The sequence below is a fragment of the Dromiciops gliroides genome, chromosome 1 (assembly GCF_019393635.1).
Source record: "Dromiciops gliroides isolate mDroGli1 chromosome 1, mDroGli1.pri, whole genome shotgun sequence".
Taxonomy (NCBI): domain Eukaryota; kingdom Metazoa; phylum Chordata; class Mammalia; order Microbiotheria; family Microbiotheriidae; genus Dromiciops; species Dromiciops gliroides.
Window position 1 is genome coordinate 666100051 of NC_057861.1, and position 124360 is coordinate 666224410.

The 124360-nt window shown below is 44.1% G+C and overlaps 1 protein-coding gene across 3 annotated transcripts; it reads right to left on the minus strand.

Annotated features, from left to right (window-relative positions):
* Positions 1 to 47574: 47574 nt before the first annotated feature.
* PLXNB1 (plexin B1) lies at positions 47575 to 121674 on the minus strand. Of its 3 annotated transcripts, none has more exons than XM_043972619.1 (38): positions 121521 to 121674; positions 102764 to 102824; positions 96192 to 97334; positions 94139 to 94321; positions 93580 to 93708; positions 92820 to 92920; positions 92250 to 92382; positions 90368 to 90524; positions 89961 to 90069; positions 88890 to 88998; positions 86776 to 87600; positions 86381 to 86506; positions 85553 to 85675; positions 85005 to 85098; positions 84488 to 84654; positions 84151 to 84302; positions 83021 to 83126; positions 81888 to 82024; positions 76946 to 77122; positions 76602 to 76785; positions 74748 to 74990; positions 73837 to 74004; positions 73605 to 73753; positions 72991 to 73091; positions 72681 to 72898; positions 71481 to 71659; positions 69407 to 69473; positions 68028 to 68174; positions 67118 to 67286; positions 66805 to 66908; positions 66609 to 66693; positions 66254 to 66426; positions 64925 to 65085; positions 64515 to 64662; positions 51367 to 51431; positions 51081 to 51156; positions 49651 to 49725; positions 47575 to 48497 (listed from the first exon to the last, which is right to left on the minus strand). In XM_043972619.1, the coding sequence occupies exons 3-38, from the start codon at positions 97326 to 97328 to the stop codon at positions 48393 to 48395; spliced, it is 6582 nt and encodes a 2193-aa protein (XP_043828554.1). In that variant the 5' UTR covers positions 97329 to 97334; positions 102764 to 102824; positions 121521 to 121674; the 3' UTR covers positions 47575 to 48392. The 3 variants fall into 3 exon arrangements, with proteins under 3 accessions (XP_043828554.1, XP_043828536.1, XP_043828545.1); XM_043972601.1 differs by having other exon boundaries at positions 121475 to 121674; XM_043972610.1 differs by having other exon boundaries at positions 121383 to 121674.
* Positions 121675 to 124360: the final 2686 nt, after the last annotated feature.

Below are 124360 nucleotides of genomic sequence, written 5' to 3' on the forward strand. Positions count from 1 at the left end.
ATCATATTTCAAGTATGTGGTAGAGCAGTAGTGTCAAACTCGACTTAACCATACAGACTTAGAAAACTATATATTAAAATTATCTGTTCCATATTATTTTATTTATTTTGTTAAATATGTCCCAATTACATTTTGATCTAGTTCTAGCTACACATAGAAATGGCCAGTGTTTGACACCTCTGTTGTAGAAATAAGGAGAGGTATGCTAGTAAATGTTTAACAACCAGCTTTCCCAAAAAGTTCATAAAATATACTTTTAAGTTTAATCTGCATTAATACTTTCTCCATTACTTTCCTAAGTCTAACCCATTAAAAGGACAATAAATCAAACCCCAATTTGTAGTGTTTGCTAATTTCTGAGTCATAAATGTTCACAGTGAAAATTTAATTTTCTTTTTTCTTGTTTTTAAATAATAAACATTTTTATTTATAGTTTTGGGTTCCAAAACTATATCCTTCTTTCCCTCCCTCCCCTCCTCTCTGCCTCCCTAAGTCAGCAAACAATCAGATATGGATAATATATGTATGGTTATGCAAAACATTACCATATTTGTCATTTTGTACAAGGAAACTTGATTAAAAGAAAAAATGAAAGAAAGTGAAAAAATAGCATGCTTCAGTCTGTTCCATCAATATCACGTCTTTCTTTGGAGGTTGTTAGTATGTTTCATCAATAGTCCTTTGGGATTGTCTTGGATCGTTGTCAAGTCATTCACAGTTCTTCATCAAACAATATTGCTGTCTCTGTGTACAATTTTCTCTTGGTTCTGCTAACTTCACAATACATCATTTCATACATGTCTTTTCAGACCTTTCTGAAGTCATCCTGCTCGTCATTTCTTATAGCACAATAATATTCCATCACCATCATATACCACAGTTTTTTAGTCATTCCCTAATTGATGGGCATTCCTTTGAGTTCCAATTCTTAGCCACCACAAAAAGAGCTGCTATAAATATTTTTGTACAAGTAGGTCTTTTTCTCTTTTTGTAGATGTCTTTGGGATATAAACCTAGCAGTGGTGCTGCTGGATCAAAGAGTTAACTCCAACATACCCCTAAAAGCAGCTCTCAAGTAGTCATAGGCCCTTCGCCCCATCCAGTTAATATCTTTGTAGCACCCTTTCTGGACTACCTCCCCAACTAAGTACTCACTGTTTCTCAGTTTGAATACCTGGGGGATGACTACTTCCAGGTTTGAGTTCAAAGGGTGCCCCATGGGTCCACCTTTCAAAAACCATAGCTCTTAAACCTCTTCCAATGAACTTACCTTTTGTGATCAGTCAATAGATACAACTAGCTCAAAGCAAAAGCATTTACTAAGATGTTGTGGTAAGAACAGTAGTTACAAAACATCCCCTCTACCACCATCAAACACGAGTCCTTTAGATATATACAACTCCCATGGAAAGAGAGGATATTAACCTGGACCAGCATGATCATGTAAGGCCAAAACTACAATGTATCCAAGACAATTCATACCTCAATGCTGTGCCCTTGACAGAAAAAGGGAAGTTAGGGGGGAAAGGTTTTGGAGGAAAGACAGTGATTTCAGTTATGGACATAATGAGTTTGAGATGCCTAAAGATTATGTCTGGCAAGCCATTGGTGATGTAGTCATGGAGCCAATGTGAATAAAGAGGATAGTTGAAGCCATAAGATCATTGACTTAAGTAAAAATAGATATGGCAGGCTTATCAAGTATGTGGATGGCACGAAGGTGGAAAGAATAAATAACAAACATATGACAAAATCAGTATCCAAGAATACCTTGACAGCCAGAAGCAATTAGTTTTATATAACATGAAATTTATTCGATATGAAGTCATTCAATTGGATATATAAAAACAACTATATGAGCAGCACAAGATGGAGAAGAAATGACTTAACGCTGATGCTTCTGACAAAAATCCAGGAATGAGTTAATCCAACATGTGCCAAGTGTAATGTGTTGGTCAAGACAGCTAAGGCAATCTTGGACTGGATTAATAGAAGTATAGTGTCCAGATCCAAGACGATAACTGTCCTACTGTCCTCTGTCCTGGTCAGATCACATATGGAATACCAGATTCATTCCTAGGCATCATATTTTAAGAGGGAAACAAGGATGTTGACCAACTGATTTGTGCAGAAGAAGATGACAAGAAAAGCGAAGGGTATAGAAACCACAAGTTACAGCTGAGTGACTGCAAATATGAAGATTTAAGAGGCTTGTAAAAAGACACTTGAAAGAGGACTTAGACAATCTTTGGAGTTGCAGAGGACAGAACTAGGACCAGAGGCAGGGATTGAAAGGAGGAAGTAATTGGAAATCACTAGCATTCATGGATGTGGCTGGTTCTTCTAGAACTGATTCCCTTCTGTTGTACCCAGGCATAGGTCAAGTTAAGAATTTATTAAAATGAGGCACGTGGTGCCTTTTAAGGAGTTAAATTAAAATGCATCCCATGTAGTATTAACAAAGGGAATCTATCAGATGGTATCACTTCCTCTTAGCTTACACACTAAGAAACCTAGAGGCCTGGATGTCCCATTCTATAGACCTCCAGCAAAACAAGAGGTGATTTAATTATTTGATTATCTCTAATTATCTCTACCATCTACATGATGCTCTGAGAATCTGAATTAAAACTAAACATATTACATGCAATTTAAGAGCTATATTCCCTAAGTGTATTGGGGCATCAGAATCTTCTGGCAACTAGAGTTTAATTGAAAAGATCATTTCATTGAATGAGGAATCAGGAGACCTGTGCCCTAATCCTGGTTTAGCCACTTACTATATGTGATCTTGGGTGAGTCCCTTCCCCTCTCTAGATTTCAGTTTCCCTTCTCTATGACAATGAGGTAGCTGGACAGCATGACCTCTTACAGTTCTAATGATCTATGTATTTCTATGACCGCATCTAGTATAATAGTCTTGATGAATATTTTCCAAATTGCTTTTCTGCCTCAAACCTAAACAGGAAAAAAATTCAATTTAATTCAAATCAACAGACTTTTATTCAGGATCTACTATATGCATGACTCTATATTAGGTACTAGAAATACAAAAACAAAGAGGAAACAGTCTCTGCCCTCAACAAGCTTACAATCTACTGGGCAAATGTAATGTGTACACACAAAAAAAATGTAGTCCTCAGAAAACTAAGGATGGAGAGATCTCTAGCATCTGGGATACTCAAGGAAAGTATAACAAGGTTCTGAGCCCATTCTTGAATGAAGATATAGATTCTGAAGGAGAGAGGTGAGTAGGATTGGCTTTCACAAATGCACAGAGGCAGAAGGTCAAGTTTGGTCAACAACTAGCAGATCAGTTTGGCTGCAGCATAGATTTCAAGGAGAGTAGTATGAAAAGGTAAGTGGAAGTTGGGCTGTGGAGGGACCAAAATGTCAGGCTAAGGAATTTGTATTTTATCTTATTGGGGAGAAAGGGAACTAAAATGTATTAACTGCTTAGTATGTACCAGGGCAGCTAGGTGGTAAAGTAGATAGAGTACCAGGGCTGGAGTCAGGCAGACTCATCTTCATGAGTTCAAATCCATCCTCAGACACTTACTGGCTGTGTGGCCCTGGGCAAGTCACTCAGTCCTATTTGCTTCAGTTTCCTCATCTATAAAATAAGCTGGAAAAGAAAATGAAAAACCACTGTAGAACCATTGCCAAGAAAACCCCAAATGGGGTCATAAGAGTCAGATGACTGAACAAAAACAATGACAACAATATACCAGGCACTGTGCTAAGTACTTCTACAAATATTATCTCATTTGATCCTCACAAAAACCTTGCAAGGTAGGGTGTTATTATTATCCCCATTTAACAGTTGGGGAAACTAAGGCAGACAGAGGTTAAATGACCACCTTAGCTTCACCCAGCTAGTAAGTATCTGAGGTCTGATTTGAACTCTGATCTTCCTTACTCCAAATCTGACAATCTATTGATGGAGCCAACCTACCTCTCTAGACAATGGAGAGTCACTGAGCTTTTGATCAAGGGAGAGATGGGATCAGTACTATCTTAGAAAGTTTATTTGGCAGCTTGTGGAGGATGGAGTGGAAAGGGAAGAGACAAGAAGCAGGGAGACCAGCTAAAAGGCTATTATAGTAATTCAGACAGGAAAGAAGGAGGAATGCCTGGCCTGCAGTCTTGGCTATGTTAGCAGAGAAAAGAGGATTGATACAAAAGATGTTGGGAAAATAGAATCCTCAAGACTTGGAAACTGATTGGATGGGGGTGGAGTTAAGAAGAGGAAAGAGACAAAGAAGATTCTGAGGCTACAAACCCTGGGGGACTGAATATGGCAGTGTTCTGTATAGACAGTTGAAAAAGAAACAAGTTTAGGAAGGACATTCAAGAGTTTCATTGTGCAGGCATCATTTCTTTTCATCTCTACTCCTCTTTCTGGTCCCTAATGCTTTCATATCCCCTATCAAAACTTTCCCATCAAAACCTGCTCTTAAGAAATGAGGCTTTTTACTAACCCCCCCCCATAGAAAAAAACTGAAAAAAGAGCACTTGTGGATTGTACGTATATAACCTATATCAGATTGGTTGATGTCTTGTGGAAGGGGGAGGAAAGGGAAGAAGGAAGAAAAATTTGGAACTCTAAATCCTATGAAAATGAATGTTGAAAACTACCCTTACATGTAACTGGAAAAAATAAAATGTTTGTTGCACTGAAAAAAAAAAAGAAATTATGCTTTTAATCAATCATTTACCTTGTTGATGAAGAGGGACAACAAGATTCATTCCATCTTAGAGCCAACTTGACTAAAATAGAACCAAGTCAGGTCCATTCTTATGAACTCACACTAACACTTGTGAAGCAAAATGTTTTAGAATAGAAAACACATACATCGAAGAATTAGAGTGAAAACATAGAAATCACAAAATGTTTTAACAGATTTGACATTTTTTTACTACTGCTTAATTCATCTTCCTTTAAATTTATTTTTCAGAAATGTAAAGTTGCGCCTTATAAGATTGGCACGGTGCTCAGAGCAATCTGATTCTATCCCCTTCTTTGTCCAAATCCCTTGGCTTTTGTGACTGTCTCTGCCAAGTTCTTAAAGAGTGTGAAAACTGTTAAGTCCCTGGGTTATTACTCCCACAGGCATTTGCTTTTTGAAATGTATTTCCAATTGTGGATTGAAACACTTTCATTTTACTCGGTGTAAAGAAATTCCAGGCATCAGGAAACTGAAAAGGAAAGTGTATTTTAAGGCAGAGACTTTCCTGGCCCTACCTCAACCCAGAGGAAAGTGAATCCAGCCTGCATCGAGGTATTCAATACATCCTTATGGATTTAAACCGAATCTATATAATTTACACATTCAATTTCTAGGCCCTATCAGGAAAAGGCTGTGTGTTGAATTAACTCTTAAGTGGTATATAAGTGTGCTGGAAGCTACTCCTGAGATCAAGCTGGTTTTTAAATGCTCACTGTGAGGGTTGTTAAATACTCACTGTGAGCACTGCCACTTCAGAAATCAGCAAATGCTACAAATCAAGTCTTGATTTATTGTTTTGTTTGTTTTCCCAGATTTAAGAAAGTGAAGAAAATGTTAATAATGAAGATTAAACTTCAAAGTGTGTCAGAAGCACCTTTTTCCCCATCAAAGCGCTGATTGTTAAACATTTGCCAGCATACCCCAGCCTGACCTCTAACAAAACCCAAATGCAATTCCTCATTCAAGTGAAGAGGTTAATCCTAAAGTCCTGGCAGATCCTGCCAATGTGGAAAAGTTTTCAGTATGGACCCAGTGATAAACTGCATGGCTTTAGTCTAAGGGCCAGCCTCAGTATGGTAAAGTCTCATCAAGAGGTTGGCTGCAGGGTGAAGAATGTTTCAGCCATAACCACCCCCAAAGCACATCCACTAAATTGTTTGTGGAGGTTTTTTGGTGAGGCAATTGGGGTTAAGTGACTTGCCCAGGGTCACACAGCTAGTAAGTGTCAAGTGTCTGAGGTCAGATTAGAACTTGGGTCCTCCTGACTCCAGGGCTAGTGCTCTATCCACTGCACCACCTAGCTGCCCCATCATCCACTAAATTGTAGAAGAATGAAATCAGCATTGCTTGAGAGAACAGGCATCCACGGGATAATCAAAGTCCTTGAAGAATTGGCACGGGGGTAAGGTCTAGACTTAGGTTTTCCAAATGCAGAGCTCCTTCTGCCAATGCAGATTTGCCACTTCTCAACCATGTATCATCTTAGAATATTGAAATTTGACACCTAATAGTATGATAACAATGCGACACTAAAGAAATATCACTTAATTTGTTTTGATTAATTCAGATGATACAAATGCTTTCTGAAAAGTTAAGACTACAATTAGCACTTTTTTCATAAATTTCTTCCTGTTGCATTTGGCTGCATTTTCCCCAAAATGTGAGAGCCCCATGGTGTATTCTTCTGTAAATGTCACAATGTTTAGGATCTAGGGATCATCAATTTAGATCTGGGCAGGACCTTAGAGGTCCTCTAGTTCAACCCCATAATTTTAAAGATTAGGAAACTTGGGCCCACTAGGGTACAGTGTCATAAGTAGTATAAGTAGCAGCATAAGAAGTAATATATAAGAAGTAATAAATTCATAGAAAAAATAGATGCCAGAGCCAAATTTGAACCCAGGTCTTGTGACACCAAATCCAAAGTTGTTGGGGTTTTTTCTCAACAGAAGAATACCAGCAATTTTCCAGCTTCTTATTCTACTTAATCAAAGGATAAAATATAATTAAAGCTCTCCCTTGGAATGGAAGCTACAGGCTTTCTATTTTTAAACTTATGTCAATCATACTGCCACCTAATGTAATGACTCCCAAAATTCAATTTGCAACTGATACCCAGTAGCATTTGGAGAATTAATTTAATGTAAATTAAATTACTCGAATGTACAATGTTATAAAGTAAGAGGATCTGTTAAGGTAATTCTTTGGGGTCCTCTTCGAAATTCGCTAAGAAAGAGGTTACAACACTATGAAATGTTCTTCTTCAATAGATGCTCATTCCCACTTGTTCAACCAACAGGATTTTCAACACTTCTGAGTCAATAAACATTTGTTGGAGGCCAAAATTTTCAGGGACTTTTTCTCTTTGTTTTTAGATGAGATACTAGCTTTAATTTAAGGGAAGCAGCAAGCCTCCTGATATATTGGCAGAGTAAGGAGGGGTGGGATTTTGGTTCTGTGTGTATAATAACCCTTATCAAAAATGTATTGAGGCAGAGAAAAAGAATCCGTTTTCCCTTTTTTAGAAAAAAGACATGTTCTCTCCCTTGCTATTCACTGGAGAGAAAAGCCTAGGAAGAAATCTATGAATAATCTGAAACCCCAATGCTAGAGCCAGGGAATTAAAAGAACGTTGTCTTCCTGAGATAACGAGTTGTTCAGCATGATTCTAGCTGAAGTTCGTGAAGCTAATGAGTTATATTAAAGCCAGTGACCATAATCGTGTTTTGAAAAGAAAATATCCAACACACCGTACAAGTCTGATCTTGGGTTAAAAGAAACCTCCGTAAAAAGAAAGATATAATTCACAGTTTTGTCTAGCAGGAATGGGAGACACTCTTCACAAGCATGAGCCAATTAGAGATATTTGGGGTAAAATGGAAAATTTCAGCTCACAATTATGATCTTTCCTTAATGAGGTACAAATTTCTGAAGGAAAGGAAAATGTAGTTTTAGAGGACGGCCCAAAAGATAATGTTATTGGTCAAATTTATAAAGACATGGTAAGTAAAACTGTTTGGGTTTTTTTTTTAATAGCTTCAGATAATCTAATGGTCAAATTCTGCCTGTCCCCCGCCCCAAAGAAAAGTCACACAGTAAAATGCTTAAAATTGTATGTCTACTCCTCTACATTAGCATTATAGTCTGCTATCCTTTAATTTAATAATTTTAAAACTCTATTGAGCTCCTACTCTATTCAAGCCACCATTAAGCAGCAAGCAGGCAAAAAAATAAAAACAATACTCTCCTCCTCCAGAAGCTTACATTGCACTGGAGAATATGACCTAAACGCAACAAATTAATACAAAATGTATACATAGCAATTTTAATAAGGAGAGAATGCCATCAACTGGGGAAATCAGAAATTGTACCACCTGAACAGTGCCTTAGATTGGAACTATGGATACTGTGAGCACTCCATCCATAAGGAGACTTGTAAGAAGACAAAAAGGTAAGAATGAAATGTTGTATATGGGCAGATTTCTCCAAGAAAACAAACTGAAGGGGCAGCTAGATGGCACAATGGATAGAACACTAGCCCTGGATTCAGGAGGACCTGAGTTCAAATCTGGTCTCAGATACTTAACACTTACTAGCTGGGCAAGTCACTTAACCCCAATTGCCTCACCAAAAAAAAAAAAAAACCTGAATCCATGTAAGTAAAAAGCGACCAAAAACAAACTTTCCTTCCAGTCCTCTTTAAAAAGAAAAAAGAGGAGAGAGCAAAGATGACAAAAAGGGAAAATGACAGATGCTGGAGAGACTGTGGAAAAACAGGCACATTAACACACTCTTGGTGGAGCTATGAATTGGTCCAGCCCATTGTGGAAAACAATTTGCAACTATGCCCCAAAAGTGAGTAAACTGAGCATACCCTATGATCCAATGATACTTCTACTAACACAAAGACCTATTTCTTAGATCAAAGAAAGAAACAAAGGAACCATAGGCACAAAAATATTTACATTTATACTTTTACAGTGGCAAAGAACTAGGAAATAAGGAGCTACCTATCAGTTGGAGAACAGCTACACAAATACCTTCGACAAGCCAATGTCTCCCTGTTTGATGCCTCTTCTGCTATTAATAATCAGGTGGTCATTAAACAAAGTCCTCTCTGTTGTCATATTTTTCAAGGAATCTTGTATAATTTTGACATATGAAAGAGAAGCCCTAACATGGCATTCTGCTCTATCAGATCAAATGCTCTTTTTGGAGTCAGTCAACAATAGGGATTTCTGTCTAGAGTCCTCCAGCATCCAACATAGATATTCCACTAATGTGGATAGGTGATAGCAGATGCCTCAGAAGCTATTCTCAAGGTCACGGCTTCTCCTGGCTTGAGACACAAATCCATCACAGCCAAATCTCCTGAGGAACTTTTAACTAAACACTAGGGCATCAGCTGCCAATCAGGAGGTACTGAATTGGCAGGGGAAGGGATGTTGAAGAGAAGATTAAGCCTTCCCTCATCCCTAGGGTATTAGTGTTCTCTCCTTGTCAATTTGTCTTGTCATATACTTGTGTACCCTCTGAGTATCCCTGAGATAAAATAAAAGCTCCTTTAGAGCAGAGCCTGGGCAGCCAGGTGGCATAGCAGATAGAGTGCTGGTCATGGTGTCAGGAAAACCTGAGTTCAAATCTGGTCTCAGACACTTACTAGCTGTGTGACGCTGGGCAAGCCCTTTAACTCTGCTCCAGTTTCCTCATCTGTAAAATGAGCTGGAGAAGGAAATGGAAAACCACTTTAGTATCTTTGCCAAGAGGGGTAGCTAGGTAGTGCAGTGGATAGAGCACCAGCCCTGGAGTCAGGAAGACCTGAGTTCAAATCTGGCCTCAGGCACTTGACACTTACTAGCTGTGTGACCCTGGGCAAGTCACTTAACCCTCATTGCCCCGCCAAAAAAAAAAAAAAAGAAAGAAAGAAAAGAAATAGGAGATAAAACGGCAATGTGCTGCCTTATTTCCTACCCCAGGAGGGAATATTGATCTTAGGATTGGTGATTCAGAACTGGGAGGGACCTCAGAAACCATCTAGTCCAACTTTCCAATTGTACAGATGAGGAAACTGAGGCACAGAGATATTAAGTGACTCGCCTAACATCACATAAAAGAATAAATGATAAAGCCAGAAGTAAGATGAGAGCCCCAGAAAAGACTCAGAGAGAAGCATTCTACGGATTATGCTTTATTATCATATCATCCTTATCAGTGTTATGCTTCTTTCTTTAATTTAGAAAATATGGACTTTGAGGATTGTTTTAAATTATTATTATCCTTTGTTTTCACATATTCTTGACTTCCAAACATATTCCTTCCCCTTTCCTGAGTAGGAAGCCACCCTTTGTAACAAATAATTTTTAAAAGCAGCTCAGCAAAAACTCCCAAAACACAAACTGTCTGACAGACAGTGCAATAGTTCAGTTCCATAATCCCCCACCTCTGTAAAGAACAGAGGGAGGTACATTTTTTTTCAGCTCTATTCTTGGACCAAGTTTAATCATTATACTCACACAGCATTCCATTCCATTTTACTGTTCTTTTCATTTACATTATGATCATAATAATTTTGCAGAATTGTCCTGATTCTGCTAAAAACATGTTCTTTTAAAGTAATATTTCATATAATATGCTGTTTCTAAATGCACTGGGTAAATTAGTATAGAGTACAATGTGGGATGAGAGGGAGCAGAAGACATGGAGTCATTTTTTTTATTTACTAAAACATATTCTTTCAGGTCAGCGCTCCTGTCCTTCATCCTTTTTGCACACTTAATATTTAGAAATGAAAGGATAATATCAGTATCATTTTATTTGTCGTTGCAAACATAATGGTACTTTCACAGTGTCAAAATCCCCACTGGTAATGTCTCCATGTGCTGCTTGATGTGTAGAAGTCTGAAATTACATATCCCCTTATTTGATGCCTTACATCAAATTATAGGTTAAAAAAAATTGTTCTCTAGACAAGAGCCGTGAGGACTTTTGTTGAACAAGTAGTGCTACTTCCTAATGCCTATTTTGTTCAAGGAGGTTGAGGGCCTGAAATTTATAGACCTGGTATACCAGAAGGCTGCAATGACGCAATCCATTGGAGTGTCTTCCTATTGAGATGTTGTTGTGAGCTGATTCTAAAAAGCACGACTTCAGGAGTTAAAATGTCAGGCTCCATCTGACTGGTAAGACTCTGCCCTCTGAGAACATGGGCAGTCACTGATCTTTGAAAAATGTCAGGAACCTGCCTGCTTATGCTTAGTGGTAATATTTTCATTGTCCATTAACTATTAGCATCTTCTGTTTGTTTGTGGCTAGAGGTGGAGTTAAGGGAGGAGGCTCATGATGCTATCTACTCCCCATCTTCCCATTTTCCATTCTCTATGGAATCACAAATAAAAGGGCACAACAGGACACTGGCCAAGCCCAGTCCTCATGAGCATGCCCAACATAGGCAGCTAACGAACTTTGAAGCATGGGTAGGCATTCTGTAACTGCTTCCAGTCCATCAACAATATGGTGAAGAGAAAGACTTTTGATTGGCTACCAAACCTGGTCAAGTCACTTAACCCTGTTTGCCTCAGTTTCCTCATCTGGAAAATAAGCTGGAGAAGGAAATGGCAAAACCACTGCAGTATCTTTGCCAAGAAAACCATTCAAATAGAGTCACACAGAGTCAGACATGACTAAAACAATTGAATAAGAACAAAAAAGCCTGAAGTGAGTTGCATTCAAAAGACACTAACCTACACAAGCAAATCTCTTCCTTTATCCTGCTTGGTCAGTGTTTGAGCAAGGACAAGGGCTGTGAACCACCAGATCAGGGAGAGGCCTCTGGCCCTCTCTCACCCAGAGCCATCATGAATCCAAAAGTGAAAGGCTCTGCTGTTGCCTCTGGTTCTGTCGCATTCCTTCTTTCCTGATTTTGAAGAAATATTGGAAATGGCTTCTACTTTTTGATCTTTGAAAGGTCAGAAGTGCTAAAAATCCAGGAGCTGGAGTCCATGGAACAAGTAACGTAGTGCCAGAGGCCCCGAAGAGCAATATGATTTACCCAGAACGGTGGCAGCTAAAATGTGTATTCATTCAGAGGCTATATTGCATTGGGAAGTGGAACTTGGTGAGAGAAATGTTTGACAGAATCTACCAGAGACTGAAGTGATAGATGGGAAAAGGGTGACTCCTCTAGTTGAGGGAGAAGGGGATAAAAGGGGGGATGTTTTGTTTCTTCTGTTCTTGCTTTATCTTCCAAGTAAATATCCCTTTGTAAAAGCTAGTTGAAGTTAATTGGTGAAATGAAACTGTGGTGTTAATCACTGACAGTTAACATGGGGGAGAACAGACTGGAATGGGAGCTTGAGCCAGTGACATCAGGGAAAGATACCCCCAACCCCTCCGAGGTACCACTGGAAGTCTGAGGGGTCATATGGCCATGTCCCAGGAACTCAGCTCATATATGAGAATAGGAGTTAGGGTAAGAGAGCCCAGAAATTTTATATGGTCTGAAGAGGCAATAACAGAAAGGGTGGGGGGGGAAGGAGAACAATGAGACTATATCTGGAGAAATATTAGTTGTGGGTACCTTGGAATGATGTTGAAAACTTTTCAGAAGAAAGTGACCAGGATGATGAGATCACTAAAAATTATACTGTTAGGGGTTTCCCTTCACTGGAGGTCTTTCAGTGAAGGATGAATGACCATTAGTCTTTTCAGAAGGGGCAGCTAGGTGGTACAGTGGATACAGCACTGGCCCTGGAGTTAGGAGGATGTGAGTTGAAATCCAGCCTCAGACACTTGACACTTACTAGCTGTGTGACTCTGGGCAAGTCACTTAACCCCAATTGCCTTAAACATCCAGGGCCGTCTCCACTCTTCCTAATGTATATCTTGCTACTGGACCCAAATGGCTCTGGAGGAGAGAGTAAGGTTGGTGACCTAGCATAGCCCTACCTCACTTAAATTCACTTCAGTGCAAGTCATGACATCACCCTGATGTCATGGTCCTCTTTGAGAAAGAAGAACAAACAACAACAACCACCTAGGCTATCTGCTTCTACTGGGGAGCACTGGAAAACTGGATTATTCTCCCTTCAAAGTTGCCCTTATAGTATTGTAGACATGAGTTCAGAGCTACCCACAGAATCATAGAATCTCTAACCTCAGAGGGCATCTTGTCAACTGACACTTGGACAGGAATCCCATCTATAGGTTTCTCAGCTCTGCTGAAAGACTGACAGTAATGGTGAACCCATTATTTGACAAGGTAATCCCTTCCACCTTTGAACAACTCCAATTGTTTTTTTGTTTGTTTGTTTGTTTGGTGAGGCAATTGGGGCTAAGTGACTTGCCCAGGGTCACACAGCTAGTAAGTGTTAAGTGTCTAAGGCCAGATTTAAACTCAGGTCCTCCTGACTCTAGGGCGGGTGCTCTATCCACTGCGCCCCCTAGCTGCCCCAAGATAACTGTAGTTTTGAGTGAGTTAAGAAGTTTTTCTTTATATTAAGCCTAAATTTTCTCGTTGACACCTTCTACCCACAATTCCTTGTTTGGACCAAACAACTGGGGACAAGCTAATTGAGTCTAATTCCTCCATAGGACAGCCCTTCAAATACTTCAAGGAAGCTATCATATGCCCTATAAGTTTTTCTTCTCCTGGCTAAACATCATTATTCCTTCTACTACTTCCTAGAACAACTATCGTGCACATCAAACTACAATCTACTTTTCTACATCTTTGTTTTTGGGGGTTTTTTTGTTTTGGTTTTTTTGCAGGGCAATGGGGGTTAAGCAACTTGCCCAGGGTCACAAGCTAGTAAGTGTCAAGTGTCTGAGGCTGGATTTGAACTCAGGTACTCCTGAATCCAGGGCCAGCGCTTTAACCACTGTGCCATCTAGCTGCCCCCTACATCTTAATAATAATATAACATTGATATAGCACTTTATGGTTTGCAAAGCGTTTTACCCATATTATCTCATTTGAGTCTTACAACAGCCATAGGAGTTAGGTACTATTATTATCATCCCCATTTCACAGGTGAGAAAACTGAGACAGAGAGAGGTTACATGATTTGCCCAGGGTTACACAGAGAGTAAATGTTGGAGGCAGGATTTAAACTCAAGTTTTCCTGACTTGGAGCCCAGTAATCTCTCCACTGTGCTAACTAATTACCTCCTTCCACCTACCATGCTTTGCCACACTGTTACCAAGGGGAACAAATAAAATGTCTCCTCCTTGTGACGCTGGGAGCTATCTAGCCATTCCAACAGGAATTTCCTTTACAACATTTCAGACGTAGTGATTTGGTCTATACTAAAAGAGCACTAGTGATAGGGAACTCACTACCACTTGAGGTAGACATTCTGGTTTCAGACAGGAAAAAACTGCTGAGAAAATTGTCTTTATGTTGAGAACTATCTTTACATGTAACTTGAAAAAATACTTTTATCAGAAAAAAACCCTAATTGTTACTCAAAAAAAAAAAAAGAAAATTGTCTTTATATCAAATTTTCCTTATATAAGGAAATTTTTCCCAATAGATTTTTTCCTTTTTGCCTCTTTGGAACCTCTAACCCATTACTCCTAGTCCTCAGGGGCCAAACAGAACAAGCCTTCCATATGACAATTCTTGAAATACTTGAAGACAGTTATCATGCTATGTTTATTTGAATTTGATAGAATTCCCCTGATCTAATGGTCTGGTTCCTGTGTCTGAAAAGGACATGGAGGTGGTCTGATATGACCTATTTTTTTGAGAGGCAATGGAGGGTTTGACTTACCCAGGATCACACAGCTAGTAAGTATTAAGTGTCTGAGGCCAGCTTTGAACTCGGGTCTTCCTGAATCCAGGGCTGGTGCTTTATCCACTGCGCCACCTAACTGTCCCCTGATATAACCTATTCTTAACGATACCCTGCTGGCTTTTTGTGGTCACCACTCCCCTTTCAAAATGCCCATTGCCCTTTGCTGTAATGATGAATTCTAGAATTTGGTAGGAATTCAAGTCAAGCTCATTGACTGATATCTTAGCGATTCCACCCTCTTTTCTGATGTGACACATTTCCTCTTCTCCACAATCTCTCAAAGACCACTGGCAGTGGCTAAATTATCTCATCCACTAGATCTCTCATTACCATTCACAGTAGCATAGGGTAAAGAACAGAACTCTGTACTCAGAGTCAGGAAAGACCTAACCTCAAGTTCTACCCTTCACTTACTGGCTGTGTGACCGTGGACATGTCATTTAATGTCTGTCTGTGCACTGCAATCCTCCTGAGCTTGTGACAATCATCTCATTACCATACCACCTCTGGGGTAACAACCTTCTGCAGACAGGTAGGTCAGTCAATAAGCATTTATTAAGCAGGTGTTATGCACCAGAGACTGCACCTCAGCCCCTAGGTGAGTTAACCCACTCGACTTTGGGTTGTAAGCCTGAGCTTCATTGGCAAGTAAATGAGAATAAACTCATTAAATTATATTAAATCATGACATAAAAGAAGAGGCACTGACATCAGCTTTGCTCCTTCACCCTAAGGACAATGGAATTTTGTCATCTTACTTGCAGTTGAAATATGTGCTGGTTCTCCTGTAAGATTATCTTACTTTTTTATTTGTATCCCTGGCACTTAGCCAAATGTTTAGCACATAGTGAGCACTTAATAAACACTTTTTAATATTATTCATCCACATAACTAACAATATCTAGCTGGTCCATGACCATTAAATAAATCTTCCCCGACTCCTTGGGTTATCTTACCATTTACCCCACCGCCACGAATTTATCTCCCTCACCCCTGTTCTACCTCTTGCAACCTCAGAGGTTTTCTTTTTTTGGGGGGGGGGCGGGGAATCAGGGTTAAGTGACTTGCTCAGGGTCAAGTGACTTGCTCAGGGTCACACAGCTAGTAAGCGTCAAGTGTCTGAAACCAGATTTGAACTCAGGTTCTTCTGACTCCAAGGCCAGTGCTTTATCCACTGTATCAAACAGTGATCAAATCAATACCACTAGTGCTTCTGGAAAGGAAATGACAACTCACTTGCCCCTGGCCCCACACACAATTCCTGTGACTCCCCAGACAAACTGCTTTCCCTGGCTACCGCTCCCCTATATGTGTTGTGTCCTTCCACCCAACCCCATTAGAACTTAAGCTCTGAGAATTCCAAATTCAGCCCTCCTACTCGACCACAATGCAGTGACTAGCCCAAAGGCTTGCTGGTCCTCTTACCAGATTTTCTTGAAGAATGCCCTCGAGAAGGGGAAAAAGTGATGAGTTCTATCCCTGAAGTCACAACTGACCTACTTTCTTGGGCTCATTCATCTTTTCATGAATCAGCTCTCCCATGGATCGACTTCTGAGAGATTTGGGGAAGATTCTTGAGATGATATCTACAAAGTTCTTTAAAACTCTTCCAAGATACAGGCTATAGAACTACAATTCATTATTATTCACAAAGATAAGAAGTGAATTCATGCTCATTAAAAATTCTTTCATGGCTCAGAAGATAAAAGCAGAGGGGAAAGTGTTTGATTTCACAGTTAAATTACTGAGTCCCTATAAGCTACAGAGCCTTTGATAGTGGAATTAACAAGTGAAGATTAAAAAAATAAACTCAATTTTTAGAAACATTGACTTTTCCTGGAGGTTTTCCCTAAAGAACCATAAGAGTTGAATCTTAAGGTCAAGAGCAGAAAAGCATATGGAGTTCACTGGAGCCACCTGCTGGCTACAAATGAACCTTATCTTTTAATTTACCTGCTTTGAAATGAAGGAAGGAGGGAAGGAAAGAGAGAGGGAAGAGGAAGAGGGAGAGAGAAGGAAGGGGAAGGAGGGAGGGAAGAAGGCATTGAAGGAGGGGGAGAGAGGGAAGGGGGAGAGAGAGAGAAAGGGGGAGGGACAGGAGAGAGGGGAGGAATAGGAAGGAGGGGAGGGAGGGAGGGGAAAGAGAGAAAGGAGGGGAGGGAAAGAGAGAAAGGAGGGGAGGGAAAGAGGGGAAAGAGAGGAAGGAAGGGAAAGAGGAAGGGGAGGGAGGGGAGGGGAAAGGAGAGGAACTAGATTTTTTTAAAACTATTTTGTCAGGGGCAGCTAGGTGGCGCAATGGATAGAGCACTGGCCCTGGAGTTAGGAGGACCCCAGTTCAAATCCGACCTCAGACATTTAACACTTACTAGCTGTGTGACCCTGGGCAAGTCACTTAACCCCAATTGCTTTATTTTTTTTAAATAATAAAAAGTAAAAATAAAACTACCTTGTCTGATGAAAACAAGGTAAACTGAGGTTGTTCCCAGCCTGGCCTGTAAAAGGACACTCAGATCAAGATAATGAAATCAATTGATAAGCATTTATTCAGTGCCTACCATGCGTCAGGTGCTTTGTCAGATGATGGGGACACAAATGCAAAAAGTGGCAAAGCCCCTGAGCTCCAGGAGCAAGGGGTATAACATAATCACAGATAAATAAGTACAGGAATAAAATACAAAATAAATAAGAAATGTTTTATTTTGTTTTGTAGGGGTGGGGCTGGAGGAGGGAACTGCACTAACCACCGGGAATCAGGAAAGGCCTCTTGAAGGAAGTAGCAATGGAGGTGAATCTTTAAGGGCAGCTGTTCCAAGAAGCAAAGGTGAGAAGAGACAACATTCTTGGGCGGGGGAGGGGGGGGGGGGAGGGCCGGGGAGCAGCCTCTGCAAGGACAAAGAGAACAAGGTAACTGAACCATGCTGTCTTAAGTCACAAAACTTGAGTCCCCCAGTCCCTCCCCAAGCTCAGCTGTGAGCCCCACTTAGCTGTGCTCCTGTGGGCAAGGGTAGGGAAGGGGAAGGAGAGAAAAGCAGTTCTTAAGCACCTACAATGGGCCAAGCATCATGCTGAGTGCTCTGTTATCTATCCTATTTGGGGGTGTTGGGGAAAAGCTGAGATGACTCGGTGAGTCCTGGAGCTCGTCCCGGAAGGCTTTGGAGGGACAAGGAGCTCTGGCAAAGGGCTTTGGCTAGAGGGGTCTCTGGCAGCAGCCGCCTGGGAACAAGGGTTACCATAGCAGCAGGAGAGGAAGAGCTCTGCACCAGTTGTAGGGGGAAGCCGGGAAAGAAGCCATCTGACATACTTAGCGTTCGAAAATCAAGTATTCCCAAGTTAAATACCAGTAACAACTAGAATAAAAAATGGAGCGATTACACCAATTGGCTTTTTTATAATGCAGAAGGTCTCAGACTCTAGTCCAATTCCATTTTATAAAGAAGGAAACTGAGGCCCAGAAAGGTTAAAGAACCTATTCAAGGTCACACAGAGGCAAGATTTGAAGCCAGGAACTGTGACTCTAAATCCAGTGTTCTCTACACTGATTATGAAAATGTTTTCATATTTAGTCCTTTTCAACCTAGCTCTAACCTATCTCTCTAGTCTTAATATGCATGGAGTCAGGAAGACTCATATTCCTGAGTTCAAATCCAGCCTCAGACACTTACTAGCTGTGTGAACCTGGGCAAGCCATTTAACCCTGTTTGCCTCAGTTTCCTCATCTGTAAAATGAGCTGGAGAAGGAAATGGCCAACCGCTCCATTATCTTTGCCAAGAAAACCCCAAATGGGGGTCACAAAGAGTCGGATACAACTGAAATAAATGAACAACAGCAACCCTTTCATTTACTTCAGTCAAATTGGACTCCTTGCTGTTCCTCACTCAATACTTCACCTCCTATCTCCATGCCTTTGCACTAACCATCCCCCAAGCCTGGAATGCCCTCGCTCCACATCAGCCCCTTAGACTCCCTTAGTTTCCTTCAAAGTTCAAATTCAGGTGCCACTTCCTATAAGGTCTTCCTTAATCCACCCAACTGTTAGTGTATTTACCCCCAAAAAATTACCTTATATTTTCTTTTGCATATATTTTATGTATACTTATTTATTTTATGTTCTATCCCCTGATTAAAATGCATGCTATTGGGGGCAGCTAGGTGTTGCCGTGGATAGAGCACTGGCCCTGGATTCAGGAGGACCTGAGTTCCAATCTGGCCTCGGACACTTGACACTTACTAGCTGTATGACCTTGGGCAAGTCACTTAACCCTCATTGCCCTACAAAAACAAAAAAACAAAAAAACCTTGCCTTGAAGGCAAGGACTATTTTTATTTTTTGTATCTCCAGGACCTAGCAAAGTACCTGAAACATGGTAGGAACTTAATAAGTTTGGATTGATATACTTTCTCTTTTTTCTTTCACTTTTGTTTGCCTCAGTTTCCTCATCTGTAAATTGAGGATAATAATAGCATCTACTTACCAGGGTTGTTGTGAGGATCAAATGAGATGTTTGTAGAAGTGCTTAGCACTGTGCCTGGTACATAGGGGATACTACATAAATTCTTGCTCCCTCCCATTTCCCTTCTTACTTAAGCCTCAAAATAGTCCTATGGTCAGGACAGAGACTTTTTTTGACAGGCGAGGTAAGAGCTAGTTTCCACATTAAAACTAGTACGCTAGGAATTATTTCTCTGTATCAGTGTACTGGGCAAAGAAAGTGAGGACGGGAGGGGCATCAAGCTCTGCATTTACCATGGGGATGGAAAAGGCATTTACCAGGTTCAAATGCAGTTGTAGAAAACACATAATTACACAGTCAATGGTGGGGAACCCTTCATTAAGCTAACATAATGGAGAAGGTGGGAGCCACCAGCCCCCAAGTTTGCTCAAAGTATGAAAAGAATCTTGTTTGACAGGGAATTCATTCAAAGTGAGCATCACAAATGGCTCATCAGCAAGGATGTGGGGTGAAGGAGATGGAGGCCTCCGATATGATGCAATGGAAGAAGTGGGAAAACTTCACAAACTTGGCAATGATTCAGTCATTTCTCTAAGACAGCTGCTCTCATTTCCTCCCCAATGCCAGGAAATAGAAGCAGGACGATATAAGACAGATATTCCAAAATAAAAGTAGCCGACCATTTACATAGTTCCTTGTGGTTTGCAAGTGACTTTACAAGTATTATCTCATTTGATCTTCACAACAACCCAATAAGGTAGATGCTGCAGTTATTATTGTCCCCATTTTACAGATGGAAAAAAAAAAAAGCTGAGGCTCAAAGAGATTAACTGACTTGCCCAGGTTTTGAATGTGTCAGAAGTGGGATTTGAACACAGGTTTCTACTCTCTTCAAGTTAAGTAACTGGTACTCTCTTCACTACACTGATGATGATGCTTGCTGACCTTTTTTTACATTTTGTAATTTTTATTCCTTTGTCATTTGCAGAGAACCAGGGAGTGAGGACATTATAATCTTGTCCAGATATGAAGAGTTGACAGACGATGGCCTTTTGGATCCAATATAGACTGTAGAAATGTTGAGTAGTTTTGTTTAGATTGTACAGTATCCCTGCAATTTTTTTTGGAGGTTCATTAATTCAGTGTTTCATGAATGACTGTATCACATGTATTCAAGCCTCTGGGACAAACATGATTATGGAGATAACTTTATTCAATGATCCACTGAGTATTAATATCAAGTGAGATATAAAATAGGGAGACACAAGTTCATGTAAGGCAGTCAACAGTGCCTTAGACAAGGATGTCCTGAGGAGTCTAAACAGATGAAGGATTGATTCATTTTTAATTTCAAGGTTCTCCAAATGCTCTGATTCACAAATTGTATTGTACTGATGGCAACGAGCCCCACAATAGCCAGAAGGAATCACATTAACCATCCACACCAATAAAACAAAGTGGATGAAAAAATGCACGTTGCCCAGATTTTTACCTGTAGCCTAGTGAGCCAATGCATCAACATTTACTTGGAAAGGCACTACACATAGATAATGAACTTGGCCCAGATTTGAACAGAAGAGACTTGAATCACATTTGAAAAAATTATCAGTGGCATAGTGGTACCACAAAAACCCATCTCTTTAACACAAAAAATTCTCTCAGCAGTGCTGTGTGACAGTGAATCATGGAATGCCAAATTTTAGAGACATCATGATTCCTTGTGACCAAAAGGGAAATGGGGGAAGGGGATGATCAAAAAGTTGTGTATAAGACATCACTGAAGATATATAATATCCAAAAAGGAGGTGGGCTAACAATGTAGTCAGTCTAGGAGGCAACATAGTACAGTAAAAAAAATATTGGTTCTTGAGTCATAAGAGCTGGATCCCAATTTTGCCTCTGACATTTACTACCTTTGTGACCCCAGGCAAGTCATTTAGCCTCTATGGGTCCCCAGTTTCCTCATCTGTAAAATGAGGGAGTTTGACTAGATGGCCTCTGAGGTCCCCTTCAGCTCTAGAGCTTGGTCCTGTGAAAGATAAGAGACAGACAGTCCCAATACTGCCTGGGATCATAAGAGAATAGCTTTAGGTAGAATGATATTGAATGAACTAGAGGAAGACTTTCATCATGTTTGATGTACCGATCCTTTATGGAGACTACATTGAATAACATGGAAGAGAATCAAGCAGGACAGGGAGAAAGGGGAGAAAGGGTTGTGATTTTCACCAGTGAAGCAAGTATACATACCTAGAGTCAGTCATTTGAATAAACTTTTCTATTAAGAGCCTACTGTGTGGAGTCAGCTAGGTGGCACAGTAGATAAAGCACTGGCTTTGGATTCAGGAGGACCTGAGTTCAAATCCAGTCTCAGACACTTGACACTTACTAGCTGTGTGACCCTGGGCAAGTCACTTAACCCTCATTGCCCCGCAAAATAAATAGATAGATAGATAGATAATTTTTTTTAATTAAAAAAAAAAAGAAAGAAAGAAGGGGTGGCTAGGTGGCGTAGTAGATAAAGCACCGGCCCTGGATTCAGGAGGACCTGAGTTCAAATCCAGCCTCAGACACTTGACACTTACTAGCTGTGTGACCCTGGGCAAGTCACTTAACCCTCATTGCCCCGCAAAATAAATAGATAGATAGATAGATCATTTTTTTTAATTAAAAAAAAGAAAGAAAGAAGGGGTGGCTAGGTGGCATAGTAGATAAAGCACCGGCCCTGGATTCAGGAGTACCTGAGTTCAAATCCAGCCTCAGACACTTGACACTTACTAGCTGTGCGACCCTGGGCAAGTCACTTAACCCCCATTGCCCCACAAAAAAAACAAAAACAAAAACAAAAACAAAAACAAAAACAAAAACAAAAACAAAAACAAAAACAAAAAAAACAAGAAATGCTTTACTCTCTTTCATAGAAAGGTGGGAAGCCACGAGGCAAAAATAAGGAGGAGTAGCTTTCCAGGCATGGGTGGTAGGCAGTGAAAATGCCCATATTTGAGATAGAAATGTAACTTTCTCTTTTATAAGAATAATCATAACATCTTTCATTTGTCCAGTGCTTTACAGTTTTCAAGAGATTTGCCATACTTCATCTCATTTGAGCTTTCAATTCAGTTTTACTTCCAAAAATAGGCAAATTAACCACTAGATGGCATTCTTGCTCCATAAATGACTCAGAAAGCCTCAAAAACTTGTTTATGAAGTATAGGGTAATGTCCCTGAATTTGTTTGGCGGGTGGGCGATGGGGCGGGGAGCAGGGAAGGGAACCAGCATTTATTAGGCACCTACTCTGTGCCAGGCACTCTGCTAACTCATTTGTTGGGGGGGGGGGGGGGGGTTGGGTTTGGGTTTTTTGGGTTTTTTGGGTTTTTTTGTTTTTTGTTTAGTGAGGCAATTGGGATTAAGTGACTTGCCCAGGGTCACACAGCTAGTAAATGTTAAGTGTCTGAGGCCGTATTTGAACTCAGGTACTCCTGACTCCAGGGCCGGTGCTCTATCCACTGCGCCACCTAGCTGCCCCTCTGCTAACTCATTTGATCCTCACAACAACACTGAGATAATCGCTATTATCATCTCCATTTTCCAATAGAGGAAATTGAGACAGCAAAGTTAAGTGACTTGCCCAGGGTCACACAAAGTATCTGAGGCCAGATTTTAATTCAGGGCTTCCTAATTCCAGCCCCAGCTTCCCTATCCACTTCACCACCTAGCTTTTTCTATATGAATTCAATCAGTATCATAGCACTTCAGTCCTCTAGTCCAACCCCTACCTGAACAAGACTCCTTCCTACAAGATACCTGATAAGTGTCCCCCTGCTGCTGTCTGAGGCGCTCTCCAGCCTCGCTGGGTAGCCCAGTCTACTTTTGGAGACCTCGGATTCATTCATTAGGAAGCTTTTCCTTATATTCAACCCAAACCTGCTTCTTTGCAGATTCTACTCCCACTTCTGCCTTCTGGGATCAAGCAGAATAAGTCTTCCCGTCTTGGGCATGAAAACTTTTCAAATACTTGGATGTTCTATTATGTTCTCCCTCGGCCTCCTCTTCTCCTGGCTAAACACCCCCATTTTCTCCTAATGGTCTGCATGTGCTATGATCTCAAAGCACTGGTTCCTTCTTTGGGAAACTCTCTGACAACCTCACAAAATTTGGTGCCTAGAATGAGGACAAAATACGAGGAAACAGGGCATCCCGGTGGCACAGTGGATAGAGCAACAGCTCTGGAGTCAGGAGGACCTGAGTTCAAATCTGGCCTCAGACACCTGACATTTACTAGCTGTGTGACCCTGGGCAAGTCACTTAACCTTTCCAGCTTCTGTTTCCTTAGCTACAAAATTGGGATAATGATAGCACCTCTCTCTCAGGGTTGTTGCAAAGACCGAAGAGTCAATATTGGTAAAGCAATTAACATAGCACCAGGTACATTGTTGTTACTCAGATATGTCCAATTCTTTGGGGCCCCGTTTGGAGTTTTCTTGGGAAAGATACTGGAGTGTTTTGCCATTTCCTTCTGCAGCTCATTTTATAGATGAAGAAACTGAGGCAAACAGGGTGAAGTGATTTTCCCAGGGTCACATAGCTAGTAAGTATCTGAGGCCAGATTTGAACTCAGGAAGGTGAGTCGTCCTGACTTTGAGCCCAGCACTCTATAGAGTGAGCCACCTAGCTGCCCTGCCAAGTACATAGCAGGTGTTTAATAAATGCAGGCTGATTTATGCATATTTTTCTTACTTTCAAGTATATTTTTCACTTTATTTTTCTTGTCACCCCCTTCAAAATGACTAATATGGAAATATGTTTTGCATAACTTCATAGGTATAAGTTTCATGTTTCTTGCCTTCTCAATAGGTGGGGTAGAGGTGAAGGGAGGGAAACAATTGAAACTGAAAATAAAAATTAAAAGTTAGCGTAAATCTGACTCATTATGCCACAAGTCCATAATCTGAACCTCAAAGGAACAGTAGAGTAATTGCATACAAGTCTTCTTGCATCCTCTTTCCAAAAAAACCAATTACTTGTTAGTTACTCTTTGCTGTACTTTTAAAAGTCTCCAGGCTTGGAACAATCACTTCTAATCTTCCCATTTTACTGAACTATCTGTAAAGAAATCCTTCATTTGAACATTATTGCACTGTATGTCTTTCAGGCAAAGGAAAACAATGACAATGGAAAAAACCTGAGCTAGTCTCTTAAGTTGGCTATAGAATCTTATGCACTTCTAAGTTCATTATGTTCAGTAGTTAAAAAGAGTGAGGGAGGGACAGCTAAGTGGCGCAGTGGATAAAGCACTGGCCCTGGATTCAAGAGGATCTGAGTTCAAATCTAATCTCAGACACTTGACACTTGCTGTGGGACCCTGGGTAAGTCACTTAACCCTCATCACCCCGTAAAAACAGAAACAAAATCAAAAAGGTTTTAAGTGAGGGATATTTATATTAACAGCCCATGAGTTGCTACACACTCCAGTATCACCTCCAAGATCTAATTTTTTAAAAATCCTCAGTCTTCTGTTGAAAGCCCTTTATAACCTGTCCCCACCCACATGCCTTTTCACTCTTTTTTTTTTTTAGGAAATGGGGGTTAAAGTGACTTGCCCAAGATCACACAGCTAGTAAGTATCTGTGACCGAATTTGAACTGAGGTCTTCCTGACTTCAGTTCCAGTGCACTATGACACCTAGCTGCCCCTTCCCCCCAACTCTTTTTACTCCCAAATACTCTGCAATCCAACAACACTGGCCTCCTTGTTGTATCTCCACACTCCAGCCATTTTCACTGACCTCGCAAGGCCTGGATTCCTCTCCCTCTTCATCACCTCCTGATTTCCCTGGCTGCCTTCGAGTCCCTTCTAAAATCTCACTTTCTCCAGAAAGCCTTTCCTGATCCCTCATAATTCTAGTTCCTTCCCCTGTTCCAATATATGATGCATATAACTTGTTTGTATTTAGTTATTTCTGTGTTGTCTCCCCGACTAGACTGTGATCTCCTTGAAAGCAGAGACCATTTTTTTTTTGTCTTGACTTTTATCGCCCCAGCTTAGAACAGTACTTGGCATATAGCAGGTGCTTAATAAATGTTTATTGAATGACTGAGGTTCAAGGTTTCAAAGAGAGGAGATGCAGTCAGTTATACCCACCTTAAAGTTAACTACAGAATTTATCCAACAACACAGAAACTACATCGATGTCACCACACATACAGAAAGGATACAAGGAGACAGACACATCTGCTTCATGGCTGACCACTGAGTCATGGTCTTTGTCTGGTCTAATGAAAGAAAGCTGCCCGAATAACTGCTCCCAGGAAGTTAGCCCTATGCAGACAATAGCCCAACCACCAGCTGGCCCACAGATCTAAGGGATGTGAGATTTAATACTTCAGTAGACAAAGGGGAACTGGTGCCTCTTACAAATTCACCAATCTAGGGTAAGCAGATAAGATTAAACACAGGGGTTAGCAGAAGTCCTTTGGAGTCAGGAGCAGCACTCATGGATATTCATCAGTCACTCTAGCTGTCTCTGTCTGCACTTTCCCCCAAGCCCTCTGGGTGAAAGGGCTCATCTAGCCAGCCAGCATCAACTGACATCCATAAAATATTAAACAACCCAGAGGAAGCCCTCCGGGGCATCACGCAGATCCTTTATGAAGGATTTGTGGAAGAATATAGACAAGAATCACACCGGATCCAGGGAGGCATAAATGGATTGGGATCTGCATTGAGGGAGAGAGTGCCCCTCCCATTCCCACTCCCACCCTCACCCCCACCCCCATGAATTAGAACCGGAGTTCTTAAGCTTTTTTGAGTCAAGAACCCTTTAGGCAGTCTGGTGAAGCTTATGGACCCCTTCTCAGGATAATGTTTATAAATAATTGAAGGAAATTGCAAATTTCAATGAGGAGTTAGTAAAAATAAATAATAAATAAATAAATAAATATTTTTTTTTCCCATCAAATGCATAGACCCCTTGAAATCAAACCACTCACCACAGGTTAAGAACTCCTGAATTAGACTGTGTATCCATAGGAGAATCCTAGTAAAAAAGACAAAGAAACTACTAATCCCATTTAAAACCTCATTATTCAGGACATAGGGTGGGTTTAAATCTACCTCTTCCCTATCTATGAAAAACAGGTTTGCTGAGAGGATAGAGACCAAACCCATGATTTCTCGGAACCCAGATTAGGAAACTTCCCCTGCTAATGCAGGGCGGCATCTTCTCTGCAGAGATTACGCCACCTGCCTGGGGTCACTTGGCCAGAATTGGTCCGAGGTGGGTCTTGAATTGAGGTCTTGCTGGCTCGGAAAACTGCTCTGTATCCACTATTCTACACTGCCTTTAGAAACTGATTCAGAGAATAGTTTTTAAACACTTTAGATCCATTCAGTTACATGCAATTCTATACCAGTCTGCTTATAAAAACATTCTCATTAAAATAGATGCCCAAAGGGGGCAGCTAGGTGGTGCAGTGGATAGAGTACCGGCTCTGGATTCAGGAGGACCTGAGTTCAAATTTGACCTCAGATACTTGACACTCACTAGCTGTGTGACCCTGGGCAAGTCACTTAACCCCAATTGCCTCACCAAAAAAAAAAAAAAAAAAGATGCCCAAAAGACAAGAGCTTGGCAAGACTTTGTTAGCCTTATTTGTGTTAGTATGGATCCTTGAAAAATCATAAAACTGTATGAAATGGTCAGGTGAGATTTGGCCCCTTTCCACAGAAAGAGTGGGGTTACTCAACAGAACAGAAACAAAGAGAAGGATGGATCCATAGAGGTTATCACTAACCACCAAAGGAATAATAACCCAGAGTACATCCTTATCGAGCTAACTCTTGATTGACTCATCTGGAGGTGCCTGGAGCCTATTTACCTTCAATTGTTACAGTAGTGAAGCTCCAGCCCCTTTTTTCTTCTGGGTATAAAAATAGCTCAAACCCCAAAGTTCTGAAGTCACTCAATCTAGAGTCCTGGCGTATATGACAAGTGGCTAGGTCACAGATGGACCATCTGGTTTAATATCGATAAATTATAACCAGGCAAGTTACCTCATAAGTGTGACATGTGTTTCTTGTCCCTCTTCATATATTATCTTGTTCTGATCCAGAAAAGTACTATACTGTACTTGTTTTCAGATTTTCACTAATCAAGAGTTTTCATTTCATCTCTATTAATTTAAGTTAATATTTATAAAAACTAAAAACATTGTTTAACAACCAGGACACATATGACTTTTTTTTTTTAGTCCAAACCTTGACTGATTGAGGAAACTACCATAGAAACACCTCCCTTTGCCAAAGCAAATGCACAAGTCTGATGCTACTTACAGCCATAGTCAGTTGCCTGGTACAACAAGAGGTTAGGTGACTGCCCAGAGTCACACAGCTAGTAAGTTTCAGAGGCCAGACTAGAGCCCAGGCCTTCCCGACTAAGCAGCTGACTTTCTTTCTGCTGCCTTTCAAACATAACTCCACTGATGGAAATTAAAACCACATTAAAGACACGTGAATTCAGGCTAAAGGCAATGATCAATCTTGGTTCCTGGGAACAGGTGATAAAAATTCACTTCTCTCATTAAAGAGGTGGAGGACTTCAGATATGCCATCAGACATCATCACACAGTGTTTTATCTATTTTGCTTTATTACAAAGGAGAGGTCTGTTGCAGGGAGTATGTCAGGCTATGACTGTGGTGTTTCTCAAAAAGTATCAATAGGGGCATACCTACCTCATGGGGTTGTTGTTAGGATAATATGAGTTGGGGCAGCTAGGTAGCGCAGTGGATAGAGCACTGACCCTGGAGTCAAGAGGACCTGAGTTCAAATCCAGCCTCAGACACTTGACACTTATTACCTGTCACTAGCAAGTCACTTAACCCCTATTGCCTCACCCCCCCCAAAAAAAAGCATCAATGAACCTACAATTCATACATTCATTAAAGAAAATTGTTGTTCGTTCTCAAAGAAGACCATGACAGATGTCATGGCTTGCAATGAATTGGGTTTAAGTGAGTGAGTAAGGGCTATGCAGAGTCACCAGTCACACTTTCTCCTCTGGAGCCATCTGGGTCTAGTGGCAAGATATTTAACAGAATGACTGGAAATGGCTCCGGATGTTTAAGGAATTTGGAATTATGTGACTTGCCCAGGGTCATACAACTAGTAAGTATCCGAGGTGAGACTTGAACTCAGATCCTCCCAATTTCAGGGCCAGTATCCACTATGCCAACTGCACCATCTAGCTGCCCTTAAAGAAAATTAGAGCTTGAAGAACTGAGTCACAACTGTCTCAAATTAATAACTACACACCAGCCCTGGATTCCGGAGTACCTGAGTTCAAATCCAGCTTCAGACACTTGATACTTACTAGCTGTGTGACCTTGGGCAAGTCACTTAACCCCCATTGCCCTGCAAAAAAAAAAAAAAGGAAAAAGAAAAAAATTAATAACTACAGATGACAGGTTGATTGTGGTCCCTTCTTTATATGTCTATTTCTGTTTATTCCCTTTCCCCACTTCACTGGCTACTATAAAGATGTAAAAATAAATTCATTAAACCAGATGTTTGCATTATACCACCTATCAGGACAGCTAAGGCCCATCTCCTAAAAGTGAACCCTCCAAACAGAAGCAATCTATCCGCATCCCTGTGCTAACAGCTCTTTGCAGGCCCGGCTAAGACAGTACTTTGATATTCTATCTCATTAAGGATAGAGCCTGGCCCTGTGACTTCAGGTAGTTGTATGGAGAACGTCCAGGGAAGAAAACTCCCTCTCTAAATGCAGGTCAGGGCCTTTGCTGCTATTTCCAGTAAGTTCCCAATTAGTACAGATAATGAATCCTCTGAAGTCATCGCATGTATCTGGATTTGCACTATTCGAGGTTATAATTATGGAAGACACGGTAACTGGTTCCAGCCCAATGGAAACATGCAGCCTGAATGTGAATGGTGCAACCACTTCAGAGGGTTCTATATTCGAGCTAATGGAGACCAAGATGTGTGGTCAGTGAGAACTGGATGGAACTCTGAAGCTAAATGCTTCAATTCTACTTCAGATTCCAGTTTTGACATTCATCTTGTTGCTCCCTCATCTTGTAAAGAAAAACACTTTATAAACTCCCAAGTGCACAGTTGTTCTCCTCTGTGGCAGGTGGGAGAAAGAGGGCTTCCTTTGGAGACACAGGTTCAAATGCAGAGGATCTTTGCCACCTACAGCCTATATCACTCTGTGTCAGGGTGACTGTGGGGTTGGGCTCAACTCCTGTATCAGCACAGCAGCTCCCTCCTTCTGACCTTCCAAACCGTTCTTGGTTAGAAGATGATTTCAGCGCATTCTTCTGTGGGTTTTGCTGCTCTAATCACACACACACACACACACACACACACACACACACACGTAAGCTTCTTCTATCCCCTCTCTAATTTATCCTCTATGCATCTCCTAAAGTGATTTTCCTAAAGTCTGACCATGTCATTCTCCTAATCAACAAACTCCACTGGTTCCCTGTTGTCTCGAGGATCAAATAGAAACTCCTCTTTTTGACCCTTATACTCCCTCACCACCTGACTCCAACCTACATTTCCAGCCTTGCTCCCTTTCACTCACTCTGTGATCTGGCCAAACTGGCTTCCCACTGTTCCTCACTCACAACACTCCATGTCCAGTCTCTGCACTTCCTCCCACATCTTGGAGATACTCCCTCCTCACCCCTGCTCCTTAGAATGCCTCATTCCTTCTGAGCTCAGCTCAAGTGCTTCCTCCTATACAAAGCCTTTCATGACCCCACACCCCATTCCCAGAGGCTAGTCTTATCCCCCCAAAAAAATAACCTTGCATTGACATAAGTATATTATGTTTGCCCTGATAAAGTGTAAGTCCCTTGAGGGCAAAGATAATTTCAATTTTGTCTTGGTACACAGACCTTAGCACAGTGTCAGTCACAAAGTGTTTGATAAACATTTTTTGTTGATTCATTACAAACACAGTTAAATGTGTGCATGTATATATATATATATACATATACAGATAGATACATAAATACATGCGGCAGCTGGGTGAAGCAGTAGATAGAGCACCAGGCTTGGAATCACCTTCCTGAGTTCAAATCTGGCCTCAGACACTTACTAGCTGTGTGACCCTGGGCAATTCACTTGACCCTGAATGCCTCAGTTTCCTCATCTGTAAAATGAGCTGGAGAAGAAAATGGCAAACCCTTCCAGTATCTCTTCCAAGAAAACCCCCAAAAAGGGGTCACAAAGAGTCAGACAAGACTGAAACAATTCAATGACAATTAGATGTGTGTGCATAATATATATGGTTACAAATATATGTATGTAGGGGGCAGCTAGGTGGCACAGTGGATAGAGCACCAGCCCTGGAGTCAGGAGGACCTGAGTTCAAATTTGACCTCAGACACTTGACACTTACTAGCTGTGTGACCCTGGGCAAGCCACTTAACCCTCACTACCCCGCAAAAAAAAAAGAATCAACATAACAAATATATATATATATATATATATATATATATATATATATATACGCGTGTGTGTATGTATGTATTATGTATCTTTTAGACCTATGGTTTCTTTGGTATAAGGAAACCCCAATGTAGAAATAGCCCCAACCACTCCAGACTGACAACTTGTCTGCAACTTACAGTCTTAGAATATTATCTAGATTGTTGATTAGCTAAATGACCTACCCATGGCCAGCCAGAATGTTTCAGAAGCAGGACTAGAATCCAGACCTTTGTTAACTCCTAGGATAGCCTTTCTTTTCCCTAAGCGAAGTCTCTCTATGAATTATTCTATATCATAATTATTCATGATCATATTATCATTCAGACGATCCTCTTCAGCTCAAAATTCTATGATTCTTCATGAAGTCCTCTATTCTGACGGCATTCTACTCCTCCTTTGGAATTTGTACCCTCACTTCTGCCCACAGAGCCCTGGACAGTGTTTGCTTTATCCTGGCCCTGGGTGTATTTTCAAGATCCAAGTTGTAACTAGATGCATGTAAGTATATTACATCCATGTTTATGTTATTGGCATAGAAAAACCCACCTGGGGCCATCTGTAGCAGGCAATTCCGACCTAAATGAGTCCTTTTAGGTTGCCAGGGATACCTTTCCCAAGGTTGCTACAGATAAGCTTCTGTAAGGCTTTCATATCTGAGTTTGGCAGCCTATGAGAGGTCGCAAACAATAACTCCAATCATTTTAACAAAAATTGTAGCACTCCAAATGACTCTGCCCTCACACGCATGAACATACATGCATGTGAAGATTTTTTTAAATGCTCACTATTCCCCTTATCCTTTATGGGAAACACTAGTGTTCATGAGGTCTTTATGAACCTCTAGCTCATTGGGAGATCCCTGCCACTGTACAATAGAGATAGAAATTAATCAGTTGTCAGGAGACAGAGACACTACAAGGCTAAAAGGAACAGAGAGAGACGCAGGTGCTGAAGCTTGCTCGGGAGGATTCCCTCCCACCTCTCCCTGTTCCAGGGGCAGCTGGAAAGGGGTGTGATTGATTACAGTTCTAGCAGGAGTCTTTAGAAGCATCTGGAGGTAGGCAGAGTGCTGATGTATGTGACAAAGGGTGGCTGAAAGCTGGCCCGTGTATAGTGAACAGTGTGTGGAGAATGGAAGGAGAAACAATAATAGTGATTGGGGGGGGGGATGGATTTTTTGTGCAAGAGCAATGAGAAAGTGCCTTTGAATGAAGACTGGGGAGGTCACAATGACATGTGACAATTGTGACTTTTGGCATGAGGATGGAGAGCAAGTGAAAGCCAACTCAGACACTGCAATACATTTTGGGGATTAATGTGTTGTCCTTGCAGTGTGTGAAGGAATATGTATTGGGTACAGATCTGTGGCTTGGTGGCTAATTTGGCACACACAAGCACACGTGAGCACACACACATATACACACACAAACCACAGCTTATGCCAGTGTCTAGTGTAGCTTATCTGAGTCACAGACACCTGAGCTTAATTCTGAGTTTCTATTTCTGAAGCAGATTGCAATCTAACAGTGAGGAGATATAGTTGAAAGGGCACACAGTCCTGGCTGTATGTTTGTAGACAAGTCTGAGCATGCTTGCTGATCTGTAAAATGATGCTAATAAAACTGCAGTGCCAATCTCAAAGTATTATTGTGAAGAAAGTGTTTTGTCAACCTTAAAACTCTATAGAAATGTGAAGAAGCATTGCAAAAGTCATAGCCCCTTAGCACACTTCAGTGACTATATTATAGCAGCTGTTGATGTGGGAAGGGATTTCAAGAATCATTTAAAGCTACAGGGAAAAGGAATTCATCACACCAAAGCTCAATATAAAGTGTGGTCAAAAAACAAAACAAAAAGGTGGCGCAATGGATAAAGCACCGGCCCTGGATTTAGAAGGACCTGAGTTCAAATCCGGCCTCAGACACTTGACACTTACTAGCTGTGTGACCCTGGGCAAGTCACTTAACCCCCATTGCCCCGCCCAAAAAAAAATGCCAAGAAATGATATACTATTGCTACAAAACAGACTAATCTATCCTCAGAAAACAAGTAAATACCATTATAGAGAACTGAAAGCCACATGGGTTGGTAATGATTCCTTTACAGAATAATATAGGATTATTGAAGCTGGAAAAATATAGAGAAGGCCAATAATAAAACAGAAGCTAACCACCAAGATGAAGAAAAAACACATAGGTAAAACAATACAAAGACTAAAGCACTGAAGATTGGAAAAAGGTAATTTTACTGGTGAAACCCACTTGAAATTCAAGGCCATAACAAAACCATTGTCTGAAGAAGTACAGATGAGTCTGTAATATCTGAGCAAAACTCTATAAAACATCCACCCCCAAAAAAAGTTTCAAGGAATTTTACTCAAGAATCTCTGTCTTAGAGCAGTACTAAGACCCTAAAACATTGAGAAGTTAAATAATTTACCCAGAGTCATACAGCTAGTAAGTGTCAGAGGTCAGACTTGAACACAGGTCTTCTTGACTTTCTATCTCTTATGACATACTCTCTCTCATTTATTAATAAAGTAATGTATAAATTTTTGTATGCATGTAGCTATATTCTATTATAAGCAATACTGACAGCACTTAACAGTTATAAAATTATAAGAAGCAAAACCAATGCTTACTCAAATAATGAGATGTGCATAGAATTACAAATACCAAAACATCATGGAAAGAATTGTAAAACTTAAAGTTTGTTGATTCTTCCACAAGAAAGAATAAACTAGGGGCAGCTAGATAGCACAGTGGTTAAGCACCGGCCCTGGATTCAGGAGGACCTGAGTTCAAATCTAGCCTCAGACACTTGACACTTACTAGCTGTGTGACCCTGGGCAAGTCACTTAACCCTCATTGCCCTGCAAAAAAAACAAAAACAAAAAAAAAAAAAAAAAAAAAAGAAAGAATAAACTAGGGGCAGCTAGGTGGCGCAGTGGATAAAGCAGTGGCCCTGGATTCAGGAGGACCTGAGTTCAAATCCGGCCTCAGACACTTGACACTTACTAGCTGTGTGACCCTGGGCAAGTCACTTAACCCTCATTGCCCTGTCCAAAAAAAAAATATATTGGAGAGTCTATGTAAATGTACATATAGATATGACCATTGAGTCTATAGGAGTTGATGAGAGAGACAGAGAGTCAGAGAGACAGAGAGAGAGGGAGAGAGAGAAGATGAAAGGGGAGGAGAGCAGAGGAACCAAGATTTGGTACATCCACATCCACAGAGCAGACACTGATTATGACCCTGCAAAAGAGACTGAGAAGGAATGGTCAGACAGATAGAAGGAGAACCAAGAGAGAGCAGTGTCATGAAACCCAGAAAAGAGAACATGCCCCAAGGCTGTTCATTCCCAACCTCCCAGGTCAATATGGAGTCACTTGGGGAAGTTGAATGCCCCACTTTTTCACTCCTGCAGACTAGCTGTGACAATCAGGCTGGATGCTGATTCCTCCTCTCATCTCCCCATCTTCCAGCTGCTCCTTCAGATCCTCCTTTGGCATATGATCACTAATTTCCTCATGAGCCCCATGATACCCAGGAGACATTTCTTCTCATAGAAAACCCATCAAGATGGGGGTTTCTCTCATCCAGTTTTCCCCACTGACTGTGTTCAGGAAGACTTCTGACCCAGTCCCATTCCCTCCCCAATTCTTCATATCTTTCCAGATTGTTAAGAGGGTCAGTGGAAGTACAGTGGAAAAGAGCCTTAGATTTGGAGCTGAAGGACCATAGTTCAAATCCAGTCCCTGTTACATAATGTATGTATGTATGTATGATCTTGCACAAGTCACTTAAATCTAATTTCTCTGAACCTCAGTTTCTTCATCTGTGAAATAAGTATAATACTTACAGTACCCATTCTATGTGGCTGCTGTGAAGTATGTTTTTTTGTTGTTGTTGTTGTTATTTGGGGTTTTTTTTGTTTTTGTTTTTGCGGGGCAATGGGGGTTAAGTGACTTGCCCAGGGTCACACAGCTAGTAAGTGTCAAGTGTCTGAGGCCGGATTTGAACTCAGGAACTCCTGAATCCAGGGCCAGTGCTCTATCCACTGCACCACCTAGCTGCCCCCAAATTTTAAAAAGATACGTTTTTAAAGCATTTTGCAAACTTTAAAATACCCTACAAATGCTACTGTTATTTTTGCTATACCCTCTGAAGTGTGAATCTCCTCTTAAAAACACAAATGGCAATTCAAGGAGGTCTTTGTTTATTTATTAAGTTCAAGGCTAAATATGGAAATATGTTTTGTATGACTTCACATGTACAATCACTATTATACTGTTTCCCTTCTCAAGGGAAGGGATGAGAGGGAAGGAATATAGAAATCAAAAAATGTTTAAATGAATGTTTAAAATTTTTAATGTATTTGGGAAATACTTTATGAAATAAATATCCATATTCATATATATGTAATTTTTTTAAAGTTCAGAGCTTGGGTTTTATGCATTTAGAAATGATGGAATTTTGGGGGCAGCTAGGTGGCGCAGTGGATAGAACACCAGCCCTGGATTCAGGAGGACCTGAGTTCAAATCTAGCCTCAGACACTTGACACTTACTAGCTGTGTGACCCTGGGCAAGTCACTTAAGCCTCATTGCCCCGCCCCCCCCAAAAAAAGGCAAAACAAGAAATGATGGAATTTTTATCAGTGTGCCATCTGCCCTAAGACTGGGAAATGAAAGCTGCCAGAGGCCTGCTTACACAGAACATGAAAATCTTGGGCATTATTCTTCTGCCACAGAAAAGGTCAATCCCTCTACCTGGGAGGAAGTGCCAGCCTCAACTTAACCTTTTGCTGCCAAAAGTCTTTTTTATTTCTCCATGGACACCAGAAGCCCAACGTACAGCAGCATTCAAGAGAAAACTCAAACCAGTCTTTTACAAAGTAGAACAATTACCTGCCTGAGGTAACCTACTCCCCTATTTGCTGACATTTAGGTGGCACTTTAAGGTTGAATAAAGATAATAATAATAGATAACATTTATATAGCATCTTATGGTTTTCAGGGTGCTTTACAAATATTGTCTCATTTTATGCTCACAACAACCCTGAGAGGAAGGGGCTCTTATTGTCATACCCATTCTACAGATGAGGAAACTGAGGTGGAAAGAGAATAAATTACTTTTCCAGGGTCACACAGCCAATAAGTGTCTGAGACTAGATTTGAACACACGTCTTCTTGATTTTAAATTTAGCACTCTATCCACTGTGCAACCTAGATTTATGAACTATTATATACTTTACCTCACTTTGCATATCTTACTTGATTCTCACAACAGCCCTGTGAAGTATGTACCCATTCTCCCATTTGACAGATTATAAAAACTGAGGCTCTGAGAGGTTAAATGTCACACAGCTGAGAAATGTCACAGAGGAAGGATTCAAAACCATGTTTCTGCTGACTCCAAGTCTAACAAGTGCAATGTGTTTCACTGTATTACAGTGCTTCTCCAAGGGAGAGCTAGGTGACTACTGAGTTTAAACCCCAAGGTGATAACAGCTAGCTAATTCATTGTGGCATCCCTTTGTAAAGAAACGCGATCAGGGTTTTCCCCTTCATTTTCCTAACAAATCTTGGTCACAGAGAGAAATGGAAATGCAAAATATCAGTTGAATTTTCTGGGACATATTAGGTAAGGAGATGCTTACAGTCATGTAATGTTGTGCTAGAACAGAACATTTAAAAGAAGTGTCTGCTTCACAAGAAACCTGCTAGAAGGACATGGCCAATGCAGGAATGTATTTTGCTCAAATATACATATCTATTACAAGGGTTTTGTTTTTCTCTTTTTCTAGGAGGTGAGGAAAAGTTGATTTTTACTCATTGAAAACATTTTGATCTAATCTTTATTTTTTTAATGCCAGAAGGAGTCAGAAAGGGACAGAGGAAAATAACACCAGACATGCTTGAGATACACAAAGATCAAAGAGCTGGAATTCACCAGGTGATCACTCAATGCTATTGACAGGGGACCCCGGGCCTGAAAGCAGCACAGGGTAATGATGTAAGAGATAGCAGAGAGGACACCTGGTGACCTTCCTACTACATCACTGGTAGCAGAGAACTTTCCCCTAAAGATCGATCAAAGAAACAAATGCTATCCTTCCAGGGGTCCGAGTGGAGGATGATACATGGGAAAATGTTTCTCTTTTCCCTCTTGATGACTTCGATGTGGGAAAGGGGAGAGCCTGGGAGATGCCTCCTCTACAAATGGCCTTCGGACAACAAATGAAGTTGCTGATCGACTTTAAGCCAAGACAGCTGCCTGAACAGAAGCAGGCTGCCCAACTCCTACATACCTACTCTAGCAAAAACCTGAAATCCACTTCAATCAAATAACAATCAAGAAATCTACTTAGAAACTGTAGTAAGAGATTTCTTCCTCCCCAGAACTGCACAAAAAGGTCATCCTGAAGCCCGTGGGCAATAGGAAAGGGAGTTACCAAAATAGCCAGCACCAGAACATGCCAAAACATGCATTGTTCTATGTCCAGAAGAAGTGGATCAAGAGGATCCCTCCCCAAGAAAACTACAGGAGGTTGGTAACCAGACCTTGGAAACTCTAGAGAGCAATCGTGACAGATGGGGCATAAAGACTGGGGCAGCCAAGGACCCCAAAGGCTCCCAAGTCTCTAGTACTCTGTCCTGAGATACTGTGGAGAGCCTTGAAGATCCAGTGCTCTGAACCTCAAAGACCCAGGGGGAAAGCTGATCCCAGGATCTAGAGATTGGGAGCCCCAGTGACCCAGAACGAGACCAAGCAGGGCCGACCACTTCACCCAAAAGCCCAGCACGGATTGGAACCTGAGCCCTGCTCCAAAGCCCCATTTCAAGAAACCAGAGAAGACACCAACAAGTATGAAAATTATAGATCTGCAGATGTCCTAAAAGCCAGTCTAGAAGAAGAAAGTAAATGCATAACAAGTGAGAGCTGAGGCTCAAAGGAATATGTGGATTTTCTACTAAGACTACAAATCATTAAGCAGAGATAAAAAGGGATTCAGGCTGATGGTTCAGGGCTTATGTGCCACCTGCTGGTTTACTCAGAGATTGCATGATGTTTGGTTATTCCAGAACCGTCTCTAGTGCCCACATTAAGCCGGTCTTGCCAAGAGAGAATAATCTGTGTCCTTTAAGACAAAAAAGAAATACCCTATTTGTGCTAAAATATTCACAATGGTATAATTCATAATAACATGAAACTGGGAACAGATTCCATGATTGGGAAATGACTGAACAAATTGGAATAGACTAGGTGTGTGAGGAATTACAAATGTGAAGGATTCAGAGAAATGTGGGAATAGTTGGATAGACTGATACAGAGGAGAAAAGGCAGACCCAAAAAACCCATAATATTCAAAATGACGACAATAATGTAAATGGAAACACCACTAAAAGACAAGCAAATGTGGGTCAAATACAGTGAACAATGGTGGTTTCAAATGATTGAGGTTAAAATACATTTGATTCCTATTCAGAAATGAGAAGCCATGAGAATAGAACATTACATGGACTATTAATCATAATTGTCATATTGGATATTTTTGTATGATTTTTTAAAGGAAGATCACTTTGTTGGGAGTTCACTGAAAAGCAACTAATATGTCCAATCAAAATATTACAAGAGAGATAAACAAGATAGTTCTAGGGTAGCTAGGTGGTTCAGTAGATAGAGTGCCAGGCCTGGAGTCAGGAAGACTCATCTTCCTGAGTTCAAATCCGGTCTCAGACACTAGCTATGTGACCCTGAGCAAGTCATTTAACCCTCTTTGCCTCAGTTTCCTCATTTGTAAAATGAGCTAGAGAAAGAAATGGCAAACCGCTCCAGTTCCTTTAACAAGAAAACCACAAATGGAGTCATGATGAGTCAGATACAACCGAACACGACTGAACAAAGTTAAAGCACCAAGACAATAATCCACAGTCAGTGGTCTTTCAAAAGCAGCATGGTGGCAGAACACTAGACTTGGAATCAACTCCTAATACTTATGAACTGTGTGATTATGGGCAAAATACTTAACTTTTCTCAGCCTGAGTTTCCTCCTTTGTAAAATGGAGATAACACCTGTAGCACTTACCTCACTGAGTTGTCATAATAGGTAATATATGGGAAACACTTTGCAGAGATGGAAGCACTGTATTAGTAATTGTCATTATTTGGTGTATATATTTCTATAGTGTTTCTAGCATGGTTCTATAGGTTGCCTTGACCAAAAACATCCATTATATTTCAGAGTGAGGGATAAAAAATGGATAGTCCAAGTGTCATACTGATAGCCCTGAAATATTAAAAGACCCATAGGAAGTCCTCTAGAATGTTGGATAAATTTTCTTTGGAGGATTTATAGGGCCAAAGACAGAATGAGGAGGCATAGATGGACTGCAATTTGAATCAGTGGAAGGAGTGCCCAAGGAGAGAGCAGAGCCAGCCATCAAAGAATCTGGCATGGTGGTGTTTCTTAAAACTGAGCATTTAATTTTCTAAGAGTTGTTTTTAAAAGGTACCTTCTATCACAGACTCTGAGCACTATATAGCTCCAAAATTTTCAAGGTGCTAATATTGTAGTGAAACTAAAATATTAGAATCAATCAATCAACAAGCATTCATTAAGGACTTAGCATATTCCAGGCACTGTTCTAACTGCTGGGGAGACAAAGAAAAAGTAAAAAGCAGTTCTTGCCCTCAGTGAGCTTACAGTCTAATGTAGGCACCAACATGTAGAAATATAGTTCTATACAAGATACATACAAAGTAGATACAAGAAAATCCTAGAAAGGAAGTCACTAGCTGGTACTTAGCCAGTTCTTTAGAGATTTTTCCTGCCCTGTCTTCCCCCTCAACTCTCATATCCATTTTTCTCTCTCCATCTTTTTTTTTTTTCCTTAGCTCTCTTATTTTTCTTTTTTTCCTTATTTTTCTTTACACTCTTCCCAACTATGCTAGAGTGTTGGATACTGTCAAATTTGTGACCTGGGTCCTTATATGGTTGGTAATGAAGAGACTGTCTTAGCAGGGAAGGACCACTGACCATTAACCCTGACTGTAGGGAAAGAGGAGGAGAAGAGGAAGGAGAGGGAAGGGAAAGGAGGATGCATTTATTTAGTCTACTGTATACCAAGCACTTAAACAAAAATTACCTATTTGATCCTCACGACAACCCTGTGAGGTAGGTCCTATTATCCATATTTTACAGATGAGGAAACTGAGGCAGAAAGGTTAAGTCACTTGCCTAGGGTTACATAGCTAGTAAGTGACTATGGTCAGATTTGAACTCCAGGTCCAGCCCTCTATCCACATCACCACCTAGCTGCTTTATAAGTGCAAGGGCAGATACAGAAGCTGGGGAGGAGGGAGGCATCAAAGGAATTAGGAGATCCCAAAGGAATCCCTTGACATCATTCAACAGAGGGCTCTTTTCTGCACATTGGGGAGCCCCACAACCAGCTTGTCCCACAAAATGGGATTTGTAAAGTCCATCTTAGCTCAGGCCAAAGAGAATCCCATGTTGTGGGGGTCCATGAAATATTTGCAGTGGACCTGGAATCCTAGGCAATCCTCTAATGTCCTTAGGGGAAGTCACTGAGATATTCCAGGGGCCAGGGTCACCGATTCCAACCGCTTCCTCAGCCAGAAGTTTGCGTCCCTCCGAATAGCAAATGTGCTTTACCAGGCAGAAAAATTCCTCAGAGGTCTGGGCCAACCGTCTGGGCAGCTCTGGGGTCTTTTGGAGGCTCCTGCTGGGGGACTTCCAGTCCAGCAGTCAGCCTCTGCCATTGTCAGCAGCAGGACCTACGTTTATGGAGTCAAACAATAACTGTCACATCTCTAATTGTTATAAAGGGGATGATGGGAGTTTGGGGGGTTGGGAAGGGACAGTGTTGTTGTGTGCCAGTAATTAGGGCAAGCACCAGGCTCTGGAAGGAACAATTGCCTCCCTCAGAAGAGGGCCAGGATCCAAGAAAGCATCAACCAAAGAAAACAAACAAAAAAAAATTTTTTTAAGCAAAAGCAGGCTAAGGAAATATACAGATGATAATTATTTTCAAATATTTCAAGACTTTTGTAGTGGAAGTAAATATGTTCTGTGCTGCTCCAGAAATTAGCTCTTAGGCACAGTTGATGGAAATCACAGGATGGATTCTTTTTGTTTCAACAATAAAAAGAATATTCTGACAATTAGACCTAACCGACAATAAAATGAACTACTTCGTAAAGGTATGAGCTCCTTGTTACTAGAGGAATTCAAACAAGAGGCTAGCTGACCATCCATTAGGGAGACTGCAAAGGATGGGGCATTGAACTAGTACATAGTGTTTAACCCTGAGGTTTAAGCTAGCATTATTTTATGCAGAAATGAGTTTGCCTTACAACTGGCTAGTTTCTCATCCAGATGTATATTTTCTACTCCCATTAACGTATTATAACAAGAGACCCTCATGCATCCAAATACCCACACTGTCTCAAACTTCTCTCTCCTCATTTAGTTCCCTCCCCTGCTTCTTTTCCCTCTCCTCTACAAGAGACTGATGGGGGTGGGGCGGGGGTTGAGGGAGAGGAGGAGTAAAGTGAGCTGCTCCAGAGTCCTCATAGAAAGCATTTGGAATGCATTTCAGTCCTGGATTTCAAGCACAGAGTCCCTTTGATCAGAGGCAAGGATTTTTAAAGCTCAGCTTCAATTGATCTGGCTCAGAGGCGAGATTCCTTTGGCCAGTATTGCTAAAGCCCTGATCATGAGACAAACTGAGATACAAGGGTAATGCCTGGGACTATTTTCAATTTTTCTTTTTGACATCGGTTTATCTGGGGCTTTGCCAGTACAAATAGAATCAATAGACAAAGTTTCCTACATAGTATCTGCTCAGAAAAATGTTTGGAGCTTTTTTTTTTGAAACTGACCAAAAAGTAACCAGGGGTTATTACTAGAACTTAATTTGCATATTTACCTAAGGAACTATGTATGAGATACCCAGGGCCGTTCAAGGATCACCATTTGCTCATGAGCCCCTGTGTCTATGAAGAGGAATTTGAGGATGTTGCCAAGTCCCCTAGACAACTAAGTTTGGACAACGCTAGAGCTCTACACTGAAATACCCTGGGAGAGAAACCCTTGGGAAACTAGAGAATTCACCCTGAATTAAAGAATTTGCTTACAGGTCTGTCTGTGCCTGCTTCAATCTGCAATGAGTGATCACACACACACACACACACACACACACACACACACACACACACACACACACACACACACACAGTGATCTCTAAGCTCCCTTGCAACTCCATAATTCTGATTTTTAAAATTTATATATGTGAGAGTATAGATAGATAAACGAAGGATAAACAGATAGATGAATAGCTAGACAGATGAATAGAGAGATAGATGGATAGATGGATGGATGATATAGATAGATGACAAAGGAAGTCATGAGCATGATACTCTGCAGTGTAATTTGATCTTGTTTTTTCATGTTGAGCTACTCAACTCATGCAAAGTACAATCCCTCATTAATAACTGATCTTTGATGATCTTGATATAAAGGGAAGGGTTTACTTTTAGTGTATCTGTTTGAATTCTTAGCTTTTTTGAGGTTATGGAAACTCTGTATCTTGGTTTTCTTTGAGGGGGTAAAACAAAGGAATGGCAAGAAGAGTCAGCTATGGGTTAGGAAGTAATATAGGTAGGTGAAACACCACAATCCCACCACCATGAAAAGACCTTCCCTCGGCTGAAAGTGAATGTGAGGTGGAAGAAATGAACAAAGATCCCAGGTGAGGAAATTCTAAAGTCAGCATGGGCCTATATTCTGAAGGGAAGATTCCATTCTCACCTCCTGTTAGAAGAGAAGCACACAGATACAGGGGATGCAAAATCTGACTTAGAGAAGATCACCAGGCTTAGCCAGGGTAAAGTCAATTGAGAACTCTGTCAGAAAGCTTAGGTGGGAAACTTCTGATTGTCTGAATTACCCCTGATCTAGAGCATACCTGATATCACACATATTTGTGTAAATGTGGATCCCACTTCATTAGATTTTAAACTCCTTGAGGGCAGGGACAATGCAATTTTTCACATTTGTATCCTTGGCACTCAGCACAGTGCCTTGGATATAGTAGATGCTAAATTTCCCTAGGGCATCATTTCTGTTGTTGTTGTTTTGGTTTTTTGGTGAGGCAATTGGGGTTAAGTGACTTGCCCAAGGTCACACAGCTAGTAAGTGTTAAGTGTCTGAGGCCGGATTTGAACTCAGGTCCTCCTGAATTGCACCACCTAGCTGCCCCAGGGCATCATTTCTAAATTTGAATTTTCCCATTTCCCTCATACATTGGTCTAGACCTGTGATTTCATCAGTGTGAGAAATGGGTAATTGTCTCCTCTCAATGTGGATATAACAGTCAGTCATACTCCCCTGACCTGTTTGTAGGACAAAGGTCTCAGATCCCCTCCTCCCACTCAGGTTAGCAAGGTCACATGGTTCAATGAGCCCTGGTCTCAATTAGGTCCTCTCCAGAGTTCTGTCCATATAAGGAAGTATAAAGTCCACTCCTGAGTTATGCCCATACAAGGAAGAGGGGTGGGAATACTGCGTTCTGATTAGCTAGTCTTTGCTCGTAGATTGTAACCCCGACCAGTGATGAAAAAGGGGAAGGTCCATTTGCGTTAGGGACTAGGGTATAAAACAGGGCCTGCGAGCCCCCTTTCTGGGCACCCACTAGCTGCACACTTGGGTGCCTCCTTCTCATGAGAAGAAAATAAAGCCTTTGTCACCTCGCTGCTGAGTTCCTGAGAATTATTGAGAAGAGGATGAATTTTTCCCTTACAATCAGTAAATTCCCAGTGTGGAAACTCCCTCCACCTAGGCAGATCTGCCCCTTATCTGTAATTTATAGCATTAGAGTTGCCTGGGGCAATGAGAGATTAAGAAATTTGTCCATTATCACAGAACCAATGGGTCAGAGGCAGATATGACCTGGATGTAATTCTTCCTAACTCCAAAGCTGACTCTCCATCCGTGACACCACACTGCCTCTCTTTCCTTCTGCATCAGTCCTATAAAATATGATTTCTGGAATTCCGTTATATCATGATCTTGGGTCGAAGTCCAAATTTTGGATTTGCCCTACTTAATCCTGCTCAGGGAAGGTAACACCTGAAAATATTTCCAAAAATTGCCCAGAGGCGATTAATTTGGGGTCCTAGAGAGCAATAGGTAATGTTTCTCATACTTCACAATGATCTCCCCCAAGGGTGAGGTGAATCTGCTGATCAGAGAATGGGGCAGTTGCTAAAAAAGAGTGAGATCTAGTCCATGTGTCTCATGGCTCCAATCAGTCAACCACCTTGCAAGAATTCTGATCACTTTCTTAATAACAGAACTTCCAAATTAACCACAAACCAAGGGAAGCTGCCCAAGGAGGCCACGGCCACTGGAACTCCAGGCTGTCAACAATGTTGTTGCTAGTCAGAAAGTTAGAAAGAGAACTTTGCCAGTTAAACCTTGATCTAGTCATGAAATTTTCAAGGATAGAGCCAGTCCCAGAAATCCAAGCATCCTCAGCCAACATCTAGTGAAGCCCATATAAGATAAAGAATCCCTTCAATAACATGACTTAAAAATCATCTGTCCTCTTAAGAGCTCCAGTGAGGGGGGACCTATTACCCCCTTGGGCAGCTCATTCTACTTGCAGATACCTCTAATTCTAAGGGAAATTTTCCCTTAAAAGTTTGCTCTACGGGGCAGCTAGGTGGCACAGTGGATAGAGCACCAGCCCTGGATTCAGGAGTACCTGAGTTCAAATCTGGCCTCAGACACTTAACACTTACTAGCTGTGTGACCCTGGGAAAGTCACTTAACCCCAATTGCCTCACTTAAAAAAAAAAAAAGTTTGCTCTACAATCACAACTTCTGTCTATTGCTCCTCATTCTGTCTCCTGGGCAGAGAATAGACTAATTCAGAAGTGATGCCAGAAACAATCAGAAACTAATCCAGACAGAACTAATCTAATCTCCCGTCACCTCTCATCTCTTCTCCAAGCTACACATCTGTGGTTCCTTAGATGGCACAGACTCAAGGCTCTCCACCACTCTAGCTGCCTTCCTTTAGGGCATTCTCTAGATTATCAAATATGGCACTCAACACAATTCTCGGGTGGTGTGATCTGACCAGGGCAGAATACAGTAGGACTATGACATTCTTCTTATTCCTGAATACTAACACCTCTCTTAATCAAGTAGAGATCACATCAGCTTCTTTTGGCCATCATATCACAGTTGGTTCGTATAGAGTTTGTAGACCACCAGAACCCTCAGATCTTTTTCAAATAAACCTTAGAATGTTTGTTGCAGCTCCTGTGGTAAGTTCATGGGACATCAACACAAGTCACATACAATGAATGGTTTGGGATCTGAATTGTTAGAGGGAGTTCTCACCTCACTTAGTCAAAGAACCTTTTGAATTCTTTATATTTGAAGATCATAGATTTAGAACTTCACGGGTCCTTAAAGATCATGTAATCCAATCCCTTTTTCAGAAGAGGAATCTATGGCTCAGAGATGGTTGAGTGATTTGCCCAAGGTCACAAGGGGCAAAGTCAAGATTCAAACACAGATCCTCAGACTTTAAATCTAGCAAACTTCTTCTACCTGACCATGCCACTTCATAGCACTTGGTTCAAAAATCTAATTGTAAAAGTACAGAATGAGGCAGAAATGATGGGCTACAGTTTTTTCATGTAAAGATAATCTGAGGATTTTGTTGTTGTTCAGTCATTTCAGTCAGGTCTGACCCTTCATGACCCCATTCAGGGTTTTCTTGGCAGATACTGGAGTGCTTTGCCATTTCCTTCCCCAGCTCATTTTACAGATGAAGAAACTGAGGCAAACAATGTTAAGTGACTTGCCCAGGGTCACACAGCTGTTAAGTGTCTGAGACCAAATTTGAACTCATGAAGATGAGTCTTCCTGACTCCAGGCCTGGCGCTTTATCCACTATGCCACCTAGGTGCTCCCAAATTAACCAAGGGGATTTTAGAACACTGCAAATTCAAGAGGAATCAACAGTGTGACAAGGCAGCCCAAAAAAAGCAAACGTGATCTTAGATTGCAATAATGAACACCTAGGGTCCAGCACTGGGAAGGTCATAGGAATGTAGATATAATGCTCCGGAGGCATATTAAGGCTAGCTAATCTCATTCCTTCATTTTACAAATAAGGAAATTGAAGTCCAGGGAGATGAAGCCACTTGCCCAAAGTCACGTGAATAGTAAACAACAGAATCAGGATTTGAACCCAGGCCTTCCGCTTCCAGAGTCAGTACTCTTTCCTGCTGTACCTACCATGCCACCTCCAAGGGGATAAGCCCACTACACAATGCCCTCCTTAGACCACAGCCACAATACTGTGTTCAATTCTAAATGCCACATTTTAGGGAAGACACTGATAAGCCAGGAGAGCATCTAGAAGGGTCGCCAGGATGAGTGAAGGCCCATGGAGTCACTCTATAATGATTGGATATTTTTTTAAACTGGGGATATTTCACCAGATTTGGACAGGGGAAGAGGGAGGGTGGGTGATAATAGGGAGAGAGGCTGCACAGTAGCCTTAAAGTCTCTTCTACCTCTAAATCTATAACTCTATGGCATGATTGTTGCTATATAGAAGGGATTAGACTGAGGAGTTTTGATCCAGAACTAGAAGTTACTCTATTGGTCATCATCTTGTCTAACCTATTTCTTTTACAAATGAGGAAACGGAGGCCCATGAGGTTGAGAGACTTGCACAAGGCCATTGAACAGGGGTGAGCAGCACCAAATCTGGTGAGACTCAAATCCAGTTCCTCTGACACTAGAGCCAGCATTCTTTCCATTATACCCCTTCCCCTCTTTCCTTGACCCCCCAGGGCAAAACTAGGAGCAATGGGTAAAAGTTACAGAGGCAGAAGAGGCCTGATATAAGGAAAAACTTACTAACACATCTATCCCCCAGGGGAATGGACTGCCTCAGAAAGTAATAATAGCTAAGTTATTAAGCACTTGCTATGTGCAAGGCATTGTGCTAAGCATTTTGTAATTGTTATCTCATTTGATTCTCACAACCCTGGGAAGTAGGTGCTATTATTTTTCCCCATTTTGAAGACAAAGAAACTGAGGCAAGCAGAGATTGAGGCTTGCCCAGGATCACACAGCTATTAAGTGTGTGAGGCTGGATTGAACCCAGGTCTCTCTGACTGCAGACACAAAGCTCTATCACCGCACCACTTAGCTGCTTCTACCTCTTCCCCAAAAGTTGCCCCATGTGTTGTATTCTTCTAACTCTGGGATTACAGGCCCACCTCCACCAATCTGGTGACTTCCAGATTAGACCCTCTCCCTTCCTGCCTCCTCCACAAATCCACTCATCTGCAGACTACTGAACTCCCTCCACCAATCCACTAAATGTTCCAGTAGGAGGTTAGGTGAGCTTCAAGAGCCAAGGCCCCGGTTGTGGTCACAGCCAGGTTTGAACTATAAAAGGACTAGGCTGGGGCCCACAAGGGTTGTCTGAAATCCTTTTGATCTCAGCTGCCTCCCTGGTCTCTTCCTTTGCTTCCAGACTCGATGGCTATAGGTGAGTTACATTTTATATCCTTTTTTATTTATTTATGTGTTTTACACATTTTGGAATTTCAACCACTAGAGTAAATTTCATTGGATTTTATGGTTCACAAGTGCCTATTGCATATTTTTTAAAGGGGAAAAAACCCTTTGAACCTGCTGGGCCAAGCCAAATTTAGACTTAGCTCACAACACTTGCCCTTTGCTTATCCCTCTGTTACATATCCCTTCCCTCTGTCTGCAACAATCTGCTAACCTTTAGATCTTGAACCCCTTCCTCCTTCACACCAACATGCTAACCCCTCCTGATCTCCCTTCTCCTAGAGGAGACAAGAGACAAAGGGCCCCTCCTAGGGGCGGCTGCGAACATACATCTCCCTGTACCGCCCATTGAGGATAGCCAAAGGGTGCCAGGCCCTTCTGTGTCCAGAGGGACAATGCCTGCAAAGCAGAGCCCAAGCCCATGAGGTCAGTGTTATCCTTTAATGATCAGCAGGTGTCAGTCAGGGCCACCACTACAGTTACATCACTAGGTCACAAGGTCAGAGCCTCATCGAGTCTTTATATCAATTTTTCTTCCCAACAGAGGCGGGTTTTTAGCGCTGGAGAAGAGGTTATGAGGGTGGGCAGGATGGGCACCTCTCCCTCATTCTCCACTCCGAGGATCGCTGTCAGAAGCAGCCAGACCTGACTAGGGATCGGTCTGTGGGGATCCTGGGAGGGAATTCAGAGTCACAAAGGATGGGACCCACAATGCAGCAGGGCTGATGGGGGAAGCTGGAGACAAGGAATGGGACCACATCCCTGCTCCCTTGACTTGGAAGACAGGATGCAACAGGGGCATCCTCTGTGAGCTGCATCCTTCGTCCTCCCTGTGTATGCCCAAAGGGCACACTGAACCCTGACTCTGTGTCCACCGTCCAAGCAGGAACAGCTAAGAGGGCCAGCTCAGGCCTGCATAGAGAAGGCAAATCCTATGGGGCTAGTGAGCTCATGGAGAGGGGATCTCCAGGGGTGGCTTGAGGCCACTGTGGTCGTGCTTGAGGGGCCTGTGGCCAGAGCTCCGGGAAGCCCAGACCCTGCTACTCCCACTAAACTCTGCTTGGAAAATCAGTCACAAAAGAGCGTTTCGTCCAGGACCAGGACCCTCAGCCTGCATGAGGCCACCCTGGTGGGGGGAGCTGGGAGGGTCCGCTTCCCAGGCTTCTGAGGCCATAGCAGGGTATGTATCCAGGACGCGGTGGGTCGAGGGAGAGGGCCCGTCAGGACTAGCTCCGTGAGGGGAGGTCACAAGTCAGTGACTTTGTTCTCAACAGCAGCAGCAATCTGTTGGAGCCGGTACCCCAGTTGCATCTTCTGGGCAGTGCCATCTTCCTCCAGGGCAGTAATGATCTGAAAGGCAGAGACTAAATCACCCAGAGCCTGGCCAGGCAACTGAGGCAGGGAACAGGAGAGGCCTATCACTAAAAACCTTCAGGCCTCAAAAAAGGCATCACTGAAGGGGGGGGCGGGGATGGAGAGGAGAGCTACACCAGATGTCCCGGGCATCGGGACCCGTAGGCCTCAAAGGAGATATCACCCAGAGCCCTCTGGCAGGAATACAGACCCCAAACCTCTGAGGAATAAAAACAGAAGAGTTTCCAGCAATTGAGATCTAGCTCTACCACTCATATTTTCCCCTATCAGGGGAAAACCCTCTCTAATATCCTAACCTCCTCTACCACCTCCTACCTGGGAACACTCTCCCCAACCCTGTCCATAGACTAGTGACAAGGAGGAAGGAGAGCCAAAAGGAAATGCCCCCCAAATAGGTGGGGGTGAAGCACATTTTACTGTCTGTCAGGCAGCCCTTGGGACCCAGATAGAGAAACAATGAGTTTGAAGTGACATCTAGGCAAGCCGGGAGATACTCCCACATCTCTAGTGGGAGAGGGCATCTGGATGGCCTACATCTGGCCTAAGGTTTAGGAAACATTTCCAAAAGATTCAGGTTTCCCTGAAGTTAAGGCCAGGGCAGGGACAGAGGGGTGAGGGCCTGTGGGAGAAGAATTCCCAATGAAGGACTTCCCAGACCACAAGATAGGAGGCCTACCTACGGGGTCTGATTCCCCCCCCACACCCCGGGAAATTCTATCCCAGTCCCATCTGGGTGGGGAGGGGGTAGGATTACAGAGTAGGATCTGGGAATAAGGGAGTAAGCCTTCCAAGATGAAGTCTCCAGATAGTGACAAAAGGTGGGGGGGTAGGGGGATTGCAGATCAGCCCAACCCCCACCATTCCTGTCAGGTCTCTGGGAAACAGCGGTCCCACTTACCCCTTTGCTGGGAGAGGCACTAGGATAATGGGAATAGAGAAGGCTAATCAGTGGGGTCCTCTGTGCCCAAGAGATAGGAAAGCCTGCCCTTTCCCCACCGCATACCGTGCCAGAGATGCCACCTAAGTCACGTGAGATGCAGGGCACCAAGAACCTCAGCTCCCTGTCCCATCCCAGCCCTGCCCTCTGTGCTTTCACAGAATCCCTGCCTCCTGCAAAGGATACACTCACCTGATCATAGTATTTGTTGATATACTTGTAGAGTTCATGTAATGCCACCAGAGCACTGAGGTCCCCAGAATAATTCTAAGAGGGAAGATAAGAATCACAGGTCAAAGAGGGACAAGGCCAGAATAGGGAGCAATTCTAGGGAGGAAGAGCTTGCCTCATGTGACCATATCAGGTTGGCTAGGACTGCGGTAGGCCTCAAGCGGCCAGAAGCTTTGTGAAGAAAGCTAGCTGAGGTAGCCAAATTCGTTTTTTTTCTGGAATACAAATGGCTCTAATTTCACCCCTTGATGTTCCCCAAGATCCACCATAAGTACAGTACAGATGTGTTTAACCACAAGGGGAAGGGAATAAGCATTTATTCAGTGATGACTGTGTGTCAAGCACTGTTCTAGGCATTCTTTACAAAAATTATATCATTGGATCCCCACAACTTTGGGAGTTAGATGCTATTATCCCTATTTAACAGTCGAGGAAACTGAGGGAGAGTTTAAATGAAGCCTTCCCCAGGGTCACACAGCTAGTAAGGGTCTGAGGCCAAGTTTGAAATCAGGTACCGGCTTGCCCCACAAGAAGGTGGGGAGCACTTGGAGGGGAACCTAAAAAGGAATACCAGCCCATAGAATGAAAGAGATACAGAAGGACTGGACTGAATGGGAAAAAGTGTTGGACCGGGAGTCAGAAGATATGGGTTCTGGCCCCTGTTCTGTCACTGTCTGGGTAACTTTGGGCATGTCACAGGCTTCCTAGGCCTTATTTTACTATCTGTGAATGAGGTGGGTTGGAACACCTGATGAGAAGCATGGGGGGGGGGGGACCTGAAAAAAAGCAATGAATTCAGGAGTCCAAAATGTGCCACTTACTAACTGGTGAACTTGGGCAAGTCACAATCTCATTGAGCCTCAGTTTCCTCATTTGTAAAAAGGGGATGGATGTAAAAGCTGTCCATAAACCATCAAAGGCTATGTACATACATACAAGATAAGGAAAAGGAAAGAGAGTTTAGCTCTATGGTGCTTTTTGCCTCTAAAATTCAGTGGATAATTCAGCGAGTAGAAGGGAGAACTTTAGAGATTTCTTGTTTGGTAGCTTTCTTCACATGTGTAATTTTTAGACCCATAATGACAAGCAGCAACACTGCAAATTCAGTAAAGGGTTGCATGCTTTCTTCAGGAACAAGAAGAAACAGGAGACACTGGAAGACTATATTCCATTTCTCAGTGGACCCTGAAGGAAGGAAACCTCAAACAGAAACAACTAATAGTAGAAGGGAGCAGGTGGGCCAATTCCCAGAGTCCAGAAAAAAGAAGGAAGTGTTCCCTGGAGTTGTGTCTGGAGGTCCATACTAGCAATGTGCTCCCTACCACCAGGGCAGGGATGAACAAAGCCCACCCCACCCCCACACCCCAAGAGTCAAACAACATTTTTCTTACCCTGGACAGCTCAGCTAGGGCCGAATTCATCTCCTGATCGCTGGCTGAGATAGTTTGCCTAATATCTGCATAATACCTGCCCAGAGACCACAGCCACAGAGGAGCTTTGGTGAGTTGACCACCCGTACCTCGGGTCCCTCTCTGTTCCATTCCCCACCCCTACACTTCCAGCTCCTGTCCTCCAGAATGTTTCTCCACTTCATCCCCAGGCTTCTTCTCCATCTCCACCCTGCCAACTATTAGGTTCACTCCCAGCTCCTGTAACTCCCAGTCCCCACAGTGGTACCTCTCCACCATCTGCTTGTAGCGTGGGATGTCTCGGGCATAGAGCAGCTTGTTGATGGGTGAATCCTGGACATTAGGAGGAAGGAAAATAAAAATGAGTCATTCTCATTCTCTTCAGTGCTGAATTCCAACAGAAAGAGTCATATCCAGCATCCATTCTCTCCTTGCCGTCCTGCAATCTGACTTTGGTCTTTCTCTCAAATTGCTCCACCTGAAGCTACTAATGAGCTTCTCCTATGTGCATCCAACAGTCTCTTCTGAGCCTCCAATCCATCCCTACTGTACTGGGACACTTCACAAAGATGGCCACTTCACAGCCCCCACCTGTGACCTTGGAATAAGAGTTTGACAGGTAAGATCCCCCCTTCTGATGTTTTCTTCCCTTTAATAATTTCACCTGGGGGAAAGCAGTGAGCACAGCCAAAGAGGCAAGCATAATTAAAGCAATCCCAGTCCAATATGGTACCAACTTTGCCCTGTGTTTGATGATATCCTCTATAATTTGGGGGGGGGGCAGGGCAATGAGGGTTAAGTGACTTACCCAGGGTCACACAGCTTAGTAAGTGTCAAGTGTATGAGGCCAAATTTGAACTCTGGTCCCCCTGAATCCAGGGCCAGTGCTTTATTCACTGCACCACCTAGCTGCCACCCCTGCCCCAATTTCCTCATCATTGAATAAAAATATACCAGTGCAACAGAAGCCAACTAAACCCAACCACTAATGCACATACATGGTCAACTTCTAGCTCTCTCCCTGTTCAAACTGGGACACTCACATAGTCTACCCAACCTCTTCAGACTCTAGTAATCAGCCCTTGTTTTATAATTCACCCTTTTCTCTCTCTCTCTTTTTTTTTAATGAGGCAATTGGGGTTAAGTGACTAGCCCAAGGTCACACAGCTAGTAAGTGTTAAGTGTCTGAGGCTGTCTAGGAGGAACTAACACACACACCCAACTGGGTGGAGTAATCTATTTAACCTGGGCAGTAAAGGAGCCTAACACTCATCAGAATTGGCTCAAGGAGGGAATAACATACACACTCAATTGGGTGGAGTAATCTCTTTAACCCTGCAGGAAAATAGGAGGGGAAGGGGATAAAGAGAGATGGGCAAAAGAAGGAAGGGCAGATTGGGGGAGGGGACAGACAGAAGCAAATCCCTTTTGAAGAGGGATAGGGTGAAAGAAGATGGATAATAGAATAAATATCATGGGGAAGGGAATTGGATGGAAGGGAAACAGTTAACAATAGGAATCATGAAAAAGAGAAAAGGGGGGAAAATTGTACAAAAAATATTTATAGCAATTCTTTGTGGTGGCTAAGAATTGAGAATCAAGAGAAATGAGGAATGACAATTGAGGAATGACAGAAGAAGCTGTGGTATATGATTGTGGTGGAATGGTCTTGTGCTACAGGAAATGACAAATAGGATGATCTCAGAAAAACCTGGAAAGACTCATGAACTGATGTATAGTGAAGTGAGCAGAGCTGGGAGGACACTCTGCATAGTGAAGGCAGTATTGTTCAATAAGCAATTGTGAATGACTTAACTACTCTCCACAATGCAATGATCCAAGACAATCCCAAGGGACTAATGACGAGCTTACTTTCCACCCCCATGGAAAGAACTGATAAAAAGAGCACTTGTGGATTGTACATATATAACCTGGTTGTGGTCTTGCGGAGGGGGGAGGAAAGGGAGGGAAAGAGAGAAAATTTTAGTACTCTAAATCTTACAAAAATGATTGTTGAAAACTACCCTGAGCAAGTCACTTAACCCCAATTGCCTCACCAACAAACAAACAAACAAACAAATAAATAAATAAAGTGTCTGAGGCTGGATTTGAACTCAGGTCCTCCTGACTCCAGGGCCAGTGCTCTATCTACTGCAACACTTAGCTGCCCCCACCCTTTTCTCTTTCAAAGTTTCAAAGGAACTTTCCTTCAGTCCCTCTAGTGTTTGTCTCTTCATTCATGAATTCATTCAACCAACATTCCTGAGTACCTATGATCATAAAAGGTATCTTAGTAAGAGGAGAAAAGCTCTGGACTTGGAGTTAGCAGAGACCTGGGCTGGAATTCTAGTAAAAGCTGTGACCACAGAGAAGCCACTTCATCTGAGTCTTAGCTTCTCTACTTGCAAAATGGGCACAGCAATTAACACCTGTAACATCTTCACAGGGCTAGTGTGAGGAGAAAATGAAACAATGGGCATCAAGTGATCTGCAAACTCAAAGCACTGTAGGAACATCAGTCACTATTTTATCTGGTCTCTCCCCAGATGGCTCCACCATCACACTCCTGCCCCAAGTCCCCAGCCTGCTTCTGAGGCTGTCATTCCATGAGTGAGGCAAGCCTCCAGCCATAGTCTTCTCTGTTACTTTCTAATCTTCTTCTGGGATAAGGACTCATTTTACTCCTCCCCCTCATACTCTTAAGGTTTTAATTTACTTAATTCAATTCGACAAACATTGATGGAGTACCTACTATATGCAGAACACTAGAAATATAATGATGAAGGCTTACGTAATGCCTACCCTTAAGTAAAACAAGGGGAGGAGTGTTTCCAAGAGAAATGTCCATAAATAATCATATTCTCATTTTTATTATAATGCATAGGTCCAAGAAATGTATAATGGATCACTTCTGGTGGAGACACAGGGTGGCAGATTAGAGGAGGCTTCATGAATAAAAGGGAGAAGCATTTATTAATGTTTATCATTATATACCATGCACTGTGCTATCCACTGGGGATGGGGATAGAAAGGGAAAAGCAAAAAACAAACAAAGAAAAAAGAAATGGAAAAGCAATAGAGTTCCTGCGCTCAGGGAGTTCACATTCTAACTGGAGAAGACAACATGCAGAGGATAATTCCGCTGTCAGTCAGATTTCCACCCAGAGGTCCTAAGGGCTCAGCTGTAGGTAAGATGGCAAAGACTCAGAGGTCACTAGGTTGCACTAGAAAGTCAGAATGCAATGCGTGGGGGTCTAGAGAACATCAATGGCAGGGTGGATGGCAATGCCCAATGAAAACCTCCATTGCTTCAGATAAATTGTAGTTGCTAACTCCCTACTCATCCCAGTGGCCGTATCCACCAGGTAAGGGGGTAGGGTTAGAGACAGTAGTAAAGCCCTGCCTACCACCATTGGGAAGTGGAGAGAGAGGTGTGAGGGTCAGAATAAAGTGGGAACTTTGGGTTTCCTCTAGGAGGGAAAAGGTCATCAAATAAAAGGTTAGCAGAAAACCCAGAGAGGCAAGAGAAAGGAAGGCATTGACAGGGAGGTAAGGGGAAGGTATCTGGCACTGCTAGATGGGGTCTAAGTAAGATAGACAATCAGACTGAGGGTAAGAAAGCAAGGCTATTCCTTATGAAGATGACATCTGATCTGAGCCTTGAAGCCAAAGAAGGATTTTAAGGGCAGGAGATAGGAGGAAAGTCCATTCAAAGCATGGTATATGGAGTGGAAATGGAAGAAGGCAGAACAAGATCAAATAACAGCCAAGGAGGCCATTGATTAAAAAAAAAAAAAAGGCCCCCCTATACACCAAAATATTTATAGCAGCGCTTTTTGTGATAACAAAGATTAGAAAACAAACTAGATGCCTACAGACTGGGGAATGGCTAAACAAACTATGGTACAAGAATATAATGGAACATCAATGTGCTGTAAAGAATAACAAATGTGGGGCAGCTAGATGGCGAAGTGGATAGAGCACTGGCCCTGGATTCAGGAGTACCTGAGTTCAAATCCAGCCTCAGACACTTAACACTTACTAGCTGTGTGACCCTGGGCAAGTCACTTAACCCCAATTGCCTTACTAAAAAAAAAAAAAAAGAAAGAATAACAAATGTAATGAATACAGAGAAACATAGAGAGATCTACATGAATCAATGAAGAATGAAGGAAGCCGAGCCAAGAAAACAATATGTGCAGTGACTAAGACAATGTAAATGGAAAGACCATAAATAATCAAAAACAAATATTGTAGAACTATAAAGAACAAGCATGTCTTGAAATAAGAGATATGAGAAAATTGCCTTCTCCTCTTTGCAGAGGTAGGAGATCCACAAGCAGTGCACACCTGTATATATTTTCACACTTTTTTTGATCAGCTATGTTTATTTTTACTTTCTTTTTTTTTTTCCTTTAAAAAGTACTATTTTGGGGGGCAGCTAGGTGGCGCAGTGGATAAAGCACTGGCTCTGGATTCAGGAGTACCTGAGTTCAAATCCAGCCTCAGACACTTGACACTAGCTGTGTGACCCTGGGCAAGTCACTTAACCCCCATTGCCCCTGGGGGGGGAATACTATCTTGGGTTTTTGGTTTTTTTTTTTAATTAATAAAGTATTTTATTTTTTTTTCCTGTTACATGTAAAGATAGTTCTCAACTTTTGTTTATACAAGCTTTCCAATTTCAGATTTTTCTCCCTCCCTCCCCTCCCTCCCCCCTCCTCTAGACAGTAGGTAATCTGACATAGGTTTTATATATATATATATGTATATATATATATATACACATAATAACATTAAACCTATTTCTGCATTAGTCATGTTATAAGAGAAAAATCAGAGCAATGAGGAAAAACCTCAAAATAGAAAAACATCAGCACCAAAAACAAGAAATAGTATGGTTCATTCAGCATCTATACTCTACAGTTCTTTTTTTTTTCTGCATTTGGAGATCCTCTTCTATCATGAGTTCCCTGGAACTCTTCTGAAAAGTACTATCTTGTAAAGGAAAAAAAGTACTATTTGTTATATGGGATGATTCGAGGAGGAAAAGAAGGAGGAACACTGTGAGGAACTAGGGTAATAGAAAAAAACAAAAAGATAAAAATTAAAACTTATTTCTCTAAAAAAGCTCAAATAACAGTGAATAGCTCAATTTAACTTGAGTATAAAGTACATGAAGAGGAAGGAAGATTACTCAGGTAGTGAAGAGATCAAAGAAAGAAGAGCCTGGTGACAGAGATCAGTTAGGAGACTAATATAATAATCTATTCAATAAGTAAAAAGGCCTAAATGAGAGTGATGACAATGGGAGAGGAAAGAAAAAAAAAACGAATGAGATGCAGAATGGAGAGAGAATCAACAGGACCGCTTGGAAATTGATTCAATGGGATGGATGAGGGATCAGGAAAAATCAAAGATGACTCAAGTTTCGAGTCTGGACAACTGAGAGAATTGTGGTGCCATCATCCAAAACAGAGCTAGGAGAAAGGCCAGGTGTAGAAGGGAGAGGAATACAATGTAAGGCACTTACAGGCCCAGTAGGCCATCGAGAGTCTACCACAGGTGATGCTAACAATAATAGCTAGCATTTATATGGTACCTACTATGTGCCAGGGCAGCTGAGATGGTACAGTGGTTAGAGCACCAGGCCTGGAGTCAGGAAGATTCGTCTTGAATTCAAATATGACCTCGGAAACTAACTAGCGGTATGACCCTGAGCAAGTCATTTAACCCTATTTGCCTCAGTTTCCTCATCAGAGCTAGAGAAGGAAATGGCAAACCACTCCAACATATTTGCCAAGAAAACCTCAAATGGGGTCACAAAGAGTTAGCCACTACTGAAAACGACTGAACAACAACAACTATGTGCTAGGAGCTCTGCAGATATTAACATATTTGATCCTTACAACAACCCTAGAACATAGGTGCTATTACCATTTCCATTTTACAGTTAAGGAAACTGAGGCAAACAGAGGTCAAGTGACCTGCCCAAGCTCACACAGCTAGTAAGTGTCCAAGGCCAGATTTAAATTCAGGTCTTCCTGACTCCAAGGCCCAAAGCTCTATCTACTGCACCACCTACCTGCCTTGAAGGTGACGTTAAATCTATTCTAAAGCTTCAATTTTTAGCATGACAAGAACAGTGAAAGGACAGGGGGTCATGGGATCCAAGCGTAAACAGTACCTAAGTGAAATAACTGACTAGAATAGGAGCAATGGAATAGGAGAAGAGAGATGAACCAAGGTACTTACAGGACAAGATATGTGTGAAGAACAGATTGGGGAAGAATTGTAGCATGGTAGAGGTATAAGGACAAGAAATATTTCAAATAATGATAATTCTCATTTATCTAGAGCCTTAAGCTTCATAGATTGCTCTCCTTGCAACCACCCAGTAAGGTGGGAAGAGAATTCATTATCACCCCCATTTTACAGATGAGGGAACTGAGGCTCAGAGAAGTGAAGTGACTTGCCCATGGTGACACAGCTAGCAATTGTCAGTGTCATGATCATACATGTCCCGACTATGAGCATAATGCTATTTATCGCAACACAATGTCATTCTGCCTCTAAAAATAGTGACAAATGGAGGGTGACTTCCTCAGTGGGCCAAAGTACAGTGATGACATAAGACATGGGAGCCGAGGGGTCAGGAAGTGAGGCCAGGATGTTCAAAAGGTCACCAAGGTGAATGCCGAATTCATAAACGATGATCAGAAATAGAACATGGAAACTCTTTATAGTCTCCAACATGTATTGATGAGACAACAACAACAAAAAAGGATGTCTGACCCTGTTTCATCATACTTCCTCTCCCTGTTTGGCTTCCAGGATATTTTACTCTCCTGGCATTCTTCCTGAATTTCTGGGAGTTCTTTCTCAGTTTCCTTTACTGTCTCCTCATCTTCCTCTGGCTCTTTTAACCCTGGGAATTCCCCAAGGCTTATTCTTGGCCTTTAAGCTCTTCTCCTTCATTGATTCATTCCTCCGGGAGCAGCCACAGTCAGAGTTTGAACCCTGGGAATTCCCCAAGGCTTTTGCCTTGGTCTTTACCTCTTCTCTCTTCTTAATTCCTACCTCAGACAGCTCAGCCACTATCAGAGTCTGAATTACCACACAGACTGATTCCCAAACCTGTGACCTTAAAAGAATACTTTATAAGATGAAAAATCAGAAATATACAGTTGGAAAAGATCTTTGGAAATAACACTACTAGACCTTTGTCCCCAAAGAGATCAAAAAAAGAGCAAAGGGCCTCATATGTACAAAAATATTTATAGCAGCTTTTAGTGGTGGCAAAGAATTGGAAATTGAGGGGGTGGATGTCAACTGGAAATGGCTGAACAGATAATGAGATGGAATATCCTTTTGCTATTAGAAATTGTGAAATGGACAGTTTCAAAGAAAACTAGAAAGGCCTCTATGAACTGATGCAGAATGAAATGAGAAGAACTAGGAGCATAATTATAGAGAAAAGCAACTTTGAAAGACTTCAGAATACTGCTTAGGACAATGAAAACCACAATTCCAGAGGAATAAAGATGAAGCGTGCTACCAATCTCTTTTTTTTCATTCATGCATTCATTCATTCATTTTAGAATTTTCCCCAAGTTACATATATAACCAAATTTTCCCACTGATTTTTAGAACTTTGTGTTCTAAATTCTATTCCTCTTTTTCTACGCCCCTTAAGAACTCAAGCAAGGGGGCGGCTAGGTGGCGCAGTGGATAAGGCACCGGCCCTGGATTCAGGAGTACCTGAGTTCAAGTCCGGCCTCAGACACTTGACACTTAACTAGCTGTGTGACCCTGGGCAAGTCACTTAACCCCCATTGCCCCGCAAAAAAAAAAAAAAAAAAAAAAAAAAAACTCAAGCAAATAAATATAAGCCATACATTTGCAGTCATGCAAAACATTTACACATCAGTCAAGTTGTGAAAGAAAACAGACAAAAAAACTTTAGAAAAAGGAACAAACAAAAAATTCTATTTCAATCTGTATTCAGACACATCAGTTCTTTCTCTGTATATCATTTGCATTTTTCATATGTCCTTCTGATAGCATCCTGCTCATCATTTCTAACAGCATAATAGTGTTCCATCCTAATCTCATCCCATAATTTCTTCAGTCATTCCCCAATTGGAGGGTATCAACCCAATTTTGAATTCAACTTTTTTTTTTAATCTCTAAGATACCAACCTAGTAGTGGTATTGCTATGCTACCAATCACTTTACAGAGAGGTGTTGGTCTCAAAATGCAGAGTGAGACATACATTGTTGGACATGGCCAAAGTGAGAATTAATTTTTTCTGGGTTATGAATATTTATTATGAGGGTTTTCTTTTGATTTCTCTGTTTTTTGTTTGGGGTGGGAAGGAGTTGAAGGGAGAGGGAGAGGAGAGGAATAAGGAGGTGGGAGGGAGGGAGAGAAAGAGAGAGAAAGAGGGGAGGAGGGAGGGAGAAGGGGGAGAGACAGAGAAAGAAAAACAGAAGAGACAGACAGAGAGATGGAAACATGGAGAGAAGGAAGGAAAGAAGATCTTTGATTTCTCTCCATTTCAGTAACTTAACTTTTGGCAATTTGATCTCCTTACTTATCTCTGCACAATCTACTCTTTCCCACTAGAGTACCTTTGCTTACCTAGTCCCATCTCCAAAAAGCAATAACCATCCCTTCCTCTAAGAACTGACTCCAAGTTCACCTCCCCTCAGGAAGTCTTCCTTTCGTCTGCATTTTCACATGGTGTTCTACACCAGGAGATGGAACGTTTTATTTCACTGCCCTAGAATTGTCCTTTTTGGGGTTCCTATGTCCTCTGCAAAAGTCCTACTCCATACCTACCTCATTGTGGTCTTGAGATGAGCTTGGGTCATTGAGAGCATGCCAACAGAAGACAAGCTCCAGCAAGCTTCACCCAAGCTGGGACCATTTCCAGTAGGAGGCTATGGCTGCTGCCCAAAGATCAATCTAGGTTAAGTGCATAAAGACTCACTACAAGCAGACTGGCCACCAACTAATGAATTTTTAGGCCATGGTGATCCACGAAATTTCAGCTTCCCAGAGACAATGGCAGAATGGTGAAAGGGGGGAAGGGAGGGAACCAAGAATCAGGGTTGGGTTGGTTTTTTTTTTAGACTATCAACAAACATTACAAAATATTTGTTCACAGACACCGTCTGTACCCTAAATGTGAGTTCCTTGTCCAAAAATCAATGAGTTGGATACACCATTGTAGGAACGAAACCACATCCGTATTGACATTCTCCCTCATAACAAAACTAAGAGAAAGAACTTGCTGCCAATGCAGGGATGCCTCGTGGTTTCTCCTTAAAGAAACAACTAAAGGAATTAGTGGAGTTCATTTCATCATGTGCCCCAACATCATTTCATGAAATCCTTGCTCATCTCACCTTGAAAAGCTCATGATGAGCATCAGCAAAAAGGCTACCATGGGGCAGCTAGGTGGCGCAGTGGATAGAGCACCAGCCCTGGATTCAGGAGTACCTGAGTTCAAATCTGGCCTCTGACACTTAACACTTAATAGCTGTGTGACCCTGGGCAAGTCACTTAACCCCAATTGCCTCACTAAAAAAAAAAAAAAAAGGCCACCATGAAGATAATTAGAGACTGGGCACCAACACTGTTTGCAAAGGATAAACAAGCAGAAATATTCCAGGAAGAACTTTTTTTTTTCCCCAGGAAGAACTTTACAAGATCCTCTGAATTAAATCAACATATGCCCTGCTATTTGGTAACTTGAGTGTGAAGGCAGACACAGGGAGGACAGAAGAAATATTGGAAAATATTATTTGGGATTAAGAAATGAAAAAGGCCCAAAGCTTATGGATTATTCAGAAGCCTCAAACCTACATATAATGAATACTTTACTTAAGAAGTGTGAGTCAGAAGGGTTTGCTCATGACAAGCCCTTGAACAATATCACAAAACATGAAATTTACTATATGATAACAAGAGCTAATATTTATATAGCACTTCAAAGTTTGCAAAGACATTTACCTATGTTATCTAATTTGTATCTTAACGAACAGGGAAACAACGGATTACCAAAATGAGAGGCAGAGCTGAATCACTATACAAAGTCAGATAATTAATAAATTAGAACAAAAGGTCAAAATCACCACCAGATTAGAAGAAAGGATACAGATAAGAAAATATGTTGGACACTCACAACAGCTGAAACCTGACTTGCTGGTTCTCAAAAATGGGAATTGGGTAAAAGACACTGACTCTTATTAGCACAATTTTTTAGAAAGGCTTAATGAATGTGAAATAGTCACAATAATGAGGTGGCCAAAAAGCCCAGAGATTGCCTTAATCAAGTGAATACTTGATGTCAGTGCCAAGCAGATACATGACAGCAAGAAGAATTCTAGTTTAGAAAGCATGCCCATGAAACACACCATGAAAAAGGATGACAGAAGGTCACAAGCAACACTGGCCCCACAAAACAGTGAAAAGCAATGAAAGGAATAATGGAATTAGTATGAGAATTAATTAAACCAGATAATCCTGTGATCATTTATAGATGCAACCAGAAGGGCAATAAATAGTCACATAATGGAATAGATTTGTTCACATTTCTTTCAAAACTCTTCTCATCACTGATGAATGGATTTACCACATTTAGACTCTACTACTCAATATCTGATGTGTCATAATGAAGAAGTAAAAATATCACTTAAAAATGAATTCAGGTGAGTGAGATGAGCAGAACCAGAAGAACATTGTACACAGTATCATCAACATTGAGTGTTGATCTACTGTGATGGACTATATTCTTCTCACCAATGCAATGGTACAGAAGAGTTCCAGGGAACTCATGATAGAAGAAATCCAAATCCAAGGGAAAAAAAAAAAAAAAGAACTGTGGAGTATAGATGCTGAATGAACCATACTATTTCTTTTGGTTTTGGTGCTGTTGTTTTTTCTATTTTGAGGTTTTTCATCATTGCTCTGATTTTTCTCTTATAACATGACTAATGCAGAAATAGGATTAATGTTATTATGTGTATATATATATATAAAACCTATATCAGATTACCTGCTGTCTAAGGGAGGGGGGAGGGAGGGGAGGGAGGGAGAAAAATCTGAAATTGGAAAGCCTGTATAAACAAAAGTTGAGAAATATCTTTACATGTAACGGGAAAAAATAAAATACTTTATTAATTTTTTAAAAAAAGATCCTAAAAAAAATGAATTCAGGGAGGCAGCTAGATGACACAGTGGATAAAGCACCAGCCCTGGATTCAGGAGGACCTGAGTTCAAATCTAGCCCCAGACACCTGACACTTAATAGCTATGTGACCCTGGGCAAGTCACTCAACCCTCATTCCCCCCCCCCAAATGAATTCAAGGAAGCAGCTAGATGGCACAGTGGATAAAGCACTGGCTCTGGATTCAGGAGGACCTGAGTTCAAATATGGCCTCAGACATCTGACACTTACTAGCTGTATGACCCTGGGCAAGTCACTTAATCTTCAATGTCCCGCAAAAAAAAAAAAAAAAGTGAATTCAGGAAGAGCAACAGGTCCCATAGGAAAGAATGAGTGCTAAATTTGTCCCAATATTTGTCACTTAGACACCAATTTTCAAGATATCTCAAAGTGGGAAAGAATTTAAAAGAATGAGAACAGTAAAAGAATGAACAGTAACATCACACCAAAAGAAAGGGGACCAGGAAGACATCAACAACTAATGATTCTACTAGCTGTGTGACCCTGGGCAAGTCACTTAACCCTCATTGCCCTGCAAAAAAACAAACAAAAAGGGGCAGCTAGATGGCGCAGTGGTTAAAGCACCGGCCCTGGGTTCAGGAGTACCTGAGTTCAAATCCGGCCTCAGACACTTAACACTTACTAGTTGTGTGACCCTGGGCAAGTCACTTAACCCCCATTGCCCCGCAAAAAAACAAACAAACAAACAAACAAAAAAACAACTAATGATTCACATCCATACTTTCACATCTTTATGAAAATGGTATATGCATATATTGTGGGTATCCAAGATATAAATATAAGAAGGAAACAACTTTCCACAAATGATTTTCTACTTCAGAATCTATCTTCAAATGTGGTAATATGCATCTGAAATATATTTGTCTGCCACTGAGGGGGCAGTCCAATGAGTTAGTCCATCCATTCCTATGTCTTGGACAGGCAATGAAGATGGGCAATGAATTAGGCTCAGAAAGAAACAGGAAAGGAGAGTAAACATTATAAAGATAGCTGTCCTCTTCATGATTTTAAAAGTCTCCCTAGCACAAAGGTCCTTTGTCAGCCACAGTATTTCCTCAGTGATACTACAGGGTTTTAAACAGAGAACATGACCTCAGAAGAATCACAATTGTAGGTGACCTAAAGCTCAATGGAAAGATGGACAGTAGGTATAAGCAGGCAATAGCATTTACATATGAGAATTAGCACAAAAGGCATCAGTCACCAAGGCTGGGTATGGCTAGAAAAGGAAGGAAGTGGGCTTGTCATCTAATCCACAAGATGGACAGCCTGAGAGCTGCACTGAGACCCCAAGGAAGGCCTTCCTCATGTCATGTAGATCCTCAATGATTTATAGAAGAATATGGATAAGAAGCAAAAAAGATGAAAAGTGGGGCAGCTAGATGGCGCAGTGGACAGAGCACTGGTCCTGGATTCAGGAGGACCTAAGTTCAAATCTGGCCTCAGACACTTAATACTTACTAGCTGTGTGACCCTGGGCAAGTCACTTAACCCCAATTGCCTCACCAAAAAAAAGATGAAAAGTATGAGGGTTTGAATGACAGTTCTGCTATTTATTCCATGTGTGACCTGGGCCAAGTCACCTAACTTCTCTATAGGCTGCAGTTTCCTCATCAGCAAAATTAGGAGATTGGACTGGATGATCCCTAATGTCTCATCTCTGAACCTCTAAATTCTATGATCTCAATGTCTTATCTAAAAGATATGATTGACATAGTTCTACCCCATGCCAAACCCACATTTCTCCCTCCCACCCAGGCCACATACTTCACTCCTTCCTATAGTCCATTTTTTGAAGGGGAATAGGGGCGCAAGTTAAGGCCTGTGACTTAAGAATGTAGAGGACACTCAATGTAAAAATTCACTATACCTATTCAGATGAGCAACCCTTCCATAACACGGCTTGAGAGAGTTGCCCTGGGTCACACAGCTAATATGTACCAGAGGCAGGATTTGAACCCAGATCTTCCTGACTCTAAGGCCTTTATATGCCATGCTACCTCCCCATTCCTCTGATGCCACTGCTCCCTCTTCTACATACCTACTCTACCCTACCCACTCCAAGATTCTCTCCCTCCACCTCTACCCTTGTGCTACAACAGCCTGACCTCTATCCCTGCCTCTGGCCCCCTAGGCCACCCTCAGTCCTTGGCTCACCCGGCCCAACTTGTGGTCAGCAAGAGTGCAGGCATCCATGAAGGTTTGGGCGATGACTAGGAGCACGGCATCCATGTTGTCTGACGTCTGGACATCAAAGACAAACTGAGGGTTCTTGATGATATTGATCCAGAACCTCAGGGGCAGACTATGGACAGGGCAGACCATGGCAGGGTGTGAGAATGGCAAGTTCTGGGGCCTCCCCTGGGCCTCTTCACCCTCTCTCTCCCAACCACAACTCAACACCTCTAGCCAGAACCTCTTCTCACAGTAAGGGATGGTGTGGGATGATGCTCATCCACCACATAGCCCACAATAACCTCAGGGACAGACTAGTAGACAAGGCAGGCCAGAGGACAGTCCTGGCACACTTTAGGCCACTACTCCTCTAGTCCAACCAGCACCTTCACCTGTTGGTCTTCCAGATGTGGATGGTGTCCTGGTCCGAGATACCATGCTGCTGTGCCTGATCATCCAGCAAGTCAAAGAAATACTTGATGGCCAGGGGCACGGGCCGGCTGGTACTAAGGATCACCTGGAATAAGTCATCCACGAAGGTCTGCAGAGTACCCTGCCAAGGTGTCACGGGAGAAGAGAAGAACAAAGGCTGGAGTAACAGAGACTTCAGCAAGGATCCACCCTGAGGCCGAAGGCGGCAGCTCTACCCAATCTGTGCCCAGCCCACTCTCCTACAGCTCTGATTAGGGGGAAGTTTTCCCTGATACCAAACAAGAATCCAGTTCTGGCCAAACATAATGAGTCTAATCCTTTTCAGTGACAGCCATTTAAAATCCTCCAAGAAAGTTATCATGTAACCCAAGCCCTCCCTGCTCCAGGCTACAACTCCCTAGTGCTTTCAACTGATTCTCATAAGGCACAATCTCCAGTCCTCTCACTGTTCTGTTTGCCTTCCTCCAGACTCACTTTGATTTGTCAATGTCTTCCCTTAAAATGTGGTACCCAGAACCAAACACAATACTCTGGGTGTGGTCTGATCAGGGCAAAGAACAATGCAGGTGTGTGCCAGTAAATGTTTAACAACCAGATCGGTGGAGGAGAGGGAGGCGGAGTGCGAGGGGGATGAGGAGGAATGTATGCTTGGTACACTTTTAAGTTTAATCTGTTTATTAATATTTTCTCCATTGCTATGTTAAGTCTAGACAACCAACAAAACAAAAAACTGAGTTCTGGTTTGTAGCATTTCCTGATTACTAAGATGTAAATGTTCACACTGAGAATTTAACACTCAGCTCTTATGAGCCAGAACAAGCCAGCTCCAACACACCACTGAAAAATGGAACTATTAGGCCCCTTGTCTGGAACTCTTCAATAATGGGTGATTTCACCAGCGTGGGGTCCCTCCCCTGATTCACATCATGACCCCCCGCCCCCAATATAGTCTTTGAGAGCTGCAGGAGCCAAAAAAGTCATCCCTCATGAGCAGCTTTATAATGAGCCTCTTTGAGGTTCATTAGCAAGGCTGGCTTTACAGATGTCCACTCTGTCACAGAGATCCCATTCAAAGGCTTTCTACCTTGACTGGCACAGCCTTCAAGAACCCAGGGTTCCCTTCAGTCCGTAATGAGGCATCGGAGAAGGAGCTTATTGACCACTCTGTGCTATTAATGCAGTCTGAGGCGGAACCTGTTCTATGTGACCTCTGGGCAGCTCTAGTCCCACCCGAGCCCTAGACTTGCCCATGCCATCTGTCCCTGCGTGACACCCCATGTAATTGCTACCTTCATGGACAACAGGCGGGTCAAGTAGATCTCAGGGATGGCTTTGGCTCTCTCTCGATCTCCACCTCGAAGGCTTCCCCTTCTCTGCCTGGGCGGCTCTGGCTCCTCGCTCGGTTTCACTAGGTGCCAGGGACGGATGCCTCCCTCATCCATGTCTTCTAGCATTGGGGTTTCTACATCAGGGACCCCATAGGTGCATCAGCCTATGTCCCCACAAGGGATCTTCCCAACCCCCATGGTGAAGTGACCTCCATGGGCAGAGGGGTTGAAAGGAGGGGCCACTGATTGGAGATCTCCTTGGGATAAGGAAGGATTTGGGGAGATACCTGCGCTGTCTACTTTAAGGGATACTCACTCTCTCCAGGGACATAATCCTGGTTTTCCCGGGGAATGTGCTTGCTGAAGCGGGGGACCAGGGCCACAGTTGCTCCATCAGGCACCTGTTGACAGGGCTTGTGATTGCTCTAAGCTCCCCAAAAAGCCCAGCACCCCACACCCCCCAGCCCTCACTCCCAAGGAGCCCTTGTCCTCTATCCCCCGTCCCCTCCCACCTTATAATGCTGCAAGGTGTTCAGCCGCCTCCATGCGCCTTGGACCACAGAGGTGACATCCTCATCAGACAGGATGAGGTGACCGGCCACCCCTGACCGCCATTCTACAAGGAGAGTAGGAAGGGACAGGCTTCAGTCTCCCCCTGTCATCAGACAGAGCTGCCAGGCTGCTGTCCAGGGAGAAGGGCTCAGGTCAGCTCATCGTCTAGGGATGAGGGCAGCTTTGGAGAAGACCCTGGTCCCTGCGGCAGGAGAGCAATGCAATCTGACTCACCCCTCCCTCTCCCCACATCCACCCCTCCGGCCACCTCACCAACATCCAGGGCACCAGGGTCTGGCCGCTGGGCGAGGGGCACCCCCTTGTACAACTGGTCCAGAATCTTCTCCTTGGCCTGGGAGATGGTGTCGCAGTCTAGGACCTTCACAGGGACGCCTGGAGCCTCTGCCAACCCGACCCCTGGCACAGTTACGGCATTCAATGTCTGTGCAGGACACATAAAGGGGTAACCATGAGTAGTCCCAACATAAAAGCTCCAGGGGCACAGGAGTCAGTCTGTGAAGGGATCAACATGACCAGCTGACTGCATCACTAGCAGAGGGTCCGCCAGGACCACAGGCTCTCCTCAGCAAGAGAGGGGCCATCCTACTACCCCACCCCTGACCTAGCCTGTGCACAATTCCCTTGGCTCCTAAGATCCACCAAGAAAAAGTGGGGAGCAGGATCCATAATCAATCTTTGTTAGGAAAGAAACTATGGGAAAAGAAAAGAAACACCTGAGTTTGAATCCTGCCTCAGACACTTACTGGCTTTGTGACCCTGGGCAAGTCACTTAACCTCTGCCTGCCTCAGTTTCCTCAACTGCAAAATGGGGATAATAACAGCACCTACTTCTCAGGGTTATTGTGAGGATCAAATATGATATATGTAAAGCACTTAGTACACAGTAGGTATTAGAGAAATTGCTACCCCATTACCTTTCTCCTCCTTTCCCCTCTAGCTCTGAGCTCACCAGCAAAGCAGGGATAACTAACATTCTGGGACCAGTGACTAATAAGGTCTTTCTTAGTTCAAGGTACCAGTTCTGCCCATTTCCTGTTACCCTCTGATGACTCACTTGGGTGCTCCTATGACTGTGGCTTCACAAAATCCTAATTATCTTACAAAAGCAAAAATAATGACAAGCACAATCTCTCCCCATACACCAGAAAGGTCATTTCCTCACCAGAGGACGGTATTCCAGGTCCTCTCGAAGCAGGCGATTATCGTTCAATGTGTACTTGGCCTTGCCGGTCACGCTGTCCACGGGCCCCTTGTCCACTTGGTGCTTGATCCCCCGGAAGAGCATGTAGAGCGGTTCACCCACCGAGTCCTATGGGAAGAGATCAGAATGTCGCAAAGGCGAATATCAGCAGTACATAGAGATGCAGAGGGGACTTCACTGCAATGGCAGAGTGAACACATGGAGGAACAACCATCTGTCACAGGGACTAAATGAGTACCTTGACTATAGAAAGAAAAATCCAGCTCCAAAACTAAGTTGAAGGTGCACTGTCCCTTTTTTCTGCCTTTTTCATCATTAAACTGCCTGTCCTATGTGAAATGGGCCAACAGTATCATAAAATTATAGGCTTAGAGTTGAAAGGGATCTTAGAAGCCAACTAATCCAACCTGTTGTTTTTTTGGGTTTTTTTAGTGAGGCAATTGGGGTTAAGTGACTTGCCCAGGGTCACAAAGCTAGTAAGTGTTAAGTGTCTGAGGCCGGATTTGAACTCAGGTACTCCTGAGTCCAGGGCCGGTGCTCTATCCACTGCGCCACCTAGCTGCCCTAACCTGTTGGGTTTTTTTTTTGTTTTGTTTTGTTTTGTTTTGTTTTGTTTTGTTGTTTTTGGTTTTTTGGTTTTTTGCGGGGCAATGGGGGTTAAGTGACTTGCTCAGGGTCACACAGCTAGTAAGTGTCGAGTGTCTGAGGCAAGATTTGAACTCAGGTACTTCTGAATCCAGGGCTGGTGCTTCATCCACTGCACCACCTAGCTGCCCCCTGTTGTTTTTTAAAAGAAAGAAAAAGAGACCCAAAGATTTTACGTGATATGCTCAAGGTCAGAGAGGCCATGACAAAGACAGGATTTGAACCCTGATAGTCTATCTCCAAATCCAGTGGTCTTTCCACTGAGGAGTTTCTAATCAATAACAACCTTCTTCTGATCAGGAGAGAAGGAGGAAGAAGACCAGGCAACCTTAGATGCTGGTCACCAACAAGGAGAGATGGAGGAGTATGTGTCTGTAATCACAAAGATGAAGATGACCTTCACATCTCACCCTTTCTCAACCCCTTCTGGGTAAGACACCAAGCTCATTTTAAAAACCACGCAAAACAATGCGCATCATTTTGTCTGACAGTAACCCTCAGGAAAGGGGGCAGGGGAGAAGTCCTTTATATATCACCTCAGTGACAGTCACCTCAGGAATCTCAGGGTTAATCACAGACCCCGCCAGATGAAAAAGGTTAGTTTGAAGACACTATGTCTTACACATAAGCCATACTTTATCAACATTTATTGAATTTGACCGAATGGCCTAAACCAAGAAACAAAGGCTTCTCACCCGGACGAAGGTGTAGAGGCAAATGGACATCCAATTAGTGAGCAACTTTTCCACCACAGTCTCAGTCCTGGGTGAGAGCAAGAAGAAAAGGGGCCTGAGATTACTAGGACGCAGCCTTCAGGGTAGGGAACACCGTATTAGCACGGGTGCTCTTGGAGGATGAGATTGGTCACATAGTCAACACAACCAACACCAAAGACCTCAAGGTCCCCTGTGTAGACCCGGGCAGTACCCACAGTAGTCTGGTCTTCGTGAAAATTGCAGCAAATTCTTATCAAATCAGATTGTTCCAAGGACAAAAACTCTTAAAAATTAAGAGCTGAAAAAAGACCTTAATGTTTGAAAGACAAACATCAATGAGAACAAGAGTCAGAGTTCATCACTTCAATCTCCTGTAAGAGAAGGCCTGAAAGCTGCTAGACATCATACATACATGCCAGCCCCCCACAGCTCACAGTCCCCCCCCCATATCTGCCATACATATACATAGGCCAAACTAACAGACCTTCCCAGACCTTCTCATACATTCAAGGTTATTGTGGTAATAACCACAATAACACAACAGAATAATAAAACACCATGACATAATATCATTGAGAAGCTAGGTTCAATAACTGGGGTTCAATGGGCTGCAAGAACTACTGCCCATTCCTGCCCCACCCTGACCCACTCCTTCCTTCCTCCTGCAGGACTTTGGTCCATCAGCCCCACCCTCTCTCTGCCATCTTGACTCTTTCCCTTCCCCCTGGTTCTTCCCATCTGCTTACAAAAATGCCCAGAGATCCTCTTTTTTTAAAAAAATGTTTTTTGGGTTTTTTTGGTGAGGCAATTGGGGTTAAGTGACTTGCCCAGGGTCACACGGTTGATAAGTGTCAAGGGTCTGAGGCAGGATTTGAACTTAGGTCCTCCTGAATCCAGGGTCAGTGCTCTATCTATTGTGCCAGCTAGCTGCCCCCCAGAGGTCCTCTTTTATCCTTCTACCCTATTCAGTCCCTTTCCCATCTTTCTCCCACAGAGGACGTGGGCAATCTCTAGGGCCTTAGATTCTCCAGATGGAAATGAGAGGCTGGAACAAGATGACCTGTGAGGCCCTTCCTAGCTTTATATCTGGAACCTACAACCTTGCAAAAATTTCCTCCACTTCCTCATGACCTTCTTCCTCCTCACAACAAGGGTTCTTCTGCCCCATCACTTTACTAAAATTGCTCTCTCCAAGGTCACCAGTGACCTCTTAATGGTGCAGCTTGATTTTCCCTCAGTTCTCCCATATACACCCCATTACTCCTCATGGCAGGGAGCTGAGGAGCCTCAGCTGTTACTTATTATCTGAATCAGTTCCCATCAGGAACCCTGCCAACCCTCAGGCCTTTTAAAGCTAGCAAATGCTAGTATTGAGAAGCTTCTTTAAAAGGTCAGTGCATGGCGGGCAGCTAGGTGGCTCAGTGGATAAAGCACTGGCCCTGGATTCAGGATGGACCTGAGTTCAAATCTGGCCTCAGACACTTCACACTTACTAGCTGTGTGACCCTAGGCAAGTCATTTAACCCTCATTACCCCACCAAAAAAAAAAAAAGTTCAGTGCATGGAAGCATAGATGGGATCACTAGACAGCTACTGCCTCTTTTTACCTTGTGTTCCTCCATTTCCTCTTCCAATAGCAACATATTTGCCCCTCCTCTTTCTGCCCTTCAATCCCTTCTCCCACAATCCTGTAAACACAACTCACTGACTCATGTCCAACTTCTGAGGGCCACCTGTCCTTGTCACCTGTCTTCTTTTTCTTTCTTTTTTTTTGGTGGGGCAATGAGGGTTAAGTGACTTGCCCAGGGTCACACAGCTAGGAAGTGTCAACTGTCTGAGGTCACATTTGAACTCAGGTCCTCCTGAATCCAGAGCCGGTGCTTTATCCACTGTACCACCTAGCTGCCTCTGTCACCAGTTTTAACTACTGGACCCCACCCATCAGCCTTCCCCAAGCCCAGCTCTTGCGTCATCTCCTACCCCAGACTCCACCCCTGCTTCCCTTCCCAGCACAGACCCTTTACTGTCCCAGGTCCCCATCAGAAACACTGACCTCCGCAGCATCAACTTGGGGTTCTTGGCCACATATTGGGCCACCAGGTCACTGAGTAATGTCCGGAGAATGTCAGTGAAATACTCCAGCTTCCCATGCAATGCCACAGTGAGCAGGGATGCCACATAAGCACGGTCTCGGGGTGAGAAAGTGCGCTGACTCTCCAGTGTATGGATGAACTGAGGGGTCAAGGAAATGAAGCACAGTCACAGAAGTCCAGAGTTAGAAGGGACCCGAGAGGTCATCTGGTCCAACTCATGCCTGAGTAGGAATTCTACAATATTCTCAAGCAGCTATAACCCCTTCTGGAAAATCATCCCCTTCTGAAGTAGCTCATTCTACTTCTGCACCATGGCCCTAACTGTCAAGAAGAGTCATTATATTAAGTTCAAATCTGCAGATTCCACCCCCTGCTCCTAATTCTCCCCTTTCTCATGCCTCCTCCACATATCAGACTTCCAAATCCCTGGAGACAGCTCTCATGTCTCCCCATCTCCAGATATTCTTTTTTCTTTCTTTCTTTCTTTCTTTTTTTTTTTGGATGAGGCAATCGGGGTTAAGTGACTTGCCCAGGGTCACACAGCTAGTAAGTGTCAAGTGTCTGAGGCCGGATTTGAACTCAGGTCCTCCTGACTCCAGAGCCGGTGCTCTAACCACCGTGCTACCTAGCTGCCCCTCAGATATTCTTTCTCCTGGCTAAACATTCCCGTTTCCTTCAAGTGATCCTGGAATGATATGGGTCTTAAGTATCCTCCCATCCTGCTTTGTCTCTTCTGAACATCCTCCAACTTGCCAGTGGTATTCCTATTACATGGTACCCAGACCCAAATACAGCACTCTGGATGCAATCTGACCCGACCTGAGGACTAAAGCCTCAACTCTTTCCTCCTGTACTTTTACTGACCCAGTCTAGAATCACATTAACTCTTTTGCCAGACTGTTGATTCACACTGTGTTTGCAATCCACTATAACCCCCAGGTCTTATGCATATGAATTATTTGTGGTCTTGCCCTACTCTGTTCTTTACCCTCTGTCTGTCCAGTTCATTTTTAGAGCCCAAATGTAGAATTTACATTTACTAGAAGGGAGGAGAGTACAAAAGGAAAGAGGAAATGGAGCAGAGAGAAGGAGAGGAGAGGGAAGAGAAGAAGGGAACCAAAGGACAACTTGGGAAGGGGAAACCAGAGAATGGTAGGTACCTTGGTCAGAAAGAGTTTACTGTTGAGGAGATTGGACAGTTGCCCCAGTCCCTGCTCTACTGTTGGCCTTCGACTCTCGGGTACCCCCAAGTCTCTGTGGAGGGGTGACTCCCGGTGTCCAGGGAAGAAGACCCGTTCTGCATATGACTTGTAGTCCAGAAATGGGATCCCACTGCCCACCAAGTCACTGGTGAGATCTGTCATCTCTGTCATCAAGTCTGCAGGGAAGAAAGATACGCGACTCTGCACCAAGGCTCTGGTGATAGAGAGACGCTGAGTGGAGAAAGGTGGAACAGGCAAGAAAAGGCACCTGTGAACTCTTTCTTGCAACGATCTCGGACGCTGGTTTCCAGATTCTCCAACTGGATTTGTACTTTCTTATAGTCCCTCAGGGCCTGTTTGCTCTTCCTCCTAGGAATCCCGATAAAAGCAAGGAGAAAGAGAAAGAAGAGAGGAGGAAGAAGCAAAGAGGAAGAAGGGGTGGGGAGGAAGTTGAGAAAAAGAATGGAGGAGTGGGGGTGGGAAGGAAGAGAATGGGAAAGGGGAAGAGGAGAGGGAAAAGGAGAAGAGGGAAGGGAAGTGTGTGTGTGTATGTATGTGTGTGTGTGTGTGTGAGAGAGAGAGAGAGAGAGAGAGAGAAAGAGAGAGAGAGAGAGAGAGAGAGAGGGAGGGAGGGAGGGAGGAGGGGAGAGACAGAGACAGAGAGACAAAGAGAGAGAGAATATAAACATAAAGACCATGTGGGCAAATAAAAAGTGGGTAGAAAAAGGAGGAAATGTGTGGTGGGAAGAAGACCACTCAGAGGGAAAGAGAAAGAACATGAGTAACTTGTCACTGGAGGGTGGAAGAGACTATAGCCCTCCCTGATCCCCTAAGCCCCCTCTCCTTCCCTTTGCCTTATCCCCTTTCTAATATGTATCCCACCTATAGATGAAGACGATGATGAGAACACCAAGTGCCAGGAGGGAGGCACCCACACCTAGTCCAACCTGGGCTCCTACAGGGAAGGCAAGGGGACTCTCGATGTCATACTGAACTCGGCCAAGTGTAAAGTTCAGGTTGCCCATTTGTACCTGTACCAGGAACAGAATCACTGAGTCCAGATGGATGCTGACTCCACCCACCCATGTCTCAAAGCCTTTCATGCCCCACTTACTGTGAACTCAGGGAGGGAGTTCAGCCCTTCCCGGTGCCTAGCAGGGGGCTGCTCTGCTGGGGGCTCACAATACAAGTGGTTCCTCGTCAGGGTCTTCACTACACATGGACCATCGCCAATCATGGCAACCACCTCCTCCTTAGAGATCGCTAGATCCAGATTCTCCCCCTGGGATGGAGACAACGGGTCACTCAAGATTGCCCCGACCCCCCAAATAAGAGCAATATGGGGTCACTCTGCCCCACCTCCCCCTAAAACACAGGAATGCTGGGTCAAAATCAGCACCCTCCCCTCTCCCTGGGATAGAGAACAAGTAAATAATCCCCTCCTCTCACTGGGATGCAAGGACAATGGGCCCATCAGATCCCCTGACCCTGGGATGGAGGGAAAGTGAGTCACTCAGACCACCCTTCTCCTGGGACACTGGAACAATGGGACTCCTTCTCCATGCAACAGAGGGAGAAGAAGTCACTCAGCTCCACCTCCCCCCTCCTGGAATAGGTCAATGGGCACCTCAAACTACCAGACCCCATCATAGGTCCCCTCCCCTCTTTGCATTCTCAGCCTCTACATCTTACCCCTTTATTCTTCCTTCCCCATGATTCTCCCTCACCCTACCACACCACAACCCTTTACAACCTTGTCTCAACCCTCCATGCTCCTGGACGCCTTCAGCTCCTACAACCCCCTCACAATGACTGGCCTCAAGCCTTTGCTTTGTCCATCTGTCTCCCACAACTCAGCAAAGCTGATGAGGCAATAGGCTCACGTGGCTAGGGCCAATGCACTCCCTCCACTGAGACAAGTGGAAAGAAGAATCACAGACCCAGCAGGTGATAAGAAGAGTGAGGAGCAGGGTCTCTGCCATGACCTCCCTAGAGGCCGTGGTGTTGTGAGGGGAGGCTAGATACCTCCACAGAGAGCACACTTCCAGGCTTGTGTCGGAATGGTGAGGAGGGGTCTTCCACGTTGAGGGGCCTCAGGATGGGGTTGGCCTCATAGGAGAAGCGTGTGGGATGCAGGGTGGCAAAGTCAAAGAGCAGATTGTCAAGGACAAACTCTAGCTGCACCCAGGTACCGCCCGGAAGCCTGGGTATGGCTGGTGTACGGCACACAAGCAGGAGGGAGGAGTTGATTTGGCATGGTTCCTCAAACTAAGAGGAAGGAAAAAGAGGCTAATGAGGAGAGGAAGACAGTAGGATTATATCTACCCCTTCAAGCTAGCAAGCCAAGCCCACACACTCACTACCTGCCATGTGTGGGGGCCCTGGCTAGGTGCTGAGGGAATATAGATAAGGATGTGGTCCCTCCCCTTGGGAAGCTCCTCATCTAAGAAGGCAGTCATGGCTCCTCTCTTAGTCTTATCGCTCCCTGCCCCCCTCCCCCCCCCTCCCCATCCCAGGAAGCTCCTGGCACAAAGGAAAATCAAGATAGAACCTAATAGATCAAAATCAAGAGGTTGTCTGGATCAAAAGATAGACACACAGACCAAAATTCTTTCCTCCCTCACACAGTCTTCATTGTGAACATTTAACATGTATGAATACCATTCCTCAATGGATAAGTAATCAAAGGAAATGGACAAACAGAATTGGGGGCAGGGGGGTGGGGTGGGGGAAACAACATGAAAGGATGCTCCAAATCACTAATAACAAGAGAAATGCAAATCAAAACAACCCTGAGGATTCACCCCACACACACACACACACACAAATCGGCAAAGTAGACAAAAAATGGCAATAGTCAGTGTTGGAGGGATTGTGGGAAGATAGATAGCACACAGGTACATTGCTAGTAGAAATGTGAATTGGTACAAGCATTTTTGAAAGCAATTTGGAATTATGCAAGTAAAGTGATTAAAATGTCCATACGCTTTGACCTACAGATTCCATTACTGGGCTTATCCTTCTAGGTCAATGAAAAAGAAGTTCATATAGACACCAAATATGCACATCAGCATTTTTTGTGATACCAAAGAATTGGAAATAAAGTTGATGACCATTGACCGAGGAATGGCTAAACAAAAGTACATGAACGTCATGGAATATTACTGTGCTATAAGAAATGATGTGTGATGCATACAGAGAAGCATAAGAAGACATACGTGAACTGATGCAGAGTGAAGGAAGCAGAACCAAGAAAACAATATACACAATGGCCATGATGATGTAAATGGAAAGGACACACACACACACACACACAAAATCAAGTGATGCAAAATTATAAAGAACAAACATGACTTGAAAGAAGAGATATGAGAAGACACTCCCAACCCACCCTTTTGCAAAGGTGGGAGGTCCACATGTGTTGCACATTGCACACATTTTCAGACTTTTTAAATGCTAATTTTATCCTCTTTTTCTTCTTTTGTCTTTGAAAAAATACTGTTATAAAGGTGGCTCTTTGGGTGGGTGAGGCTGGGGAAAACTATGGTGAGGTAAAAAGCAAAAGACATCAATAAAAACTCATTTTAAAAAATACATGAATCTTGGGAAATGTATTGAGGCAGACTGAGGTACTGGCGACTGGGGAGAGAATAAAGTGTTACAGTGAGGGGCTGGGGGTACACAGTACTGGGGAGCTAGGGACAGAAAGAGGTACTTGGGGATGCTGGAGACAAGACCACATAGGGGAGACCACAAGTCATGCAAGGCACTGTGCTAGGATGAGGTTCTGGGACAGGGAGATATAACAGACACCTTTGGTCACATCAATACAACTGCGGAGGACACAGTGAGAACCCAAGTGGCCAAGAGATGACCTACATGCTGTGTGGTGCATGGAGTATCCTGGGAACACTCGCTCTCGGTCTCTGGGACAATCCGGCGTCTTCGCCCCAGCCCCCGTCGCTGACGCTGATTTTGCTCCTTAGTCGATACTGTGACCCGGATTCTTGGCGTCTGCACCACATCCAAATTCTGCCCATGGACCCAGATCACACGCCCTCCACTGCAACACAGCCATGTGAGCCACGGCCCCACTGCAACATAGCCATGTGAGCCACAGCCCCATGGACACCAAGCCAGACCAACTCCCCACCCCTCTCCCCCCACAGACATCCCCCACACACACACACACCACCACCACCACCCAGCTGAGAGCCCTGCACCTGACGAAGCTCTTGGCAGGGCCGGCAGAGGTTATGTTGGGGTTTGGTGTGTACTGGAAGAGGCCCTGCTGCAACTGCCTCTCCACACTTCCAAACCACACGGCCACCTGCAGCGCTACAGACACAGCACTCGGACTCGTCTGGCACTGGAGCTGGTCCATCTGGGCCTCTGAGGAGCTGGGGGTTGAGGGAAAAGGAAGGGAACCTGGGTCAAGTTGAAGGAAGACATTGGGAGGCTGATCCCATGGCAGAGTCTGAAGGAGAAAGATTCTATAATTCTGCCCAACTAAGGGAAGGGCACAAGGAAACAGGGGCAGAAGTAGGGGGGTGCAGGAGTGATGGAGAAGAAGAGGAGAAAGGAGGAAAAGTGAGGGTGAAAAAGAAGGGTAGGAAGGAGAAAGAAAAAGAGTAAGAACACAAGAGGCCATGCAATGGCCAATAAAGTCTAATGGGAAATCCCAGGGGGGAGTGCCCAGCTGGGTCACAGGTGAGATCTCTGGGGCCATCATCCAGGTTCAGGACACATATATTCAAGATTCCCTCAGTAACCTTGCATGGTTCTGTCATACAGGGGCTTAGCCAAACTTATTAAAGACTTACTTATGTTTCCAAAGTTAGAAAGGTGAATAGGATAACAGTCTTACAGTCAATATCTGCCTCTTATGTATTAGTTTTGTGAGCACAGGCAAGTTATTTAACTACAGCTATTTACTACAATTATTTAACCCCAGCTAACTCTACATCTAGAAGTTAGTAATAAATGTCAAATTTCCATTGGTAGGAGTTTCTATACCAGAAGCTTCTTTTTTTTGTTATTGTTCAGCCATTTCCAGTCGTGTCCCACACTTCGTGACCTCAGTTGGGGTTTTCTTGGCATATATGCTGGAGTGGTTTACCATTTGTTTCTCCAGCTCATTTTACAGATGAGGAAACTGAGGCAAACGAGGTTAAGTGACTAGCCCAGGGTCACACAACTAGTATCTGAGGCTAGATTTGAACTCAGGAAGATGAATTTTCCTCACTCCAGGCTCAGGACTGTATCCACTGTGCCATCTAGCTGACCTCAGAGAAACTCCTTAACACTCACTGAAATTACAGGTCCAAACAAAAATAAAAATATTTCCGATTTGATTGCATCTTGAGATGACAAATTACATAAATGTATTCTTCACTATGGAAAGTCTATTTCTTTGTCCTAAATTTATGTCTTTCAGGCTTCAAAGGAGACTCTAGTCATCCAGGATTTGGTAAACAAGTCTTTTGCTGATCCCTTCATACAATCATAGCATTTCACGGTTAGGGGGAACTCAAGAGTTCTTCTCTTCTTCCCATTAACCCCCAAATCAAGAAATCCTGTCTTCAGCATTCCCTCAAAGCAGTCATACCATCTCACCCTTGAGGGCATTCACTGTCAGAGAACTCAAGACCCCAGGAGGCAGCTCCAAGCGTCAGCAAGTTTTCCTTACATAGAACTGAAATCTTCCTCTCAGTAACTCCCACCCATTGCTCCTAATTCTTCCCTCTGGAGCCAAGAAAAACAAACCTAATCTCCCTTTCACATAAAAGCCCTTCCCTTCAAATATCTGAAGGCAGCTATCAAGTCCTCTTTAGGTCTTTTCTTCTTTAAATTAAACCAGTTATTCAACTAGTTCTGAACTCACAAAAACACCCAAGCAGCTAGTCCAAGCCTCTCCATCTTGACCATAAGGAGAGCAGGAAAGTCAATGTCAAAAGAATGGTCAAAATCCAGAACTTAGAATGAGACATATATTTTTAAACATGACCAAAGCAAGAATTTGTTTTGTTTGATTCATATTTTGTTACAACGTTTCGTTTTTCTATTTTTCCCCCAATGAGGGGGAAGGCCGAGAAAGTAAACTTTTGTTCACTGAAAAACATTCAATTTAAGTTTTTAAAAAGCATGGCCAAAATGAAATGTTTTGCTGAAATTCAGATATATTATGTCTATAGCATTCACCTGAGCCTAGCAATCATATTCTCCTCCGCCCCTCAAAAATCAATCCCTACCAGCTTTATATTATTAAGCATGTCATCTATGCCCTCTTCCAAGTCACTGGTGTATATCTGAAATTAAATTTATCTAGGCCCAGAAGAACGGCCTGTTATTTTGAAATGACTAGTTCATAGGGAGCTATTTTGGCTTCTAATAAATAAAGCCAGAATAACTCAAGCCAAAGGAGTGTGAATAAGCAGGGCTAAACTAAGTAGAAAAGTATTGTTTCAAATGTGCATCGTGATTGGTCCAAGCAGAACTTGACAATTTTATGAACCTTGGAGAGGGTGTGAACAAGGGTGCTTCAGAGCAAAGTGGGCTAGAAATGGAGCCAGAGAACCAACCAGTGAAGGGAATGCAGTGTTCACTCAAAGAATAAATGCTTGGAAGGAAAAAAAGACACAAAGGAAATCTTAAGAGTAGAAGAATATGGGCAGCTAGGTGGCACAGTGGATAAAGCACCGGCCCTGGATTCAGGAGGACCCGAGTTCAAATCCGACCTCAGACACTTGACACTAACTAGCTGTGTGACCCTGGGCAAGTCACTTAACACTCATTGCACCACCAAGAAAGAAAGGAAGGAAGGAAGGAAGGAAGGAAGGAAGAAAAAGAGAATAATATGACAGAGGGGACAAGGATAGCTTTAGAGCTGTTCAATAGACATATGTCTTCCTAAAGGGCTCCAACTAGACCCTTGAAGGAGCAGGAAGCTTCCAGTGTTCCAAGGAATGATGATGTGACCCTACGAGTGCCTGAAATAGAGAAGGTATCCAGTAAGGGTCAGGAAGAGACAAGTCATGGTGTCTGGTGACTCTGCTGAGGACGGAGGTGGCCCCACATTAGCCTGACACAAACAGCAAAGGGGTCTCTTGTCTTGTCAGGGCGTCTGTATTCTGAATATGACAAGAGCACATCCTAAGGCTTATCAAACCTGAGGACCACTTCCCACTCCTTAGTGATTCACATGCAGACAAGTGACCCAATCAGAAGGAAACCAGGAAGCATCACTAGGACTTAGAAAGTCTTCTGCAAGCAGGTAAAGGTCTTAGCAACAAGATTGGGGTTTCCATCGCTGTTGCCAATGAAATGGCTAAAGAAAAGCAGATTTCAGAAGTGAACAGGTGGCTAAGAAATTAGTGGATATGGGGACAGCAACTTAAAATACAGGGATTATGGATCAAGAATATGGTCAATAATGGAGAATACCTGGATTCAGGAAGACCTGAGTTCAAATCCAGCCTCAGACACTTGACACCAGCTGTGTGACCCTGGGCAAGTCACTTAACCCTCATTGCCCCACAAAAAATAAAGAAAAAAGAAAGAAAAAGAAAAATACTATTTGTAATGTGTAAATTTGTTTTGCTTAACTGTATATGTTTGTGGCAGGAGATTTGGGTTTTTGGGGGGGGGTTGCTCTCTCAATAGGGAGATGGATTAGGGAGAGAAAGAAGATCTTCATTTTCAAAAATATATAACCAAAGTTTTAAAAATACATAAGACAGCTCTCTGGGAAGGGTATGATTCTAGCAGAAATTATGGTAATGTTAAAAAACAAAAGCCATCAATAAAGACTTATTTTTCAAAATGTAGAGGAAGGCAAAAAAACTACCCAGGTATATCTGCCAAGTCAGATATGATGGAGAGTAGGAAGACCACCAGAAATGCATTTAAAAAATAATACTCCCAAAAAAGGAAATGATAAAGGCATAGCCTCAGATCTATAAAGGCACAAATTGTGTGCAATAAACTGTAATGAACATGGCAAACTCAAAATCTTAAAGTATAAGGAGGTAAATTCAACTTCTAGATATCCCAGAAACTTAATGAAATGGGTCATGACTAAAATATGGCTATGGAAGAATACACTTTACCAAAAAAGGAACAGAGAAAATAAGCAGGTTAGAGTAGCATTGTACACAAAGAAGAAATATTTATATAAGGAAATAGAGGATGGGGTCAGGGCTAGATGTGAAAAGGATCTAGGAATTTTTAGCCGATTGCAAACTCAATGCAAGCTAATTGTACAATGCAGGATAACTGAGGCTACATAACGTAAGGTGCAGTGCCAAGAACAAGACAGGAGATAGGCCGTCTACTCGACCACATCTGGAGCATTTTGTTCAGTTCTGGGTGCCATCGTTCATGACAGACATTGACAAACAGGAGCAGATCCAGAGAAAGGTGATGAGGATGGTGAGGGATCTGGAGGCCATGCTATCCGGGCATCAACCCTGGGTACCAGAGAAGTTTAGCATGGAGAAGAAAAAACTTACAGAGAATATGATAGTGCTCTTCAAGGATTTGAAGAGCTGTAATGTAGGAGGATCAGGCTTATCTTAATTATCCTCAGAGGACAGAAGTAGGAGTAGTAGGAAAGGCACATTTCAGTTCAACATAAGGAAAAACTTCCCAACCAGAGGACAAAATGAGTTGCCTCCGATGCTGATGAGCTCTCCCATCACGTGAAGTCTTTGGGTTTTTGGGGGGGGGTTGGTTTGGTTTTTTTTGTTTGGTGAGGCAATTGGGGTTAAGTGACTTGCCCAGGGTCACACAGCTAGTGTCAAAGGTCTGAGGCCAGATTTGAACTCAGGTCCTCCTGAATCCAGGGGCAGTGCTCTATCCACTGCGCCACCTAGCTGCCCCCCCACCATCACCTGAAGTCTTTAAGCATAAGTATTACTGACTGTGACAGCCTGTCAGGAAGTCTGTAGAGAGGATTCCCATTCAGGTGCAAGTTACAATATATGACTTCCCAAATTCCTTCTGACTCTGAAATTCTGAGATTAGGAACCCCACCCCTCCACCCTGCCCAGGGGCTTGTATAGAAAGAGAAGGAAAAAGAATCTGGAGAATTAGGGAGATGGAAGTGAGGAAGGAAATGAGTGTGGTTTTTAAATTTTTTTTTAAATGTATCGAAAAAGCCCTTACAGTTGACAGGGATGGTCACCGACCAATACTCGGATGTCTTCCAATCGTCCAGTTAGCAGCTTAGAACCCTGAAGGGTCAGATAGGTACCCCCAGCCTTGGGACCTCGAATAGGAAAGATAGACTTCACCTCGGGATCCTGAGGAAAACAGAGAGTGATGAATATGAGGGAAGAAAGATGTGGAAGAGAAAGAGGCGCACACAAATAGGGAGAGACAGAAACAGAAATAGACAGGCTTAATAGGAGGAGAGAGAAGAAATCACACACACTCACACACACACGCACACACACACACACACACACACACCCCATAACAGGAGAAGAAAGGAAGAGATACAGAAAAATAAAAAGACATTGAACATAACCGAAGAAATGGCAAAAATAAAGAGATGGACAAAACAAGAGAGAAAAATACATTGACCCAGAAAGAGAAGAGAAAAAGGAGAAACACAAAGACAGAGCAATTAATACAGGGACAAGAGGAAAAAGGAAGAAAAACATGGGGAGACAAGGGGAAGGAAGTATAGGTAATGATCATAATAATAGTTTATATGCTTCTTAATAATTAATAACACATTAATATAATAAATAATAACATAATGGTAATTAATAATACAGTGTGACAGTTTATAATAGCATTTAAATAGTGCTCTGAGGTTTGCAAGGCACAGTACATGTTATCTCATTTGGACCTGTGAGATAGGTGCCATTATTATTCCCCTCTTGCAGGTGAGGAAACTGAGGGTAAGAGAGGTTCAATAGTTAGAGGTTAAAGGACTTGCCCAGGGTTACACAGCTGGTAAGCATCTGAGGCAGGATTTGAACTTGGGTCATTCCTAACTCCAGATCCAGTGCTCTTATCCACTGTAACCACCTCAAAGAGAGACAGGAGAGAGACAGAGACAGAGAAACAGAGAACAGAGACAGGCAAGGGGGTAAGGGAAGAGCAAAGAAGTCAGACACACATAATCAAAGGGAGTCAGAGACAGTGATGAAGACAAGATGGGGAGAAGTTAAGCAAAAGCCCCAAGCAGAGTAAGGGGATTATGAGGGAGGCCCGAGGGGCTCACGAGAAGGGTGCAAGGGAAGTGTAGAAGTTCAGTGTTTGGGGAAGCAGGTAGAAGGTCAGTCTACCTGATAGGCAAATTTGTGTTCAGAGATGCCATGTCCTCCACCAGGAACTTCCACAGTCACATGCCCCACCTTCTCCTCCCCACTGCCACCAGTGACACACACAATGCTGTGGAAGACAAGCAGTCAAATCGGTCGTCCCTCAGGCCATCGCCCACCCCACCATAACCTCCTTTCTTCTAATCCCAATACCCATGTAGCCTTGCTCTCACCCTTGCTGACAGCATCCCAGGACAGCCCCTTCCCTTAACCCACAAGCAAAACATCATGAAAGACCCCTATGAGAACTATTTGTCTCATGTTTCCATGTACGGTTTAAAGATTTTTCATTATAACTATGGGGATGACCACAGCTGACATGCTGATCTGAGCAGACTATGTGTTACAATGGAATGGGATGGTCAAAGACAGCATTCTGAGGCAGACAGTGGGTAAGTGACTCACCCAGGGTCTCAAAGCTAGTAGTTGGCTGAGGCCATATTTGAACTCAAGTCTTCCTAAGTCCAGTGCTGGTGCTCTATCTTTATTAAGTACCTACCATGTCAAGTGGCCAGTGCTGGGCACTGAGGGTTCAAAAATGAAAACCAAACAGAACAGCCCTTAAGATGGCAGAGGAACCTGGGCTCACTTACCAAGGGGCATTGACCTATACTCAAGCCACAGAGAGCTGAGATAAAAGAGGAAAGAAAAGATTCTTCTGAGGTCAGGGTTCTGAGAAATCTCTAGTGAATGGATAAAGGTCAATGTGGGTTGGCCTGAAACCAGGACTTCCGAAAGTATCTTTCTACTTTAGGGTTCAGGGCAGAGGCCGAGGTGAAGATGGAACAAAAGTGTAGCATGGCCTGGGAGGTCAGGACCAACCAGGCAGGTACACTGAGGCAGAGTGGTGGCAGGTCTAACACAGAGGATAGAACCAAGGGCTGGTCATCATCATCCCTGGGGTGAGGAGGGTCCAGTGAGGACCAGGCTGCGGGGCCCCAGAGCAAGAGGGCTTATAACACGCAGAAAGGAACCCAGAATGAGCTCCTGAAGGCACAGCAGCAGACCTTGGGGTCCTCTGCCCTGTGTTTAAGCTAACCAACAGCCACTGGTGCCCTCTCTCTTCCCTGTCCCAATTCCCCCCAAAAGGATACCTGCTTGAGACCTCATACTCCTGGGCGTCCACAGCACAAGGAACTCCAGCCACAGTGACCGTCTCTGCAATGTCTTGGTGCTTCTGGCCCAGGTTGGATCCCCGGATGGTAATGCGGGTGCCCCCATCCACAGGCCCAGTCAGTGGCTCCACCTGTCCAGTTATACCATAGTCACAGCCTAGTCCCACCCACTAGACACCCTGGACTCCACCTTTCCTTCCCCCCACTTTCCTGAGGTACAGATTAACAGTCACCAATCTGCCCTCTGGTCCCCATCTGCCCTCCTCCAAACCCTCCCAAGGCTCTTTCTTCCCTGGGCACCCAGTTACCCACATACCATGTGGATGAGGGGAGCAGGGCACATAGCTGCTTCAGTCTCAGCACAGGCCTCACGGGCTGCACAGTGGGGATGGTCGCCATCGCACCACACGCAACTATAGCGAGGGTCGGCTGTGCGGCAGAGACTGCAGTCTGGGCGTCCCACAGAGCAGTCATACAGCGTCACTAAGAGGGAAGAGAATTCTAGCCAAGAAGTCTAATGTCGCCCATCCTCACCATCGTGCCCACCCCCAGGTCTTCCTCCCCGTCCTCTCAAACTGGAGTATCCCCTGTTCTAGAGGTGTGAGACACACACCTGGCCAGTGCCCCCTTGAACCAGATCAAAACATCATCAGGAAATACTTAACAAAATAAACAAAAATGCAATAAAACATAAGACAGTGCTAATTTGTGGTTTTCTAAATCAACGTGTGGCCCACAGGGATCCTTAGGTATCATTTCTATTTTGTTAGGACATCACTGTTCTACTTCCTTCCTGTGATACCCCCTCCACCCCCTGCCCTCCGAGTATTCACCATGAAGCCCCTCAGCGCTGTCCACTCGAAGCCTTCCTGCCTTCCGCAAGAACACGGGCACATGGAACTCAGGCTGTGGGGCTGCATAGCTAAGCTAAAGGGAGACAAGGGGGGAGAGAAAGAGTTAAGGCAGGAAAGGAAAGATGGCGGCTTGGGGCAGAAGACACCCAAAGGAGGATCAGAGCAACGAGTATTTGCTTCCAAATATTCAAAGAGCAGGAACCATGTTTTCTGATTCCCGAGCTCAAAGGCCTCATGTCTTCCTCAGACTTGGGAGGCTCTCTTAGGTCAAAGAACGTGTCCTCCCTCAGACCGAAGGGCTCTCCAAGGTCAACAAGCTGGGTCTCCTCCAGACATGGAGGCTGTCCATGGCCAAAAGACCCTAAAGAAGGATGGAGCACGGCGCGGGGAGAAAAGACTCTGAGGGCAGTGGCTCTCTCTCTTCAGGTGGAGGCCCCCTTGTTCGTGGAGATTAATGTGCTAGAATAACCAACTGTCTGAGGTTGGGGGACAAACACACCCCACCTTGGGATCCCCAATTCCTCTACCTGGTGCAATTGGCAGATGATGCGACAGAGTGTGCCTGTGACCCCATCACACTCCACTCTGGCATCTGTCACCTCCGTGTGACCCTCCAGCTCCAGCACACATTCATAGTCCCCTAGTCCATCCTGGGGAAGGAAAAGAAAAATTGGAACATGTGATTACTGAAGGTTACTCACCCCATGGCTGCTTAATAAACATCTTCTGAACTACTTGAGTAATTAAGAGAAGTTTGAAGACCTCTCTGATACTGTCTAGGATCTTAAGATAGCATGGGGATATCTCTGGGGTGTCTATAAAGCCTTGAGAGCATCATAAGAATTTTAGGGACAACTCTAGGAATGTAGAAGCTTCTTTAGGATTAGGTAGTCAAGATCCCCAAGGCAATCAAGATAGCTCTGGGACCTTGGTTATGTCTCTGAGGCCTCAGCGATTTTTCTAGAATTGACCTACTGGCCATGTCTACGATCTCAGGGACATCTCTGGAGGCTCAAGAACACCTTTGAGACCTTCCAGATGTCTCTAGGGCCTCGGGAACATCTCTGGGATCTCAGGGATATCTTAAGAACATTTCTGGGGCTCCATCGACGTGGTTAAACCATTTACATACTCAGGAGACAGGCTTAGACCAAAGGGTGAGGGCCCTAAGTGGAGGCTGCCTCTCCAAAACTAGAAGGGGAGGAGCCTGTCTGTAAACAGTAGGTGTAGAGGGTGCCAAACTGTCCTAACCAATGCCCAGCACCTGATGGATCCAGTACATGAGGAAGAAGGATTTCCTAGGGCTCTCCTGGCTTCAGGAATAGAAGGACCACTGAATGGGCTCACAGACTCACCTGGTACAAATGGAAGTTCCTTCCTAGAAGGGTCAGTTCATGCTCTATCTGGACAGGCAGCAAGGGAGAGCCCTCGATCGCCTCCACACAGGGGCACGCAGCAGGACCCTGGTTCACTGCTTCTTCCTGCAGACACCCAGAGACAGAAGGAGGGTGTGGGGCTGCATCCTCTCTCCCTGCCTTCCCACCCACTCCTTTCTCCCCTCCTCCCACAGAAAGCCCAGACACTGTAGGAGGCCATTGCCCTTCCTCCCACACAGAGCCCAGATGACAACAAGGAGGGAAGGTATAGGGCAGCCTCTTCTCCCTTTGCCCCTACCCCAGCCCCTGTCCTGCCTCCCTCTCTTGCTGCCCCAAAGACCTTGCTCTTTCTCCCTCCTGGCTCTCAGCCTCACCAGCTCCCAGAGCCCGGGGGAGTCATACTGGTAGTCGAGGTCAGGGAGGAGGATGTGGGGGGCGTTGGGGCCCTCGAATTCCGATGAGTCTCCGTCACCTGAGAGGAGGGTGGAAGTGGAGAAGGGCGATGCGTCACTCCCCGTCCACTCGTCCGCCTCAGGCAGTTCGTCCTCTTCGAGGTCAGGGGCATGCTCCTCAGAGCCTGGGACCCCTGGGAAAGTGGTGGAGGGGCCAGGGCTGGGAGCAGGATCCCAGCGAGGAGAAGAGGAAAGGGCCAGGGTACCAAGGTCCCAAGATGAAGAGGTCAGAACTGCTGTGTCAGAAGGCTGCCCTCCTAGGGGAGAGGGCGAAGGGGCAGGGGGCAAAAGGTCCTCAAGTTTGGTCACTGCTCCAGGGGCGTCCACTATGGTGACAGTGTCTCCTAGACCCTCCATAGCCCCAGGATCCACAGAGATACTAGGGAGGTGGCTGGGCTCCTCAGTTGGAGCTGTCTCCAGGGCTGGACCCAGAGTGACCTCTGACCCAACCGTGCTGGGTATAAAGGCAAAGGCCTCTGGAGTTGGAGGGGCCGTGGTGGTGGGCATGGGGACCGTGGGGGGAGGCCCAGGCTCTGGGGGAAGTGTCCTGGGTGCCTGTTCTGTTGGGGGAGGCATGGGATCTGTGGAAGGAGAACTGGACTCCACAAGGAGAGTGCCAGGCTCTGTCGGGGGAAGTTGAGGAACAGGAGTTACAGGGGCTTTGGGAGACACAGAAGGGATAAGAGTGTGAACATCCCCTGTGGGAGCCACCGAAGAGAGGAGCGGCCAGGAGGCTGATGATGGCAGCTGGGGATTGGAGGCAGAGAAGGAAGGGGAAAGGGAGACACACTCAGTGGACACAATTGGGAAATAAGAAGGCCAAGAGGAGGAGGTTTATGTGTCAGAGAAAAGATAAGGAGACCAAAGAAAAGAGAAACACACAAAAAAATCTAGTTAATTCTCTAAGGGAGGAAACAATCCCAGGGAACATCTGTGACAGAGGGAGGGGCCCCAGGAAAGTGTCACGTAAGGAAGGGGATCAGAGGGCTTGGTGGACATGTCCAACCTACCCACTTCAGAATCCACACAGACATAAATCAAATCGGCAAACCCACATATAACCCCAATTGAAAAGCACTCAAAAACACAGTAAGGAACAGAATCACAGTTCTAGATATTGTCACACAAGCCTGAACACTCATGAAACTGCACTGACACAGAGACAGTCACACTCACACACACACACACACACACACACACACACTCACACACACACACACACACACTCACACACACACACACACGGGTAGCAACAAACATTCTCATCCATAAGATGACAGGCAAACAGTCACATGGACAAATGGGTAAACCTCATACGTGGTCTCAGATGCAAGTACCCACAGATCATTGGAAGTTTCACCCACAGTTAGAAATACCCAAATGTCTCTCACACTTGGTCACATGGACTTGTGGACAGTCTCAGAATTGATTTCAGCGTCACATACAGAAGGATAACACTCGCTCATGCGTACAAAGCACAGACACAGGGATTCAGGGTGTTCTTCCCCCAACCCTCTTATCCACGACACATGCAGAGCACAAGAGCTGGGGGAACTTTATGATAGAGACTGAGGCCAAGCACCGGCCCTGGATTCATAAGGACCTGAGTTCAAATCCAGCCTCAGACACTTGACACTAGCTGTGTGACCCTGGGCAAGTCACTTAACCCTCACTGCCCCGCCAAAAAAGAAAAAGAAAAAAGAGACTGAGGCCATGGGCATGGGCGTGGAAGGCATGACATGGGGTGGAGAGGATAATTGCTAGCAAAGTGCCTGAAGAGTTATTGAAACACGCTATTCTCCCTAACCCTGGGGAGTCAGTACCAAGGGTCTATTCACTCCCTCACACATCCAACCCTGGAGACCTTCCCTCCCAGAAACATCCACTCTTTGAGAAATCCCCTGCCCCATTCCTGAAAAACACACATGCACACACATACGCACACATGCCTGTACACACACACACACACACACACACACACACACACACACACACACACCCCTCTTCTGTGCTCATCCCTCCTGTATCACACTCACCCTTTGGCTGTGCACGATAGGCCCTCCTTCACAAGCTGTCTTGTGGGTACACAGATGCTGCCAGACACACCAGCTGCACCCCCAGGTGCTCTGCACACAGGCCTGGCATCTAGGACAAGGCAAATTATACTGATAGAGGAGAGGCGCACATAAAGGGTGGATGATAATAGGGTTACTGGGAGGATTAGTAGGAAGCCGGGTCAGGGGTAGATCCTAATGGTGACAGTACCAGACATATTGTCACAAAGCACTCTACATATATTTCATGAAGGATTTTTGGGGGGTGGGGTGGGGCAATGAGGGTTAAGTGACTTTCCCAAGGTCACACAGCTAGTAAGTGTCAAGTGTCTGAGGCCAGATTTGAACTCAGGTCCTCCTGAATCCAGGGCTGGTGCTTTATCCACTGTGCCACCCAGCTGCCCCAACATATATTTCAGATCAGGGAAGGAGGATTGGTATTATGATCCCTGTTTTGCTGACAAGGATCTGAGGAGTCAGAGAGAAGCAATATGTCTCAAGTTATACAGTTATACAGTTAGTCACAGACAGAAGAAGGACCTAAAATTGACTCCTAGCTCAGTAAATTTTCTACTGCACCCAACAGCCTGTCATGATTAGGGACCAAGGTCAAGGAAATCAGTCAACTGGAAACTGAGTATGGGGGGTCAGAGATGGGGAGATCTCTGGTCAGGAGAAGGGATGGGGGAAATAGGTCAAGATCAGGGATAGGAAAAGATGGGTCATGGTCAGGGACACAGGAACAGATCAGGGCCAGGGATGTGTAAGGGATGGTGGGAAATGGAAAGATAGGACAAGGTCAGGGATTGGTGGGTGGGAGGGTTATTCTTTGATCAATCAAGTAAACATTTATTAAGTGCCTATTCTGTGCCAGGCATTGTGCTAAGCACTAGGGATATGGAAAGAGGCAAAGGACACTCCCTGACCTCAAAAGGCTTGCAATATAATGGGGGGTGTGGGAGGGAAAGACCAGAGTAGAGAAATGTCACAGGGTCAGGGCTGGGGTGAGGTGGCAGGGTCAGGAACCCTGGATGTCAGGGCACAGGGACTCACGGTGTAGACAGGTGAAGCATAGCCACAGCAGCACACTCGTAAAAGGAGAACTCGGTGGACGCAATGATGACTTCCCCAAACTTCAGCAATAAAGGCACTAAGACATGGTCTGTAAGGGGTTAGGAGAGAGTTCTGGTCAGAGCCTGGGACTCACACTCCTACAAACTCACATATTGTACTACAATGCAGAACCAAGGACCCAACACAAGGGAGAAAGAAGGGGAGGAAAGAGAGGAAAAACAAGCCATCAACCCACCCATCTTCCAGGGCTACCTCCACCCAACTCACTCTCTCTCTCTCTCTCTCTCTCACACACACACACACACACACACACACACACACACACCCCAAGAGGGGAAATCTCTCCTAGCTTTTTCCTGCCCCAACTTCCCCCCTCCATCACTGACCAGCACCCATTTGCAGGGCAGGGGTCCGACTGGGGTCCGGGGAGGGACACATCACGCCATCATCAGTCCGAACCGCTGGACTCTCATACTCTTCAAAATAACATGAGTATGACTCATCTGGTCCGAGAACAGGCAAATCTGAGATTGATAGGAATATCTGCCAATCAAAGGGCAGGACAAGCACATCAGCCTATGCATACAGGAGACAGAACCATGCCCTGCATACACACAACACACACACACACACACACCCCTATCCAGAGACTCAGAGCTCCACACATATTCTACCTCCTCCAAACCTAGGGGGAGATGCAGAAGGAAGGGGTCACAAAAGCAGCCGGATCCTTCACAAGACCACCAGATGCCCTCCATGGAATTCCCACAACTATTCCACAAAGAGCTCCTCACAAAGCCCTGCCACCGACACTCCCCACACCTCCCCATGGACCATCTGCCTACCTCATCAGTGACCTCTCAGACATCCCTTACAGAGACTTCCAAAAAGAGGTCTCCATCATCTCCCCCAAGAAAATTATGCAACTCCGTGGAGTTCTCTATAAATGCTCCCCACAGACCCTCCTTCATTTACAATGGATTAGCACCACAGACCCCATCCATAGAGCTCCCTACCCCAGAATATGCCCCCAGAGCTCCCCAAGATACCTACCATAAAGGACCCCTCAATATACCCCACATGGAAAATACCACCTCACCCATCCATATACTTCATGAAATTCCCCACACAGAAAATTGGAACACTAATCCATTGTTGGTGGAGCTGTGAACTGATCCAACCATTCTGGAGAGCAATTTGGAATTATGCCCAAAAGGCGATAAAGCTGTGCATACCCTTTGACCCAGCAATACCACTTTTGGGTCTTTTTCCCAAAGAAATCACGGAAAGGGGAAAGGGACCCACATGTACAAAAATATATATAGCTGCTTTTTACGTGGTGGCAAGGAATTGGAAGTTGAGGGGTTGCCCATCAATTGGGGAATGGCTGGACAAGTTGTGGTATATGAATACAATGGAATACTATTGTGCTGTAAGAAGCGATGAGCAGGAGGAGTTCAGAGAAACCTGGAGGGTCTTGCGTGAGCTGATGATGAGTGAGATGAGCAGAACCAGAAGAACATTGTACACAGTATCATCAACATTGAGTGTTGACCTACTGTGATGGACTATATTCTTCTCACCAATGCAATGGCACAGAAGAGTTCCAGGGAACTCGTGATAGAAGAGGATCTCCAAATCCAAGGGAAAAAAAAAAACTGCAGAGTATAGATGCCGAATGAACCATACTATTTCTTTTGTTTTTGATGCTGTTGTTTTTTTCTATTTTGAAGTTTTTCATCAATGCTCTGATTTTTTCTCTTATAACATGACTAATGCAGAAATACGATTAATGTTATTATGTGTATATATATATATATATATATATAACTTATATCATATTACTTGCTGTCTAGGGGAGGGGGGGAGGGAGGGGAGGGAGGGGAGGGAGGGAGAAAAATCTGAAATTGTAAAGCTTGTATGGACAAAAGTTGAGAACTATCTTTACATGTAATGGAAAAAAATAAAATACTTTATTAATTTAAAAAAAAATAAATTCCCCACACAATTATCCCCTGCAGATACTTCTACTATATGCCTCTCCCCCACCAAAAACAACAACAAAAACAACAACAACAACAAAAAAAAAGGAAAACTATCCCAGAAATCCTCACGGAGCCCCCTTCCACAGAGCTCTTCAAAGAGACCCAGGCTACAGAGCCCCTCCCCATATATATGCTTTGGCCCCACTCTTCACAGAGCCCCTCCCCTGTATACAGCTTCTGGACCCCTCAGAGACCACCCCACCCTTGTCTTTTGGGGGCTTACATTTCTCTTCTCCTCCCTGCTAACATTAGCAGGACTCACAGCCTGGATTTGCAAACACTTGGGCTCAGGACTGAAGCTCCACAGCCAGGGCTCTGGGCCCTGGCCCCGGGAGCATTCAGCACGACGAGTGCACCTGGACCAGACAGAGGAAGCATTTGAGCATCACAGAGCATCCACCAGCCAACAGGAGTCACAGAGAGGAAAGGAATCCCTCCCTAAGTGCCTTTAGCAATGGATAAAGATCACAAAAGATCTCTAGAAGGTTCCAGAGGTCAAGAGGGGTGGAAGGACCTCCTCCTGCTGACCCCAGCCAAGGACTTGGCTGTCCAAAGTACATTTCTACCTTGGGCTCCTGGAGATGGGGCCATGATTGTCAGAGGATATCCCCCAAACCCACATATTGGGGGTCTCTAGCATCAACAAAGTAATCTTCAGGGGACATAGGAAGGCATCTGAGCATTATCAAAGGGATCCCTGGGGTTCACAGAGAAACTTCTAAGGGTCAGGGACCTTGAGTGTCTGAGAGGCACCTCTTCCCCACCCACCCATACACAGGGTCAAGGGACTGACCGTCCAAGAAGAACACACCACCCACAGTAGGGGTCCTTGGGGGCCAGACATGACGTACAGTCCAAATGCTGAGAGCAGGAGGCCACTGGGACCCTCACTACCTGGGAAAACAAGGTGGTCACCTCAACAAGGAAACCCACAAAGAAGCCCAGACAATTCACTTCTAAGGTCCCAAGGCAATTCACTTCTAAGGTCCCAAATTCCTCTCCACCCCACCCCAACCCCTATTTCTTTTTTTCCATTTTTTTTTAACATTTTTACTTAAAGTTTTGAGTTCCAAATTCTATCCATCCCATATTTCAAACATTATCCTAATTCACCATCTTCTGGGGCATCATGATTCCCATTTCAATGGCACTCTATGGTTTAAAAAAAAAAGCTGCCCACCAGAAGCCTGCTCTGTAGACAGCAAGGCTGTGCCAGGCCTAGGCCTCCTCCCCCACACACATCATGAGTCACTCGAATCATGAACTAAGTGATAACGAAAACCACTACAGCATTTTAAGGTTTGCAAAGTACTTCCTTTACCACACACCCTGTGACAGTGGTTGAATGAGGAATATTATTCCCATTTTGCAGCTGAAGGACTTGGAGGCCTGAGTGGCCAAGTGATTTGCCTAGAGTGACCCAGAGTTTGGATTCCAGCCAAAGGCTCCTAACACCAACTGAGTCGCTCTTTCCAACACGCCTTAGCAACTCCCTGCATAAAGAGGGTCTGGTTCTTCCCCTCCCCCGGCCCCGCCCCAGCCCCATCACTCACTGTGCTCTGGGTCATGACATACAGATGTTCCAGGGCCCAGTCAAAGAGCAGGTCACTGCTCACCACCGAGTCGCTCTGGATGAGCTGAGTCGAATAAGGACGGTGGTCACCTTCTGGGCCCAAGTAAACCTAGATAATCAGGGATAGTGGATGAGGTAAGGACAGCGAAGAGGAAAGGACTGAGGGATGTCCCCAAACCCAGAGACTGGAGATCATAATGCCCAGCCTTGGGGTCAGGGCTCAGGGATCTTAGACTACCAAGAATGAAGCCCAGAGATCAAAGACCATAGGTCTCGGTCTTCAGATCAGAGGTTATATGGCCCATCCCTGGGATCAGAGCTCTGATACTGGGACCGAGCCCATGTACTTCTCAACCAGCTCTGATCCCAGGGATGGGTTCCCCAGAAAATTACTAAAGGCAAGAAAAGAAAAAAAAGAGGGAGGGAGAGGGAAAAGGAAACCCAAGATTTTCTTCTTTCCCACAACAATCTATCCCTCTTAACCTGCAGTCCTGACCCACCCTTACTCTCCCATGGGTGTCCCCAGTCCCTGGCCTCACCTTGTGCAGCTGCCCTTGGCTATCTCCCAGGAAGGCAATGGTATGTCCATCTTCCACACTGACTGCCACAGCTGTTAACTGGACATCTTCCCATTCCACCAGGGGTGTGGCCTCTAAGGGAACTCGGCTAGCCATTGGGCTGGGTGTGTGGTCTGACCCACAGGGGTAGGCATCCAGTGTATCCTTAGCAGGAGGAAGAAATTCAGAGTAGGGTCACAAATCCTACCACCCTCTAACCCAGGACTCCCAGGTACTTCCTTCCACAGGCCCAAGACAGCCCTAAACATCCCTGGGAATAGGTATAGTTCTTGAGGGTACTAAGTATCTATAGGATAACATAAGTATATTGTCTTAATTTTATTTTATTTTTTGCGGGCCAATAGGGGTTAAGCAATTTGCCCAAGGTTGCACAGCTAGTGTCAAGTGTTTGAGACCAGATTTAAACTCAGGTCCTCCTGAATCCAAGGCCAGTGCTTTATCCACTGTGCCACCTAGCTGCCCCCCATAAGCATATTTTCTGAACCAAAAAGTAAGGTACATGGTAAAACCAAAACATATTTACATATCCCTTTTGCAAAGATTCATGAAAAGGTGTATTTTCTCTTCTTAAAGTTGGGACTTTCCTGGAAAATCTAGACTATATGGTCACTGGAACTAAAGCTTGCCACCTCCCTGCCCCCCCCCAAAAAAAAATCCTCACCTTTCCCACCCTCAGTAGAGTTCCCAAGTGGGAGGGAGAAGGGAGGAAAGATGTCAGGACTTGAGAAGAAAACAAGAATCTCAGGGTTGCCTACCACTATCCCCACCCTACCCCACCCCAGCCTACCACAACATTATGCAGCTGGTCCCAAGCTACCATATTTGAGTTGGCCTTACTTTGGTCCCTCCCAGGGCTCTCACAATCACCTCTGTGCTGACAACTTCCAAATCTACATCTCCAGTACCCCCCCAAAAAAAAAACTATCACTGAAGTTTTAGCCCCTTATTTCTAACTACTCACAGGCCACCACCACCTCAAACTCAAGCATGTCCAAAACTGAACTCTACCTTCCTCACCAAACCAAATCTCCCTAACTCACTTGTTTAACCACCATTCCCTCAATCTTGAAGACCTAAAGGCAATTTTGACTATTCTCTTCTTTAACCCTTTGTACACTCAATTCTTCCTCCAAATGTCTGTCAGAAATCTCTTCCTCTCCATTTTCAAGGCTACCACCCCAGTAAGAATGTGACCTAATGATACCTACAATTCCAGAGGACTCATGATGAGACATGCCACCCACCTCCTGATAGAGAGGTACTGGACTCAGAGTGCAGATTGAGACATTTTTAAAAACAAGGCCAAGGAGAGAATTTGTTTTGCTTGACTGTGCATGTTATTTTTCTTGCTTTTTCTCCTATTCCAAAACCTATGATGGTCCCCCAGTGCCTACAGGACCAAATTCAGACTCTTCAGTCCAACATGCTGGGTCTTCCATACTGTGGTCCCACCTGACCTACCAACCTCTAACTTCTCTCTCCAATACAGACCCTCTTCAACCAGTCCAGTTGTTTTCCTAACTCCAACCACCCCCTATTAGATACACCAGGCTTGTTTCTGCATGTACATTTTTGTCCATGTTATTCCCACCCCTCACTCCTGAAATCTGGAATATTGTCCCCGCTCATTTTCTATCTCTACAACCCATTCTTCAAGGTCCTAGTTCAAGCTCCACCTCTACCCTGACATTTTCTCTGACTGTTCCAGCTCATATGAACAACATCCTTCTCTGAATTACTTCAGCACACATTATGTGTGCCATATAACTCAGCATTTAATTTCCAGCTAGGCAGTTTCTTCTGAGCAGAGACCATTTCTTTTGTATCTTCAGAACTTCTAGCACAGCACTGGGCACACAGGAAGCAACCAACATATACATTCTGATAACTCTATTAAAACTCTTCCTCAATTCCCAACAATTTAGGAAGGAATGGAAACCTGGGATGAGTCTTAGAGACAAAAATGGCATGGGGAAGTAGGATCACCCATAAGAGGGAGAAAGGGGTTACTTACAACAGGAAGCTGGGCACAATTGGAGTTGACATCATATTCAATATAGGCAATCTCAGTTCCATCCTCTGCTCGGCCATCCCTAGTGTAGCAAGCATCTCGCGTTCGGTTGGCCAACTGGTCAACCTCATCTAATGAGAAAGCACAGAGTGCAGAGGCCCCAGAAACTCCAGCAGCAGGGGCACGGCCAACAGTGGAAGGGCTGACTGAAGAAAAAGCAGCATACAGCACCTCTCCGCCTTCTCCATGGGACCCCATCCCAGGAATACCAACAGCCGCTGCCTGCACCAGTCCATAGGGTGGCCCTCCACAAGACAGCGGAAGCTCCACATAGGAATAATAATGCTGATCGCTCAGGCAGACACGGGACAAGTAGGGGCGGAAGGCTCGGGACTGGGCCTGCAGGTCCCGCCGCAAGAACAGGAAGTAGACGCTGGTTCGATGGGCAAAGGCAGTCACAAAGTGGTGGCTGTACTCGGACAGCCGGCCCACAGCCAACTTGGCTGTCTCCTCATAGGAGAATGCAGCCTGTGGGTCAGGGGGACGTAGCGCACGGGTTGTGATGGGAGGGATGCCGCCTCCCACACCCCGGCTGGTATACCCCCGGCCTACAAACAAGAGAGGCTCCCCAGCTGGACCCTGTCCCACCAGCCCCACTGTGCTGATGGCTGGATCATTGGCCGCCACATACTGAGTATCCCCCGGGCGGTCGGGACGAAGCAAGAGTTGCCCAATATGGTCCAGGCGTCGTTGTTCACATACTCCCTGGTGTGCACTCCCACACACCACTAAGGCTCCTTCATCCCCGCCAGGCCCACCGGGGCTCACCAACAGCAGCTGGTTGGGGTTGTCTGTGGGTTGGGCCTGCGGGCACTCAAGAGGCAACACAGGGGGCAGACAGTCCCTGCTGTCCAGCACAGGCCCCGTAGACACAGTTGCCTCAAGTGTTAGTTCTGAACTCAGTTGAAACAAGAAGTTGGTAGCCCCCAAATAGAGGGTCCCTGAGACTGGATCCCTGACCAGATGCTGGAGGCGAGTGCTATTGGGAGAGAAGGAGGCAAGAGTGGACTGTTGCATTGCAGAGGCGGGAGCACACACAGCCCAGAGCAGCTGGAGAAGGGCTGAGCCAAGAATAAGCATGGTCACCTGAGGGGGAAAAATATGAAAGGTGGACAGAGAGGAAGAGGGGGAGATGAAGAAGAAGATGAGAGGGAGAGAGAGGAAGAAGGGAGGAAGTGGGGGAGATAGAGAGGAGGGGGGGGAGTGGGAGAGAGAGAGAGAGAGAAATCAAATTAGTTTGGATACGGAGGCAAAGGCCTAGGGAAAAGGGCCCTGATTCCATCCTTTCCCATGTCTTTCTTATTGATCACACCCACTTTTTCATTTTCTTTTTTGGTTTGTTTGTTTTTTTGCGGGGCAATGGGGGTTAAGCGACTTGCCCAGGGTCACACAGCTAGTGTCAAGTGTCTGAGGCCAGATTTGAACTCAGGTACTCCTGAATCCAGGGCCGGTACTTTATCCACTGTGCTATCTAGCCGCCCCCCACTTTTTCATTTTCAATCTCCCCCTAATCTTATTTCATTCTCTTCTGCCATCCTGAATCTCTCTCCTTTTATTATCAGACTCCTACAAAAGGATATCTACAAGCACTGCCCCCTCAGTTTTCTCACCACCCCTTCCCTTCTCAGTGCCTTAGCATCTGGCTTCCAACCCTACTACTCTACTGAACGTCTCAGAGAGATCTACTAACTGCTCAATCCATTGGCCTTTTCTCATTCCGCATCCTCTTTCACTTCTCTGCAGCTTTTCCAAGATAGCGTCTTTCTCTCCTGGTTCTCTTCCTATCTAACCACTTTTTCTTAGTTTCCTTTATTAGACCATCAACCATCTCCTTTTCCCTAAGGATGTGTCTCTCAAAGCTCAGTCCTGGACCCTTTTCTTTACAGTCCCTCCCTTGGTGACCTCATCCACTCCCATGGATTCAATTATCATCTCTATGCAGATGTAATTATCCTCTCTAGAAGTCCATCTGTTGCTTAGAGACCTGCTCTAGCTTTTCAGCCAGAATCCTTCATCAGTGAAGTCAAATCTATAAATCCAGCCTTCATTTCTCTCCTGAACTCCAGTCCTGCACACACCTGCTGGACACTTCTACTTGAATGTCTGATTGTCATCTCAAGCTGAACACGAATGAATGAATAAAAAGTATTTTTAAGCCCTTACTATGGGCTAAGCAATGTGCTAAGCCCTGGGGATACAAATAAAAAGCAAAAACAGTCCCTGACCTCAAGGAGATTACACTCTGATAGGGGAAACTGCAAACGTACAAGAGTAGTAGCCAAAGAGGGCTTACTACTTGTCTGGAGAGAGGAATGATCAGTGTGGCCATAGGGAAGTACATTGACATACTCATCTAAAAGACGATGGCAGAGTTGATCAGGGTTCGTGGTGCCATGAACAGTCTAAAATGAGAGTCATCATCTTTCCCATCCCATCCTCACCCAAACCAACTCCTCCAAATGTCCCTATTTTTGGGGGGGGGTGAAGCAATGGGGGTTAAGTGACTTGCCCAGGGTCACACAGCTAGTAAGTGTCAAGTGTCTGAGGCTGCATTTGAACTCAGGTCCTCCTGAATCCAGGGCTAGTGCTTTATCCACTTCGCCACCTAGCTGTCCCCTAAATGTCCCTATTTCTGTTCAGAGTACCACCATCCTCCCAGTCACCCAGATTCATGACCTCAAACTCTTCCTTGACTCTCTCCTCACCTTTACCCCCAGATATAATTTTTACCACAACTCCCATATCTATTTATTTCCCTTTTTCTCTATTCACCTAGGCACCACCCTAATTCAGATTCTCATCACTTCATGCCCAGGCTACTATCTCCAAACTACCCCCTCTCTAATCCATCCTTGACAAAAATCTTCTGACATCACCCAGTGGACCACTTCACTCCCCAACTCAAAAATCCTTCAGTAGTGGCCTATTTATTGCCTTCTAAGAAAAAAAAAATACAGATTCCTCTGCCTGGCCGCTAAATCTCGTCATTTCTATCTTCATGGCATCTCTTCCATAATCCCCTTCACACCATTCATAAAGCCATGACCCTGATTCAGGCCTTTTATCACCTCTCATCAGGATTACTGTGATAGCTCTAACTGCTATCCCTGCCTTAAGTCTCTCCCTCCTCCAACCCATCCTCCACTCAATGGCCAAAGTGACTGACCGATGTCACCACCACTCTTACACAAGAAGCCCCAGTGGCTGTCACCTCCAGGAATGAACATTAACTCCTCTATTTGGCATTTGAAGGTCTTCGTAAGGAGGTCCCAGCCTGCCTTACCAGACTTCTTACACCGTATTTCCCCTCCATGAATTTGAGGATCCGTCTATCTCAGCCTACTAGCAATTCTTCCAACAGAATACTTCATCTCTCGGACCCACAGCCCTTGCGCTGACCATGCCCCAGGCCCGTATCTCTGTGCCTTGATTTCCTAAGCTTCCCTGGCTTCCTTCGCGTCTCAGCTCAAATTCCCATTTCTGGAGTGGGGGCTTTCCTGGTTCCCCCAGTTGTTATTGTCTTCTTTCAGATGACCTCCATATAGTACACCTTATATGTACCTGGATAACTACAAGTTGTTTCCACCATTGGAAAGGAGGCTCCCTGAGAGAGGGGACTGGGCTCATTTGGCCTTTCTTTGTATCTCCAGTGCCTAGCGCTTAGTAACTGGTTCATAAACACTTGCTGTCTAACTGGCTGGCTTAAGGCTAGAATCTAGCTTTCCGTCCTTATATTCCCCATCGTGCTCTCTACATATCAGTGGGACCAGACTTTAGGCAGCTGCCCATCTGAACATTCCACTTTGCTGCTTGTGCACTCAGGGAAGCTGCTCCCCAGGCCTGGAATGCACCCCTCCCTCACTTCTACCCTTCAGCATCCATATGTGCCTTCAAGGCTTAGATTAGGTGCCCCCTCTTCTGTGAAGTCTTCCCAAGGGCTTGTGTTCTTGACATCTTCAAACTGCTTTGCTATGTACAGGTTGCTCCCCCAAAACACACACAAACAAGCCTTAAATCGAGGGGAGCCACTGTCTACTTTCTGTCTTGGAATATTCAAGGTCTGCCCAGCACAGTACCACAGCGTTATGCATCTTGATGAAATTTAGTTCCTTCGGTCATGTTCAACTCTCTGTGACCCCATTTGCGGTTTTCTTGGTAAAGATACTGGAGTAATTTGTCATTTCCTTCTCCAGTTCATTTTATGCATGAAGAAACTGAGACAGAGTTAAATGACTAGCCCAGGGTCACACAGCTAGTATCTGAGGCCAGATTTTAACTCAGGAGATGAGTCTTCCTGACTTCAGGCCTAGCACTCTTGTCTATTACACCACCTAGCTGTCCCATATGCATCTTGTAGACCCTTTAAAAAAATATTTGTTGGGAACAGCTAGGTGGCGCAGTGGATAAAGCACAGGTCCTGAATTCAGGAGTACCTGAATTCACATCCGGCCTCAGACACTTGACACTTACTAGCTGTGTGACCCTGGGAAAGTCACTTAACCCCTCATTGCCTTGCCAAAAAAACCCCAAAAAACTGTTGAACTGAATTGAATAAGCAAATAAGCATAGGGGTAGGGGAGGAGGGGGTATACTAACTAGAGAGGAAGGAGATGAATAATCAGGACCTTGTGATCAGAGCCGTCTGGGCTTAGAATTAGCCAAGTGACAAGTCATGGCCAAAGTCCTAGGTTCTACTCTGATATATCCAAGGAGATGGAGAACGAAAGGAATAGAGGCCTAGAGTGGGAGGTGGGAGGGAAGTTCAGGTTAGGTGTCAAATCATGGTCAGAAGCCTGAGATTCCCCAGAGCCCAAGAATGTGGAGAATTCAAGGACACCTAGGGAGGAAAGGAAGGCTGAAGAGTTGGAGATAAGAAGAGGGGAGGAGGGAAGAAGGAGGAAATGTTTTAGTCTGAGAAAAGGTTAGAGGTCATTGAAAGATTATCTTCTTCTTAACAAGGGACTTGGAGAAGATGAATATTTGAACTCAGGTCAAAACAAGAAGAAAATGACAGGAAGGTGATAGACTAATACTCAGAATGAAACGTGAACTTTTGGACATAGCCAATGTGGGAATTTGTTTTGCTTGATTAGGCTTATTTGTTGCAAGAGGGTTTTTTGTTTGTCTTGGTTTGTTTTGTTTTGTTTCGCTTCGTTTTGTTTTCTGGGAGAGGGAGGTGAAAGGAGTTAATACTAGTATTGGGATACAAGAATTCCTGAAATACTAGGAATTTATATTAGACATAAGGAAGAGGTAGTGAGAGATGGAGGTCCAGGTGTTACTAAAAACCAAGTAACCAAACCAAGCCCTTTTCTAGACACTTAGAAAACCAAAGGTCCTCCCCCCTAGTCGATATGGTCATCCTGCCTGGACACAGAGGACTGGGTGAGATGACCCTACAACCAGAACCCTCAGATCCTCACTCCCAAGTACTGATTTATCCCTGCCCTTCCTAGCCCTAGCCTACAGGAGGCAGAGTAAGCCCCAACATGGACACCAGAGGAACATTTCACCCTTCTTCCCCCAAAGGAGCAGGAAAGTAAATAACAATACCACCAGAACCCGCATCAGGGCACCAGGAGGTGTGGAATAGGATAAGAGGCACCCAGAGGCACAGAGAAGAGGGGAGGGAGAGGCATCCCACCCCCATCCTTCCCACAACTTGACATGCTTCCTGGACAGAGGGACAAGGATGTGAGGACATGTTGTATCCGGCCCAGCTGTGACAGAGGCTGAACAGGAGGGGGTGGGGGGAGTGAGGGGGACAGGCGGGGCTTAGTCTGGATAACCATGACTAGTGACCCGGTGTGGGAAAGTAGCTAATCGCAGGTCTTGGGGACTATCAGATGGATCAGTGGGCAGAGGTTTGATGAAAGAGAACAGTGTGGGCTTACGAGTGGTAGCAATAGACCCTTGTCGGATGGAGGGGGCAGCAGGAGCAAGGGATACCTGGAAAAGGAATGCACTTGCCAAGCTCAGGAAGGCAGGTCAGTGATTTTAGTGACAGATGATGGGACATTTGGGGACCTAGAGCTCACTAGTGCCAAGAACTTTGGTGAAGTACATAAAGTCCCCATAAATACTGCCTCTCACTTTTCCCAGGAGACATGATCTCCCCAGTACTCTGAAGAAAACCACCATCCTGGCTCCCCCTCAGGCAATACCGGCTCCCAACTCCCCCAGGGAACAACAGCTCCCTGATCCCAGCTCTCTCAGGAAACATCAGCTCCCAGCTCCCCCAGAACACCAGCTCCGGGTTCCCAGAAACCCAAGGGACCACCAGCACTCAACTCCTGCCACAGAACAGCAGCTTCCAGTAAGAATACTCCTCTCCCTCTTCCCCCAGGGACCATTACCCTCAGCCCCCTCCCCAGGGCCAATTTCCCCAAGGATCACTACCTTCATGACCTCTGGATCTCACAGCAGGCAAATATAGTTCTGGGAAACTCTGCCTCTGGCCTCCACTAACTCAGATCCTCTAGATAAAGTCAAGTGGAGCCACAGGCTGAACTCACCTGGTACAGCAGGCAAAGGAAGCAAACAGCAGCATGGCCAGTATGAATCGGCTCACCTGGGCTGGAGAAAGAGCACATAATGAGTCGGAAAAGCTGAGGGCATAACACCACTCCCTGCCAGTGTCAGCAGGGATGGAGAAGACACTTGAAGGTTATCCCAACACCGCACATGGGAGGGAGGGAGCAGGGCCACCCCACCCCTCGTAAGGTCATTATGGTTCACAGGAGGCTGTGGCCAGTCTTTCCCCTCACTGTCCCCGCAGAGGGCTGAGAGGCACTGAAGTTAGCTTGGAGGACTGCCACTATACACATTCCAATGGGGGGGGGGGAGAGGGGAGGAGAGCAGGGTACTTGCATTCCACAGTAGGCTACTGCTCCCCTCCCAGGACTCCAGGACTGCCTCCCCTCTCCCCACACCTACCAGGCAAGAGAACCATGAAATTACAGAGTCCTCGATCTCCCTGTCCCCTCCCCCCTGTCCCCAGAGGAATCTCTACACATCCCTGGGGACAGATATTTTGGACATCTCGGGGGAGAAAGGCCAAAACAAATTAATCAAAAATAGAGGAGGCAGGTTTCAACCCGGTGTGGGTCCTGGGATGAAGAGATACCCTAGTCCAGAAGCTCTTAACTTTTTCTGTGTCCTGGATCCCTGACTAGAGTGAAGCTCTTCTCAGAGTAATGTTTTTATAAAAGTCAGAGGTTAATGAAAATAAAGGTGTGATTCCCCCCCACACACACACATCGAAGTTCACAGATTATGGGGCCATGGTTAGGTATCCCAGTCCTAGCAAGTCTAAGTCTGTGCTCTAGACTGTGGGGTGGGGAGAGGGCTGGAGGGGAAACTAAGACCAACCGAGAAGACAGAACCAGGAAATGGTTCTACAGCCCTGGCAGACTGTAAGGGAAAAAGCAGGGAATTAGAACAGGTGATCAGAACGAAGGAGTCTGGGAACAGGAACACCAGGAGGCCAGCTAAGGGCTAGGTATGCTAGCTCCCTGTTAGCAGGGGACAAGGTAAGCCCTTCAGCCCTCGAGTCCCATGTGAGCTATTACATGACATCACAGCCATGACTACAGGATCCTGACAAAAAGGGCAATGACCTTCCAGCTTCTAGCTAGCCTCCCCTCTCTACAGTTTCTGCCTCCTACAATCCAGCCTGCATATCTATGGCAATTTCATCAATATTTCTAAAGCATTGCTTTCATTATGTCATATCTTGGACTCCAATGCCTTTAGCTGCTACTTGCTACCCACCATATCAAATCTAACTTCTCCATGATTTTCACAGCCTCAACAGACTATTTCACCACCCTTTTAGGCACATTTCTCCTCTCCAACTATACTGGTCTTCTACCGCCCAATACAGTACACTCAAATACAGCTTGTCTCTTCTCAGAATGTTTACTGTTTTAAAAGACTGAACCATTATAAGACTTTTATTAATTCAACAAACATTTATTCAATGACTATTATGTGCAGAGACCTTTGTTAGACCTTAGCTGAAATATAAAGCTTAGATGCAATCCCTGCACTCCTGAATCTTATGTTTTAATAAGAGGTTAAGAGTGACTTCTCTATTAATAAAGGACCCCAAGGGACTGGCTGAACAAACTATGGCATATGATTGTGATGAAATACTATTGTGGGGGCGGCTAGGTGGCGCAGTGGATAAAGCACCAGCCTTGGATTCAGGAGTACCTGAGTTCAAATCCGGCCTCAGACACATAACACTTACTAGCTGTGTGACCCTGGGCAAGTCACTTAACCCCCATTGCCCAGCAAAAAAAAAGAAAGAAAGAAAAAAAAAAGAAATACTATTGTGCTATAAGAAATGACAAGCAGGATGGTTTCAGACAACCTGAAAAATGTATATGAACTGATGCGAAATGAATTGAACAGAACCAGAACACTAAACACAATAACAGCAATACTGTACAATGATCAACTGTGAATAATTTAGCTGTACTTAGCAATGATTCAAGACAATTCCAAAGGATTTATAATGAAAAATGCTATTTGCCTCCAGAAAAAGAACTGATAAACTCTGAATATAGATCAAAGCATGGATTTTTGTTGTTGTTTTTTACTTTATTTTTCTTGGGTTTTTTTTTTTTGGTCTGTATTTTCTTTCACAACGTGGCTAAATATGTTTTACATAACTGCACATGTATAATCAATATCACATTACTTGCCTTTTCAAAGAGGTAGAAAGGGAGGGGAAGATGGGAAGGAATTTGAAACTCAAAAAAAAAATTTAATGAATGTTAAAAAAAAGTTTACTTGTAATTGGAAAAAATGTGAAGATTTTAAAAAATAAAGGACTCCAAGCAAAGTCTGGGTAACAATCTGTCAAGGAAACTGAATAGGGGATTCCTTATCAGGGAGGATTTAGATTAGATTATTTCTGTTTTCTCTTCCAACTTTGAGAATCTATGATCCTGTGATACACAATGTTTTATGATAAGCACACTAGAAAGGTTCTAAATATAGCTAACATTAAAAAGGGACATGAACAAATGATTCTCAAAAGAATTGCATATTATTAACAACCATTTGAAACACTGCTACAAATCACTAATAAGAGAAATGCAAATCAAAATAACTCTGAGGTTTCACCTCACAACCAACACATCAGCAAAGATGACAAAAGATAGGAGTACTCAGTATTGAAGGGCTGTGGAAAGATGGGCACACGGACTTGAGGAAGTTGTGAATCCAACCATTCTAGAAATTTGGAATTATGCTTTTAAAAAGTGACTAAAATGTCCATCCCTTTTGACCTGGAGATCCTACCCAAAGGCATATGCCCCAGGAGGTCAAAGATAGAAAGAAAAATCCAATATATGCCAAATAATTATAGCAATACTTGTTGCATTAGCAAAGAACTGGAAACAAAGGAGATGCTTATCAATGAACTGTGGTACAGGAATGTAAGGAAATATTACTGTGCTAATGAAAACCATAAATAGGAACACAGAGGAACATGGGAAGATATATAAACTGAAAAGCGAAATAAGCAGAACCAGAAAAACAATCCGACTACAATAATGTACACATAAGCAACAACAACAAAACTGCATACTGTGTAATTATTATAAAGACCAAGGCTGATCCAAAAAAAAAGAGATTAAGGCTGGCCCCTAAGAGGAGATAGAAGTATGCACCTTGCTCCATTCTTTGCATGAGTAGGGGCCTATGGGGATAGAACACAGCATACACTAACAGACTTGCCTTCCGTGCCAATAAATTCTGTTTTACTGCATTGTTCTCTTTTTATTTAATTTCTCTAGGTTAGGGAAGAGGAGAAGACTATGGAAAATGAAGGTGATGTGAAAACAAAAGATAATATTTTTTAAACAGTCATTGACGTTAACAGTATTTCAAAGTTTGCTAAATGCTTTATATATTTTTTCTCATTTGATCCTCATAATAATCCTGGGAAGTAAATACTACAACATTATTGTCCCCATTTTAGAGATGAGTAAACTACAATTCTTAGAGGTTAAAAAACTTAAGCTAAGTTTACCATCACACAACTAGTAAGTGTGATAGGCAGAATTCAAGCCCAGGTCTCTGTGAGTCCTAAACCTGCCCCTTCTTTCCATTACACCACAATGCCTCTCAGGTATGGGATGCCCCAGGGGGAAGCTCATTGCCAACAAGCAACAGGGAAAATTTCATCAAGTGTGTGGCATCTGAGTTTGGCTCTGACGACTGGGTAGAAATCTGACGGAAGAACAGTAGACGTTCTAGACGCAGGGGACGGTTTGAACAAAGGTACAAAGGTAAAGAAGTAGAAGGTATGCTCAGGAGAAAGAAACTAGCACAGTTAGTTGGTCTAAAGCAAATATGTTGAGGCTAGAAATATATGAGATAAGGGGCAGCTAGGTGGCGCAGTGGAGAGAGCACCGGCCCTGGAGTCAGGAGGACCTGAGTTCAAATCCGGCCTCAGATGCTTAACACTTACTAGCTGTGTGATCCTAGGCAAGTCATTTAACCCCGATTGGCTCACTTTAAAAAAAAGAAAGAAAGAAAGAAAGAAAGAAACATATGAGATAAGGCTGGAAAAAGAGAGTGACTTTAGGTTATGGGAGGGCTTGAATGCCAGGCAAGGCATTGATTTACTCAGAAAGCACCATGGAATCATTGATGGTTTCTGAGCAGAGGAAAGACATAACAAAACTTGACACATAGTAGGCACTTAATAAACGTTTGTTCAATTTAATTTGCTATTCCAAAGGAAAAGCAATCTGGTCATGGTGAAAAGGATGAATTGGAGCATGCAGGGAGAAGTGGGGAAGGAGTTCTTGGAAGGCCATTTCAAATCCCATTCCTAGGCCATTGTCCACAAAGAAATCAAAGAAAAAGAAAAGGGGACCACATGTACAGAAATGTTTATGGCTGCTCTTTTTTTATGGTGGCAAAGAACTGGAAATTAAGGGGTGATACCAATCAATTGAGTAATAGCTAGACAAATTATGGTATGTAAATGTAATGGAATACTATTGTCCTGTAAGAAATGATGAAAAGGTAAGTTTCAGAGAAACCTGGAATACCTTGTATGGACTGATGTGAGCATAACCAGAACAATTTATACAATGACAACATCATAAAAACAAATAAACTTTTAAAAGACTTAAGAACTCTGATAAACACAATGACTAACCACAATTCCACAGGACCAATGATGAATCACATTACCTAACTCTTCCCAGAGAGGTAATGAACTCAGGACACTAAATAAGGTGTGTATGTTTTGGACACGGCCGATACAGGAATTTATTTTTCTTAACCATGTATATTTGTCACAGGAGTTTTTTATTCTCTTTTTCCAACAGAGTGAGAGAAAATGGATTTTTGTTCATTGAAATAAATTAAGTTAGAAAGAATGTCCAGGTGGGTAGTAACAGGACCTGTACTAAGGTGGTGGCAAAGGAAGAAAGACTGGATGGATGCAAGAGAATGCGTAAAACTGGAACAGTCTCAACAACACTTGATAGGATAGATATGAAAGGTGAGAGGGAAGTTATGGCTTTAATTGAGTGAATGGTCAGGCCACTCACAGAAATTGTGAAAACAAAAGGAGGAACAAGGTTAGGGTGAAAGATAATAAGCTTGGTCTGAGACATGTCAAGTTAGAGGTTCTTGTCATATTTCCAGGAGAAGATGTCCTGTAGGAAGTTAAGAGATATGGGTCTGTAACACAAAAGAAAAGTCATAATTGGAGAATGAGAAAAATGGGGGGGGGGTCATCTACATAAAAGTAATGGTTTTTATTGTTCTTAAAATATATGTTAATGTAGAAGCTAGGTGGTGCAGTGGATAGAGCACCGGCCCTGGATTCAGGAGGACCTGAGTTCAAATCTGACCTCAGACACTTGACACTTACTAGCTGTGTGACCCTGGGCAAAACAATTAACCCTCACTGTCCAGACCAAAAAGAAAAATGTTAAATTTAACATGGTAGTAACAACAACGCCTTACTTGTCTGTGACCCCTTCTCAACTGCCTTATGTTCTCTTCTTTGTACCTTTATCTCACTGATACTTTTTTCTTTTTTTTGCTTTACTGCCATAACCCTTCCAGCTTACAGCTCTGCCCTGCCAAATAAAAACCTCCCTAAAAACAAATAAATACAGTCAAGAAAAACAAATTTGTGTTACATCGGTCTGAAAATGTATGTCTTGTTTTACAACTACAATCTATCACACACAAAAAAAAGAAAAAGGAAGCACACTTTGCAATAGGTCTCCCAGAATAGAGATTGGTTCATTGATCAGAGTCATTAATTTAGTTTATAATGCTGTGTTCATTTTTTAAATCATTTTCCTCATTCTGCTTATTTCACTCTGCATCAGTTCATACAAGTCTCTCTTGGTTTCTCTGAATCCATTCCTTTCATCCCTCATGGCACAATAATAGGCCATAATTCATTCAGTCATTCCCTAACAAGTTAGCACCCACTTTGTTTCCACTTATGTGCTACAAAAAAAAAAAAAAAGTGTTACTATAATCATGCACAGTAGTCCTTTCCCTCTGTCTTTGGTCTCTTGGGTGTTTATGGCTAATAGTGGTATCATTGGGCAACTAAGTGGAGCAATGGATAGAGTGCTAGGGCCTGGAGTCAGGATGACTCATTTTCTGAGTTCAAATCTGGCCTCAAACACACTACTAGCTGTGTGACCCTGGGCAAGTCACTTAACTCTGTTTGCTTCAGTGTCCTGGAGAAGGAAATGGCAAACCACTCCAGTATCTTTGCCAAGAAAACCCCAAATAGAGTCTCAGACACAAGTGACACAACAGAACAACAAGAAGTAGTATCACTAGGTCAGAATATGAACAATTTAATAACTTTTAGGGTATTGTTCCAAATTGCTTTCCAGAATTGTTACACCAATTGATAACTCCACCAACGGTACATTACCGGGCCTATCCTCCCAAAGCCCCTCTAACAATTGTCATTTTCCTTTTTGGTAATCATTCCCAATCTGATGAACACATAAGGAGGTACTTCAAAGTTGTTTTAATTTGCAATTCTTTTATTATTAGTGATTTGGAGCATTTTTACATACGGTTATCGATAGCTTAGATTTCTTCCATTAAGAATTGCTTGCTCAAATCCTTTGACCAATTTAACTATTTTGTTTTATTTTTTTGGTGAGGCAATTGGGGTTAAGTGACTTGCCCAGGGTCACACAGCCAGTAAATGTTAAGTGTCTGAGGCCGGATTTGAACTCAGGTCCTCCTGAATCCAGGGCCCGTGCTTTATCCACTGCGCCACCTAACTGCCCACCCCCCCAATTTAACTATTAAATAACGGCTTTTGTTTTTATATATTTGTACTAATTCCCTATATACCTTGGATATCAACCTTTACCAGAGAAATTTGCTGCAAATATTTTCCAGTTGTTTCCCTTCTAATTTTAGCTGTACCATTTTTGTCTTCATAAAAACTTTTTAATTTTATGTAAACAAAAATTGCATAGTTTATCTCCTTTCTTCCTTGTTCTCCCTTTTTTGGTCAATTCTTCCTTATCCAGAGCTATGAAAAACATCTTCATTCTCCTCTCATTTATTATATGACTCATACATAGGTCAGTTAGGCATTTAAAGCCTATTGGGGAATATGGTATCATATAGAAGCCTAATTTCTTCCAGAATGCTTTCCAATTTTTTCATCAGTTTTTGTCAGATAGTGAATTCTTATGCTAGCAGTTTGTATCCTTGCAGTGTTCAGTTGTTTCTGATCTTGTATACCTAATCTGTTCCACTGATCAACTTTCTATTTTTTAACCACCACAAAATCGTTTTGCTGATTACTGCTCTGTAATTTATTTTGAGGTCTGGAACAGCTAGGCCTTCCTTCCCACTTTTTTCATTATTTCCCTTTAAATTCTTGACCTTTTGTTCCTCCTTTTCTCATAATTTTGTTTACTTCAATAAAGTAATCCTTGGGTAGTCTGATTGGTATGGCAGTGAGTCAGTAAATTAATTTAGGTAGTATTGTCATTTTTATTACATAAGCAGTGCCCAACCATGAACAATTAATTTCTCTACAACTATTCCTCTCCAAGTCTTCCTTTAGTTCTGTAAAGAGAGCTTGGTAGTTGTATTCCCATAATTCCTGTGCATAGAGGTGATAGTTGAAACTATAGAAATGAATGGCATGTCTAGGGGAAAGAATATTGAAAGAAAGGTCAAGAATAAAATCTAAGTAATTATGATGAGGCTAAGAATTCAGGGAAGAAGAGGGAGAAATTAGAGAAGTAGGAACGTCATGTTAGAGACAGGTCTTTGAAGCCAAGGGAAAAGAATATCCAGTGGGATGATGTGATTAACAATGCCAAAGGCTGAGAAAAGACTTTTTATTTGATTTGGAAATTGGAAGCGATTGGTGACTTTCGAGAGGCCATTTCAGTAGTGTGGTAGGGATAGAAGACAGACTGCAGGGGGCTGAGGAAGACAAAGCAAACATTAGGCACAAAGTTTTTTAAGTGTGATAGTGAATGGGGAAATAGAGATAGGGCATATGGTAGCTGAATGGCAGAGGTGAAAAAGGAAGGCTTTTTTTAAGAATTGAGAAGATCTGGGCATGTCTGTTGGCAGACAGGAAGGAACCAGCAGAAAGGAAGAAATTGAAGACAGATATAATAGAAGGGATCACTATTAGAGCAAGATCCTAAGACACAGGATGAAATGGGACCAGGGGTACAACCCTAACAGGAGCTAGAGATACTTCTCTGGCCAGAGGGAAAGAGAAGTGAATGATGATGTGGGGAAATATTGAGAAATGGAAGAGGGAATCTTCAGTCTTCACACTTAAGTAAATAGATCTACCACCTACCCTTATAGTAGGGGGAGGAGGGATGAGGAGGGTGAGTAGAGAAGAAATAGTTTGGAATCATCACTGAGGAAATGAGATGGGGCGTCAAGAGTAGAAGAATCGACTCTTTCCAAGCTGCTCTTTCTCTCCCACCTACACATCCACACACACCCAAGAGGAGAGAGTTGATTAAATACTGGAGCTAGGGGCAGAACTACCCAAACTGATTATTGGAAGGTGAGTATACTCAGTCGTGACTCATTACAACCAGCTAGAACCCAGTCTCGGGCCCCTTGTTAGTCAGACTTTGACCACTAAGATCAAGCCCTATCCCACCAATTCCCACCTTCCCCTTCTAATTCAGGGAATGATACTCAAATTAATAGTACTATTGCTACTGGGAAGGATCTGACCATCTCTCCCTCTACAGTTCCACTCACCATCCCCATGATTTAGTCATGGGCTACGTAGACAAAAGCATGCTTTCTCTGCTACCACTTTCTGCCCTGTCTTATGCAATCATGTCATTCCTATCCCTCCCTTTTCCACTCCATCCTCCCTTTCGCTTCTTAATAAAACCCTTCCTCTCACACTCTTTCAATCCTCTTGCTATCATGGTATCCTCTTGCTCCTCCCAGAAGACACTGCAACCCTGGCCAATGTGACCAATAGTATGGGTTGTTTCACTCCTGCCCTACAAGACAGCCAAGAATAGTAAGTAGAGTTCTCATTCCTCACTGCCACTTCCAAACTGCCTCCCTCCCCAGTCCTCTTCCACCATCACTCAGCAACATCTCCTCTGAGGTTGACTACATCCAGATTTATCACCCTATTCAGATCCTGGTGGATGTTCTGTAATGATCCCCAACTCATTCTCCCTCCTTTATCAAGAACTTGGCTCACAGTCTCATGATCTACACCTTCACTCTACCCAGCCGCACACAGGGGACAACTAGTCCACTTCCACTATGCATAGCCCTGAAATTATCTGAGCATCAATCAGCTCCAATCCTTCCACCTCTCCCTATGCCTCACCCCTCACCTGTGTTCTGTCCTCATCAGGACCTCCAGCTATTCCACCACTCCCTGATCTCCCAGTTCATTTCCTCTCCTCTGGTTTCACTTGTCTCCCTTTAAAATCTTAGCCCTATAGCTAACAAATTTAACTTTGCACACTGACTTCTAGGCTTGAGTCCCTCGTCCTCTTGTCCTGTCAGTGCCCCTCATCCCTTTTCAGATCCCAACTTTAATCTACTCCCAATCCACCTTCTTTCCTGCTACATATGTGGGGCTGAATGAAGTCAGTCATATTGTACTGACTCAGTCCATTGCTAATTTATGTTATATAATCTCAACTGGGCCCTCACTGCTGCATAACAATCCTTTTGCCCTTCCATGATTTACTACCAGACTTCCCTCAGGATCTGTTCTAAACTAGTGATGTCAAATTTAGACAATCACAAATCAACATTATCTGCATTGTATCATATTTTTATTTCTTTTATTTTCCCAATTACATTTCAGTTCTACTAGGGAGTTTGGGGTATTTAACACCTCTATTTCAAACTTCTCAAGACTGTGTATCATACTTGACTGGGAAAACTGAACTCCTTCTGCTCCCTAATTCTATACTTCATCACTTAATATATTAAGATAAACTCCAGGGACACCCTATTACATTCAGAATCAAATATAAAATCCTGTTTGGCTTTTAAAGCTCTTCATAATCTGGTCCCTTCCTATTTTTCCAGACTTCTTTAACATCTTACTTCCTCCCACCCATCATACTCTGCAATGTAATGACACTGACCTTCTTCCTGTTCCCTGAACTAGATACTCCATCTCCCTCCTCTAGGAATTTTCAATGACTGTCCCCCACATCTACAATTCTATCCTTCCTCTTCTCTATCTCTTGGCTTGCTTCAAGTCTCATTTAAAGTCTAATGATATAGATAGATATAGATATGGATATGGATAGGAATATGGATAGGGATAGGGATAGAGACAGAGATAGATGATATAGATGTAGTATAGATATATATATAGAGAGAGAATCTATCTGTACAAACAAGATATATGCACAGATAGAGATATATAATTTGTATAGAGCTATTTTTGTATTGTCTCCTCCATTAGTGAGGACCTTGAAAGAAGAGACTTTTATTTATTTATTTATTTATTCATTCATTTATTCATTGATTTATTTATTTCATTGATTGATTGATTGATTGATTGCCTTTCACTGTATCCCTAATGCTTAGTATAGTGTCTGGCACATAGTAGGATCTTAATAAATGTTGACTGGCCTAACCCCTCATTCCTCTGTTGCTCATCCTCAAAAAGAAGAAATTACCCTTCTCTTTGCTAGACTCTGGCTTTTCTGCTTCTGCCCTTGATCCCATCCCATCAGGGACCTCAATCCTGCAGTCATCTCCCTTCTCTCCCTAATTTTTAATCTCTCCTTATTCATTAGTTCCTCCCCTACTGTCTACAAACATTCCCAATCTCCCTAAAACTTCATCGTTCTAGATCTCTTCACCCTTTCACAGCCAAACTCTTAGAAAAAAAAAATCTGTCTAAACTTATTGTCTCCGCTGTTTCACCTGTCACTCTCTTCAACCCTTTTCAGTCTGGCTTCTGACCTCGCCATTCAACTAAAACTGTGCTTCCCCCATATGAATTGATACAGGGTGAAGGAATCAGAATCAGTAAAATCATATACACAATGACTATAATAATGTAATTGAAAAAAACAAAAAAATTAACTGTATACTTTGCAATTATTATAACCAAGCTTGACTCCAGAGAAGTGATTTTTTAAAAAAATGCATTTCCTTTCTTTGAAGACGTGAGGGACATCATATGTACTATCACACTGTACTCCTGTGTTGCTTAGTTTTGCTGAATTTTGTTTTGTTTTTTTCTTTATTCTTTGTCACAAGAGATAGCTTATGGGGATAAAATCAGAAATGTGGCTAATATATACATATAAAAACAAAAGGTATCAGTTAACATTTTTAAAAAAGAAACTGGTCTCTCCAAGGTTACCAATGACTTTTTTATTCCTAAATTGACCTCTCCAAAGCCTTTTTTTTTTTTTTGGATGAGGCAATCATGATTAAGTGACTTGCCCAGGGTCACACGGCCAGTAAGTGTCAAGTGTCTGAGGCCAGATTTGAACTCAGGTCCTCCTGAATCCAGGGCCAGTGCTTTATTCACTGTGCCACCTAGCTGCCCCCAAAGCCTTTTACCCTATTGAACACCCCCCCTCTTTCTGGACATTGATTCCTCCCTGGGATTTTATGACTTCTTTGTCGTGGTTTTCCTCTTACCTGTTTGACTAATGCTTCTTAAGTCTCCTTTGTGGGATCATCACCCACATCCAGCCCTGGTATATAATCCTAAGGCTCTCTCCCTGAGCCCTTTTCTCTTTTCTCTATATGTTTTCTTCTCTTTTCTCTATATATTCTCCCTCTTCTTGGTGATTTCATCAGCTAATGGATTTGACTAATATCTATCTCTATGCCAGTGACTCCTAAATCTCCATATCAAGCCCACATCTCACTCCTGAATTCCATTCCCAAATCTTCGACTATCTGCTGGATATCCTCTCAAACTCAATACATCCAAAACTAAACTAATTCTTTTCCCTCTAAATTCTTCCTTCCTCTAAGACTTCCTCATTTCCTTCAAGGGCACTACCAGTATTTTAGTCATCCAGGGACACAGCCTGGAAGTCACCATTCAATCAAGCAAGTGCCGATCATGTGCCAGGCATAAGGTATATTGGTACAAAAGTGTTTACACTCAAGAAGCTTCATTCTACTAGGGAGATACTTATTCATAGATAAGTAAATATAGGATATACATATATAATTTATTACATATATACATATCTCCTATAATATTACATATCTGTACATGCATATACATATATTCAGTTATTAGTGAGATGTATACATACATATATATGTATATAGATAGATAAATGGATGGATAGATGGATGGACAGAGGGAGGAAAGAAGGGAGAGAGATAGATGGCAGATAAATAGATAGATAGATGGAGGAAGGGAAGGAGTGAGAGAGAGATGGATGATGGATGGTAGATGGATGGGTGAATAGATAGATACATAGATAGATAAATGGATGAATAGATAGATAGATATTCAGTTATTAGGGAGAGGTCTTAACAACTGAGGGGAAGCAAGAAGGGCCTCTTGAAGGAAATGCCACCCAAGCTGATCCTTGCTTAAAGGAAGCCAAGAGATGGAGGGAGGTGATGACAAAGAGCATTCTGGGTAGGAGGGGGAAGCCTGTGCCAAAGCAAAGAGGAAGGAGATGGAGCCACTCTCGACTCTTCCCCCTCATTGACTCTTCCCCCTCATTCCCTCTTCCCCCTCATTCCCCCTTCCCCTCTACTCCCACCCAGATCCAATTAGTTAACAGGTCTATTTTGATTCTATCTCCACAACACCAATTGCATCTATCCCCTTCATTCCCTCCATGCCACATCCCCACTAGTTCAAGCACTCATTACCTCTTTCATTCGAAGAATATTTCAATAGTCTCCCAACTGGTCTTCCTACATCCGGTCTCTCCCCTCTCCAATCTATCATCCACACAGCTGTCAAATTGATATTCCTAAAATACAAGTCTAATCAGCACCTAGGTGATGCAATGCATAAAGCTGGGTTTCTTAAACTTTTTCTATTCGTGACCCCTTTTTGCATAAGAAATCTTTATGTAACCCTGGGTATTAAATAGGCATACATAACCTTTTACTGCGACCAAGATTTTCACAACCCCCACAGTCAGTCACGTGACCTCTTATTGGGTCATGACCCACAGTTTAAGAAGTTAGGGGATAGGGGCAGCTAGATGGCACAGTGGATAGAGCACCGGCCCTGGATTCAGGAGTACCTGAGTTCAAATCGGACCTCAGACACTTAATAGCTAGCTGTGTGACCCTGGGCAAGTCGCTTAACCCCAATCGCCTCACTAAAAAAAAAAAAAAAGAAGAAGAAGAAGTTAGGGGATAGAGCATCAGCCCTGGAATCAAGAGGACCTGAGTTCAAATGTGATCTCAGACACTAGCTGTGTGACCCTAGGTAAGTCACTTAACCCCAATGGCCTCAACAACAAGAACAAAAACACTAAAAAAAAAAAATACAGGTCTGACAACGCCAGTCCTCTGCTCAAGAAGTTTTAATGGCTCCCCACTGCCTTTTGGATAAAGTAGAAAGCTTCTTTGCTGGGCATTTAAAGTCCTTCATAAGCTGGCTCTAGCCTATGTTTTCTAGGCTAATTACACACTACTCCCCCAAATACACAGTATACTCTATCCGAACTGGTCTATTTTATGTCTCTCCCTCAGGACATTCCATCTTGCCCCTCCTTGCCTATGAACAGACTGTTTCCCACGTTTGGAATGCTCATTTTCCTCTTCCTCACCCTCACCTCTTAGAATCCCTAATTCCCTTCAAAGTTTCAGCACCTCCTACAAGAGGTTTTTCTTGATTCCTTCAGCTGTTAATGTCTCCTCCCTCCGCCCCACCAAAAATTTAGTCTTTATTTTGTATATATCTTATGTTAACTTATCTGTAAACACACTGTTTCTCTCAGTAGGATATAAATTCCTTTTGTTTTTTCCTCTATATCATTAGCACTTAGTATGGGGCCTGACACCTGGAAGGCACTTAAAATGTTTGTTGAATTGTCTATCCAACAGAAGCAAGGGCCCACCTGGAGTTATGTGCCATCAATTTGTAGGAGGTGAAATTAGCTTCATTTAACCACTATTCCTCAGCCTAAAAGCAGCAGAGAAAATAGACAGGAGGGGTTACCCAGTGATGAGGATTCACGGGTGCAAGACAGCAAGTATGCCACCGTAATGAATAGTGAAATCATAAAGTGGCAGCCCAGGATCTGGGTCTGGAGGAAAGTGAAACCAGGGCGGGGTGGAAATAGAATGGGTGAACAGGGCTGGGTCAGAAGGACCCAGAAGGTCATGTGCAATGTGAGCAGTAGGATAGGAGCTATAGCCCGTCTGGTACTGATCTCTACTTGTCTCCTCAACCAGAATAAGCGTTCCTGGAGGGCGCATCTTCGGGCCTATGCTAGGGCACTCTGCACAGAGTTACCTACAGAAGAGAAGTTCTTATTTATGACGGGGACCCTTTTGGCAGCCTGGGACACCCTTTCCTAGAATAATGTTTTTAAATGCATAAAATAAGATATGAAAGAAACCAATTATCTTGAAATAGTAATTAAAATATTTTCAAAACAAGTTGGCAGATCCCAGGTTAGAATCTCAGCCATAGGGGAAGTCTCAATAAAGTTGTGATTAAGGTATTGAGGAACTGGGGGGGGGGGTGGCGGTGTTGCAGGGCTTGGGGAGCTGAGGAGGGAAGGAGTGGAGGATGAGGGAGATAATTAGGGGCCTGAATAGGGGGTGTAATGCTTGGATCTTCTCAGCGTTCAGCTTCCTTGTATTCTCCTAAGTGGAGAGGTTGATCTCCTAAATGACTCGGGGTTGGGGAGTCCCCCCTGTATGCTGTTGGTAGGTCAGAGGGTCAGTCTATCTCTATCTCAGATAGCATGAGTCCAAGGAACGAGCAGCCAAACCAGAAAGCTTTCTTTGGTGTCCTGGGGAGGCCTATTTAGAAAAGTTATCCTGTGTACTCAGACATCTCTGCCTCCCGTATGAGAAGAGGCGAGAGGGCACAGCTCCTGAGACCCCCAGACCGGCTGCCAATATTAGGAATAATCAGGAGGCAGCGATGACCTTGGCGCTCAAGTCTGCCCGCCCCCCACTCACCAATCCTCCCCACCCCCTGACCCAATCAAGTCAGAGAAGAGCACTGCAGGGAATGGTCAGTCCGCAGATGGGGCCGAAGGGGAGGGGCTCTGAGCTGGACCCTGAGCCTAGGCCCCAGAAGGAAGGAGCTGGGAAAGAGGGGGTGGGGACCAAGCTGGGTGGGAATGGGGAGGCAGTAGGCCACGGCCCGGCCTGGGCACTGCTCCCAAAATAGCTCGGGGGTTTCCATTTTTAGTGTGGAGAGAACAGGGCAGCTCTGTGGGAGCGGGAACAACACTGCCTTTGTTTATCCGCCCCAGGCGGGTGGGGGGAAAGGATGAAGGGGGGGGGGGGTGAGTGGCATGGAAGAGAGGATGTGGGGGTGAGAACTGAGAAGGGAGGATGGAGAGTAGGAGGGCTGGAAAAGGGTGAGTAGGGGCTGCCTGAAACCTTCCCTCTACCCCATGCATCCCACTGTGGGAGAATAAGGGAATTTCCTGCTTCCCATGCCACTAACTTGGGTCATTTTCAGATCCAGACTGGGGGAAAGGCAAAGTAGGAATGTCTTCTCTCCCAGGATCACACAGGCTCCAGAAACCACTGCAAGACACCGCTGGCCAGAGAGGATCTAGAGATCCAAAGTTCCTCCTTTGAAAGGAAGTCAGTCTGTGATGTAGTGCTTGTTTTTGACTTGCTTTGAGCCACAGCATCAGATTCCAACAACCTCCACGGCAATGTGGGAAGACAGCGGCCTTAGTAGAGGGATCTTGGCAGAGCCCCCACACACACACACACACACACACCCCACAGGCTGCAGGGATGTCCCTACAGCACAGAGCCGGTAACAAAGCTCAGAAGGTACCTCAAGCTCAAGTGTACCTCTCCCTAACAAAAGGCATGGATGGGGCTTCCCCCAAAGACTGTTACACTTGGTTCTCTGATTAGTTAATGGAGCCAGAATCTAGGAAAGGGTATTGGATGAACCTAAAATCAGAGATAGAATCCCCTGGGATGGGATTTCCGTCCGCCTCCAACTCAGCAGTTCTTCTCTCTCTAGCACCTTCTTCTCCCACCCCGAGGTCTCCCATTCTGCCTTCCCTCCCTCCCTCAGCCCCCCACCCCCACCGCCAAGCAGGAAGCAGATGAGAAGGCTGATCAAATAGATATCACAGGCATCTGGAGCAGATAGGGAGTGTTTGTTGGAGGGAGTGGAGGCAGATGCCCCTATAAACCACAATAACAGAACACACATCAGAAGATAATCACCCTGCATCCAGAAATGTTATGAAAATGCCAACTGCCATAGCTGCCCAGTTCAAGGAACAGGCAGGAGCTTCCCCAAAGAACTCATACCCTGTGCCACAGTGGGAACTGTTACTTCTCTCAGGAGCACTGGGCAGGGAGAGGGGGGGAGGAGAGAGGGCCAATGGAAGAGGGAATTGAGAGGCAAGGAGTCCTGGGCAGGGCACATCCAAAACTGCTCCCATCATCTATGTTCCTCCCTCTTTTCCTCTACTGACCCTGTAGAGCCAATCAATTCTCTTGTCCTCCCCCAAGGGATTCCCAGGAGCTGTCTGCATAGATGGAGTGACTCAAGGAGAAGGGGGCTGGAGGAAAGGCCAGACTGCTCCTGTTCTGTTCTCTATCATCAGCTTTCTCCCTTACCCTATATACCTCTCGCCACTATGGACAAAAACCAGAGACAGGCAAAAAGAGTTCCAGAGATGGGGTGTTGAAGACAGAGAGGGAAAGACTGAAGGACAAGGAAAATAATATGGAGAGGGTCAAGGAAGAATGAATGAGAACGAAAAGATATTTGTTAAGTGCTTAGCATGTGCCAAGCACAGTAACAGAAAAGAAAGAGGAGAAAAAGACAACACGGGGTCATGGGGAAGGACAGAGACAAGGATGAAGATCAAGTGGAAAATCTCAGTGGCTTCAGAAACAGTTTTACTAATTAGTGACTATGAACTAGAGTCTGTTAATGACATCTGTACACAAATTGGACCTGGGAGCAGTGCAAGTCCTTCAGTCTCCCCCAACTTTCTTGCCTCCTAATTGGCCTCTGCACCCTACCTACACCTTGCACCCTAACACTCAGAGCCTAACACATTCCATTTGAGCCAACTAGTATACCATCTCTCTTCCCCAACATGATACCTAGAAAATGCCTCCTGCAACAATGCCAAAATTGGCACCAGATTATGTCAATCCAAGGCTCCCCACTTCTTCCAGGCCATCTCCCCATCTCATCCACCAGGGGGAGTACGATTTCTTTATCAACCAGTTAGGGAGATGCCCAAGAGCCATGGCCCTCAGACAACCACTGGGGGCCCAGGCTTAGCCCTCCTCTCCATTTCCAGGAGACAAGAGGTGAAAGGCTGAGATAGTGGTGCAGAGAGGCATTCTCTTAGGAAGGGAACTCCCCTTTCCTTCTTCAGAGGCCCAGACCCTGGGTTAATCCCTGCCCCTCCAGCCCCCCAGCCTGTACCCAAGGAAGTGCCCACCACCTAGCTGGCTCCCTGGATGCCATAATCAGGAGAAACCAGCTTTCACTGGAAGGGCCGGGGAAACTGCCCACTCCTCCTGTGTCTAAACTGGCCAGTTACTCATTAACAGCAAAATGCGAGTGGGCTACATTTTCGTCTGAGCGTTTAGAGGGTTGGGGAGAGGGAGGTCTCAGTTCGGATTCTGTATGGGCGAGGGGGGAGAAGGGGGGAAAGGGGGGAGGGGGAAGGCCAAACCCTAGGATGTGTTTTGGTGGTATAGGTGACACAATCCAGTTTGCTGACTGAAGAGTGTCACTCTTCAGGGTATGTATACAAAAGCGGGTGAGGGTGGGGGTGGGGAGGGTGGTCACATTAAGGATGCCCATATAAGAGGAGTGTCAAAATCCACGGTATATGTATAGAAGGAGGAGTCACAATCTAGGGTATGTTCTGAAAAAGGGAAGAGGTTCACAATTAAGGTGTGCCTTGAAGGGGTTGGGGGGGGGGGTCCGCAATCCAGGGTGTGTTTGAATTTAATGGGGTGGGAAAGGTAAAGTTACGATCCAGTCTCCCAGTCTTCCTTGGCCCTAGGCAGGGTGCAGGAGTCTCGAACCTCCTCTCCCGCACATACCAGCCTCCAAGGTGTTCCTCAGTAGAAGCATCCCGCCCCCAGAGTCCAAGAGGTAAAGACCCTATCTGGTCCTGGCGGGGAGGCAAAGGCTGTTGGCTGGTGAGGATGGAGGTGGGGGAGAGGAGGGGCTGCCCAGGGGCGGAGGGAGAGGGCACTCAGCTCTAGTTCAGGGGGAGTCGATCCCGCCTCCCGCCTCTCCCAATCAAAACCACCCTGAAGTTTTCTTCCACCAGAGAAGTTCGGTCCAAAATCCCCGCAATGAATAACACCCTGCCCACCCTCCCGTCCCCCGATCAATCGCTCTCCCCTCCCAGGTGAGGGATCTGCACAACAGAAAGCCCAAAGCGGCCCAAGTAGTGGGCTCCCCGAGCTAACCTTAGGGATGCCGGCTCCCCACCTCGGGGGACTCAGGGAGTCTTGCCGGGGTGCTTGGGTTCCCCGCCTCCCTCCGGGACGCACGGACTCACCACTCGGGCCCCCACAGCTGGGAGAGAGACAGAGGGAGGCACTCACACCGCTGGACTGCGCTCGAATCCGGGGCTACGCGGGGCTGCGCGGAGCTGCGCGGCGCGGGACTGAGCGGAGCTCAGCCGAGCAGAGTGGCGCTGCGCGGCGCGGCGCTGAGCTGAGCTGGGCAGAGCCGAGCCCCTGAGCAGCGCGGGCCTCCCCTACCCCCGCCCCCGGAGGTGGATCCGCCGAAGCCACAGCTGTTACCCGGAGACCGAGGGGCGGAAAACTGCGCCCGCCCATCCCCCACGGCCCGGCGCATTCACCTCCAGGAACAATGGAGACAAAGCCGCGTCCTCCCCCGGGCTCTGCGCCTTCCTTTCCTCCCTCCCTCCAGACCCCGGCTGCCCAGGAACAGAGACACCCCCGCCCCCACCCCCACCCCCGAGTCCCTTCCGCAGCCAGCCACCAGGCCGAAAAGTGCAGCAGAAGAAAGCAGGGTAGGCAGCGAGGAGAGGCTCCGCGTTCCCTCCGCCAGCACCCTCACCTGCTCCGCTTGTCCTGTGCCTCCCCAGTTCTCCTTCCACCTTTCCTTCCTCTCCACTTTCTCCGCCAAACGCCCTTACGAGAGAGAGAGAGAGAGAGAGAGAGAGAGAGAGAGGTCCCTAAGAATTGCTCCCGTTCTTGGGGGACTACCCACACGTGGACATATTAGTAAATATTAAATAAGTTCGACTAGGGAGTTGGGAGTGGACAGAGCACCTGAACTCTGACTTTGAAAAAGCTTGGGGTCCTATGAGGTGGAGGTAAGGAATGCATTCCAGAAATTGAGGGGCAGACAGCCAGTGCAAACTGAGCAGAGTGGTCAAGTGAAAAGGGAAGCTGTTTGTAGGGTCGGAAGACTGCAGTTCAAATCCCCGCCCTGCTGTGTGACCTTGGACTAGTCATTTAAGATCTCAGACATGAAGAGGTGAACTATATCTCGAAAGACCCTTCCGGAGTCTAAATCTATGAACAGAGAAAAGAGATGGCATCCTCAGTTCCCGGAACAGCAAGAAAGTCAGTTTTACTAGTGAAAGGGAGCAAGGTGCAATAATCTGAAGATTATTATAGGTGAAAGCCAAAGTTAGTGGATGGCTTTAAATGGCAGGCTGAGGAGTTTGCATTTTATCCAAAGCGCAATAAGGAAGCATTGAAGATGTTTGAATAGGGGATTGACGTGGTCCGACCTGGAGCTGCCCTTCCTTCTCTACCATTTTCCCCAACCAATGCCTCTCCCCTCTTCCCTGCCTCCCCCACTTCCTCCTCCCCCTTGAAACTTCCCTCCCTCTCTCCTCCTACAATTAAACATTAAACCCTGGGAAAGCATTGGACTAGACTCTGGAAGAGACCATCCGGATTTATAAATCACGGTCCATGTGCTCATAGTTCTCTATATGATGGGAAATAGGGCAAAGTCACACAAAGCCAAATAACATCAGAGTCCAGTCCATGAGAGGGTGCACACAAGAATATGTGAAATCTGTCTGCTACTGCTACCAACTAAGTCACGATAGGGAGTCAGGGAAGCCTTCCTGAAAGTGGGACATTTGGGTTGGAGAACGACATTGTCCAATTTGACTGGACAAGGGGAGAATTAGTGGGAGATGGAAAGGTGAGAGCGGTACCAGATGTGAAAGCCTTGAATGTCAAACCAAGAGAAATTAGTAGTAACGAGAAAGTTCTGAGCAAAAAAGGGATGACAAGATTTATTTATTAGAAACATTAATCTAGAAGACTGAGCTAGAGGGGGAAAGACCTATTAAGCTATTGAAATAGCTAGGGGTGGGGGTGGGGAGGAGGTGTGGGTAATGAGAATTTGTGCCTCCTTGGAGTCATCTGGGACAGAAAAGTATGAATGGGGGGAAAGAAACTAGAAAGGTATGGATGTGAGAGATGTTACCGAAGTAGAATCAACAGAACTTCATAAGCATTTGGATGTGAGAAGAGTCCGAGATAACCTTACATTTTCAAACATAGGACACTGTGTGAACCGTATGGTACTAGTCACAGAAACAGTGAGGCCAGAAAGGCCAGAAAGAGGTTGAAAGGTTTAAGATGGTAAGTTCAGGTGTCAGTAGAACTTCCTCCAGGTTGCAGGTATCGCCCCCCATAGGCAGGTGGCTCAGAAGAATCAGGGCTTGAGATTTGAGGGGCAATCAAAGAATCAACCATTGCAACTATGGGAATGAATGAGAATGCCAAGTGACTGAATGGAGAGAACAGAGAGAAGAGAACCAAGAATAAATCCTTCTGGTGGACTCAATTTAAAGGGGGTAGGAAATAGATGAAGAGACAGTGAAGAAACAGGTTAAAGAGCCCCTTTCTCCATTCAGGTCTCTTCCAGCTACTAATCTATATTGCTGTGATTCCCATTTTCTTCCCATCTCCACCAAAAGGTTCTTGTCAACATCTGGAATTTGCTAAGGTCTCTGTGAATTCTTCACTTTAGGGTTGGGGGTTGGGACAATAGATGGCTTAATGAGAGGAAGTAGTTTGGGGAGGGGACGAGGAGAGATCATAATATAATAGAGTTAGCCCTGGAAGAGACTTAAGTCATCTAGTCCTCGGGAGAGGAAACTGAGCCCTGGAGAGGTGATTTTCCCAAGGTACTCAGGACATAAGTAGCAGAGCTAGCATTTGAAATCAGGGTCCTGTGACTTCAAAACCAATATCTTTCCACTAACTCATACAGCCTTATGGGGAATGAGTAAGGGGAGATGATTGGGATAGTTGAAGTAAGGAGAGTGAAGGGGGAGGTAGAAAGAGGAAAGGCATTCGATAATGTTGGGAGGAGGGCCGTGAGGATTTAGCTGTCAGGCGTGGCCTACATGTTGTCCAGGCAAAGGGAGCTTGAGAGGCGGGCC

Excerpts from the sequence above, each read along its gene's own strand:
- PLXNB1 (XM_043972619.1), bottom strand. The coding sequence starts at position 97,328 with ATGCTTATTCTTGGCTCAGCCCTTCTCCAGCTGCTCTGGGCTGTGTGT. Across the intron at positions 73,092-73,604 it reads ATCATCGTCTTCATCTATAG|GAGGAAGAGCAAACAGGCCC; the intron begins GTGGGATACATA and ends CGGGATTCCTAG. Across the intron at positions 49,726-51,080 it reads CCCTAGCTGAGCTGTCCAGG|AATTATTCTGGGGACCTCAG; the intron begins GTAAGAAAAATG and ends CTTCCCTCTTAG.